Consider the following 133,538-nt stretch of genomic DNA (forward strand, 5'->3'; position numbering starts at 1 on the left):
CAGAATTACTGCAGTTGGTGTCTGCACCCACAAAATTAAAAAGCTCTTCCTCCTTGAAAGTAAAACTATGACAAATCTAGATAGCATATTAAAAAGCAGAGACATCGACTCGAGTGAGGAGGTTGTGGTGTCAGTCGGTTCTAGGCAATTTAAGCTCCAGCCAGGATGATTGAAGTCATTTGCAATGACCATCTGGGGAAGAAGGTCTGCATTACATGCAATACTGATGACACCATTGGGGACCTTAAGAAGCTGATCACAGCCCAAACTGGCACCACTGGAACAAGATTGTATTGAAAAAGTGGAACAAGATTTTTAAGGACCAGGTTTCTCTGGGGTACTATGAAATCCATGATGGATGAACCTTGGAGCTTTATTACCAGTAGAGCAGAATTCCTTCTCCCTGCCCTTCCCTCTCCTCCCACACTAATATGGATGCTTGTTTTTGGAAACTCATGTTAATAAAACCTTAGGGATTGCAAAAAAAAAAAAAAAAAGAGAGACATCTCCTTGCCAACATAGGTCCATAGAGTCAAAGATATTTTTCTAATAGTCATAGACTATTTTTCTATAGTGAAAGACTATTTTTCTAATAGTCATGTACAGCTGTGAGAGTTGTACCAGAAAGAAGGCTGAGTGCCAAAGAATTGATGCTTTCATACTGTGGTGCTGGAGAAGACTCTTGAGAGTCCCTTGGACTGTATGGAGATGAAACCAGTCAATCCTAAAGGAAATCAACCCTGAATATTCATTGAAGGGACTGATGCTGAAGGTGAAGCTTCAATACTTTGGCCACCTGATGCAAAGAGCTGACTCATTGAAAAAGCCCCTGATGCTGGGAAAGAATGAAGACAAAAGGAGAATGGGGTGGCAGAGGATGAGATGGTTTAATAACATCACTGACTCAGTGGACATGAATTTGAGCAAACTCCAGGATATAGTGGAGGACAGAGGAGCCTGGCATGCTGCAGTCCATGGGGCTGCAAAGAGCTGGACATGACTTAGCAACAGAACAGCAATACTCCCTTTCCCCATTTAAGTTTGCTTTCTATGACTCCGTTTCTGTTTTGTACATAAGTTTACTAGTATCACTTTTTTTTTTTGGATTCCACATATACATGATATCACATGATACTTGTTTTTCTCTGTCTGACTTGACTTCATTTAGTATGATAATCTCGAGGTCCATCCATGCTGTTGCAAATGGCAATATTTCATCCTTTATTATGACTGAGTAATATTCTGTTGTAATATTCCATTTATGATCGGATAAAAAAGGCATATTTTCTTTATCCATTCATCTGTTGATGGACACTTAGGTTGCTTCCATGTCTTAGCTATTGTAAATAGTGCTGCTATCAACACTGAGGTACATACATCTTTTCAATTTATAGTTTTCTTCAGAGATATGCCCAGGAGTGGGATTCCTAGATCATACGTAACTCTATATTCCTTAGTATTTAAGGAAACTTCATACTGTTTCTCATAGTGGCTGCACCAACTTACATTCCCAGCAACAGCATAGGGGGTTCCCTTTTCTCCACACCTTCTCCAGCATACATATCCCATTGTATGTATATACCACACTTTGCTTATCCATTCATTTGTTGATGGACATTTGTATTTTTTCCACCTTTTGGAATATGCTGAAGAATGCTGCTATAAACAGATGTACAAGTATCTGAGTCCCTGCTTTCAATTATTTTGAGTATATACTTAGAAGTGGAATTGTGGATCATATGATAATTCTTTATTTAGCTTTTTAGAAGAGACATCACATTGTCTTCAATAGCAGCTACACCATTTTACATTCCAGTGATCACTGCTCCATCAACAATTGTTACTTTTCATTTTTTTAGATCATAGGCTTTCTTATTGGTATGAAATGGTATCTTATTGTGGTTTTGACTTGCATTTCCCTAATGACTAGTGATGTTGTATATCTTTTTATGTGCTTATTGGCCATTTGTATATCTTGTTTGGCAAAACACCTATTGAATTCCTTTTTTAATATTTAGATTAGGTTGTTTGAGGGGTTTGTTGTTTAGTTGTAGGAGTTCTTTACATATTCTGAATATTAATACCTTATCAGGGATATGATTTTTAATATTTTATTCCATGATGTGGGTTGTCCTTTCACTCTCTAGATAACGTCCTTTGATGCATAGTTTTTAATTTTGATGAAGCCCAATTTATCTTTTTCTTTTGTTGCCTGGCTTTTGGTTTCTTATCCAAGAAATCATTACAATATCCATTGTCATGGAGATTTTTTCTAAGGGTTTTATAGTTTCACATCATACATTTATGTCTTTGATTCACTTTGAGTTAATTTTTGTATATGGTATGAGGTAAGATTTGCAGTATTTCACATGCAAATATCCAATTTTCCCAGCACTATTCATTGAAAATAAGATATAAATTTTTAAGAAAATTAAAAACTCTATTCATATATATCAATATTCCTATATTCTTAGATGCTCAGTCATGTCCAATTCTTTCCATGTAAAAATATAGTGAAAGTTTGCAAATCCATGGACTACAGCCTGCCAGCCTCCTCTGTCCATGGAATTACCCAGGCAAGAATACTGGTAGCTATTCCCTTCTCCAGGGGATTTTCCCCACCAGGGCTTGAACCCGGATCTCCTACATTGCAGGCAGATTCTTCTCCGTCTGAGCCACCAAGAAAGCCCAGAAAGGTACACACTGTACTGTTAATAATTTTTATTTTTAAGGAGGAAACCAATATTGGGGAGGAGGATAAACAACAGTTATAATTTTGCTGGCTATATTTTTATATTGCTTTGATTATTTATAAGCCTGTAGTTATACGTTACTTACATTATTTTAGAAAGACATTTTTGATGGGATTCTTTTCCTGATGGTTTTTAAGAGAAAATTGGTTGGATGTCAAAGCATGGGATGAGTAAGCCAAAAGGGTTACTATTCTGGCAGGTTAGAGGTCCAAATTAAATAAAAACTCTAAGACAAGAGAAGTGTAATGTGGGAAGAAATTATCAGATCTCAAGGGAAATACTATTTGTCTAGATGATCTTGGAGCAACGATAGCAAATAGAGACAGTTAACAAAACTTGGTTCTAATTCTTAACACTGCACTTAGTCTGCCCCCCCATTTGTTTTATTTTTAACCTTCAGCTGAATTTGAGTAACATGTATTTTGTTGATATATATAAAAGGTAACTGAACACTCAGAGGTCCCCCTGTGCTTTGTCAGGCAAAGCAGCCAAAGTTACAAGGGTGGGATGAATTTAGAGAGTAGCATGAAAACCTATAGAAGACCAGAGGATTTTAATAGCAAAGTAGTAGGGGGCCAGGAAAAAAAAGGCTTTTAATTTTACCTTAATTACTACATATTTTATTCTAGAATTCTCAGCAAAGAAAATCCTTATAGAAAGCAGGCTCACAATTATATAAAATAAATAAATAAAATGCTTGTTGAATGAATGATTGACACATGAATCTAAAGGAAAAAAATGTGAAAAACTAAATAAAAGTAGAGTAATACAGGAGTTGTCTGGTGGTCAAGTGGTTAGGATTCACTGCTTTCAGTTCCACGGCCCAGGTTCAATCCTTGCTTGGAGAACTGAGATCCCACAAGCCACATGGCATGGCATGGCATGGCATGTGTGTGCATGTGTGTGTGTGTGTGTGTGTGTGTGTAAATGTATATACACACACATATAGCTGAAACTGACAATATACCTTTCTATCACATAAAAGAATACAAGAAACTCCAGCCAATATATAGATAAAAAGGAGCACACACCCACATCCACACATACATGATGCTTAAAACAGGAATAGCCTTACCATGAATAGATTAGAGTTTGAATACAATTTGAAATATATTGGATAGGGCTACTGCCTAAAAGTACACCCAAGCCCATCACCAAGAACTGAAATTCAACATTTAATAATGCTTCCCTTTGGTTTCATTAATGCAGGTGCCACAGAGAGGATAATATAATACATTTATCAGTTATCATAAATTAAAACTTTCCTAACATATTGCCTTTTAAACTGTTGAAGTTCATGCTTATGGTAACATATCAAATAATGCAGAGGTAAGCACACACATGCACATGTGAAGAAAATTTAACAGTTTCTCCTTTCCTTCTCCAACCTCATTGCTTAAAAATGAAATGAGTGCCTATAAATAGATCAAGCAAGTTCTAGGCTATGTAGATCAAGCAATAAACAAAACAAAGTCCCTGCTATCATATCAGGTCAGTTCAGTCACTCAGTCGTGTCCAATTCTTTGCAACTCCATGGACTGCAGCACGCCAGACCTCCCTGTCCGTCACCAACTCCCGGAGTTCACTCAGACTCATGACCCTTCAGTTGGTGATGCCATCCAACCATCTCATCCTCTGTCGTCTCCTTCTCTTCCCACCTTCAATCTTTCCCGGCATCAGGGTCTTTTCAAATGAATCAGTTCTTCTCATCAAGTGACCAAAGTATTGGAGTTTCAGCTTCAGTATCAGTCCTTCCAATGAATATTCAGGACTGATTTCCTTTAGGATGGACTGGTTGGATCTCCTTGCAGTCCAAGGGACTCTCAAGAGTCTTCTCCAACACCACAGTTCAAAAGCATCAGTTCTTTGGAGCTCAGCTTTCTTTATGATCCAACTGTCACATCCATACATGACTACTGGAAAAACCAGAGCTTTGACTAGACGGACCTTTGTTGGCAAAGTAATGTCTCTGCTTTTTAAGATGCTGTCTAGGTTTCTCATAGCTTTTCTTCCAAGGAGCAAGCGTCTTTTAATTTCATGGCTGCAATCACCATCTGCAGTGATTTTGGAGCCCCAATAAAGTCTGTCACTGTTTCCATTGTTATCCCATCTATTTGCCATGAAGTGATGGGACCAGATGCCATGATCTTAGTTTTCTGAGTGTTGAGTTTTAAGCCAACTTTTAACTCTCCTCTCTTACTTTCCTCAAGAGGCTCTTTAGTTCTTCACTTTTTGCCATAAGTGTGGTGTCATCTGCATATCTGAGATTACTGATATTTCTCCCGGCTATCTTTATTCCAGCTTGTGCTTCCTCCAGCCCAATGTTTCTCATGATGTACTCTGCATATAAGTTAAATAAGCAGGTTGACAATATACAGCCTTGACGTACTCCTTTCCCGATTTGGAACCAGTCTGTTATTCCATGTCCAGTTCTAACTGTTGCTTCTTGATCTGCATACAGATTTCTCAGGAGGCAGGTCAGGTGGTCTGGTATTCCCATCTCTTGAAGAAGTTAGAGTCTAATGTGAGATACAAACAAACCGGCCGTACATGATGCCAAGGTAGCAATAACAGCCACAGAGAAATATAAAGTTAAGTAAAGGATCCAGGAAAGCCACACTTAAGAGGTAACTTGAGCAAAAACTTGAATGAAGTGGAGGTTAAGCCAAGTAAACATAAGGTGTTCCAAACTAAAGAAGCAAAACATGTAGTTCTATGGGGCAGTATGGTTGGGGTGCTGGAGGAACAGCAAAGGGGCCAAGGAGCATGAAGCTGATGATCAAGGAGTTGTTTGTTCTTTTTATCCATTTCTGGACTCTTTGTACCTACAAAGAGTAAATTGTGGTTATGCTACCAACTAGATACCTAGAATTCATCTGTTTCAATTTGTAGGAGATTTAATTTTTTTCCACTTTTTTAAATGAGTTGCATGGTTCCAAATCCAAATCCAGAAAGCAAAGTATATTCAAAGAGGGTTAGCATCTATTCCTGTTCCCTTCAATCCATTCCTTCTCATATTGGGAACCATTTTTGAAACCTCTATTTTTAAAACATAGGAAATGTATTTGTAATTCTCTCCCCTTCTTAGATGCATTCACATTCCTTCTCCACTTGTGAGGTAAATAGTTCAGTTCAGTTCAGTCATTCAGTCATGTCCAACTCTTTGCGACCCCGTGAATTGCAGCACACCAGGCCTCCCTGTCCATCACCAACTCCCAGAGTTAACTCAGACTCACGTCCATCGAGTCGGTGATGCCATCCAGCCATCTCATCCTCTGTCGTCCCCTTCTCCTCCTGCCCCCAATCCCTCCCAGCATCAGAGTCTTTTCCAATGAGTCAGCTCTTCGCATGAGGTGGCCAAAGTACTGGAGTTTCAGCTTTAGCGTCATTCCTTCCAAAGAAATCCCAGGGCTGATCTCCTTCAGAATGGACTGGTTGGATCTCCTTGCAGTCCAAGGGACTCTCAAGAGTCTTTTCCAACACCACAGTTCAAAAGCCTCAATTCTTCAGCGCTCAGCCTTCTTCACAGTCCAACTCTCACATCCATACATGACCACAGGAAAAACCATAGCCTTGACTAGATGGACCTTTGTTGGCAAAGTAATGTCTCTGCTTTTGAATACGCCATCTTAGGTTGATCATAACTTTCCTTCCAAGGAGTAAGTGTCTTTGAATTTCATGGCTACCGTCACCATCTGCAGTGATTTTGGAGCCCCCCAAAATAAAGTCTGGCACTGTTTCCACTGTTTCCCCATCTATTTGCCATGAAGTGATGGGACCAGATGCCATGATCTTCGTTTTCTGAGTGTTGAGCTTTAAGCCAACTTTTTCACTCTCCACTTTCACTTTCATCAAGAGGCTTTTGAGTTCCTCTTCACTTTCTGCCATAAGGGTGGTGTCATCTGCATATCTGAGGTTATTGATATTTCTCCCAGCAATCTTGATTCCAGCTTGTGCTTCTTCCAGCCCAGCGTTTCTCATGATGTACTCTGCATATAAGTTAAATAAGCAGGGTGACAATATACGGCCTTGACGTACTCCTTTTCCTATTTGGAACCAGTCTGTTATTCCATGTCCAGTTCTAACTGTTGCTTCCTGACCTGCATACAGATTTCTCAAGAGGCAGGTCAGGTGGTCTGGTATTTCCATCTCTTTCAGAATTTTCCACAGTTTATTGTGATCCACACAGTCAAAGGCTTTGGCATAGTCATTAAGCAGAAATAGATGTTTTTCTGGAATTCTCTTGCTTTTTCCATGATCCAGCAGATGTTGGCAATTTGATCTCTGGTTCCTCTGCCTTTTCTAAAACCAGCTTGAACATCAGGAAGTTCACGGTTCACATATTGCTGAAGCCTGGCTTGGAGAATATAGTAGCAGACTATAAAAAATAGAATACATGGTGGGTTTGCATGTCACCCTTCCACAGGTGCCATGCTAGTTTTCTCTGTATCACTATAATTTTGTATATGCACTGCTGAAGCAAGCAATAAGTTAGATTTTACATGGGTAAGAGCTCAGAAGTGGAAACTACCTGGAAGAGATAGCTTCAGTAGCTGCTGCCATGGAGAGCCTAACATAGCCACGAGACACCAAGAAAGTATAAGGTGCCAGCAGAGAGTCAGCTGCCCACTGACAGACCAGTGGCTTTGAGAAAAAAGCCAAGGACTAATCACCGACAGACCTTGCCTGCCTCACAAGCCAGCCCAGGGCCTATTCTGCTTCTGCTCATGTCCCATTTCTGCCAATGTTCTATTGTATCACGTGCGCTGTGTGTGCTCAGTCATTCATGCATGCACGTATGCGCATTCAGTCGCTTCAGTCGTGTCTTACTCTTTGCTACCCCAAGGACTGTAGCCCTCCATTCTCCTCTATCCAAGGGATTCTTCAGGAAAGCTCAGTTGTGTCCAGCTCTTTGTGACACCCTGGACTGTAGCCCACCAAGCTCCTCTGTCCATGGGATTCTCCAGGCAAGGATACTGAAACTGGTTACCATTTCCTTCTCCAGGGATCTTCCAGACCCAGGGATCGAAACTACATCTCCTGCATCTCCTGCAGTGGCAAATGGATTCTTTACTACTAAGCCACCTGGGCAGCCCCTTTGTATCACAGAACAGGTCAATAAAGGACTTTATTGTTTTGTTTTTTTAATGAATTCGTTAGGTACACAAGACTATAAATACAGAATCCTTCTTAGGTACACACACAGAATGTTTATTTGAACAAACTCATGCCACACATTAAAAAAAAGAAGAAGAAGAAGAAAATGTTCCTCGAGTTCTCTAAGTTTGAATTTTGCAATACAAGTAAGAAAAAGAAATTCTAGAGGTCATTCCAATTTGTCCCCACAGCCTAAAATTTTAGTTAGAAGAATAAGTTTTTGCAAGTTACTTCAACCATACTCAGTACCTTAGTTACTACTGAGCAAACATTTATTGAGTGACTACTATGTTTAATACTTTATGTTAGCTGCTGTGGAAGACATAAATATGAATTAGGCCTAATTCCTGCCCTTAAAAATCTTACCATCTCTCCTAGTTAGTAACTTATGACTCTCAACTAGAAATCCATGCTTCTTTGCCTTGTTTCTGTTCTACAGCTGAACCCTATAGGCATTTCCACTATGACAACTGGCAGAATGTTAGGTTTGGCCAATAGAGGGTGCTGGAAAGACACTGGGAAGCCAGAACAAGAGCAAGGACTTTCTCCTTCAGGTGGATTGGCTTGCAGCAGAGGCCTGCTTGTGTTCACCTCAGCAATCCTCGCGGTTCGCTTGTGCGGCCCCTGCCTCCAGCAAGTTTCTTCACCACAAGTGGACTGTGGACTGTAGGTTCCTGCGACAGCCATGCCCTCTCCTCCTCAGCCAAGGGTAGCAGCTATTCTTATAGTTCCTGCTTCTAGACCCCTGAGAACCTACTCTCCCATTTTTAGTAGTTAGATACCTTTTACTGGTCAACAAAGTTTATATTAAATTTTCCCTGTTCAAATTACTATTATGATTTCTGTCTTGTGGTTGGTCCCAGCAGAAATACCTAGCAGATAAGGGAAAAAAGACAGATGTAAGTTAATGTAAATTCTGTGAGAGAATAGGCCACTATAATCACAGCCCCAAATCCAAAAAAGTTTCAGGTGTAAATCTACAGAATTATGTATCAGTTTGGATTGTGTTCAACTGCACATAACAGAAACCTGACTCAGTGGCTTAACCAAATAGATTGATTTTCTCCTGTACCATGAAGTCCATAAATAGGCAGTTAAGGGCTGCTGTAGCTACTCTAAAAGAAAGTTAACTCAGACTCCTTATTTATTTTTTAATTGAAACATGGTTGATGTATAGTAAAATTCCAGGTGTACAACATAGAGATTAACAATTTTTCAGGATTATGCTCCATTTACAGTCATATAAAATATTGGCTGTATTCCCAGTGCTGTACAATATATCCTTGTAGCTTATTTATTTTGTATGTAACTGTTTGTGCTTTTTCATCCCCTACCCCTGTCTTCCCCATACTCTTTCCCCTCTCCCCAGTGGTAACCACTAGGTTGTTCTCTATATCTCTGCTGCTGCTGCTGCTAAGTCTCTTCAGTCGTGTCCGACTCTGTGTGACCCCATAGACAGCACCCCACCAGGCTCCCCCGTCCCTGGGATTCTCCAGGCAAGAACACTGGAGTGGGTTGCCATTTCCTTCTCTAATGCATGAAAGTGAAAAGTGAAAGTGAAGTCACTCAGTCATGTCCAACTTTTAGCGACCCCCTGGACTGCAGCCTACCAGGCTCCTCCGTCCATGGGATTTTCCAGGCAAGAGTACTGGAGCGGGTGCTACCTTGTTTTATTTTTATATTCCACACATAAGTGATATCATATAGTATTTGTCTTTCTCTGCCTGAGTTATTTCACTTTGTATAACGCCCTCCAAGTCCATCCATGTTGTTTCAAATGGCAAAATTTCATTCTTTTTTATGGTTGAGTGGTATCCGGCTCCTTTTCTTTCCCAGCTTCTCCATACTTAATGTGTTGTTTCTGTACTCATGGTTGCAAGATTGCTGCTTCACCTCCAGACACTGGTTCATATTCCAGGCAGGAAAAAGAAAAGGAAAGAAAAAAAAAATGAACCAGTTGCCTCTAACTTCTTTCTAAGCATTCTTAGAGGCACTGCCAAGTAACTTCAACTCACAAACCATTGATAATTCCTAACTGTAAGTGAACCTGGGAAGCTCAGTATTTTTTTAACTGGGAGCAGGATCCTGTAAGTAAGAGAGAAGGGGAGAATAAAGCTGAATAGGTAACTAGCAGCATCTGACATATTAATTGGAAAAAGAGTAAGTTACTTACTTCGAGATGGGTTAGAGTCAGCAGAGGAACATGATCTTATATTCATATACGTATTCTTTTAATGAAAATGACCTTTCTATATTAATTATCAAGCAGTTGATTAGATGAAATGAGTAGCAAAGTCACATTGCACAGGAGCATGCAGGATAGGGAAGGATTTATTTAGAAATTATCTTTCATACTTCTTTTTACTGCCCCTTTCCTTTCTTCCTCATGCCATCATCACCCAGATATTATCAGATATTACCTAATTCTAATGTCCCATAACTTAACATGACTGACTCCACAGTCTAAGGAAAAATGTAGACAGGATTAAATACTTATGACTAACTTATTATTTGTCTTTCTTTGTGTCTCTGTTTTAAACATGTGCGTGCGCGTGCACACACACACACACACACACACACACACTGTTCTCAAAGGTAGAACATCTGTTCTTTGAACACCTAAAATTCTTCATAAATATTTTAACTGTAACTGACAGAACCCACAAAGGACCTATTCTCTTCTAGGCCAACTCATCTGCTCATTGACATGCTGACACATGTCAGGCGGGAACCTGGACACAGAGGGTATCTCTCACTCCTATAGGCAGCTAACCCATATGCACCATGCAAGTGAGACTGTTAGGGGGCCTGGCTTTTCTCCTGCCTCTTCTCAACAGTTACTGCTACTGATTTATGGCTGGAGAGGAAGGGCTTTTCTCTAAGCCATTTCCATACACAAATTCATTTAGAATAATTTTTCCCTTAAGATAATCTATTACTGAAGTATAAGGCCTGTGATGATTAATTTTATGTGTCAACTTGACTGGGCACAGGAGTATGTATATTAAACTTTATTTCTAGTGTCTGTGAAGGTGTTTCTGGATGAGATTTTTTTTTTAACTGGAGGATAATTGCTTTATAGTGTTGTAGTGGTCTCTGTCATACATCAATGTGAATCAGTCAAAATTATATATATAATTTTATATATATATATCCCCTCCCTAGTGGGCCTCCCTCCCCGCCAAGATCACATTTGAATCTGTGGACTCAGTAAAGTAGATTGCCCTCCCCAATGTGGGTGGCCATCATCCAGTCCATTGAGGAATAGAACAAAAGTCAGAGAAAGGAAGAATTCACTTTTTTCCTCCCTGTCTCACTACTGAAGTGGGCCATTCCATCTTATTTTCTCAGACTGGGATTTATATCATTGGCCTCCCTGATTCTCAGGCCTTCAGATCCAGTTCAATTATACCATCAGCTTTCCTGAGTCCCCAGCTTGAAGACATCAGTTCATGGAACTTCTCAGTCTCTATAACCACATAAGTCAATTAATTCCACATGGTCATTCTGTGTGTGTGTGTGTGTGTGTGTGTGTGCGCGTGCACACAGGCACACACGCACACTAAGTCATTTTAGTTATGTCTGACTTTTTGCGATTCTATGAACTGCAGCCCTCCAGGCTCCTCTGTCCACAGGATTCTTCAGGCAAGAATACTAGAGTGAGTTGCCATGCCCTCCTGCAGGGGATCTTCCACGTCTCCTGCATTGGCAGGTGCGTTCTTTACCACTAGTGCCACCTGGGAAGCCTATATATATATGTAAACAATAATGCTTAATATAATAATGCTCTGTGTTAATCCGGGTTCTCCACAGAAACAGAACCAGTAGGATCCTGCCAAGAGAGGTCAAATTTTTCTTACAACTAGTTTTGTTTCTCTGGTGAACCCTGACTACGACAGAGCGTTATTGTTTCCTCAACTTTAGACATCAAAGGACATCTTACCATATACTTCAGGCAAGAATTGAGTGCTTCAGAAAATATACTAATAAGTTCTCCTTGAACTGCACATGTGAATTAACTCTGTTTTATGTGCTAAAGATTGGGCCTAAAATGATTAGCTCACATGTGAGTTTGAAGCATTTGCCTGTGAAGCTGGATCAGTGTCTTAATTGCCTATGAAGTAGATCAGTCTTAACTCGTTCTTCAAGTTTTAGTTCTGAGGGCTTCTCCCCAGGATTACTGCTAGATGATACTGCACCGTGGTGCCAACTAGAAAAAAAGTGATCCTCTGGGTCCATGTTGTTTCAGGGCTCTAGGCCAAGTGGGTCGGATTTCAGTCCCTAGACATCCCTAGATACTTAATCTTTCATGTTGACTTGTACCACCTCCACAGCCACTTGTTAGAACTACTAAGTCAGATTTACAGAATTCAAGACCTGACACAAGTCCACTAAGAGCCATTTTTTTCCCTAAGATATTTCTGTATTGATCTGAAGCCCAAAGTTACCCACAACAAGTGTTAAAGTTGGGTCAGTTTTGAAAATACTAGGACTTTCCTTAGTCCCTGGCCCTACACGAAAAAACATTTACAACCCTTAATTCTCCCAATCACAGGGCTGGGAGAAAAACTGACCTCCCTCTCTTTATCAAGAGGTAACTTTGTGCCCAAGTCACAAAGCTCTTCAGTTCAGTTCAGTTCAGTTCAGTCGCTCAGTCGTGGCCGACTCTTTGCAAGCCCATGGACTGCAGCAAGCCAGGCCTCCCTGTCCATCACCAACTCCTGGAGTTCACTCAAACTCATGTCCATCAAGTCCATGATGCCATCCAGCCATCTCATCCTCTGTCATCCCCTTCTCCTCCTGCCCCCCATCCCTCCCAGCATCTGAGCCTTTTCCAATGAGTTAACTCTTCGCATGAGGTGGCCAAAGTACTGGAGTTTCCGCTTTAGCATCATTCCTTCCAAAGAACACCCAGGGCCAATCTCCTTTAGAATAGACTGATTGGATCTTCTTGCAGTCCAAGGGACTCTCAAGAGTCTTCTCCAACAAAGCTCTTAGATCTATTCATTTGCTTATTCCTTTGTCCCAGTATTATTTTGGGGGGCTCCAAAATCACTGCAGCTGGTGACTGCAGCCATAAAATTAAAAGACGCTTGCTCCTTGGAAGAAAAGCTATAACAAACCTAGACAGTATATTAAAAAGCAGAGACATTACTTTGCCAACAAAGGTTCGTCTATTCAATGCTATGGTTTTTCCAGTGGTCATGTATGGATATGAGAGTTGGACTGTGAAGAAGGCTGAGTGCCAAAGAATTGATGCTTTTGAACTGTGGTGTTGGAGAAGACTCTTGAGAGTCCCTTGGGCTGCAAGGAGATCCAACCAGTCCATCCTAAAAGAAATCAGTCCTGATTATTCATTGGAAGGACTGATACTGAAGCTGAAACTCCAATACTTTGGTCACCTGATGCGAAAAACTGACTCATTTGAAAAGACCCTGATGCTGGGAAAGAGTGAAGGCGGGAGAAGAAGGGGACGACCGAGGATGAGATGGTTGGACAGCATCACCAAATCAATGAACATGAGTTTGAGTAAGCTCTGGGAGTTGGTGATGGACAGGGAGGCCTGGCATGCTGCAATCCATGGGCTCGCAAAGAGTCGGACACGACTGAGCAACTGAACTGAACTTGTCCCAGAAAGTCAGGCCCACTTTCCCCCAAAAGATTATTCCAGACTTCTGGAACTCTTTTTCAGATTCCTTTACAGAAATGTATTTTCACTTTCTGCTAAGCAGTGAATGAACCGTTTTCCCACAGAGTCCTATTTTCACAAAGAAGAATGACCAGGAAGGGATCTCTTTTACGAAAGAAACCTACCAACTGATAAAAGGCCAAATCTCATTAAGAAAGTCAACTGAAGGATTAAGTCCCACTGTCCTGCGACCAGCTTAGATCAAAGGCGAAATAATCCGTTCGGTTCCCTCTCCCTGGGCTAGTTTTCAATATCTACTTTTTGTCTCTCCTTCACCCCTCTTCTGCCCGCCACTCCATCTTGGGGCGGCTGTCTCTGTCCTTCCGGACTGGTTACCAATAAAGTTGTTACAAATGACCTTGAGCGTTTTCCGGGCTGCACCCAATTCCCCGCCTTCTCCATCCGGGTGCTGCGGTGCGGATAAGAGCGGGACTGCGCTTGCGCGCCCAGCCCCATTCCTTCGACCTCTGCCGCAGCGGCCGCCGCCACCTCCCTGGAAGGTAAGCGGAGGGCGCGGAAGCCGGGTCTGGCCGTGGTGGAGCCGCGCCCCAGAGGGACCCATTCATTCTGCAGGCGCCTCGTTTGGCGCTGGGCCCGAGCTGACCGCGTGCACGGGAACCTGAGGGACTTGGGTGGAAGTACGGGCCCTCGGAGGACACTTGACCTTAAGCCTCTTTGCCTCCGCAGAGAGGAAGCGGGAGAGGAGCCCACGTCTCCTGTCACCCAAGTCCTCCAGCTGCGCTGCCCCGAAGAGTGCAAGATGTTCACCTGCGCCAAGCTTGCCTGCACCCCAGCTCTGGTGCGTAGCCCAGACTGGGCCCAGAGCTCGAGGGCCCGACCTCTTGGCCCAGACGTCCACGTTGTTGAATGGGTCACCTCCGCGTGGAACTCACGGCCCTTTCGGGACAGTTCCCTCACGCCTCTTAACCTCTGTGTCTTTTTATCCCTTTCCTATTCCTTCCTGGGGTTTCTTACTTCGCTCCTCCCCTCCACTCTGGCTATGGAGAACCGCCGAGGCCTAGTTGTCAGGCCCAGCTCGGTGTAGGTCAAACCCTCCTTGCTCCTTGTCCTGGAACGGCCCCTCCCCCACCTCCTCCGGCACCCTGTTGGATCGGGGCACGCGAGGGTTGGGGTGCAGAGAAGGCTGGAAGGGGCCTCGAGGCCTACGTTCGCTACTGCTGCGGTCTCCATTACGATCTGTAGGTCAAACTCGATGCTGCAGAGGGAGGAACTTTGCCTCACCTTGTGTGGGCGGAGGCGGCTAGTGCAGGAGCCGAAAGTTTCTACTGCGTTTGGGGTGTTATTTCCCAAACTATTTTTGGGCACTTTGTGTGAAGATCTGCGGGGTTTATCTTAGAGAATCAGGTCTCGGTTCTGAAGGAATTTTCTGTGACCTTAGTGGACACTCAAGGGCAGGAATATGTCCTTATGGTCAGACTGTTTAAAAGATTGTTCTTCCACCAGTGTGGAATTGTTTAAACTGCTTTTTAATTTTATGATTAATGGACATATAGGAATAATCTTAGAAATAGCGCGAGCTCATTTTAACTAATGGGCTATTTAAAATGACAAGCGTGTATAGTACTTGTTGATCCACTTAACTTACCAAAGAATGTGGGGTATTTATTGCTGGTTTTCTGATCTGAATTGTGGCGCTACAATAATTGAAATTTTAAAAGCAATACTTACTCTTTCTAACTAATTGTTCTTAAAAGTTTTGTTCAGAGTATTACAAATACACTATGAATAAGTTTTAAAATTTCATTAACAGTTTTGTTAAAATTGCTTCATGCATTGAAACATGATCAAAAAGCCAGGATAAGAATCAATAGAGAGAAGTCATGATGTTTCTGACTCATTTTTGCAACTTGCCTTTTTAGAATTCATGGTGTGGGAAGGGTCCTTGAAGTCATATCTGTTGTCTTAATAACATGGAATCTTTTTCATGAACAGATCAGAGCTGGATCCAGAGTTGCATACAGACCAATTTCTGCCTCAGTGTTATCTCGACCAGAGACTAGGACTGGAGAGGTAAAATTAACTAATGCTACCAAAGAAGTCTTAGGGTCTTTATCACAGCAAAGGGGGAAAACCTCATTAATGAATGGTTTTAGGCAGTCCTTTCCACCCTTTCATCCAAAAAATTTGCAGAGGATGAGCCAATGAAAGAAACTTTATCCAAAACTTAGTCACCTGAATTTTGGCCAGGAAGTATAATTAATATATATACTTAAGTGTATAATTTTGACTTGCTGGTGTTTATGATTTTGATAACAACAGTTACTGAACAGCCTACTCTATTAAACAGTATATGCACATACACTGTTTCTTAATTTTCAAAGACCTTATCTGGTGTAGATACTGTTCTTTTTCTGCAAGACTGGAATTATTCTAAGCCCTAGAGTTTTCCATTGTGCCACACCATCTTCTATTCAAACTCAGCTACAAATATAGAGAAGTGGTTATCATTTTGACAGTACCATGATTAAAATAGCTAACTATGATTACTGATTTGACCTTTGCTTTTATTTCCTGCTCTCTAGGGCTCTACGGTATTTAATGGCACCCAGAATGGTGTGTCTCAGTTAATCCAAAGGGAGTTTCAGACCACTGCGGTCAACAGAGACATTGATACTGCAGCCAAATTTATCGGTGCGGGTGCTGCCACAGTAGGAGTGGCTGGTTCTGGTGCTGGTATTGGAACAGTCTTTGGCAGTCTCATCATTGGTTATGCCAGGTAATTTCTATTGCCAAATAAATAGTTTGAAACATGTTTGAAATAGTTGGAAACTTAGAAAACTAGTGAAATAATAATAGCTACTTTCTATTAAGTGCCTTTCTGTGTCTTGCATTTCATTTTGAGTACTTTGCATGCATTGTCACTGCTCCCAAAACCCCTTGGAGAGACTCCAGTATACCTATTAAGGACCAGAGAAACTCCTTGTCTAAAGTCAAAGCAAGAGAGCTCATGCTTTAAAAAAATACCAGTCTCCATTTTATTATTTAAGACCTTTTATTTAAACTATTAAATCTTAAAACATACTTTTTTGGGGATAAGAAGGTCAGAATAAGAAGGTAATAATGGATGAAGACTGACCATTGACATAGGGAGAATAATGCCTCCCTTTTCCCATATGATTAGGAATGAGGGGAAAGGAATGTCACAGGCAGAACCAAAAGAGATCTGGGCAGAACGGTGTGCTAGTACTTTTCAGGTTACAAAGAACCCAACACTAATAATCTGGTTCTTTAACATTTATCAACCATGCTAAAATTTGAATAATATGTGTTGTCTCTTTTAGAAACCCTTCACTGAAGCAGCAGCTGTTCTCATATGCTATCCTGGGATTTGCCTTGTCTGAAGCTATGGGTCTCTTTTGTTTGATGGTTGCTTTCTTGATTTTGTTTGCCATGTAACAAATTACTGCTTAAAATGTTGGCATTCATATTAATTACGGATATAATTCTGTGTATCTTACTGTGACTCCGAAAACTATAGTGTTGGTGTCATGGAAATGTATGTTATTTCCAAAGTCATTTCATTAAAGATGAAAACTTTAATTTTTGCTGTGGTTTGTATTTACCTGAATTTAAATTTAGATCATCACTGAGAAGACCATGTATTCAGGCAGAGGCTGTACCAGTCCCTGATGATGGAAAATATGCTAATATAATTTTTAGGGGAATTATTTTAATGTTTTGCACATTGTAAATTATAGGGCTTTAGTTTATTCAAATAAAGGGGAAATGTTTGAGTGCTTTGAGCTTCTATGAAATATGATTAAATCAGAATAGTTAATTACTTAAGATGGTTTTATGTTTTTAAGGGCTAATATGAATTACAATACTTGGAAGCAGTATTACCTTCCAAGACTAACCTGGCTGGTCTTACACACCTGGATCTAAAAATAAATCATGTCGGGTTTTTAGGAATTGAAACTTTATTAAATGGGTGTTGGGATTAGGGAGGCAATTTTTGATTGTCAGTAAGTCTCACATTAAGCAATTGTGTGTCTATAGTGAATCTTATCTGTCTTCTTAGAAGAAACTCAATATCAAAAAGCAAACTGAATTGGCTTCAATTTAAAGCCAAAAGTTGCTATAGCATTGCTTATCTTTGATACTAACAAATGCTTACAATAGGAGTCTTAGGAATGACAACTGGTTCAGTTATGGGCTTCCCGGGTGGCTCAGATGATAAAGCGTCTGCCTGCAATGCAGGAGACCCATGTTCAATCCCTGGGTCGGGAAGGTCCCCTGGAGAAGGAAATGGCAACCCACTCCAGTACTCTTGCCTAGAAAATTCCATGGATGGAGGAGACTGGTAGGCTACAGTCCATGGGGTTGAAAAGAGTTGTACACAACTGAGTGACTTCGCTTTCTTTCGCTTTCAGTAGTATTTTATTTGTAATACTATGTGTTGCTTATTGGTCAAGTTTTGCCTATTAAAATGAAGAAAGTCTTAGAAAGACTTGAGTTTTCCTCACAGCAGATATATAATTTCCTCAGCAGATATATTGTTTGTCATCACAGTTGCAGGGTTTCTATAAAAGATTAAGATAACAGTTGAGAAAGCTTCATTTTACTCCTTTAATCCCTTCTGCCTAATCTGATTTCAGTTGAGAAAAAGCCATCAGCTTCAAGGGTTTGTTAAAGTGCAGTGGAAAGACCATCTCCATCAGAATTATCTAGGATGTCTATAAAGTACAAATTCTGGGCTCCAGACCTACTGAATTAGAGTATTTGGCCTTGAGACTCAGCCATCTGCATTTTTAAAAAAGTGCCAGGTAATCTTTGCGCACACTATTTGAGAATCAGTAACTTTTCCATATCCTTCCCACTGCTGCTGCTACTGCTAAGTCACTTTAGTCATGTCCCCCAGCTTCACTCTGTGCGACCCCATAGATGGCAGCCCACCAAGGCTCCCCTGTCCCTGGGAATCTCCAGACAAGAACCCTGGAGTAGGTTGCCATTTCCTTCTCCAGTGCATGAAAGTGAAACATGAAGTTGCTCAGTCGTGTCTGACTCTTTGCTACCCCATGGACTACAGCCCACCAGGCTCCTCCATCCATGGGATTTTCCAGGCAAGAGTACTGGAGTGGGGTGCCATTGCCTTCTCCAATCCTTCCCACTACCTAGTGTCAAAAACTATAGGGCTAGAGCTACTGCCACTTTTTGGTTAATCATCTAATGTATGTTAGATAATTTCCTGGAGCCTTCACTATTTTCATAAATAGTACCACTCAGTATTTGAATTCAGCAATTTAAATGAGAAGTATTATATGTATTATATGACCCAGCAATTCCACACCTTGGTGTATAACCCAAAAAACTATAAGCATTCAAGCAAAAGCTTTATATACGGATGTTCATAGTGCACTGTTCACAGCAGCCAAGAGGTGGAAACAACCAAATTGATGTTTGGATGAACAAACGATGGTGTTTGCATAAACTGATGATAAGATGTGGTACATCCATGTAATGGAATATTCAGCCATAGAAAGGAAGGAGGTACTGATAAGTGTTACAACATGAATGAACCTTGGAAACAGACTAAGTGAAAGAAGCCAGACACAGTAAGGCTGCATATTATATGATTCTATTACATGAAATACTCAGAATAGGCAGATCCATAGAGACACAGAATTCCCTGGTGGTCCAGTAGTTAGGACTCTGGACTTTGACTGCTGAGAACCCAGCTTTGATCCCTGGTTGGAGAACTAAAACCCCGCAAGCCTTGCAGTGCATCAAAAAACAAAAGTCCACAGAGACAAAGCAGACTGGTGGTTACTAAAGGCTAGTGGGAGAAGATTGGGAAGTGCCTGCTTAATGGTTGTGAGGATTCTTTTTGGGGTAATCAGTGTTCTGTGATGGTTGTACAACACTAAATGTACCAAGTGCCACTGAATTATACGCTTTAAAATGGTTGAAAGTATGCATTTTACAACTTAAGTACTGTACAATTAAAGTCCAGATTGTAAAGTCATGCCAGTTTTGAAGCCCTAGGGAAATACTTAGATTAACCAATCCTTTGTAATAAGTTCATTTTATTTTATTAATTTTTAAAGCCATAATTAATTTAAACTATTTGGCTGTGCCAGGTCTTATATGCAGCATGCAGGATCTTTAGTTATGGTATGCGAACTGGTAGTTGAGGTATGTAGGATCTAGTCCCTGAGCAGCAATCTAACCTGGGTCCTCTGCATTGGGAGCCTGGAGTCCACCACTGGACCACCAGCAAAGTCCCCAGTTCATTTTAAATAAGATCAGCTTAAGTCAGACAAACCAAAACCTGCTCTTAGTGCTGGTTTGGTGGTTAAAGAGGCCTGAAACATTAATTATGGAACAGGTTTCTTAAAAGACATGCCCTTAGCTGAGGAAATCTCCTGAGAATGAAAAGGAAATTGTGCTATGGCTGCTTGGCTTCTAAGTTTCTGAACAAAAAAATTCTTAGAAAATAAGTATAACTTAGCAGTGTAACCACAGGCAATTTTATCATACTTATAATAACAAGTTTCCAACACTGGAATATATCTTTAACAGCAGAAATGTTTATTGTACAACATTTTTGCAGCAAGTGCTACCAGCCTTACTAGCAAATATTAATGGTGTTTGCATTTCACTAACTTCTTGGTTTCTGAACAGAGGCCAATAAAGATGTTTTCACATCAAAGACCAAATGACTTTTCCATGTTGATAAGAGTTTGGCCTGTTTAAATACTCCGAGAGACCCCACCACCCAAGAGTGGTAGAAGAATGTTGTTCCTAATGGTATTTCAGATTTCCATGTGTACCTATTTAGTGACACGTTGTTACCTTTCCTCATTGCAAAAATGGGGTATTTTTGATGCCTTTGGGATTAACCTCAAATGCAGATTTGAATATAAAGTGTAAGTAACGAGAATTTTGTCATCTAGCCACAAACACTAGACACTCAGGGAAACACCTGAAACAAGGTAGAATGGTGAGTTGCAGAAGAATGGCAGAAAGTACTTCGATGTTCAGAAGGGGTAGGAAGAATTTTCTAGTGATGGAATTACATGAAGAAGAGTTATTTTTCTACAAATTAATATAAACCTTGAACTGGTGGAATGAAGAAAGCGTAGATTAGGAGGATATCTTAGCTGGTGAATAGCATGAGGTTAAGTTCATGAGAAACAACTGCCAGGGTAGGGAAATAGTATAAGATAAGGCTACAAAAGTAAACTGAAGCCAAATTATGTAATCTGGCAGATGTAATTCATTTGACCACAGCCAGCTATTGAAGGTCTAGATCTGCTTAAAGTTTAATACAAGAACAGTGTGTAGGATGGACTGGAGCCACTTATGGTCAAGATAGAAGCATACTCTTAAAGACTTATGGGCTCGAAAAGGGGAGATGTATATGATATGGAGTGTACGTGAATAAAAGAAGTGCAGAGCAGGAGTAAGGACAGTGACCACGGACTCAAAAAGACCTGGGAATACCTTAAGGTTTACACATCAGGCTGATTGATCCTTGGCCCAAGAGCCCACAACAATCAAAAAATTAAATCTTATAGGAGGAAGATAATCTGATTTCCAGATCAGATCAGATCAGTCGCTCAGTCGTGTCCGACTCCATGCGACCCCATGAATCGCAGCACGCCAGGCCTACCTGTCCATCACCAACTCCCGGGAGTTCACTCAGACTCACGTCCATTGAGTCAGTGATGCCATCCAGCCATTTCATCCTCTGTCTCCCCTTCTCCTCTGCCCCCAATCCCTCCCAGCATCAGAGTCTTTTCCAATGAGTCAACTCTTTGCATGAGGTGGGCAAAGTACTGGAGTTTCAGCTTTAGCATCATTCCTTCCAAAGAAATCCCAGGGCTGATCTCCTTCAGAATGGACTGGTTGGATCTCCTTGCAGTCCAAGGGACTCTCAAGAGTCTTCTCCAACACCACAGTTCAAAAGCATCAATTCTTCGGCACTCAGCCTTCTTCACAGTCCAACTCTCACATCCATACATGACCACAGGAAAAACCATAGCCTTGACTAGATGGACCTTTGTTGGCAAAGTAATGTCTCTGCTTTTGAATATGCTATCTAGATTGGTCATAACCTTCCTTCCAAGGAGTAAGCATCTTTTAATTTCATGGCTGCAAGTCACCATCTGTAGTGATTTTGGAGCCCAGAAAAATAAAGTCTGACACTGTTTCCACTGTTTCCCCATCTATTTCCCATAAAGTGGTAGGACCAGGATGCCATGATCTTCCTTTTCTGAATGTTGAGCTTTAAGCCAACTTTTTCACTCTCCACTTTCACTTTCATCAAGAGGCTTTTGAGTTCCTCTTCACTTTCTGCCATAAGGGTGGTATCATCTCCATTTCTGAGGTTATTGATATTTCTCCCGGCAATCTTGATTCCAGCTTGTGTTTCTTCCAGTCCAGAGTTTCTCATGATGTACTCTGCATAGAAGTTAAATAAGCAGGGTGACAATATACAGCCTTGACAAACTCCTTTTCCTATTTGGAACCAGTCTGTTGTTCCATGTCCAGTTCTAACTGTTGCTTCCTGACCTGCATACAGATTTCTCAAGAGGCAGATCAGGTGTTCTGGTATTCCCATCTCTTTCAGAATTTTCCACAGTTTATTGTGATCCACACAGTCAAAGGCTTTGGCATAGTCAATAAAGCAGAAATAGATGTTTTTCTGGAATCTCTTGCTTTTTCCATGATCCAGTGGATGTTGGCAATTTGGTTCCTCTGCCTTTTCTAAAACCAGCTTGAACATCAGGAAGTTCACGGTTCACGTATTGCTGAAGCCTGGCCTTGGAGAATTTTGAGTATTACTTTACTAGCGTGTGAGAAGAGTGCAATTGTGCGGTAGTTTGAGCATTCTTTGGCATTGCCTTTCTTTGGGATTGGAATGAAAACTGACCTTTTCCAGTCCTGTGGCCACTGCTGAGTTTTCCAAATTTGCTGGTTTCCAGAGATTCACATTATTAAATTCAAATGTCGAGTTTTCAATCCCCCCCCCCCAAAAAAAAATCACAAAATATTTAAAGGAACAGGAAAGTATGGCTCATTCAAAGGGGAAAAAAAAGATCAACAGAATCTTCCTCATAAAGACCTGATGGCAGATCTACAAGACAAAGATGTAAACAACTATCTTAAAGATGCTTGAGGAGCTAAAGGAAAATGTGGAGAAAGTTTAAAAAAAAAAAAGATGAATTCCCTGATTTCAAAACTTTCAAAATCTACAGTAATCAAAACTATGTGATACTGGTTTAAAAGTAGATAAAATAGACCAATGTAATAGAGAGCCCAGAAATAAACCCTTGCATATATGGCCAAATAATCTTCACACTTTTTTTAAGTATAGTATAGTTGATTTATAATATAGTCTTAGTTTCAAATATATGGCAAAGTGATTCAAATATTTTTTCAGATTATATTCCATCATGGTTATCACAAGATATATAATTCCATGTGCTAACAGTAAGTCCTTGTTGCTTATCTGTTTTATGGACAGTAGTTTGTTAATTCGATACTCCTACTGATTTGTCCCTCCTCTCTCCCTTTTGGTAACCACATGTCTGTTGTCTGTGTGTCTGTTTCTGTTTTGTATGTAAATTCATTTGTACAGTTTTTGAATTCTATATATAAGTGGTTTGCGACCCCATGAATCGCAGCACGCCAGGCCTCCCTGTCCATCACCAACTCCCGGAGTTCACTCAGACTCAAGTCCATCGAGTCAGTGATGCCCTCCAGCCATCTCATCCTCTGTCGTCCCCTTTTCCTCCTGCCCCCAATCCCTCCCAGCATCAGGGTCTTTTCCAATAAGTCAACTCTTTGCATGAGGTGGCCAAAGTACTGGAGTTTCAGCTTTAGCATCATTCCTTCCAAAGAAATCCCAGGGCTGATCTCCTTCAGAATGGACTGGTTGGATCTCCTTGCAGTCCAAGGGACTCTCAAGAGTCTTCTCCAACACCACAGTTCAAAAGCATCAATTCTTCGGCACTCAGCCTTCTTCACAGTCCAACTATCACGTCCATACATGACCACAGGAAAAACCATAGCCTTGACTAGATGGACCTTTGTTGGCAAAGTAATGTCTCTGCTTTTGAATATGCTATGTAGGTTGGACATAACTTTCCTTCCAAGGAGTAAGCGTCTTTTAATTTCATGGCTGCAGTCACCATCTGCAGTGATTTTGGAGCCCAAAAAAGTAAAGTCTGACACTGTTTCCACTGTTTCCCCATCTATTTCCCATGAAGTGATGGGACTGGATGCCATGATCTTCCTTTTCTGAATGTTGAGCTTTAAGCCAACTTTTTCACTCTCCACTTTCACCTTCATCAAGAGGCTTTTGAGTTCCTCTTCACTTTCTGCCATAAGGGTGGTGTCATCTGCATATCTGAGGTTATTGATATTTCTCCAGGCAATCTTGATTCCAGCTTGTGTTTCTTCCAGTCCAGAGTTTCTCATGATGTACTCTGCATAGAAGTTAAATAAGCAGGGTGACAATATACAGCCTTGACAAACTCCTTTTCCTATTTGGAACCAGTCTGTTGTTCCATGTCCAGGTCTAACTGTTGCTTCCTTACTTGCATACAGATTTCTCAAGAGGCAGATCAGGTGGTCTGGTATTTCCATCTCTTTCAGAATTTTCGACAGTTTATTGTGATCCACACAGTCAAAGGCTTTGGCATAGTCAATAAAGCAGAAATAGATGTTTTTCTGGAATTCTCTTGCTTTTTCCATGAGCCAGCGGATGTTGGCAATTTGATCTCTGGTTCCTCTGCCTTTTCTAAAACCAGCTTCAACATCAGGAAGTTCACGGTTTATGTATTGCTGAAGCCTGGCTTGGAGAATTTTGAGCATTACTTTACTAGCGTGTGAGAAGAGTGCAATTGTGCGGTAGTTTGAGCATTCTTTGGCATTGCCTTTCTTTGGGATTGGAATGAAAACTGACCTTTTCCAGTCCTGTGGCCACTGCTGAGTTTTCCAAACTTGCTGGCATATTGAGTGCAGCACTTTCACAGCATCATCTTTCAGTACTTGAAATAGCTCAACTGGAATTCCATCACCTCCACTAGCTTTGTTCGTCGTGATGCTTTCTAAGGCCCACTTGACTTCACATTCCAGGATGTCTGGCTCTAGGTCAGTGATCACACCATCGTGATTATCTGGGTCGTGAAGATCTTTTTTGCACAGTTCTTCTGTATATTCTTGCCACCTCTTCTTAATAACTTCTGCTTCTGTTAGGTCCATACCATTTCTGTCCTTTATCAAGCCAATCTTTGCATTAAATGTTCCCTTGGTATCTCTAATTTTCTTGAAGAGATCTCTAGTCTTTCCCATTCTGTTGCTTTCCTTGAAATGCAAATAACCCACTAGAATAGTTACATCAAAAAATTACACAGTTGACATAATAGGGAGACAATGGAATCCTTATGCACAGTAAGTAGAAATGTAAAATAGTATGGCTGCTATAAAAAATAGTATGATGTTCCTCAAAAAAAAAAAAACGAGAGTAGTCAAAATCATGGAGACAAAAAGAATCATGGTTGCTAGGGGCTGAGGTGGGGGAAGTTGGTGGGGTGGCTATATGTTAATGAGTGTAGAGTTTTAATTTTACCAGATGGAAAGAGTTATGGAGATGGATGGTGGTGATGATTGTGAAACAATACTATGTATTTCATGACTGAAATGTATACTTAAAATGGTTAAGATGGTAAATTTTATGTGTATTTTATCAAAAACTTTTGAAAGGGAGGGATTAAGGGCCTAGAGATTTCAATAAGGTTGAAGATCCTTTCAATGTTTAGACAAATTCTTCAAATTTCAGTGTTCAAGATCTCAGAAGTAAGGTAGGTCCAAGGAATGATGACATTTTGTGGGTAAGTTGCTGAACAGCTAAAGTTGGGTAGAAATTAATGTTATTGAAGTTAAGCTTAAGGAAGAATTGTAGAAAAATGGGAAATAACATTTAAGAATCAAACTATCTCATGCTTCTAGTACGTTTAAAATTCTGTTTGATTATTTTAACTAATATGGTTTTGTTTGCTTGATAAGTAAAGAAAAGTTTGTTATATTGCAGTACTATCCTCTGCAAAACCTAGAGAAAGTCCCCAGGTCAGTAGGTGCCCAATATGCTACTGGAGATCAGTGGAGAAATAACTCCAGAAAGAATGAAGGGATGGAGCCAAAGCAAAAAGAATACCCAGCTGTGAATGTGACTGGGATAGAAGTAAGGTCCGATGCTGTAAAGAGCAATATTGCATAGGAACCTGGAATGTCAGGTCCATGAATCAAGGCAAATTGGAAGTGGTCAAACAGGAGATGGCAAGAGTGAATGTCAACATTCTAGGAATCAGCGAACTGAAATGGACTGGAACGGGTGACTTTAACTCAGATGACCATTATATCTACTACTGCGGGCAGGAATCCCTCAGAAGAAATGGAGTAGCCATCATGGTCAACGAAAGAGTCTGAAATGCAGTACTTGGATGCGGTCTCAAAAACGACAGAATGATCTCCGTTTCCAAGGCAAACCATTCAATATCACAGTAATCCAAGTCTATGCCCCAACCAGTAACACCGAAGAAGCTGAAGTTGAATGGTTCTATGAAGACCTACAAGACCTTTTAGAACTAATACCCAAAAAAGATGTCCTTTTCATTATAGGGGACTGGAATGCAAAAGTAGGAAGTCAAGAAACACCTGAAGTAACAGGCAAATTTGGCCTTGGAATACAGAATGAAGCAGGGCAAAGACTAATAAGAGTTCTGCCAAGAAAATACACTGGTCATAACAAACAGCCTCTTCCAACAACACAAGAGAAGACCCTATACATGGACATCACCAGATGGTCAACACCAAAATCAGATTGACTATATTCTTTGCAGCCAAAGATGGAGAAGCTCTATACAGTCAGCAAAAACAAGACCAGGAGCTGACTGTGGCTCAGACCATGAACTCCTTATTGCCAAATTCAGACTTAAATTGAAAAAAGTAGGGAAAACCACTAGACCATTCAGGTATGACCTAAATCAAATCCCTTATGATTATACAGTGGAAGTAAGAAATAGATTTAAGGGCCTAGATCTGATAGACAGAGTGCCTGATGAGCTATGGAATCAGGTTCGTGACATTGTACAGGAGACAGGGATCAAGACCATCCCCATGGAAAAGAAATGCAAAAAAGCAAAATGGCTGTCTGGGGAGACCTTACAAATAGCTGTGAAAAGAAGAGAAGCGAAAAGCAAAGGAGAAAAGGAACGATACAAACATCTGAATGCAGAGTTCCAAAGAATAGCAAGAAGAGATATGAAAGCCTTCTTCAGCGATCAATGCAAAGAAATAGAGGAAAACAACAGAATGGGAAATACTAGAGATCTCTTCAAGAAAATCAGGGATACCAAAGGAACATTTCATGCAAAGATGAGCTCAATAAAGGACAGAAATGGTATGGACCTAACAGAAGCAGAAGATATTAAGACGAGATGGCAAGAATACACAGAAGAACTGTACTAAAAAGATCTTCATGACCCAGATAATCATGATGGTGTGATCACTGACCTAGAGCCAGACATCCTGGAATGTGAAGTCAAGTGGGCCTTAGGAAGCATCACTATGAACAAAGCTAGTGGAGGTGATGGAACTCCAGTTGAGCTATTTCAAGTACTGAAAGATGATGCTGTGAAAGTGCTGCACTCAATATGCCAGCAAATATGGAAAATTCAGCAGTGGCCACAGGACTGGAAAAGGTCAGTTTTCATTCCAATCCCAAAGAAAGGCAATGCCAAAGAATGCTCAAACTACCGCACAATTGCACTCTTCTCACACGCTAGTAAAGTAATGCTCAAAATTCTCCAGGCCAGGCTTCAGCAATACGTGAACCGTGAACTTCCTGATGTTGAAGCTGGTTTTAGAAAAGGCAGAGGAACCAGAGATCAAATTGCCAACATCCGCTGGCTCATGGAAAAAGCAAGAGAGTTCCAGAAAAACATCTATTTCTGCTTTATTGACTATGCCAAAGCCTTTGACTGTGTGGATCACAATAAACTGTGGAAAATTCTGAAAAAGATGGGAATACCAGACCACCTGATCTGCCTCTTGAGAAATTTGTATGCAGGTCAGGAAGCAACAGTTAGAACTGGACATGGAACAACAGACTGGTTCCAAATAGGAAAAGGAGTTTGTCAAGGCTGTATATTGTCACCCTGCTTATTTAACTTATATGCAGAGTACATTATGAAAAATGCTGGACTGGCAGAAACACAAGCTGGAATCAAGATTGCTGGGAGAAATGTCAATAACCTCAGATATGCAGATGACACCACCCTTATGGCAGAAAGTGAAGAGGAACTAAAAAGCCTCTTGATGAAGGTGAAAGTGTAGAGTGAAAAAGTTGGCTTAAAGCTCAACATTCAGAAAAGGAAGATCACGGCATCCGGTCTCATCACTTCATGGGAAATAGATGGGGAAACAGTGTCAGACTTTATTTTTCTGGGCTCCAAAATCACTGCAGATGGTGACTGCAGCCATGAAATTAAAAGACGCTTACTCCTTGGAAGGAAAGTTATGTCCAACCTACATAGCATATTCAAAAGCAGAGACATTACTTTGCCAACAAAGGTCCATCTAGTCAAGGCTATGGTTTTTCCTGTGGTCATGTATGGATGTGAGAGTTGGACTGTGAAGAAGGCTGAGTGCCGAAGAATTGATGCTTTTGAACTGTGGTGTTGGAGAAGACTCTTGAGAGTCCCTTGGACTGCAAGGAGATCCAACCAGTCCATTCTGAAGGAGATCAGCCCTGGGATTTCTTTGGAGGGAATGATGCTGAAGCTGAAACTCCAGTACTTTGGCCACCTCATGCAAAGAGTTGACTCATTGGAAAAGACTCTGATGCTGGGAGGGATTGGGGGCAGGAGGAGAAGGGGACGACAGAGGATGAGATGGCTGGATGGCATCACTGACTCAATGGACGTGAGTCTGAGTGACCTCCGGGAGTTGGTGATGGACAGGTAGGCCTGGCGTGCTGCAATTCATGGGGTCGCAAAGAGTCGGACAGGACTGAGCGACTTATCTGATCTGATCTGACACATGAAATAATGAATGAGTTGCTGAATATCTGTACAGACTTAGAATATATAAATTTCATAATTTCATGGTATTGATAATACTATGAACTTCAGAGACAGTCTATCACTACTTGCCCAATTATTAGGGGCAAAAAAAATTTTTTTTCAGATCTTATACCATTCTCCTCTGCCTCAACAAACATAGCAATATTATGCCTTAGCTTGCTTTGATAGTTAACAAATAGTAGTGAAAATCTGTCATAGTATAGGATTTATTCATTGGAAGGACTGATGCTGAAACTGAAACTCCAATACTTTGGCCACCTGATGCGAAGAATTGACTCATTGGAAAAGACCCTGATGCTGGTAAAGATTGAAGGCGGGAGGAGAAGGGGACGACAGAGGATGAGATGGTTGGATGGCATCACCGACGTGATGGACATGAGTTTGAGGAGGCTCCAAGAGTTGGTGATGGACATGGAAGTCTGGCGTGCTGCAGTCCATAGGATCTCGGAGTCAGACGTGACTGAGCAACTGAACTGAATAGGATTTATAAGAAACAATAGCATCGTAATAGTTTTTTTTTAAGTATTTAGCATTAGTTTGTTTATACTTCTCTCTCTCCTCCACTTGTCCCTATCCTACACTTCCCTCACACACAGAAGCTCATTTGTGCATAGTCCTATAGGTTTTCTGGTAATATGTATATCATAATTTACTTGAACATTGCTACTCAAAGTGATGTCCATGGATCAGCACCATTAGTATCTGGGAGCTTGTTAGAACTATAGGTTCTGGAGCCTCACAGCACATCTTTTGAGTCAGAATCTGAATTTTAACAAGGAACCCAGATTATCTGTATATATTAATACATTAAACTCAAAGCTTACAGTGCTTCTCAAAGAAGCACTTCCGGAATACTACAATTGCCAGCATGCCATGACTCAGACTCCTTTATCTTTCAAAAAGCTGTCAACTCACTCGTTGGGAGACTTATTTTCTCCTCCGTATTGCAGTGTACCCAGAGAAGGCAATGGCACTCCACTCCAGTACTCTTGCCTGGAAAATCCCAGGGACGGAGGGCCTGGTGGGCTGTAGTCCATGGGGTCGCAAAGAGTCGGACATGGCTGAGTGACTTCACTTTCACTTTTCACTTTCGTGCATTAGAGAAGGAAATGGCAACCCACTCCAGTGTTCTTGCCTGGAGAATCCCAGGGATGGGGGAGCCTCGTGGGCTGCCGTCTATGGGGTCGCACAGAGTCGGACACAACTGAAGCGACTTAGCAGCAGCATTGCAATGTACCACTTGTGGTACTACATTATGTAGTGATACACTGCAGTGATTCTTAAAGTGTGGTCTGAGAATTCTGAGAGCCCCAAGAGCTCTTCAGGGAGTTCATGAGGTCCTCTTTTCCATATACTTCACTCCGTGAGGCTAGATTTTCATCAACTGCAAATCAAGTACAGAAGAAGATACAATAATGCAACTATCTTCTCTTAAGCATGACATAATAATTTGGGAAAATGAAAACAATTTTATTCCTTTTGTTTTGGAAAATATAATTATTTTTCCCCAAAATGTTACTTAGGTTAACATGTGGTTATGAGGTACAGGGTCCCAAAGTCAGGAAGTTGAGAACCACTGGTCTAATTTGTCAGAGAGAAAACAGGCTTCAATACACATCTCAAAAATCTATAGAAATGTCAATTTTGTAAATTGAGAGTAATCTGTCTCCCTAGGTCATATCCTTTTAGTATCAATCTCTTTATAATCTCGAAAAATTGGCATTGGTTCTTGGCAAGAATCTATACTTCTTTCTCCCAAATGATGTAAGTAATCTGTCTCTTAGATATTTTGTAATTTAGAGCTTCTTTCTCAACAATAATGAAGGGGAGAACTGACCTAAGATCAACAGGGACTTGTAAATCCAAGAGCTCCTGATTGTTCTGCCTATTAGCATTAGCTATCATCCTGCAGCAGATCTTGGTAGAGACTCCTAAAAGGACTCATGGTTGTTGTCAGTGGCTGCTTTTGAACAGAAAGCATTTAGTCAGCAATTCCCATCCATGGAAATTCCAGGATCTGCTCCTCTTATAAAAAAGTCACAGGAAAAAAAAAAAAAGTCACAGGATTTGCTTCCTCAAATAGCTGCATAGGTTGGCTGAGTCTCTCGGATGCTGGACACCTCAGTATTATTCCCTCAAGACTTGTATCTAAAGGACAGTTCAAAGCATTTATCTACTTCTCTAGAGAGGTCTAAACTATCTGTAGTTCTCAAGTCCTGTAAAGTTGTATAAAAGGAGTAAGCTTATCATACTGCATGTTATCACACTCCTGCTTTATTTTCTCCACAGCACTTACCACTGAGTTATCTTATTATTTATATATGTACTGTTTTGCCCCTCCTCCCACCATGAGGATCTGCTTAGAGGACTTTGCCTTGTTTATTGTTGTGGTCTTAGGGCCAGGAACAGTGCCTAACATTGAGAATGTTTTATGTTCCATAAATATTGACACTTGATGAAAAATAGACAAAGCATTTGGTTGACAGTTATCCTGAGAGACTGTGTCCAAGGTAAGAAGGTAACTGGAAAGAGCTAGGTATTAGCTAGGGCCCAGGAGAGTCCATATGACTAGACCTACCTTGGTTTCTGATAAATAAGGAACTCATGGTTTTGGTCTTACTTGGGCTTCAGGTTGATAAGTAGACTAGATATGGGGAGCCAGGAAGGCGAGACACAAAGGACAAATAAAAGTCTTTATTCTGGGAGTAGTTCTATCTACTTTTACTGGTAATTTAATAGTGTGTGGAAAGCAGACCATAATGATGACAAACCCTCTTTGTAGAGAGTGGGATGAGAGAGACAAGAGAAGTCATTGAGATGAAGGACGAAATGAGGCCTTAAATTCCATTCTCTCTCTTTGGGCTGGTGTCACTGAAGCTGGAATAAGCTAATTGGTGTAATTTGAAGATAAATACAGCTCCACAATGCCACACACAATGATAAATTCTTTTGAGAACCAAAGATTGGGGGCTGGGAGGTGTGTAGTGGTCTTCCTTGCACTTGAAATGTTCAGAATGGAAACTTCCACGGTGAGACCAGGTGCTCAGAGATAACTATATCATAGGACATGGCTGGCAGTGTACAAGAAAACTCTGGCAGTGTACAAGAGAGAGAATCTGCTACGAGATAGAAGCTACCCCCAAAATCAACTAAAGTGTCTTAGGCTAGGCAGTCCTCGTCTTTCAGATATCAGGTGGGTGGGTAAGTATTCTGCTTCACACGACACAGATACACATAAACACACCCTTCCTGATTCCACAGGCAAATCTAAACCACTGTACTGAGTTGCACCTTGAGGATACCTGTGAAAATGTAGACTCTTTCCCCTAGTCCAAGGCAGACATAAGGGATGCCCTGCACTATGCTATGTTTTGTTTAGTTACAAACAGAAACTACATCTTATAAATCTTTCCATTTTACTCTTTATAGATAGATATTTATCTATCTATACATAGTAGGGTTTTAGTAGCATTCTTATGAGCAATAACAGATTTTTGGATTAATAATCACATAAATACTTCTAAATAAGATGGAAACATAACATTCTGTGGCATTGGGAAAGTTTTGAGAGCATTTAGAGGCCACCATTTTTTCTTGTGTTTATTTAGTAATGGACACTTTTTTCAACAGAAAGGCGTTTTCTTCAAATAGTCTCTCCTTGTATCGAATGAATACCAGTTTTATTCAGAAGTCAGGCTAGTTTCTTAAAGGTGATTCACCAGGTCCTCACTAATTTTCCTAGGAGTAAGTTAGATAGATACATATGGGGAACAATAAGACAGGCAAAGAAGCAGTCCAGAAGTTTCCTGCCCTTGTAAAAAAAAACTTGCAAAGAACTTTAGAGCTCTCGGGGATATTGAGAAATGAGAAAGTGAGAAAAATTTTATGAGACTATTTTTGCCTGGAAAATCCCATGGATGGAGGAGCCTGGTGGGCTGCAGTCCATGGGGTCGCTAAGAGTCGGGCATGACTGAGCGACTTCACTTTCACTTTTCACTTTCATGCATTGGAGAAGGAAATGGCAACCCACTCCAGTGTTCTTGCCTGGAGAATCCCAGGGACAGGGGAGCCTGGTGGGCTGCCGTCTATGGGGTCGCACAGAGTCGGACACGACTGAAGCGACTTAGCAGCAGCAGCAGCATGCATAAATAGTGAGCTTACAAGTTCACAGGATCAGAACTGAAAATACTGACTGCATTTGTACACACCTAATGTTTTCTCCATTGCAGAAAAGCTATAGTGAAGGAACTGTTGTGGAACTAGATGTAGATAAAGTGAGCTACTTTGCTATGCTAAACTGCTACATGTATATATAACAGATTTGCATTCATTCCACCCGTTTTTCCCTCTGAACTTCATTTTTTAAAAAGTTTTTAATTTTTTGGCTGCATGGCATGTGGGATCTTAGTTCCCCAACCAGGAACTGAACCCAAATTCCCTGCATTAGAAGCATGGAGTCTTAACCACTAGACAGCCAAGGAAGTCCTCCTCTGACCTCCTTTATGTTTTTTCAGTTTTGATATATTTTCTCTTTAGAAAATTAGCAAAATGTATCCTCACAACAGATCAGGGTACCATCTGTATTACTAATGATTCTTCTCTTGTCTAAAAGGACTCCCAAAGACTTTTTTAAAAAATATGTTTTAACCCATTATTTAGATAATTATCAACTTGGCAAAGTCCTGGAGGAGGAGGGATGAAGAGGAGAAATTTAAAACCAAACCTATTGCCAACTGAAAATGAATCAAAACTAGAGAAAAGGATTTCAAATTTTTGACATAAGTGAATGGAAAATGTTTTTTAAATTCATCTAATTTGAAATACTGTAACATTTATAACTTACTTATAAATGAGTGACAAGTGACATTATACAGGATATACTGATTGACATGAGTGACATGTGACAGTATTCAGTAAACAGGGTGACAGTATACAGCCTTGTACTCCTTTACCAATTTTGAACCAGTCCATTGTTCTATGTCCGTTCTGACTGTGCCTCTTGACCTGCATACAGGTTTCTCAGGAGGCACGCAAGGTGGTCTGGTATTCTCTTTAAGAATTTTCTATAGTTTCCTGTGATCCACTCAGTCGATTTAGGATTTGAAATAGCTCAGCTGGAATTCCATCACCTCCACTAGCTTTGTTCCTAGTGATGTGTCCTAAGGCCCACTTGACTTCACACTCCAGGATGTCTGGGTCTAGGTGACTGATCAGACACACCATTGTGGTTATCCAGGTCATTAAGATCTTGTTTTAGTTCTGTGTATTCCTGACACCTCTTCCTAATATCTTCTGCTTCTGTTAGGTCCATTACTGTTTATTCCTTTATTGTGCCCATCTTTGCATGAAATGTTCCCTTGGTATTTCTGATTTTCCTGAAGAGATTTCTAGTCTTTCCCATTTTATTGTTTTCCTCTATTTCTTTGAATTGTCCACTTCAGTTCAGTTCAGTCGCTCAGTCGTGTCCGACTCTTTGCGACCCCATGAATTGCAGCACGCCAGGCCTCCCTGTCCATCACCAACTCCCGGAGTTCACTCAGACTCACGTCCATTGAGTCAGTGATGCCATCCAGCCATCTCATCCTCTGTCATCCCCTTCTCCTCCTGCCCCCAATCCCTCCCAGCATCAGAGTCTTTTCCAATAAGTCAACTCTTTGCATGAGGTGGCCAAAGTACTGGAGTTTCAGCTTTAGCATCATTCCCTCCAAAGAAATCCCAGGGCTGATCTCCTTCAGAATGGACTGGTTGGATCTCCTTGCAGTCCAAGGGACTCTCAAGAGTCTTCTCCAACACCACAGTTCAAAAGCATCAATTCTTTGGCACTCAGCCTTCTTCACAGTCCAACTCTCACATCCATACATGACCACAGGAAAAACCATAGCCTTGACTAGATGGACCTTTGTTGGCAAAGTAATGTCTCTGCTTTTGAATATGCTATGTAGGTTGGTCATAACTTTCCTTCCAAGGAGTAAGCGTCTTTTAATTTCATGGCTGCAGTCACCATCTGCAGTGATTTTGGAGCCCAGAAAAATAAAGTCTGACACTGTTTCCACTGTTTCCCCATCTATTTCCCATGAAGTGATGGGACTGGATGCCATGATCTTCCTTTTCTGAATGTTGAGCTTTAAGCCAACTTTTTCACTCTCCACTTTCACTTTCATCAAGAGGCTTTTGAGTTCCTCTTCACTTTCTGCCATAAGGGTGGTGTCATCTGCATATCTGAGGTTATTGATATTTCTCCCGGCAATCTTGATTCCAGCTTGTGTTTCTTCCAGTCCAGAGTTTCTCATGATGTACTCTGCATAGAAGTTAAATAAGCAGGGTGATAATATACAGCCCTGATGTACTCCTTTTCCTATTTGGAACCAGTCTGTTGTTCCATGTCCAGTTCTAACTGTTGCTTCCTGACCTGCATACAGATTTCTCAAGAGGCAGGTCAGGTGGTCTGGTATTCCCATCTCTTTCAGAATTTTACACAGTTTATTGTGATCCACACAGTCAAAGGCTTTGGCATAGTCAATAAAGCAGAAATAGATGCTTTTCTGGAACTCTCTTGCTTTTTCCATGATCCAGCAGATATTTGGCAATTTGATCTCTGGTTCCTCTGCCTTTTCTAAAACCAGCTGGAACATCTGGAAGTTCACGGTTCACGTATTGCTGAAGCCTGGCTTGGAGAATTTTGAGCATTACTTTACTAGCATGTGAGATGAGTGCAATTGTGCGGTAGTTTGAGCATTCTTTGGCATTGCCTTTCTTTGGGATTGGAATGAAAACTGACCTTTTCCAGTCCTGTGGCCTCACTTACGGAGGCTTTATTATCTCCCTTTGCTAATCTTTGGAACTCGGCATTCAGATGGGTATATCTTTCTTTTTTTCCTTTGCCTTTCACTTCTTTGTTTTCTCAACTATTTGCAAGGCCTCCTCAGACAACCAGTTTGCCTTTTTGCATTCTTTTTCTTGGGGATGGTTTTGATCACTGCCTCCTATACAATGTTACAAACCTCCATCCATATTTCTTCAGGTACTCTATCAGATCTGACCCCTGAGCTCCTGAGGTTTTAACGATCAATGTTACACTACACTAACAGTACTACAGTGTTACTAACATATAGGGATGGTACTTTCATTTTAACTTGAGACATAAACTGTGTCAATACTTTGGCTTCTTTCAGGTCTCTTGAGTAATGATATTAGTTTTAAAAGAGGGGTTTGTTGACTCACATACAGGCATACAGGCCGGAAACCTGCTAAATGCCAGATACCGTTACTGAACTGCAGTTCTTTAACTGTCAAATACATGCCCCACAATCTTCCAACAGTTTCTGTTTCACTTGAGTTTGGAGATGTTCGAGAGTACCATTTATGCTCATGAAAGTAAAAGTGTTGGTTGCTCAATTGTGCCTGACTCTTTGGGACCCCATGGACTAAAGCTCGCCAGGCTCCTCTGTCCATGGAATTCTCCAAGCAAGAATATTCAAGTGGGTTGCCATTCTCTTCTCCAGGGGATCTTCCCAACCCAGGGATTGAACCCATGTCTCTTATGTCTCCTGCATTAGCAGGTGAAGTTTTTATTGTTGAGCAAATATGTTTATATGTAAACTCAATTCACAATTTTGCTACAGACTAGAAATCATCACTTAATAAGCAGAAAAATAGGCACTGGAAAAAATGTGCTTTAAAAAAACTAATGCAAAAAATAAAAAACTAATGCAGATTTTTGCAGGGGTCCCTATCATACTTTTCAACGGTGCCAGTGTGTATTTATTGAACAACCAATATCCCTACAGTTAACATTTGAAACATTTAAGTTGTAAAAAGAATCACAGATTTCTAGTTTGTAGGAGTGTATTTGTGTTAACTGCGGCACAATAAATATAATCTCTTTTGTCCTTAATGTTAGTCAAATGACCCCCGCCCCTTCCACACACACACACAGTTTTTAAACAGGTACCTCCAAAGTTTGACAGATATTTTCTTGGTATTGCATCAACCTGTGAAGCAGTAGGATAGTAATGTGGAAACAGCGCTATTTCTATGCCGTATTAGTGTCCTTTGGTTTTCTCTGAAGTGTTAACACGGAGTTGTTCATGTTCTAAAGATTTGAAATTATCTCTACTAAAATTGATGTATTTTTGCCTATAACTACTTAGTAAAGGAAAATTGATAAAATAGGATACACCATAATATGGAAGGTTTTCTCATAAAAAAAGTCCCTGTTACTATTTTAAGTTAGGGAGATATAGTGTAAAGCACTGTATTTCCTTTTGGTAAGTTACTTTGAACATAATTATATGCTAACATCACGTACAGGGCGCTAAGAGCCGGAGGAATCAGTTTCAGCTACAGCTTAGTAAAATTCGAAAAAATGCCATTCATAGTAAAGGCTTTCTCGTTTATTTTCAGAACTGACATCTTTCGCATTTCAGACATGTTGGGGGCTCGAGAGTTAATTTCCAGCACACTCCGCTTCTAAACCGAAGCTCTCCGTCTCAGGGTTCAGTTGTAGCCGGAAGGTGGGTTTTGGTGAGCGCCTCCCTACGCTTTACTCTCCTTTCTACCTAGGACCGGGAAGTGACAGCAACGGAAATACCAGGTTTCCGGAGCTGGGCTCAGAGGACGCCTGCTTTCTCTCCCGCCGCTCGCAGCCTTCCCAGAGTTCACCTTTCCTTCCTGCACACCATCAACCTCACGCGACCTCAGCATCCACCTGCTCCAGCGCCCCACACTCGCGCCCGCCTCCCAGCCGTCTGCCAATCACAGTCTGCAGTTGCTCGCGGGTTACAGAGACACAGCTCTTTTGACTCTCTGGTCCCGCCTCCTCCATAACTGCTTCCCGCCCTTCGAGTTCTTTATCCAATAATCAGCGCTCGAGTATCCCTTGGTTCCCGCCTCCTTTTCCCTGCCCTCCTGAAGTCCTACCCACTTCCTTAAGCCTGAGGGAACCACCTGACCCGGAGGCGCTCCGTCTGAAGGAAGGCTAGAAGGGGAGTGTGCGTGTAGGGGAGGGGCGCGAGAAGAAAGGAGGGATGCCGGGAGTGGGGCGGAGAGAAGGGTTGTCAGTCCGATCTCGCGAGAGAGGACGGAAGCCTGTGGGAGCCCGTGGCCTTTAAAGTGCGGTTCAGCCCTTTCCTCTAGGGGTAGTTTGTAAACACCGCGGAGCTTGGGTCTTCCCAACGACCGAAAAGAGCATGAACTAGTGAGCTGGAAAGGTGAGTAGTGATGAGGAGAGGGCCGCAGGACTGGAGACTGTAGGGATACGGAGAAAGAAGGCACTAACATGGCGACGTCGCTCACCATAGTCCCCACCCCCCGCTTCCCATCACCTCGGGCTCTCCTGCCTCTGTGCCTAGCCCTCGGGGCGGCTGTGGCTGCGCTGCCGCCTCTGCGGCCCGCGCGGCGTCGGCTTCAGGAGCCGGACTGGCCAGGCCGGACCGTTAGGTAACTGGCATTTGTTGTTCCGGCCCCTCCCCGCTCGCGCGCTTTCCTAACGTGGAGGAAAAAGGAATAACGGCGTCTCTTAGACCCCTCCCCCGATGTACCTTCCCCTTCTCTGGTCTGTTCAGAGGTCCCGGGGGCACATGTCGGAGTCGCAGAGGGCGCGGGGAAACCCCCCCTCAGTTCTGGAATGGAACAGGAAGAGGGCCGGCTCTGGTCTCTGCACTCAGTGGTTGGGCACTGTATATGATGGTGGCGTGGGGAGGAACTGGAGGCGCGGTAGAAAATAGGGTCAGGGTCTCTGGCTGCGGTGGAAGCTGACGGAACAAATGGAATGGAGAACCTGGGACTTGGAAGTCTTGGCCTTATCTGTCCTTTCTGCCCCTTCACACTCCCGCCACCCCCCACTTTTTCCCGATGGGGCGGGGCTGAGGTGCGGTGCAGATTGATTCTTGTATTTTCCCCCATTTTTTTTTTTTTTTAAACCTTCCTGGGTAGACTGTAGAGAATCGTAGGGGTATAACCTTTTTTTTTTTTTTAATTGATGCCCTGGGGACCAGTACCGAGAGTGTGTGTGTATGTATGTGTGTGTGGGGGGGTTCTGTGTTCACTTGTTCAACTGACGCTAGAAGGAGGGAGAGAGCGAAAGAGATGGGGACTATTTTTGTGCCCTTATATCGTATAAAATTATCTTTGCCTTTGGTTAATGAAGAGTTTTAAAACTGGCCAGGCCAAGAGCAAAACTACTGTGAATATGATGGAGTAAAAGGGATTACTCCTGATGGACTTTAGGCTATTGACTAATACCTATTATTATGTGAAAGTAACAATTTCTAGGGAATTTTAAAATTTGGAGACAGTAACAGTAGATACACTTAATGTATAGATTTGAAATCAGAACAAAAACTGTTGCGCTGAGCACATTTTTTGTCCTATCTGAAGTAATTTATAACCACTGTCAGTCTCTCTAGGCATTATCTTAAAGCCTATATTTTTGGTGTTTTGTACCAAAACTGTGAAGGTGAGAAACTTCTTAGAAAGTCATCCCTATATGGTTAAGTGCCCTGAAAGACAAATATAATAGCAATTATATTTTGTTATTTAATTGATTACACTGACTTGAAGAATCTACTAAAAACACTCTTCTCAAAACTGCAGGAACATCGTTGTAAAGTATGTTAAAAAAAATAGAGATGTCTTTCTTCAGATCAAACAATTAAGGCCATCGATAATTGAATCCTAATCTTTGTAAAATAATCTGTAAGAATAGTCCAAATTTACAGTGCTGTGTATGCTGCTTCCCCAAGACATGTTTAATCTTACTCTGAGACGGTGCTGCCGCCATTAGGTTTTTAACTAAAATATAATATTGTAATTTAGAACATAAGTGCTTGTTTTTTAACTGTCATTAAGGACGGAGCTTTCAGGTGCTTTTGTGCTTATGTTTTTAAGGTACATGATACCTTCTGCAGATTTGATTGTATTTTCTAGAAGTTCTTTTTAAAACATATTAGAATGTTTATTTTATATTTGGGGCACTATATTATCTATTAGATAATGTAATCCAGAAATTCCTACATTTACTTTACTTGGAGTATTTGTTTTGTGTTTTAAAACTAAGATTAACAGTAAAAATGATTTTGTCAGCTCTTTCATAAATTGGAGTATTTGTATTTAGGATTTAGAAGCTATATGAATTTCGTTTTTAAAAATGATGTACTCTGCCTCAAATTTCTACTACCTATAATTAGTATTAACTTTCAATTAATCATCTACATTTTTTCTACTTAAATTTTTGTATTTTGGAAAAGTTGGGGTTTAATGACTTGTATGTTATCTGCTGGTAAATTGTTGTTAGATCATATTAGATCAAGTAAACAGTCCCACTGTACATGCTGTTTCCACTCATTTTTGTTTTCAAGCTCTTCCTTCCATTATGAAGTAAAGACTATAAGCTGGTACTTCTTTCTCTTTAATAGTCTTACTGTAATGTCCTCCAACAAGGTAAAGTAGTTGAAGTCTCCCTATTTAAAACCAGATTTCCACCAGTCTCTCATTGAAAACCCAGTGAGTAGCAATAATGTATTTTTTAAAATTAATACACAAAATGTTATTCTAGGCTCTAATTAAAATGTACTGTAAATAAAACAAATTAGCAGTTATAGTCAGAAGTTTAACTTACTATATTTCTGTTTATCTTATTCTCACACCTATTCCTTAAGACTAAGAACGTACATAAAATTCCTCATGTTCTCTTAATGGAACTTAACGAGGAGGTAGTAGTAATAGTATTCACCATTCATATCTAGGGGCCAATCCCACAAAACATCTTATTTCTGTTTCTTAAGGTTAAAAACTTAGTGTAAGGTATAGTTTCAAAGAAATTTAAGGAAGTTTGTGGATTTTTAAGGCCAACAATAATTGGAATTATTTTACATATATATTGTAATTGTAAATACAGATTATTACTTTCACTTAATTCTGTTTAACAAGCTTGAAACTGATACATCATTTACATTTTTATTTTTACTGATGCTTTTTTTCCTCTTGGCATTTTGGTAATTGTAGTAATTAAAAACATTTTTTGCAACAAGAAGGGATGTAAATAAATGCTTTGGGGGCTAGGCCTATTCACCCGTCTGCAGTCTGTCTTAACAAAGATAGTGATTCTCAGTCATTTTTTCTGTCACAATATCCAAGGAATAGAAAGCACTCCCAACAGCTGTTGTTGTTTAGTTGCTAAGTTGTGTCCAACTTTTTGCAACCCCATGGACTGCCAGGCTCCTCTGTCCTTGGGGTTTCCCAGGCAGGAATACTGGAGTGGGTTACCATTTCCTTTTCCAGGGGATCTTCCCAATACAGGGATCAAACTTGTCTCTCCTGCTTGGCAGGCTGATTCTGTACCACTGAGCCACCTGAGAAGCCTAGTCCCAACAGTAATAGTAGCTTATTATTGGAGAGATTCTCAAGATTAGTAGAGAAAGACAAGGAAAAGGCAATGGCACCCCACTCCAGTACTCTTACCTGGAAAATCCCATGGACAGAGGAGCCTGGTAGGCTGCAGTCCATGGGGTCACTATGAGTCGGACACGACTGAGCGACTTCACTTTCACTTTTCACTTTCCTGCATTGGAGAAGGAAATGGCAACCCACTCCAGCGTTCTTGGCTGGAGAATCCCAGGGACGGAGGAGCCTAGTGGGCTGCAGTCTATGGGGTCTCCCAGAGTCAGACACGACTGAAGCGACTTAGCCCCAGCAGCAGCAGCAGAGAAAGACAGGTGGGAATGATTGTAATTGGCAAAAGCCAGTTGGTAAATCACCAGGTGTATTTTGGTATTACATGGCTACCTTAATAATGACCTTAAGTTTATAAATATGTTCCCTAAACATTCTTTAGTTTGCCTCATGGAACCTGAATCTTTGACATTCCAGTTTTATAACTTAGTTTTTTTCTAATTCTATTGTTTGGGTTAGTGAGTTTCCTTTTATTTATTGGATACTTCCTAGGATAGTGTTACCAGAAATGACTGAACTGATAAAATTGTAATACTGTGATTTCTGTGCAATCCAGTTATCATTTTCTTCTACTTCACCAATCCCACTATAAACATTTCAGTGAGACCTTTCATTTCTTCCTGATGATTCAATTTAAAGACCATACTTCTGATATTTGTGCTTTTGATTTCTTTACTAATTATTTACTATAAGTACAACATCATTTCTCAATCACAGTGTTGAGAGTCACTGGTATCTTTTATCTTTCGTAAGATAGATTTTAATGATTGTGAAATATGGATGTTGGAATGAGGGTTACTTCTGAGGTAGTATCTCTTTAATTTACTTTAATTTTGACATACTTTGTATGGTGTCGGAGGATATAAGCTTACTAGTGTTGTTATGGGAATTGTACATAATCTATATCTTATTTATGCCCTCTTCATAATGAAAAATTATTATTGATATACTCCTGAGGGGTGATTATGAATTATTTTAATTCTTGCTGAGCTGTGAATTTCTATTTAATCTTTTTATTCTTTCAGAGATAAGTTTTTAGTGAGGAAAAGCAGTGATCAAGAAGCGTATTTTGCTCATCTGCCTTGAGCAGAAACAATGCTGGAGATGTTATTTCACATAACTCATATGATTACCAAGTCTAAAATAATGTTATTGGTAAAAACTTGGATTAGCACTGTTCACATTCATAACCATTAATCTGTAAGTTCTTTGTGTTTATATATTTCTAATCTTGTTCTATTGTAATTTTAAAATTTAAAGTAAGAACTTGCTTACCTTATATCACCTAGGAAGTAGAGGTCTGGGAATAATCAAGACTCACTTGAGAAATGAAGTTCGACTTAAAAATTGGACTACCGTTATTTTTATTAAAGAATATTTTGAGACATTGGGCTAATTTCACTATTCACGTACAGCTATCCCTCAATATCTGTGGAAGTTTGGTTCCAGGATCCCCTGTGGATACCAAAATTTATTGATACTCAAGTCCCATGTATAAAATGGCATTGTATTTGCATATAACCTAAGTTCATCCTCCCATGTTCTTTAAATCATCCTACATGACTTATGATACCTAATACAGTGTAAATGCTGTGTACATGGTTGCCAGCAGGAGACAAACACAAGATTTGCTTTTTAGAACTTTCTGAAATTTCTTCCCCCGAATTTTTTTTTTTTTTTTTGCCACACTGCTTGGGATATTGGAACTTCCCTGACCAGAGATTGAACCTGTGCCCCCTGCATTGGAAGTACAGAGCCTTAACCATTGGACCACCAAAGAAGTCCTGTTCCCCCAAATATTTTTGATTCAAGGTTGTTTGAATCCATAGGGCCATCTGCACTCATAATGTACTTTCATGAATACAGTATTGAGAAAAGTCTATGATGCTCTTCATGTATCTCATCAACTTTGAGGAATTTCATCAAAACTTGGGTATACTCTTGGGAGTGGTGATATGTATGAAGAACATCTGTCATGTGTACTGTGTGTACGTATGTGGAATTTTCCAGGCAAGAATACTGGAGTGGGTTGCCATTTCCTACTCCAAGGAATCTTTCTGACTCAGGAATCGAACCTGTGTCTATTGCATCTCCTGCTTTGGCAGACAGATTCTTTACCACTTTGGCAGGCACAGATTCTGTGCCACCTGGCAAGTCCCATGTCTGCTGGTAGTGGGCAACAATTAAAAACTACTGCTTTCATCCTTAAAGCTGAGTTTATATTTTTCTCACTTCCTTACACTGATGAACTAAACATGTACCAGATAACTTGAGGGGATACCATCAAATTCATGGGTTAAAGATTAATTAAAAAAAACTTCTGTCTAAAAATTTAACTAGTTCTCACCTTCAGACTTTAAAAAAAAGGAGGTAGTAAGATTAGGATTATTAGGACAATGTACATTTAAAGTCAAAATAAAACAGTAAAATTTATAATAAACTGAATAGATACTGTATGAGTGCTGTGCACTGTACTTAATGTATTTTACATATACAGTAATTTCACTTTTTTTGGACAATCCTGAAGCTAGTATATTTTTCTTACTGGAGAGGATAGTAGTGAAATCATACCATTTAAATTTTTCCTAGCTTAGAAATTCAAAGAATCTTAAACCTTGAAAGGAGAATGAAGTCCTTCTAGCTTACACCTTCAGGTTTTCAGCTTCTTAGGTTTATTATGACTATACTGCTGTTCCCAGTGTGAGTTCTAGGATCATTTCTTGGCTTTTTTTTTTTTTTTTTTTTTGGTGCTTACCAAGATATGAGAAGGAAATTAGATCACAGAGAAAACTCTAATAAATCTTTGCAGCTCCTTGGTCTGCAAGCCTGTCCTCCCGAGTCCTACATTTTTTGCTTTATTAATTTTCTATTCCTCATCAAAGATAACCACATACTTTGCATTATAGAACAATTGAAATTTATCTCACAACTTTTGTCAGAAGTCCAGCTGGGCCCTCTTTTTAGGACCTTACAAAGTCTAAATCAGTATGCTCACAGAGCTACATTTTTGGGGAAGTGGGGAGTCTCTGAGGAAGAATCCACTTTCCAGTTTGTTTGGATTGTTGACTGCATACAGTTACAGGACTGCCGTTCCTCTTGCCTCGTTGACTGTCAGTTGGAGCTGGTCTTCACTTGTAGAAGCTAAAATGCTTTCAGTATTGCTGCCTCAAGTAATGGCAAGTAAAGTCTATCTCTTGCTTATCTCTGACTTCTGCTACTGTCAGAATCTGACAGAGAAAGTTCTCTGCTCTCACTGGGTCATATGATCAGATTGGCCCATTTGGATAACCCAGGATGACCTTCCTGTTTCAGAATCTGTGACCATTTTTATATCTGCAAAGTCCATTTTGCTCTGTAACATAACCTATTCATAGATTCCAGGGGGATCGGGGTGCGGACATCTTTGGGCAACCATTCTGTCTAGTATACTCATACTCCTGAAAATAATTTGATGAACTGTGTACTCTTGCACATTTCTAAGTTGATTCTTAAAATTTTTCTTTGTAAGTTTAGTTTTAGTTGGCTTAAAACTCATCATTCAGAAAATGAAGATCTTGGCATCCAGTCCCATCACTTCATGGCAAATAGATGGGGAAAAAGTGGAAATGGTGTCAGATTTCATTTAATTGGGCTCCAAAATCACTGTGGACAGTGACTGCGGCCATGAAATTGAAAGATGCTTGCTCCTTGGAAGAAAAGTTTTAAAGCAGAGACATCACTTTGCTGACAAAGGTCTGTATAGTCAAAGCTATGGTTTTTCCAGTAGTCGTGTGTGAATGTGAGAGTTGGACCATAAAGAAGGCTGAGCGCCAAAGAATTTATACTTTCAAACTGTGGTGTTGGAGAAGACTCTTGAGAGTCCCTTGGACAGTAAGGAGATCAAACCAGTCAATCTTAAAGGAAATCAACCCTGGATATTCTTTGGAAGGACTGATGATGAAGCTTCAGTACTTTGGCCACCTAATGTGAAGAGACAGCCCATTGGAAAAGACCCTGATGCTGGAAATGATTGAGGGCGAGAGGAGAAGCGGGCAAGAGAGGATGAGATGTTTGGATGGCATCACTGACTCAATGGACATGAGTTTGAGCAAACTCCAGGAGATAGTGAAGGACAGGGAAGCCTGGCATGCTGCAGTCTATGGGGTTACAAAGAGTCAGACACAGCGAGCTGAAAAAAAAATGATTTCTGACTTTTCAAGATATTGACACCATTCTAAGTACAGTTGATTTTTGATGAACACAGGTTTGAACTGCATGGGTTGACTTACGTGAATTTTTTTCAGTAGTATATACAATATTACTGCGTCACCTGCCAGTAGTTCAACCTGTGGGAGCAGAACTGCGAAAGTGGAGGATCCACATATACAGAAGACATCTCTTCAGTTACAGTCAGGTTTTGGACTGTATGGAAGATTGGTGCCCTGAGTTGTTCGAGCGTCAACTGTGATCCTTAGTGATTCAATCTGTCATTGGTTTAAAAAAACAAACGACTTAATTCACCTTTAACAATTGAGCATTTTTATTGTTCCTTTTTCTTACTGAACTTATAATTAAGAATAATTTTATTTGAATCCAGGGTATTTTAATGCTTTAAACTATTTTGATCACATCACCTTATCCTACTTCTTTGCAACAAATATAAATTGAACTTTACAGAGTTTCCTATTGATTTCCTCTTTGCTTTGTTCTCATGAAGCTCACTCTCAGGACAATGCATTTTTCCACAGTATTTTGAGAATAGAAGAGGCAATCATTAAATGAAAGGGTTTTTGTTCCTGTCATCACATTGTTCAGTATCTGAATTCAAAACATGCCTCAACACAAGGCACGACACCATTCTTAAAAAGCCATGCTTTGCTTTAACAGCACTATTTGAAGGGTGCCTTGATTAATGGAGGCTTTAAGACACTCTTATTTTAAATCATCCCCTTGTTTTGTTCCATGGAGATTTTTACAATCCAGGGCAATGCATTGTAATAATATTTGATATGGCTAAGAGGTATGGGTTTCTTTTCAAGTATGGAATTATGAGCACTTAGGGAAAGCAGGCAGATTATTATTAGGAAAGCAAACATAGGGAAGTTGAAGATACAAGAATTGATGTTCTTAAAACATGTCTTATGAGTCCCTTGAAAAGTCTTAGTGTATCTGCAGTAATACAAACACCTGTCTGAATGTTGCTGCCTTGAAAGTCTATTCCCCCACCCACCTAGCTCTTCTGCTCCCACAAGGCCAGAAGCTAGCTTCTCTCCCAGAATCACCCTTAAGTAGAATTAATTCCTTTCTCACACTGATGTCTACCTTTTTGGGCCCTGTTCCTTGCCCCAATTTCTCTTTCCTGAATACTTGTCATTAGTAGTGTTTGTCCCCTTTAGCAGACAGATCCTACCTCTTACCTACAAGTCGATTTTATCCAAGTATAAGACACACATACACAGTAGCTGGGGTAGGGTAGTAGTAGTAAAGGAGAGAGTCCTTACATTTGTGCCCTTCAAGTTACAAACAAATAAACCTTTATTTTTAATGTTTTTCAAAGTCTAGATAATTAGCTTAACCTTGCATGCATTAAACATGAGCTCTGTTTGGCAGATTCAGCTGGCTGGCTTAATGTTCTTGCTTTTGCTTGAAGTAAAGATCATAAGGCTATCTTGCTGCTTTCTAGATATAAGTTCCTGGTCTTTTGTAAGCAGCTGCTGAACTAAATGCAAATATTCAATAGGAAAATCTGAAGCCATACTTAAGCATTTCCATGAAAGATAATTTGCAGAAATTTATCTCTCTCTGGAAGATGTGAAACTTTGAGCTATCCCACAGAGCCATTTGTCCTTTGAATTGCTGCTCCTTTCATAGTCCCCATTTTACATTTGTCTAGCAGAATACCCTCTTCTGGTCCCTTTTCCTTTAAGGAATAGTCTGTATATAAAACAGAATTTTGTTGCCAGCTTTGAAATAAAGAGTCATTATCGCTTTTGGTATTTGCATCAGAAGTTTTAAACATATTAAGGCCTTTTCAGCCAACCTTATTCAAGGTAAAGTACAAGTTCTCTTTTCAACAGTTTGTGCAATAAGGAAAAGGAGCTTCAAATTCACACTTGGCTCTCACGTAAGGGAGCTCAGCACTCAAATGTAGAGAAAAGTTGATTTTCCCTTTAACTTTGTTCAGGAACAAAGTTCCTGCCTTTTCCTAATGCAGTTAACTGAGCTTTCTAGCAGGTTCTTACCCAATTTCATCTTAGGCACTCCATTACTTACCTAACGGTCCCGTGTAATCATTTTTATGGAAAGTTTATGGAAAACCTAGTGAGATTATCCTTCCAAACCTTAGCTATTTACGTTGTTTCTTTACTCTGGTCTTCAGATACAGATTGGTCTTGCATATTTAGAGAAGTCCTTATTAACATTGGTCTTGCTCCTTGGCTGCTAGCAGAACTATCTACTTTTGAAAGCTCCCATCAGTGGACTGATAAGGCATCTCTACAAGGGATCCAACCATCTTCCATTTTAGAACGACCAGAGTATGATGATAGAAAAAACTATCCACCAATATTCATTCTCGTCTTTTATCCTTATTGTAGATGCTCCATTTCCCCCCACCCCCACCTTGAGCATATGATGAAATAAAGAATGTATTTCCCGGCTTCCCTGCTAGCTCTAGCCATGTGACTTAAGTTCTGACCAGAATAGAGGTTTCCTGTAAAATTTCTGAAAAGTGTCCTTGAAAGGAGGCTATCACTCATCTCCCCATTTTCCTTCTTGTCATCTGATGTGATGGTTAGACCTTGAGCAGTTATTTTAAGCCATGATGGAGATGGCACATGTTGAAGATGGCAAAACTGCAAAATAGAAGGAACCTGGGTTCCTAATGGTCATGGTTCTGACTGCCTGTTTTCATGTGAGAAATAAACTTTTGACTCACTTAAGCCATGGTTATTTTGAGTTTTCTCACTCACCGCTAAACCTAATCCTAGCTGATACAGGTGTAAAAAAGTCAAGTTGTTTTCAAATAAGAACCACATAAACTGTTGTGTAGAGCACACAGATACAGGAGGAACTATTAATATGTTCACTCTAAGAATTTTGCTGCTCAGATTCAGCACTGCCATTTTACAGATCAGCTATGACTACCTCTCCCTTCTGTTGCATTAAAAAGTTTTATTTTTCTCTTTTCACCAAGACTCCATTACCATGCTTCCATCCTTGAAACTATTACACCTCTAATAGGTGGCAGTGTGCCAGGAGTTGTGGGAGGCCACAGGATAAGTATCTTCCTGGAAGATTTTTGAGGGAACCTTAATTTTTATATTAAATAATGGAATGGAAGGCAAAATTCACATGCACTTTAAAATGTAAAATAGCCATTTATAAATTTTTGTAGTGAAGTTATTTAGCTCTTGCAGAGTAATGAGTTTTCTCTTTTCTGTCTCTCCTTTGCCCTAAGGATATTTAGATGGAAGCTTGAGAAGCACTGCTTACTTGATAAGAGCTGACAGATACCTGGCAGCAGAGTAGATAAAGCTCATGGCCTACCAGCTAGAAAGGTAAGAGATTTTAAGTTTTTACTGCAAAAGTGGCCTTTTATTTTGTGATTGTCTCTCAAATATTATTAAAGAGGTATTTCCAGACAGCAATCCTCAGAATGTTAGTGTCCTACCATATTGACTATTGTTTAATAAAAAAAAAAATTCTGAGGTTTGGCAGATTTGGAGATGTCCTTTTGGAGCTACAATGCATATCAGCATATAAAAGCACACCAAAGACTTTACATAAAAGTACATAATTTTAATTCAAAGGGTCCTAACTTGTCTGACTAGGGAGTCCTTTATAGCAAAGGGTCCCAGTATGAAAGTCGCAGCTCTTGTAGGACTTCATAAGGATAGTAACAGGAGTTAATCCTTGAGATATTTTCTATATTTTAAAAACAATTTGGACAGAAAGTCCTACTCTCTTGGATGTGCTCAATAACTGGATTACTAAAAGAGACATTTGAAATTACAGGGTATGGGGAAAGTGGAGGGAGGAAGATCAGTGGTGAGTGGCATTAACTAAGAAACAGATGAATGGGAAGTAAAAGCACTCTAGGATGAGAGAGTGAGCTGATTAAAGTTTGCATTACTACAGCCAGAAAATCAAGGTATCATAAGAATGCGGTGGGTGTCAGAGGCCAGTCCATGCAAGGGTATCCAGACACTGTTAAGGATTAGAGACCTAATCATAAGAGCATAACTTCTCCTTTCCTCTCATTTTGACTGGCATTGTTTGAGTATAAATCATCATTCTCTTTCCTGAATCTAGATGTTTGTAACTGATTTTCTTATGCATGGTGTTACTCTCACTAATCATCCTCCACACTTCTATTAGTGATGTTGCCAAAATGCCCCTTTGATGATCTAAATCACCTATTTAAAATCTTTACATTTTTTATTATTTAATTCTTTAAATTTTTTAAATTTATTTTTTAATTGCTTTACAGAATTTTGTTATTTTCTGTCAAACCTCAACATGAATCTTCCCATTTTTAATAGCAAGATTAAGCAAACTTCTTTGACGAGCCAAATAGTAAGATTTTAGTCTTTATGGGGGTCACATATAGTCTCTATTGCTTCTTTCTCTCCTCCGCCCCTCCCACCCCACACACACCCCTCAACTATTTAGAAAGTTGAAAAACTTTAACATTTTGGCACAGGGCCATAGTTTATAACCTCAGGGTAGGGGTCAGATAAGGGAATAAGGTTGGACTCCAGACTCCTTGCTCGGGCACTAAAGGCCCTTTGAAATTTGCTTCCTGCTGTGGCCCCAGCTGTCTTCTTCTTCAATCACATAGCCCATAGTTTAGCCATTAGAGGTTCTTGGAGATCCATCCTTCTGTGTATTCTGCTATTTCCTCTGCCCAAAACATCATCTCTTTTTTCTTTGAGAAGACTTAAGTCCAGGCATTACTTCCTTTAGTACCCTTCGCAGATCCTTTGTCTCTCCAGGGTTGGTTAGGTACTTGTCTTAATGACGGGGTAGAAGATCAGATAAATTTAACTTTAGAGAAAAGAAGAGCTCATACTCAGTATAGAAAAGATTCTCACTTGACCCAGTCACAGAAAGCATCAGGCTTCCTTTCACTCATCTTGGCTACATGGTTTTTTGTCCCTGTTTTCTGTGCCTGCTCCATTCTGGCTTTCATTAATTTCTTATCAGTATGAACATGATAGAAGGTGTCTGTGAATCCTGAGTATGATTTTAAATGTCTAATGTATAGCTCTGGTTGACTTTTTTTTTTTTTTTAACACATTTCTTGAAGAGGTAATCTGATTGGCTTAACTTATTCAGATGTCTTTCCTGGTTTACCTGAATGAAACAGGTATGTCGGGTAATGGAAATATAGGATTGCCCTTTGCTGGCCATCTGGCTCTAAGAGGGGATTACGGGTGGGGAAGAAAGGTAACCAGCTCTAGTATACTCCCTGTTCCCTGTGTTCCCATAGCACCTGTGTATATCTTTATTATTGTATGTATATCACTAAATTAGTATTACTATTTTCACTTGTTTGTCTTCCTTACTAAACTAATTTTGAGGTCAGGAAACATACCTTATTCTTAATGCAGTATCAGGTACAAATAGTCAAATATCTTCAAATAAATTTCATAAAATATATTTGTATTAGAAATGTTTGGGAATTCTGCACATCATAGGTCACATTAAATATTATCTGTATTTCAGAAATCTGCTTTGAAACTTGAGTACATGTTTTAAATGTAGAGGTTACAACATTTGTAGTTCTATAACTAGAAGATGAGTAAAATTCATATTTTAGAATGTAGTGATTTCTGAAATTAACCACCAGAAACGGATTCATTTCCCCCACTTCTGTTTTCAAAGATTCATTTGCTCATACTAGTTTCTATGAAGTGATTTCCTTTTTACTTGTTTTTGATAGGAGATCTAAGAAAAGCAGATATTTTTATCAGTTGTATCATTTGAATAATATAATTAAAAATGGCATGGGAATATTGATATTACAGGGTAAAGGATTGTCTATCTTAATATGTTTAATATTGTCTATCTTAAAATGTTTAACCCACATTTCATGTTTTAAACAAGGGAGTTGCCTATAGGACAGCTAATTGTCTAAATTTTAGTCACCTCTCAAGTCTTTATTCAGATATAGAAATTATTATTCTGTTTGCTCTTAACTTTCAATACAGAACATAGTTTTTCTGTTCTTTGACACAATATGAAAGTTATAATCCAGAAACAATCAGAGAATTGTTAAGAGAATTTGTATATTTTAGTATATTCTCTTAACTATTGCTAAGTTACATGATGCTAATTATATAATGGTTATATGTGAATTATGATAGTGCATGTTATTTCTATACACTTTAAGCTCCTCCTGTAAGTTTTTCCGTTTTTATTTTTAGTTTTTTTTAGTTCAGAACCTTTTAAGATAAGTTGCTAGCATGATGTCCCATTCCTGCAAATACTTTATTTTCTACAATAAGACATTCTCCTCTTAAATCATAATACAACCATGAAAATCAAGAAGTTAATTTTAAAATATTGCTATCATCTAATCTGTACATTATATTTAAGTATTGCCAGTTATTCCAATAATGTCTGTCCTTTATAGCAAACAGATTCAGTCTAGAATCTCATGTTGCAGTTAGTTGTCATGACTCATTGGTCTTTTTCGATCTGAAACAGTTCCTTGATCTTTCCTTGACTTGGCACTTTGAAAATTATGGGCCAGTTGTTTTGAGGGGATTTACCTCAATTTGGGGTTGTGTAGTATTTCTTCATGATTAGATTCAGATTATGTGTCTTTGGCATGACTATCATGAAAGTGATGCTGTGACCTCCTCATTGCAACCCTTTGGTTGCAATGATATGGATACTGATTTTTCTTATTTTTAGTATTGTTAACTTGTATCACTTGAGTAAAGTGATGTTTGCCAGGCATTTGTACTGTATATTACTCTTTTGTCTTTAGTAATTAAAATGTATTTTATGGGGAGATAGTTTGAGAGGATGTAAGTATCCTGTCTAATCAAACTTTCAGTTTATTCTTCTATATTGGTATATATCTTTTATATCAGATTAATGAAATCCTATTTTATTTATAATATCTATTACTGTCATTTATTTTGATTCTGAAATTGTCTGAGATCTAGCCACTTTCTGACTAAATCCATAGTATTCCTTCTTTCTTGCACAAGGTACTTAAGGCCCATCATGTATTTTTCCTGCTTCAGCCCTGGAATCAACCAATTCTTCAAGGATCCCAGGTTCCTTTTGGTTGAAAATGGCATTTTGACATCAAGGTCTGGGTGCTAAGTGGGCTTCTTGCTTATGTGTTATCAGTGTTCCTAGGCCCTCTCAGTGACACAGCTAGGGAAGTATGTGAATATATGTGCATATTTATACACATATCATCTGTGTTTCTGTATGTTTACATTGAAAATCATGAGTTTATACCAATATCTCTAAATCCCATCATCAGGATTTATTCTGTGTAATTATTTCCATCCTCTGTATAGTGTTGCCTATTTTCATCCACTGTATCCTTGAGAAATTCACTTATTCATTCATTACCTGCGTTACATGTAATGAATTGCCTGTTGCCACCAGGCCTTTTCCTCTCAGCAGGTAGGTATCCTCTTGCTCGGTCCTGATATCCTGTCTTGGGCTGATGCCATCCCTGTTCTTTACCTCACGTGGATGCCTCCTCACCCTTCTGGGGCACCGACATCCCACATCAGACTGCTTCCCCCTGCCTGCATAGACAGATCTTTCCTCACCTAACTCAGTCTCGTGTCCAGCCCAACCTCTTCCCCCCATGAGCACCTTTCTCTTCTTGTCCAGGTTCCCACACTCTGTACTTAGACAGGCTGCTCCCTCAATGGCCTGACTAATCTGTCTCCTGTGAAGATACCCTTATTTATGTTTTTCCTTGGAAGGTTGTCTTTTTATTCATTTTAAGTTACAAGAAATGGTTTGCTGGTTAATTTCAACCATTTCCTTCCTTTCATCTTTCCTTAAAGTGTTCTTCATTAGGATTTTTTAATTGGCGTCTTATATTATGTGTGGTTTTATTTGATAATGGGTCTATTGAGTAACTCTACAAGTTCCCAGAGAGTCTTTCTGTACTATTTTTTTAAAGTGGTTTACATAAAATTGCTGTATAGCTGGTAAGCAAAGAATTGCAACGCAAGACAGTTCATATGCACAGTATAGCAAAGCTTGCCAGCTGGCAGGCATAGTATAGCAGGAGAAATTTCTCATACCATTTTTTACCTTGAGTAAGTCATTTCACTGTTTAGGGCATCATTTGTAGTTTGCATAGTTAGGACTAGATCAGGAATACAATGAGGTAAATAATCAGAAATCCATGTTATAAGAAAGAGCCTCTGACCTGTATTCAAGAGAGAATTTTGGACTAACATTTTATTTTTTTGAATGGGCAAAAGGCATAGATAAAGTTGATGTTTAAGGATACAGATTTGAAAGGAGTAAGCTAGGATGATCTAATGTACAGTATAATGGATATAGACAACAATATTGTACTATAATTAGGTAATGTAAAATAAATATACAATGTCAGTTGTACTACAACATACAAATGTATCAAGGTAGCGTATTTTACACCTTGAATTTACACAATGTTGTATGTCAGATATCTTCCATTTTTTAAAAAAGATTGGGCAAAGGAAGCAGTTTAGAGATTACAAAGAGCCAATATATATATGAAAAGGTTCAATCTCATTTGTGTGTCAGGATATGCAACTTAAAAATTTTTTTCGCACTAATTTAACAAAAATGTTAAATATTCACTGTTGGTGTGAGCGTTGAGAAATTAGGTCTTTCTGTACACTTACAGGTAAAGTAGAAGTCAGTGTTATGTGTCTGAAGAGTTTAGCAATATAAATTAAGTCTTAAAAATGTGCCTTCACTTTGATATAGTAGTTTCAGTTCTAGAAATTCATCTAATGGAAATAATTACAGATATTACACAAAGATTTGTCCTCAAAAATAGTAACTGATGATGAAAATCAGTAAGAGAATAGTTGTAATAGAGCTCAGACAGTGAAGAATTCACCTGCACTGCAGGAGACCTACTTTCAATCCCTGGGTCAGGAATATCCCCCAGAGAAGGGAATGGCATACCTTTCCCTTCTGGTATGGTGCTTCCCAGGCAAGCACCCATACCAGTATGTGCTTGCCTGGAGAAACCCACAGACAGAGGAGCCTGATGGGTGACAGTCCATAGGGTCACAGAGTCAACACGACTGAGCCACTAACACACACACATAACGGAGTAATAGAGAATTAGTTATAAATATGTTGTATCTGTATGACACTGTAGATCTATATGGAATACTATATAGCCATTAAAATGACATTTAAAATTTAATGATTTTTATCAGGAGTCCCTAACCCCCCAACTGCAGACCAGTACCTGTTCTCAGCCTGTTAAGAACTGGACCGCACAGTGGGAGATGAGCATCAGGGAAAGTGAGTGAAGCTTTGTGCCATGCACCAATCCCCATCACTCTCCTCATGGGTTCAGATTACCACCTGAACCATCCACCCCCACCCCAATCCTCCACCTCCATCTGTGGAACAATTGTATTCCACAAAACTGGTCCCTGGTGCCAATAAAGGTTGGGGACTCCTGATACTATTTAATAATGTGGCAGAATTTCAGTTCAGTTCAGTTGCTCAGTTTTGTCTGACTCTTTGTAACCCCATGAACTGCAGCACACCAGGATTCCCTGTCCATCACCAGCTCGCTGCGCTTGCTCAAACTCATGTCCATCGAGTTGGTGATGCCATCCAGCCAACTCATCCTCTGTCGTCCCCTTCTCCTCCTGCCTTCAGTCTTTCCAGCATCAGGGTCTTTTCCAATGAGTTAGTTCTTTGCATCAGGTGGGCAAATTATTGGAGCTTCAGCATCAGTCCTTCTGATGAATATTCAGGACTGATTTCCTTTAGGATTGAAAGTTTGATCTCCTTGCAGTTCAAGGAACTCTCAGGAGTCTTCTCCAACACCACAGTTCAAAGCATCAATTCTTTGCATTCAGCTTTATTTATAGTCCATCCATATCTGACATCCATCTATACGATTACTAGAAAAATCATAGCTGTGACTAGACAGACCTTTGTTGGCAAAGTAATGTCTCTACTTTTTAACATGCTGTCTAGGTTTGTCATAGCTTTTCTTTCAAGGAGCAAACATATTTTAATTTCATGGCTGCAGTCACCATCTGCAGTGATTTGGAAGCCCAAGAAAACAAAGTGTCACTGTTTCCATTGTTTCCCCATCTATTTACCATAAAGTGATGGGACTGGATGCCATGATCTTAGATTTTTGAATATTGAGTTTTAAGCTAGCTTTTTCACTGCAGATGGTGACTGCAGCCATGAAATTAAAAGACGCTTGCTCATTGGAAGAAAAGCTGTGACAAACCTAGACAGCTCAGCATTTCACATGATGTACTCTCCATATAAATTAAATAAGCGGGGTGACAATATAAAGCCTTGACATACTCCTTTCCACTTTGGAACCAGTCCATTGTTCCATGTCCCATTCTAACTGTTGCTGCTTGACCTGCATACAGATTTCTCAGGAGGTAGGTAAGGTGATCTGGTATTCCCATCTCTTTAAGAATTTTCCACAGTTTGTTGTCATCCACATAGTCAAAGGCTTTAGTGTATACAATGAAGTGGAAATAGATGTTTTTTTGCAATTCTCTTGCTTTTTCTATGATCCAGTGGATGTTGGCAATTTGATCTCTGGTTCCTCTACCTTTTCTAAATCCACCTTAAACATCTGGAAGTTCTCAGTTCACACACTGTTGAAGCCTAGTTGGAGAATTTTGAGCATTATTCTGCTAGTGTGTGAGATGAGTGCAATTGTGCTATAGTTTGAGTATTCTTTGGCATTGCCTTTCTTTGGGTTTGGAATGAAAACTGACCTTTTCCAGCCCTGTGGCCACTGCTGAGTTTTCCAAATTTGCTGACATATTGCTGACATTTTAACAGCACCATCTCTCAGGATTTGAAATAGCTCAGCTGGAATTCCATCACCTCCACTAGCTTTGTTCGTAGTAATGCTTCCTAAGGCCCACTTGACTTCGCATTCCAGGATGTCTGGCACTAGGTGAGTGATCACAGCATCATGGTTATCTGGGTCATTAAGATCTTTTTTGTATAGTTCTTCTGTGTATTCTTGCCACTTCTTCTTAATATCTTCTGTTTCTGTTAGGTCCTGTATTAGGTACAATTATTTAAATAATTGTATTTTAAAGGAAATTGTAATATTCTTTTTTTTTTTAATTAAAAAATATTTGTGTATTTTTATACATTATTCTTTCTTTTTCTGTATTTTTCTGAGAGCAAATTTAAAGTTCTTTACAAAGTCTTAATTCAGCAAGTGTAATTTAGTTCATAATATCGAAAAATAGCAATGACCTCTTTGTGAACCCCAAATAAACCTTAAGCTTTAAAGATTTTTTTTTAGAATTATATTATGTAAGATTGATCATTTATGTGGTATACTTAGTAGTGGATACTGCTATGACTCTGTTATAACAAACAAAATTTAAACTATACCTTCAACCATGTTTGGAGTTCTAAAATAAAATGCCTTATAGCAATGAAATAGAAAAAATATGAAGAACATACACATGTTTATATGTGGAATTGTCCTAGAAACTGGAAAGAGAAGTCTGAGCTGGATATTTGATTAGCTAGTATAAACTCCGTCACTATTCTGGAAGTCTTGATAGCAAATAGTCTTGAGAGTATCTTAGTTCACTACTACATCCCTAGCACATAGCATAGAGTGAAGCACAAATTAGACCCTCAGATATTTGTTGAAAGGTGGAAAGTAGAAACCTTGGCAGTAAATCACAAGGAGAGGGAAGATGAAGAATATTAGAAGAGTTAAAAGAGAGATTAGAGAAACTAAAGAAACTGACTTCTTAAATCTTGTGTAGAACCCTCTGTGTACTCTTCATGCCAGTGATTTTCCTACCAGTATAGGTTGTAGAGTCTTCTCCTGTGTTCTTGGAAGAGGGTGTTTGCTATGACCACTGTGTTCTCTTGGCAAAACTCTATTAGCCTTTGCTCTGCTTCATTCTGTACTCCAAGGCCAAATTTGCCTGTTACTCCAGGTGTTTCTTGACTTCCTACTTTTGCATTCCAGGCCCCTATAATGAAAAGGACATCTTTTTGGGGAGTTAGTTCTAGAAGGTCTTATAGGTCTTCATAGAAATGTTCAACTTCAGCTTCTTCAGCATTACTGGTCGGGGCATAGACTTGGATTACCATGATATTCAATGGTTTGCCTTGGAAACGAACAGAGATCATTCTGTTGCTTTTGAGATTGCATCCAAGTACTGCATTTTGGACTCTTTTGTTGACTTTGATGGGTACTCCATTTCTACTAAGGGATTCTTGTCCACAGTAGTAGATATAATGGTCATCTGAGTTAAATTCACCCATTCTAGTCCATTTTAGTTTGCTAAAATGTTGATGTTCACTCTTGCCATCTCCTGTTTTAACACTTCCAATTTGCCTTGATTCATAGACCTAACATTCCAGGTTCCTATGCAGTAGTGCTCTTTACAGAATTAGACCTTGCTTCAATCACCAGTCACATCCACAGCTGGGTGTTGTTTTTGCTTTGGCTCTGTCCCTTCATTTTCTGGAGTTATTTCTCCACTGATCTCCAGTAGCATATTGGGCACCTACCGACCTGGGGAGTTCATCTGTCAGTGTCCTATCTTTTTGCCTTTTCATACTGTTCATGGGGTTCTCAAGGCAAGACTACTGAAGTGGTTTGCCATTCCCTTCTCCAGTGGACCACATTTTTTCAGAAGACTCAATATATGGACATCACCAGATGGTCAACAGTGAAATCAGATTGATTATATTCTTTGCAGCCAAAGATGGAGAAGCTCTATACAGTCAACAAAAACAAGACCGGGAGCTGACTGTGGCTCAGATCATGAACTCCTAATTGCCAGATTCAGAGTTAAATTGAAGAAAGTAGGGAAAACCATTAGACCATTCAGGTATGACCTAAATCAAATCCCTTTTGACTATACAGTGGAAGTGAGAAATAGATTTAAGGCACTAGATCTGATAGAGTGCCTGATGAACTGTGGATGGAGGTTCATGACATTGTACAGGAGACAGGGAGCAAGGCCATTCCCAAGAAAAAGAAATGCAAAACAGCAAAATGGTTGTCTGAGGAGGCCTTACAAATAGCTGTGAAGAGAAGAGAAGCAAAAAGAGAAAAGGAGATACACCCATTTGAATGCAGAGTTCCAAAGAATAGCAAGGAGAGATGAGAAAGCCTTCCTCAGTGATCAATGCAAAGAAAGAGAGGAAAACAATAGAGTGGGCAAGACTAGAGATCTCTTCAAGAAAATTAGAGTTATGAAGGGAACATTTCATGCAAAGATGGGCTCAATAAAGGACATAAATGGTATAGACCTAACAGAAGCAGAAGATACTAAGAAGAGGTGGCAAGAATACACAGAAAAACTATACAAAAAAGAGCTTCACGACCCAGATAATCGATATGGTGTGATCACCCACCTAGAGCAAGACATCCTGGAATGTGAAGTCAAGTGGGCCTTAGGAAGCATCACTACAAACAAAGCTAGTGGAGGTGATAGAATTCCAGGTGAGCTATTCAAATACTAAAAGATGATGCTGTGAAAGTGCTGCACTCAATATGCCAGCAAATTTGGAAAACTTAGCAGTGGCCACAGGACTGGAAAAGATCAGTTTTCATTCCAATCCCAAAGAAAGGCAATGCCAAAGAATGCTCAAACTACCTCACAGTTGCACTCATCTCACATGCTAGTAAAGTAATGCTCAAAATTCTCCAAACCAGGCTTCAACAGTACGTGAACCGTGAACTTCCAGATGTTCAAGCTGGTTTTAGAAAACGTAGAGGAACCAGAGATCAAATTGCCAACATCTGCTGGATCGTTGAAAAAGCAAGAGAGTTCCAGAAAAGCATCTATTTCTGCTTTATTGACTATGTCAAAGCCTTTGACTGTGTGGATCACAATAAACTGTGGAAAGTTCTGAAGGAGATGGGCATACCAGACCACCTGACCTGCCTCTTGAGAAACCTGTATGTAGGTCAGGAAGCAACAGTTAGAACTGGACTTGGAACAACAGACTGGTTCCAAAAGGAAAAGGAGTACGTCAAGGCTGTATATTGTCACCCTGCTTATTTAACTTATATGCAGAGTACATCATGAGAAACATTGGGCTGGATAAAGCACAAGCTGGAATCAAGATAGCTGGGAGAAATATCATTAACCTCAGATATGCAGATGGCACGACCCTTATGGCAGAAAATGAAAAAGAACTAAAGGGCGTCTTGATGAAAGTGAAAGAGGAGAGTGAAAAGGTTGGCTTAAAACTCAGCATTCAGAAAACAAAGATCATGGCATCCCATCCCATCATTTCATAGCAATTAGATGGGGAAACAGTGGCTGACTTTATTTTTCTGGGCTCCCAAATCACTGCAGATGGTGACTGCAGTCATGAAATTAAAAGACGCTTTCTCCTTGGAGAAAAGCTATGACCAACCTAGACAGCATATTAAAAAGCAGAGACATGATTTTGCCAACAAAGGTCCATCAAGTCAAAGCTATGGTTTTTCCAGTAGTCAAGTATGGATGTGAGAGTTGGACTATAAAAAAAGCTGAGCACTGAAGAATTGTTGCTTTTGAACTGTGGTGTTGGAGAAGACTCCTGAGAGTCCATTGGACTGCAAGGAGATCAAACCAGTCCATCCTAAAGGAGATCAGTCATGAATATTCATTGGAAAGACGGAGGATTTGAAGCTGAAGCTCCAATACTTTGGCCACCTGATGGGAAGAGCTGACTCATTTGAAAAGACCCTGATGCTGGGAAAGATTGAGGGCAGGAGGAGAAGGGGACAACAGAGGATGAGATGGTTGGATGGCATCACCGACTCACTGGAGATGAGTTTGAGTAAACTCCAGCAGTTGGTGATGGACAGGGATGCCTGGCGTTCATCAGCCCATGGGGTCGCTAAGGGTCAGACACGACTGAGGGACTGAACTGAACTGATGGGTTTGTAGAAGCTTGCCCGAGAGCGGTGTGCTGTAGTAACAGTTCTCTATCTGCAGTCGTTGTCTTCTCTGACAGTTTAGAGTTGAACAAAGCCTCCTTCCCATGCTTTCCTAGGAGCATATTTTCACCCTTGATGTGAAAGGGAGATAAACCTGGATTTAGAGGTTTGAGATTAGCATTTAAGCCTGCTGGAGAAGGTGCTTCGACTGTTGTCTTTACAGCTACCTCAGCTAGATATTAGGAAATAGTATAAGGAATGGGAATTGTTATTGGTTGGCTAGAAAATAATCTGCTGTGTATATAAGGAACTTCTTTTGTAGAATGGGACAGTAGTAGTCATGGGGGTAGAAAAGAATACCAAGGGTTAATTCCTTCAGAAAGCTTTTCTATAAGTATTGTATTGGTTCCCTGAACTACTTCTATATTTTTAATATTTTAACTCTTATTCTTAACCAGATTGTAGTGAATTTCTGTTTTCTTTCTTCTGCTTGACTAAAAGTTTCTCAGAGTGGAGGGTCTGTTTGTTTTTTTCACCTTTGTGTCTTTGTGTGTGATGTTTAAATGTTTCCTGAACTCAACTGAGTTTAAATATTGCTTTGATTTTTCAAAGTAATATGAACTGCATCTTCTTACTGGTTTTAGGAGTTTATTGAGATAGGTAACATAATCTAAACTTATCTGGTTCATATCATATAGCAGTTTATTCATTCCTTAGTATTTAATGGGGGCTTCCCAGGTGGCACTAGTGGTTAAAGAATCTACCTGCCAGTGCAGGGGACACAAGAGGCACAGGTTCAGTCCCTGGTTGGGGAAGATTCCCTGGAGTAGGAAGTGGCAACCCACTCTAGTATTCTTCCCTGGAGAATCCCAGAGACAGAGAAGCCTGGCAGGCAATAGTCCATGGGGCTGTAAGGAGTCAAGATGACTGAGGAACTAAAACGTTCTCTCTCTTTCAGGAGAACTTTCTTCTTCCTATCTCTTATATCATCTTTGATTCCGGGACTCAGAACTGTAGCTATTTGCACATTTCTCCACAGGAATTACCCAATTCTGTTGAGCAGGACATTCTTCACCACATTTATAAGCAATATTATGTAAAAATAATTTTTCTCTTATGTACCGTTGGCTTTTATGGATAAGCATATAGTTAACTCTGTTCGCCACTAGATGGGGTTTCAGTGAATGTAATGGAGTATTAGCTGGGTTTAAAAATGAGACACTTAGGGGAGGGAGGTGGGAGGGGAGTTCAGGATGGGGAACACGTGTACACCCATGGCGAATTCATGTTGATGTATGGCAAAACCAGTACAATATTGTAAAGTAATTAGCCTCCAATTAAAATAAGTAAATTTATATTTTTTTTTAAAAATGAGACACTCACCTAAGTAGTTTAAGTGTTGTACTCATCCTTAAGCTAATATCAGATAAGTAAGCTATGAAATTAGGGAAGAGGGAGCTCCTTCAACTACATTGTGGCAAATAGACTTTGATGAATTAGGCTGAGAACCAGACCACGCTGACTGCATTTGAAAAAATTTAAAGCTTTCTGAATAGGTATTTTGAAATACGAGGTCTCGTCTTTTTGCCAGACTTCAAAAGTCAGGATTTTCACTCTTAATTATTGCCCTTCAACCACAACCTTAAAGGCTAAGCTAAATGTTTCTCTTTTACCTTATGGTAGAGTTGGATATATTTTGCATTTATATGGGTGTTTTGTTTTAGGAGCAGAGCTCTATTATAAAGATTCTTAATAGTGAGTGGGTTTTTGGATGACAGTAGTTACAGAGAGTGTAATTATCTGAGTTTTTTTATAAGTGTTTCAAAACTAAATACTTAATAGTGTGAAACCACTTTGTTTTTCAGTATCCTTGCCATGAAAAAGAGGACGTGATAAGTTGTTCAGCTTATGAAATTCAAGTTACATGTAAATTCTGCCAGGTGTGTATGCAATAATTTGGTATTTTGGGCTATTCAAATTTTATTTTTCATATTGTAGATTATAAGTATTTTCATAGGTTATTTCTAGATCATGTTTTTTTAATATATAAATAAGGAATACTTATTTATATAGTATGTAGTTTAGCTGATACTCCTATTGTATTTTTAAATTATTAAATAGAGCATCAAAGTACACTCAACTATGACAAAGATAAATATATATATTTGATTTCTCCTTAAATGAGTTCCAAATAATACTAGTCCCATGAGGTGAAAAAGGGTTCAGATAGAAAATGGATGTGGCAGATATGCTGCATTCTAGGTGCTCTTCTGGTCATTTCCCTTGAATATACTGTCTTTGAAAAGTCCTGCCTCCCAAAAGAAATAGTCTAGCACTTCCCAAATCTGACTATAATAGCTATTGTCATCTCTGTTTGTGAAGGGGTTTTTCTGAAAGGTTTTTGAAGGTTACATATTTCTGAAAGGCTAACAAACTAGTGTTGAAAAAGGAATAATTTTACAGAATTGTTAGTTCATTCAAATATAATTGTTACATGTAATTTGTAGGAAGAAAGCAAAAACAAAAACCTGCAAGTTAATGGAAGGACTAATTGGGAACTTTCAAGTCTAAATCAAAAAGTAGGAAAATAATATTGACTTGAAGATGTCTTTTTTTGTAGTTTTTGGTTTAAATCAGGATCCAGGAAAGTCCCCATATTGTATTCTGTTTAATATGGTTTATTCAACCTCTTTTAACCTAAAGCAATTCCCCTCTACTTTCTCTTTTCTTTTATTCCCCATGACATTTATTTTTGAGGAGACCAGGTCTTTCGTGCTGTAGAATTTCGCTAATTGTATCTTAGCAGTGGAGTTTGACCTTTTTGTCTATCTCCTTTATTTCCTGTAGTAGAATCTAGAAAAGCTTGATTCGATTTCAGGTTTGGATACAGCCGCACCCTCCGCCCCCCACCACGAATACTTAATGTGCTTTCTATTGTCTCATCAGGGGACTCAAAATATTTGTCCCACTTTTGGTGACGTTAACTTAACACTGACCCATGAGTTCAGATGCTGTCAGCCTGACGCAGCCATTATGAAGCTCCCATCACCTTTGCTCCTGATGGTTTTATCAGACATTGATGAGAGTTGCCTATCCATTATTTCATTGGTATTTAAAGTAGTGATCTTCTAATTATTTCATTCTTTCCACACTTATGCTACTGAACAGGAAAGGTTTAACCTAATAGATCAGAGTTCTTAACAATTTTTTCTATAATGTAAAATCTGCATGTTGCATGTCTTTATTCATAGTAAGAAAATGGAAGGTGGGGTTAAGATGTCGGTAAAACTGTTTTATTTCACATTCAGATAGAAAAGGTAAAAAACTTAATGAAAATCAAGTAATACTACATTTTAAGTTCTTTATTTAAAAATCTGTACTGTAAAATGTTTAACTATCTCTGAATGTTTTATTATAGGCAATACAAGGACCTGTGGAATATGAGTGATGACAAACCGTTTCTATGTACTGCCCCTGGATGTGGCCAGGTAATACATAAAGTATTTGGTATGTTCACATTTATTAAACACTTATGACAGTGAATGTTGTCATTAAGGGGATTCCTTTACGATATTTTGTACAATTTTGGAGTTAGAATGAAAATAACCCAGAAAAATTTGGAGAAAAAAATTCATTTTCCTCAGCAGCATATCTGAATTTTAAAGAAGACAATCTAATATGGAAAAAAAAAGTTAAGTCTTGTAAGGGAAAGATGGAAAACCTGGAAAAAACACAAGGTTTAAAAGTATTTTCATTTGACCATTATTGGTTAAAAATCATTGTAAACTGCCCAGTTGGAAATCAGATACATTATCTTATATGAAAATTGTTTTATTTGCTGAACTCTTGTGAAATTAACTAATTTTTACCTCTGAGTGAATCACTAATGTACAGCATATCACTAATATACTAGTGTTATTAAGTCTAAAATCTTTAGGCTTGTGTGGAAACATTTTCAGAAAATAATATTTTAGTGTTTCAGAAGATATTTCTGTGGTTTTCAATAGGCCATTAAATAATCTAATATTGTTATAATAATCTTAAAATAACTATAGACACTGAGGAATGAAAAAATAAATTTAATGTGTAGTAAAATTGTAGAGTACTTAAATATATAAACTGTAAATCATAAATATTAAAATGTTTCTCTGGTTCTCATTGTTTTCTTTAGTTGATACTTTAAGTTGAGATATAATTTATATACAGTAAACTGCATATTACTTCTAAGTGTACAGTTTGATACATTTTAACATATGTATGTACCCATAAAACCATCACAATTCAGATAGTGAACGTATTCGTCATCTCCCAAAGTTTCCTGTGCTTGTATTGCCTCCCTCTCACCCCTCCCAATCCTGTCAGCGTCTGTTCTGCCTTCTGTCGCTATAGGTTAGTTTTTATTTTCTAGAATTTTATGTAAGTGAAATCATACAGTATGTACTTTTGACTGGATTCTTTCATTCCACATAATTTGCAGTTTCTCCCTTTGTGATCCATAGTTAATTCCTTTTCATTGAGGAATAATATTTCCGTAATTCACAAGCAGTTACTTATTCACTTGTTTATGGACTTTTGGCTTATTTCCAATTTTTAGTTGTTAGAAATAAAGCTATTGTGAATGTTTAAGTACCAGCCTTTGTGTGAACACATTCTTTCTTTTCTCTTGGGTGACTACCTAGAAGGGTAGTGGTGGGATCATATGTTACATATAATAGGAAACTGTCAACCTGCTTCTAAAAGGCAGGAACCACTCACTATTTCCACTAGCAGTCTGTGAGCAGTCCTGTTGTATAATACCCTTGCCAATATTTGGTGTGGTTCTTTTAATTTTAGTCATTTTCATTGGGTGTATACTGATGTATTGTGTGTTAATTTGCATTTCATTGATGAAAAGATGAGCACTTTTTCATTTGCGTATTGGCCATTTTTATACCTTATTTTTTGTGAAATATTTTCAAATCTGCTTGTTTTTTAAAATTGGGTTGTCTTTTAATTATTGAGTTGTATGAGTTCTTTAAATATTCTGGATACCAGTCCATCTTCAATTCTTTCTTTATGTCTCTGGTTTCCAACTTGATTTTCATAATATGAAAATAATCTGTCCATCAAAAGATGGACAGATGTTTCTAATTTTAATGAAGTCTGATGTGTTAATTTTTTCTCTTTGGTGGTTGCTTTCTGTGACTTATCTAAGAAACTGTTGCTGACCTTTAAGGCACAAAAATACTCTCCTTCATGTTCCTCTGAAAGTTTGGCTTTTCATTTAGGTCTCTTGCCTTTTGAATTAATATTTGTGCATAAGTATGAGGTAGGAGTTGAAGCTCACCTTTTTTTTCCCTTATGGCTTTTCAGAGATTCTAGTGTCACTTGTTGAAAGATTTTTTTTTCTTTCTCCATTAAATTGCTTCATCCCTTTTCTTGAAAACCAAATGATTTGTAAAGCATGGATCTGTTTCTGAGCTTCTATTCTGTTTTTTCATCAATCTGTCAAGTTTTATGCCAGTACCATATGTCTTGATTACTCTAGCTACATAGTGAGCCTTCCAGTCACTTAGGGTAAGTTCTCCGATTTAGTTCTCCTTTTTCAGGATTGTTTCAGATGGTCTTTTAATTGTAGTCCTTCTGGTGAGGGTGTAGTGGTATCTAAAGATTTTAGTTTACATGATGTCCAGTGATGTTGAGCAGGATAAAAGTGGGGCTTCCCTAGTGGCTCAGACAGTAAAGAATTCGCCTGCAATGCAGAAGACCCAGGTTCAATCCCTGGGTTAGGAAGATCCCCTGAAGAAGGAAATAGCTACCCTCTCCAGTATTCTTGCCTGGAGAACTCTATGGACAGAGGAGCCTGGTCTTGGGGTCACAAAGAATCAGACACAACTGAGCGACTAACGCTTTCACTTTAACAGGATAAAGGTAGAAGTTACCAGAGTTGGTGATATTTTAAATGGGTTGGTCAGTGAATGCCTCTGTAATAAGGTGACACTTGAATAAAGATGTGGAAGCAAACCCTACACATACCTTGGGGAAGAATTTTTCAGAGTGAAAGAACAACAAGTTTAAGGCCACGAGGGAAGAAATGGATTTGGTGTGTTTAAGAGCAGAAAGATGACTGCTGTAACTGGAACATATAGTGATTAACTAGGATAAGGGTAGGAGATGAGGTCAGAAAGGTAGGGGAATAAAAAGAGCCCATAACCTGTAGAGCTTTTTTGTTGACTGTGGTCTAAGGTGTTTGGGTTTTATTCACAGAGGAATGAAAAGCCATTGCTGAGCTAATAGTAGAAGCTGGGAAAGTAGACTGGCAGCAGTCAGCTGAGAGATAATGGTGGTTTGACTAGGTGTTAGTAATGTACATATAGAGAAATAGAGTGATTTGACATATATTTAGGAGATAAATTTTGTATACATTTTTCTATATATTCAGGAAAGCAATTTCCAAAATCCTTTTCCACTAAAATTTTGGATATGATTTACTTATAATGGTAAATTACATTTACTCCTTGGATTTGGGACTAAGTTAAATAGAAAGGTGGACTTAGAGAGTCCACCACTTAAAAAGTCCACCACTCTTTTTTTTAATGGACTTAAAAAAAAGTCCATTTTGCTGAAATGGACTGTACAAAGAGAGCGTAATTCTGTAACCCCTGGATTATAGCTAATACAGTATATTTCTCAAGCCAGCCTTTGGACCATGACCAATTTTGCTGTGTTGTTCTAGGAATCATTCTTGAAAAATCAGTCTCAGATAAGTCCCTGATTCTTTGTCTTATTCTTTTCTGCTTAAAATAGTTGGAATTATCATCTTGTGATTGACTCTTTAGTAATATATATGCCACTTTTAATAAAAAGCATTGTATTTAAATTTACTTAAGAAATAAGGTTAAATGAAGCTTAGCTCTCATCTGGCATTTAACCAAATGAAGATTAAATGCCAACAAAAGATCAGAGAGGATGAGAACCCAAGATCGAATTAATAACATCTAACTTTCCCAGTTTTTGGTACCTCAACCCCAAAACTGGGAGATAGAACCAGTGAGAGAATGAATTCAATAAAATTAGGGGAATTAAGGTAAATGAAAATGAGATAGTTTTCAGGTAGAGAAAATATTTTAAAATTGCTGAGGAAAAGTACACAATCTGTTCAAGCACACCCATACTGTTTATAGACACTATTAATGCTTCCTTAGCTGATGAGATGAGGCAAATGGAACATTACACAACACATCCCAGGGGTAAAGCCAGAGCTTATTCACCTCAATACCAGATCCAGGAAGTCTGGGAACTTTTTGATACTCATTATTTGAGTTCTCATAGCAGACTGCCTTGTACATGCCCAATCCGTGGCACAAATAGTCAAGAGACTGAGAGGTAGACTACCCCTCAGGCCACGAAGAATAGGAAGGAGAGCCTTTGTAGAGTCTTCGGCAGATAGCAAGGGTGTTCCAGTGCTTTATCAGGCCTGAAAATCACCCAACTGTTCTTCCTCAGTATATATATATCAGCAGCATTTCCATCTAATGATGCTGTCTATAAATCAATCTATTATTATTTTGACATTTTCTACCATCAGAATGTTTATATTTTTGGCAAAGCAGCAGCCATTTTACTTCAGTCATATTAAAAATACTCCTTCTGCACTCTCCTTCATTGTGGATAAAAGTGCAAGATGGCAAATGCATTTACGGTTTGACCCAGCAATCCCACTTCTGGGATTCTGTCCCACAAATGTTATGTCAAAACTATGAAAGGACATATGCCAAGGTTATTAAATATATGTTCAATATATTTTGTTACCTGGGAATCGTTGGACAGCAGTTTTCCATGGGAATAGAAGCTGAAAACTACAAAGCTCCTTGAAGCTTTAGTTTGGAAGTGACAGGGCATCAGTCCTGTAGCATTCTGTTGATCATGCAAGTCACCAGACCAGCTCAGACTCAAGGGGTGGAGAAATAGGTACCATCCTCTGGATGGGAGAACCAACGTTAACCACATGGCAAAGGGAGGAGGGTATATATCATACCAAAAGGAATTTGTGGCCATGTTTTACAATGTGCCACAGATGAATACTGCAATATTTCTAGGTAAAGTAATTCTTGGGATTGGTCTCAAAAAAAGAAATGCTTTGGGTGAATTGTGAGTAGCGATGAAATGAGATGGATCATAGGTTGATAACTGCTAAAGCTGAGTGAAGTGTACCAAGGGTGTTTATTACACTATTTTTTTTTAATTTACTTAAATTCAACAGAAGAAAAAGCAACCTATGGCTGAATATAAGAACATGTGTGTATCAGAGATTGCTTAAAATACTTAATTTTTTTAGAAAATATGAAAAAATATTGTTAGAATAGTTTTTTAGACTCCCTTTTATGAAAGGAGATAACACTCATTTTTCTTCTTCTCCTTTCCTCCTCCCTTGATGTCTGATAATAATTATTTTTCCATTGGTAGAGTTAGAAATACATTTTGATAATCCATACTCCCCATATTTCTTCAGTTTTACTTCTGTATTTAAGTAGTATAGAGAGGAAGGATGAGAACTAAGCTTTAAGGCACTCCAGTGTTTAGCAGTCAGAAAGAGGGGAAGGACACAGAGGAGGCAGAGAAGCAGCAGACAATGAAGAAAACTGTTCTAGAAGTCAAGTAGAAAAAGTTTCAAAATGTGGAGAAACAGTATAGTCATATAGTTGATAGGATAATTCAGTATTTACTATTGAATTTAGGAATATGGGGACTGTTAAGACACCCTGGTAAGAGTAGTTTCAGTGAAAGAGCAGTGACGACAATGAGATTGGAGTCAGCCTGAAGAGTAAATGTGGAGAATCAGAAGTGGAGACTTTATAAGATACCTTTTGTAATAGCTTAAAGGGAACAGTGAAATACTGCTGGAGGAGGATTAAAGATGGAGCTTTTTTGTTTTGAATTTTAAGTTGCGACTATCACAGCATACTTTACACTGTAGAGAGAGGAATTGTTGCAAAAATAGGGTCCTTAAGAGAGGATGGGATTCAGTGTTCAAGTGGAAGGACTGGCCTTACGTAGGACCATGGACAATTTATCCATAGTACCTGAGAATGAAAAGTCAGGAAGAGGTGTAGAAGGTTTGAATAGAGAAAAGGAACCATATCAAAACTTAGACATACAAACATGTTTCTTCGATATGGTCACCATCACATCAGATCAGATCAGTCGCTCAGTTGTGTCCAACTCTTTGCGACCCCATGAATCACAGCACGCCAGGCCTCCCTGTCCATCACCAACTCCCGGAGTTCACTGAGACTCACGTCCATTGAGTCAGTGATGCCATCCAGCCATCTCATCCTCTGTCGTCCCCTTCTCCTCTTGCCCCCAATCCCTCCCAGCATCAGAGTCTTTTCCAATGAGTCAACTCTTCACATGAGGTGGCCAAAGTACTGGAGTTTCAGCTTTAACATCATTCCTTCCAAAGAAATCCCAGGGCTGATCTCCTTCAGAATGGACTACATTTCTGTATATTCCATTGCACAAAAGAAATTATCTTTAGAGGCTATGGCATATTGTTATTAAGAGATGCAGGCTGAGACAAAGAATCAACCTTAACAACAGACTGATCGGCTTGTTTTTTAATATAATAACCAGGAAGTAGGAGTCCCAGGTTGGCTGATTATGTAATCCTCATCATGCTGCTTCCATTTTTAGGTCCAAAATGGCTTTTCAGCTCCTGACATGAAGTCCACATTCCAGCAGTAAGGGAGGGAGAAGGGGAAGCAGAGAAGAGCATGTATACACGCATCATTTTAGGAGCATTAACTGGAAATAATGCAAACAGTTTTCACTCATTCTTTTGATCCCAAAAGAATATGGCCACCTAACTGCAGAGAAAGCTAGAAAATGTGGTCTTTGTTCTGGGCAGCCAAGTGCTCACCTAAAATTTAGAAATTCTTAATTTGAAGGAAAAAGAGTAGTAGATATTAAGGGACAGCTGGCAGTCCTTGACATAATTTTCAGAGATGATTTTGAATTTGGGAACATAACAAAAAGTCATTTGGAGCCAGAGTCTGGTTAAGCTGGGCAATACTAAAGCTACCAGTTGTGAGTTTAGTTAATAGTAATATATTAGTGTTGGTTTCTTAGTTTTGATAAATGTGCCACAATAATATGAGAACACTAGGGGAAACAAACTGAGTAAGGAGTGTACAGGAACTCTGTGTACAATTTTTGCAACTTTTCTGTAAATTTAAAAGTTTTCCAAAATAAAAAGTGTATTCAAAACAGTAATGAAAAAGGTCTACCTGAGAAACTCAAAAGTTGCTTGTGAACCATAGAATAGAGCTTTCAAATATTTATCAAGTGTGTAGCATACCATGTCTAAATTTGTGCTCCAACTTGTTTCAAAAAAGATTGGAGGAATTAAAAGTTCCATATAATCGTTGTTGTAGTAACAAAAGCAATTACAATGATACTAACATTTTTCAACTTAGTCACTGTGCTACTAAGCTTATGTGGGTTATGTTATTTAATCCTGCACCAGCCCTATGAAGTTGGTGCTACTGGCCTCATTTTACACATGTACAATCAAATATACATTATTGAATGCCTCTCAGTCACAGAACCTGTGAACACTGGAGATAAGTGTGAACCCAAGCCTACTTTTGTGTTATGTTTATAGCAAAATATCGCAAAGCCTTCGAGGTATATTTCAATAGGGGTCTTTGAATATGTATCTTTTTCAGTGAACATTAAAAGTTTTTCTTTTTTCTTAATTACAAAAGTATCACTGAGAATGCTGACAAAGTAAAATCTAGAGAGGATGTCTGTCAACATTTTGTGCATTTCCTAAGTCCTTCCCCCCTTTTATTTTTCAAACAAAATTGGGATCATACCGCATGTATTAATTTGTATTCTATTTGTATGCAGATGACATTATATAGTATTATCCTATACATTATACAGTATAGCACTGTACTATATTACATAGTATATTATACATTATATAGTATGATATATTGTGTGTTAATTGAAAACATGAGTTTGAGTTCCTATATAGTGTTCTGTTGTCAGAATATGTCCCAAAATCTATTTACCTATTCCTCTTTTATGGCCTAAAAATTAATTATTATGGCCTAAAAAAATCACAACATTGTGATGAATATTCTCTATAACCCCTTATGTACATCTCCCTAATTCCTCAAAATACATTTTTAGAAACCAAATTATCAGATCAAAATGTATACACATTTTTAAGGCTCCTCATACATTTTTTCATATTGTTTTTAAAAGCGAAAACAACTTTTTAGTTTCACTAATAACTTTAAGTATTGTTGTCATCATGAACACTTCATTCCTAGGTATTAATAACTTTTTGGCATATATTTGTTCTCTGAGATACTTAAAATAGTCTAATCTATATTATAGTAATACTTTATAAGTGTTACTGGCCAAATGATAACTGGGCCAAGGTCAGCATCATCCATTTGTTAAATCTTGCTTGGACTAGGAATAGTTATGGTCTCTCTCTAGATTCAAATAGTAATTTCCTAGGAAATCAAAAATTCTATTAAGCATTGATTTTAGAAGCACCAATCTGATGGTGGTAGTACAAATTATTTTTTGTCACTAGTTAACAACATTCTTCCAAATTTGAGTTTTAGCTTTAAAACACTTAATGAACTTAAATTTTCAAATAGATTTAAAAAATTTTAAGTATATTTTGTTGATAATGTTATTTCAGAGAGACCTATAGAAATCAGTGCAAAAGTTTTAACTGTTGGCTCTTTCTAGTAAATTTTTTTATGTCCCAGTCACTGTTAGGTATTTCATAGATAGACTTTTGATAATTTCATTTATTTTAACATGATGTTCCATTGAATTTGGTAAAAGAGACAAAGTTGAGATAATTTAGTGAAAGAGTCTTTTTAACATTGAAATTTTTACATTTTATTGATAATAGCTTTGCTTTTGGTGATGCTCTCATTGAAAATTTTTTCTTTGGTGAAATGTTAATACATTATAACTTTTTTTAAAGGAGATAAAGATTTCATTTTATTTAATCTGAAGTTTCAATGAAAGTATGGGAGAGTGTGTGTATCTGTGTGTATTTGATCAGTAACTCCCTGGTGTTAAATTAGAGTACTTAAATTCGTGAAAGAAGTAGTAAAATTGGCTATTGGCCTAATGACCTTATAATTTAATACCTATTTAATGTTTTATATTAGGAATAATCATCTATGTCATGGATATAAATGCATGTATTAAATGCAGAATGACTCATTTCTTAAGTTAATTCTGATAAGAGTGTTCACACTTTGGAAACACAAATTTCTCCAACACCTGAGCTTAAATTAATTTTTTATGGAAGCAACTATTTCACCGCTTCCTATATTTGTCAGGTTACCCTTAGTTTTTAACCCTGTAAGAGACATTGTTGGCCTATTCTAACTTTCTTGACTGCCTTTCCCATTGTTTATTCAGCTGCATGTTCAAAGTCTTTCTTATTTGACAAAACACTGCACATGTATAACATTTTCATTGGAGTAGTGCTCTCAATTGCCTGGAAGAAAGAAATTGTATGAATGCAATATATTATTACTAGCAGTCCCACTCCAGTGTTCTTGCCTGGAGAATCCCAGGGACGGGGGAGCCTGGTGGGCTGCCGTCTATGGAGTCGCACAGAGTCGAACACGACTGAAGTGACTTAGCAGCAGCAGCAATATCATTATTTTTCTACAAAACTTATTTTTAGAATAAACCTTTTAATTTGTCTGGAAAAGCAGTTCAAATAGATTCTTGCAAAACTATTTTAGCTTGTAGTAGCTGTTTTGTATTTGTTGAAAAAATAATGCATTTTACATATATATATATCTTTTCCTGGTGACTGCCTTTTGACACTGTTTTAAGTTTCTCGTTATAGGTAAATAAGTCTTCTCAGATGGTAGGCAACGTTATAGATATAGATAATATCTATATCATGATAAAGATCCATGATACTTGATACAGGAGTGTCAATGTATCAACTTGATACTAACTTGTATCAAGTATCAATTTCAATGTATTTTACCCATGTATAAAAATATTATATGATTAACAGTTCCTTTATAAATAGCATTTAGATAAACTTGATCTGTGTTCTCTTTGAAACTTTGTGAATTCATATTCCTGGCATTTCTCCTTTTACTATTCATATGATCTTAAATGTATTTTATGGTCCTTTTACCTGCTACTTTTCACTTAGAATCAATCTTGTTGGTATTTTCACATATTTTGTACAAAACATAATGTTATTTATTGTATATGTAGTTGCTGTTTGATTTGAATATTTGTGTTCAAACCAGTAACTAAGCAGAGGATACCGTTGGGATAAAATTCCTAGGAGATAACTTTGTAAGCTTGTCTGTTAATTATGCTGACTTTGCTGTTTTAAAATCTAAGACCTCTACTAAAATGCATTTATTTGCAAATGTTTAATGATTACCTTCAGTGGAGAAGCCACATTGTTAGGTTCTTTGGAACATAAAGTGAATCTTGCTTTAAGATACTTGTAAGACATTCAAAACTGTAATGCAAAGTAAAAAGCAATGAAGTAGTGCTGGTAAATCCTATCGCTATGTTCATTCTCCAAAAGCTTCGTTATTGGAAACTCTACGAAAGGATGACTATTTCTTATTTTTCCAAATTTGGAAAGGATTCTTATACATAATGACAAAGCAGTAGGAAAATAGCACTTGCATAGGGCAGAGCTAGATTATGATTGCTCAATGATTGTTTCAGTTGTAAATGAGTAAGTCAAGGGATAGAGTTACTCTTTGTATATGTATACTCATCTTCAATGGGAATACAAACAGGTTCCAAAGAGGGGACATATTAATAATTTTCCACTGGTGTACAGTAACTTAAAGACTTAGTAGAAAGCATACTTACATGAGAAAACAATATAACCAAATTAAATTAACGCTTAATTCACCTTTAGGAACAGTCTGTGGTTTGGTGGTTTTTGTTTCTTTTAGATTGGGCTTGAAGATTCAGTTCTTTACTTGTAAGGAGTTCATTCTTTTAGTTAGCATTTATTGACTATTTACTATATGTTACATTTAGGGAAACTGAAATAGTAGGAGCTCAGTCTACTTGAAAGGAAATATGAAAACATCAATATAATAAAGGCAATGGCACCCACTCCAGTACTCGTGCCTGGAAAATCCCATGGGCAGAGGAACCTGGTAGGCTGCAGTCCATGGGGTCATGAAGAGTTGGACACAAGTGAGCAACTTCACTTTCACTTTTCACTTTCATGCACTGAAGAAGGAAATGGCAACCCACTCTAGTGTTCTTGCCTGGAGAATCCCAGGGACGGGGGAGCCTGGTGAGCTGCCGTCTATGGGGTCGCACAGAGTCAGACATGACTGAAGCGACTTAGTAGTAGTAGTAGTAGTAGGTGCTATAAACATGTACCGTGCAGAGCAAAATCAGATATAAATGACAGGGATTAACTTTTTACAGTGGGCTTGTGGGCTGGGCCAAGGATGATACAGGTCATACTTCTAATATTTAGAAAAGAAAGCGTAATAGATAGAAATATTTCTTTCTTTTACATTGTTTTAAGGTTAACCCTAAAGCTGCTATCACTAGTTGCATGAAAGGAAGTATGTATTGAGTTGAATAGGGAATGGTAAGACCACAGGGTAAGGAATCCATTTCTGGTAGTTCTGAGAAACCATGTTCATTATTTTAACATCCCACTTTTAAGGATATAGCCTAGAGAGTGAGTATAGATCTCTTAATTTAACATCTTATAATTATTTCTTTGAAATTAAAAAGTGCTCTATATTCAGTTGTAAATGTTGCTAAAGATAAGGAGCATCTTCATAAAGATTGATATCCAGACACAGGAGATATTTAAACAATGTATTTATTATATTGTAATCATAAATGTCACCTTTAGCATGTAGGACCTATCAAAGTTAAGTGTAGCTTTAGAAATAATTTTGCTTCATTTTTTTATGTAAGAGTATGATAAAAAATGTAAAACCACTTTATTCTAAGTTAAAATTTTTATTTTGAAATGAATTGCTTTATTGTATTGACTGCTGTTTCTTTGCTGGATTATAATCAAGGCATTCTTTTTTTATGTGGTAACATAAAGCACCTGATTTACTTCTTAATTTGTCCAGGAATAATATTTTTATAAGAAAGTTCTCATTTTAAAAGTGGTAAGTAACCTGAAATCTAAGTAAAATAACAGTACTTTGTTCAAAAGTCATTATACCGTGGAGTATATATTTCTACTATGATATGGCAAAAATTAAGTCGTCTATTTTTAGTGTCCAGATGAAATTTATGTAAAGTTTCTTTGCCTCAGGTTTTGTTTTTAAATGCTCTCAAATGAGTTAAGTGACCTAGTATTATCATTATTGCTCATTCTTGGGTAATGAGTTTCTCTGTGATTGAGACCTAGTATGTTTATCTATACTAACAGTAGATTCTTTATAGTTAACAAACTGCTATGTCTTTGTTAATGGTGGTTTTACATGTTGTTGTGGAAATGAAAATTTCCTTATCATTTAACTTATTTGATCAAATTGAAAATCTTAACTATATTTTAAAACTTTTTGCCACAGCGTTTTACCAACGAGGATCATTTGGCTGTCCATAAACATAAACATGAGATGACACTGAAATTTGGTCCAGCACGTAATGACAGTGTCATTGTGGCTGGTTAGTATATGCTTTTATTAATAGTTTATATACATATTTCACCTGGAATGTGCACAATTTTTGTGTATTCTCTGTAAATAATATAGTCTGGTGATATTCCAATGACTTCATTTACAATAAATGTTGGCAACATGTATTTTACCCATTACATTTTCATGTTTCCTTCTGACCATTCATTTCACATTTTTGTATAGTTTTCAAATGTAGACTTCAATATCATTTTTTGTGGAAGTTAATTAGGATCTGGGAGCATTCATACCATTTCCAGAACTTACATTTAACTGATAATTCAATTAATGTGATGTTTAGTCATTGTTTCTTTTAGCTGTTTACATCTGCTTTACAGTGCTATGTGAAGCTAGAAAATGATCAGGCTCCTCCTGTTGGAGAAAGCAGTTAGCAGACTTGTTCATTAGGATTTTGTTTATGTTTCTGTTTGGACTAAACATCTGTGTTAGTAAAATACTCTCAATAAATGGGGCTTAAATTCAATAAATGATTTTTATTTTCCTATGTTGCTCCTGTGAACATACTGTATCACCTAAATGGATGATTATCTTTCAGTATGTGAAAAGAGAAGCCCAGTATATGCATTGGTTTATTGTCCTTCCATGCTGTGTCAGCTACTTCTTTTTTGGGTATTTATAGATACATACATCTCTGTATATGTATACACACAGAAGTATTGTGATAAAATAATTTTATATAAAATTTGATATATAAATTTCAGTCCTTTTGTCATAACCACAGTCATGTAGTCCAAATATTCAAATTAATGTTTTAATTTTTTTCTCTTGTAAAGCTTAGGTTATATATTTGTAAGTCTAGAATTATATCTAAATACTGAATATTATTAATACTTTTAAGTTATTACCCAGCTTGAAATCAAATTATCTTTCATAAGCATTGCATATGATAATGAAGAAAAAAGATAATTCTTGTCATTCAGTATCAAGATTTTTGTCTTGAAAAAACTGGAGGTAAAACAGATAATTCACCAAAAAACAATTTGTTTAGGAAAAATGTAGGGAAACATTCAGCATATCTTTATTTCTATAAGTAAAAGGAAGCAGGTAAGAGTGTGGTGTGCATTTCTTTAAAATCCCATGTATCAGATATTGAGAGAGAAAACCAAAAATGCCAACAAAATAACTACAGCCTGGAAGTTTCACTCCCCTGAGCATGAAGGTCTTTCCTTCTCTGGAACTTCTTGCTTTAGAGCCATATCTCTCTCTGTAACATTTAACTCAAAAATATTTTGAGATTGGTTTCTAGAACTTACTTTCTGATCTGTTTACATTTAATGCGCTAGAAAAGTAGAACACATTTAAACATAGCACTTGACTTTTTTTCTTTAAATACATTTGAGATCAGTAGTATAGCGTAACTGTGTAAATATAGTGCATGATGCGTGTGATATATATTTGATGATCAATAGCCAAAAACCACATATGCATGTTTAAACAATTGTGCCTGTGTTGACTTTTTTCTTTCCAAGCCTGATCATTATAGTAATTGCTGATAAAAAATGATTTTTGCATATGTATTTTAAAGACTCCTCTCCCTTTAATACAAAATAGGAGCCCTCTCTTAGGCATAGATAAATCCTTTGGGCATGAACAGAAGAGTCAAATTTAGGTTCAGTTTACTATTGCAGTCATGATGGATGGACCTAGGTTGATACAAGAATGCTGGGCCCTTATTACCATTTTGTATGTCTTTGGGGGAGTACAGGTTATGTACATTGCAGACTGTTAGGTAAAATGATGACAAAAAGTCCTTCAGTAATTTTGATAATACTACTACTGTCTGAGGTAGGCCTATATTATATCTAATGTGTATGACAAATAGATCATTTTAGTGTAAAATATTTATATGTAGTAATACTCTGTGTGTACGTTGGGTTGAGGGTGATGATAAAACAGTAAGTAATGCCCACTCTAGGAACCCAGTAGTTAACAAATATATATTTTAATTTCACAGAAGGTTTTATGAGTATTATATCTTAAGCCAGGAGTCATCCTTATACTTTTATTTAGTTTAGGCTAGATCCTTGATGTAACTTATGAAGTTGATGCCCTAAAGTATATAAAATGTGAATAGAATTGAATGTGCTATTAATCCTAATCAATGTGAGCAAATAGCCTTGAAAATAATAAAACAGGCAAAATTCATAACTTGGCTGTTTTTCATTCAGTGTAGACCTTAACTAGCTATTGTTTTGTAATTAATATGTGCTCACATGTACACCCAGTTTGTGTTTTAGTGCAGCATTGTTTCATCTTAAGCTTGCTTTCATAATAGATTATGAATACTAGTGGAAGGGCCAAGTTCAAGCAAATATACATGTTCTGGTCCTAGTTTTCCCCAAATTGCATGTATTTTAAGCATTAGTAAGTTTTAATACTATAAATTTTTTTTAATTTGTGTTAGATAATGATAATAGTTTATCTCTGAATAGAGGATGCTTATGTCACTCTACTCAGAACCTGTGGAATAAGGAACAAGAAGAAATTCTTTTCATACTTTTATTGTTCATAAAGTTGGAGGAACTACCTTAAACTGCAACAAGAACTTAACCAAATTTTGTTTGCTTTAAAGGAAGAGGTCTTTCCAAAGAGAATTAACAGCTGACTGAACCAGTCTTGCTAATTCATTAATTTACTAGCTAAAATACTTTAGAGTCCTGTATGATACTTAAAGCTGTGTAATTGCTTATTGACATTTATTTCAGATCAGACCCCAACACCAACAAGATTCTTGAAAAACTGTGAAGAAGTGGGTTTGTTTAATGAGTTGGCAAGTCCATTTGAGAATGAGTTCAAGAAAGCCTCAGAAGATGACATTAAAAAAGTATGTTATTAACCATGAAATTAAAAGAGTGCTTCTGACAGAACAGTTTTCACTTGTTGCTTTCTTATTTTAGATAAACTGATTGGCTGTTTTTAAACTCCTAACACTTTCTCTAATTTGCATTTTAGATGCCTCTAGATTTATCTCCTCTTGCAACACCCATCATAAGAAGCAAAATTGAGGAGCCTTCTGTTGTAGAAACAACTCACCAGGATAGTCCTTTACCTCACCCAGAGTCTACTACCAGTGATGAGAAGGTTAGAAGTTTGTATTTACAGAAGAAACTCAAACTAAGTGGAAAAAAAAATCAGCATTTTCAGTAAAGTCTAATATTTGGTCTACATAAAATTTTAATGTAATATGCCTTAATCAGCATCAGGTTGTACTTGTCTTATATGTGAAAGCCTGTGAATACTCAGATATTTTAGGGAAAGAAGATAATTTGTTTATAGATAATTTTTATGACAAATTATTGGAGAGACTCATAGTCATTTAAGATAAACCTGTTATTTTTTTAGAGGATACATACATTTATAAATTTAATTTCTCTGGGTTTTGCTATTTTTTTTTGCTACTTTTATACAGTGATAGCTTAATTAAGAATCTTTGCAACTAAAAATTGTTTGAATAAAGGTTATTTAGACTTTTAAAGGGTTAAAGGAATAGCTACTTACTTCAGCAGTGATGTTTGGTAATACCAACTAATATGATGACGATGACACTGTCTTACTTGGTATAGTCTTTTTGTAGTAATTTAGTGCCTCATTCCTAGATCTGAATACTTTGGTACCTGGGGCCAACTGGGGTATATTATGTGCTGAGTTAACCATTATTACAGATATTTCTCAATTAATGTTCATTCATTAGCACATCTACTAAACACATTAATTTGGAGGCATGGGGCACAGTGAAAGGCAATGACAGTGTTCTTTTGTAGGTTATGTTACTCTAAAATCATAGCCTAACGGACTTTTGCCATGACAGAGGAGCTAGAAGTAAGGCAGAAAAGGTAACTATTTATTGATACCTAGGAATAAATGCTTTGACCATTAGGTGTTTTGTATTTTTTTATTTACTTATAATAAAAGTGCATTCTCATTATTAAAAAACTTTAAGAATCCAGAAAAATATAAGAAAGAAAAAAACACCTTCTACCCCATAACTGAGCAATAAGAATTACTAATATTTTGAAACATTTTTCCTAGATACATGTATACCTTTATACATAAAAATATACATATATGTATTAGGCTTCTGTAGTGGCTCAGACAGTAAAGAATCTGCCTGCAGTGCAGGAAACCCGAATTCAGTCCCTGGGTTGGGAAGATCACCTGGAGAAAGGAATGACTACCCACTCCAGGATTCTTGCCTGAAGAATTCCATGGACAGAGAGGAGCCTGGCAGGCTACAGTCCATGAGGTTGCAAAGAGCTGCCTAACACTTTCACACATATACAAGTGAATAGTTACATAGAAGTATAAAGGGATAAAAAGATAAATACCAAGAAGAATCATAGTTTACTTTTTTATATCATGTTTTAGACATTCAGCATTAATCAAGATTTTCCCATGCCATTAGAAAATTTTCCAAAGTCATATTTTTAATGTTTGCACTTTATTTTATCATTATCATAATGTATTTACTGATCTTGAATGTAAATATTGTTTCCACATTATCGCAGTTATAAGAAATGCTGTTACATCTTTGATATAAATACCTTTTACCTAGAGAATATTCCAGTCCCTTCACACTCAACAGTTTTTTCCTGCTGGTTGCTGCTTTATCCCTCTTAGGGGTATTTCTTTTTCCTGCATTCTTCAGTCATTAGCTCACACTGGGCAGGGCATAGTTATTCCAAGTTGTAAGAAGTAAATTCTGAGCCCCCTTCTCTTTCTCAGTTTTTTCCTTCTTAAATGCTCTCATCCAGACATGTAACTTTAAAAACGATCAACCTGGTTTTCAGATTTATATCAATCAACCCAGATATTTCCCGGATTTCCATATTCATATGCAGCTCTGTCTTGACATTTCCTTTTATGTGTCATCTTAAACGTAGTACGTCTGAATTAGAGCCCCGCCCCCCAGTCTTCTCTGTCTCAGTAAATTTTCTCCCATCCATTCTCTAGTTGGCTCTGGCCAAAAATAAAGAATACTTAATTCCCTCTTTTCCTTCTCAGTGAAACCAGTAGCATATCTTACCAAACCTACTTCCTGAATATATCCTTAATTTATCTGTTTTATCTTCACTGTCACAACTGTAGTCCAAATCATCTTTTACTTGAATAATTAACAGTTACCTTCTAATAACTGTTAATAATTATTTGTTAATATATTGTTCAGTTAATATAACTTTTAACAATTACCAGGACTTTCTACTTCCATCTCCAACCTATTTTCCATTGGCTGTATATTTTTCTTAATTGGTGGCTTTGTTTTTCTTTTTAATTGAAATGTAACAAATATGCAGAAAGTATCCAAACACAAGCATATACAGAATACATGTACATGTACATGTATATCTGAATATATATGTATGTGAGTGAAAGTCACTCACCAGAATACTGGAGTGGGTAGCTGTTCCCCTCTCTAGGGGACCTTCCCAACCCGGGGATCGAACCCAGGTCTCCTGCATTGCGGGTGGATTCTTTACCAGCTGAGCCACCAGGGAAGCTAGGATGTATATTTTTTAATATATTATGTCACTTCTCTGCTTAAAATCCTTCAGTGGTTTGCCTTTGCATTTAAGGTAACTCACACTTCTTCCATAAGCCATCATTGATTTAGACTTGTGTTCTTATCCAGCCTCACCTCATGCCTTTTCTGTGATAGTGTCCATCAGATATTCTAAGCTTTTTCCTCCCTCAAAGACATTGCTCTTGGTATTGCTTCCTTCTCCCTAGAATGCACTCCTCATCTTTTCAGTACCAGTTCAAATGCCATTTTTCAAAGAAGCTCACTTTACCTCACTATACTATCTAAAGTAGCCAACTCCAACTTTCCCTCAGTTAATCTCTCATGATTTATTGATATTATATTTATACTGTTAGCCTATAACACATTATTGTCCAAAATTTTCTTGTTTGTTTTACTTGTGTACTGTCTCTTTTCCTACTAGTCCTTCAGGGCATGTTGTAATTTCTCAAATTTGTCAAGTAAACAAAGTTCCAGTAGTACTAGTTTTATCTTTCTTCCTATGTAGCTTAATAAAATTCTGAGAATAAATGGCAGTATAAAGGCAAATTCAAAGAACATGGTGGACCAATTTTTATTCTAGTTATGGAGTTCTGGATAACCTGTTTTCTAATCTGTAAACTGGGGAAAAGACCCATCTATAAGGTTCCGTGTTTTTCTTTACTTTGGAAAGATCTTACTCCAGTAGTTTAGTTTTACATTCAAGGTATTAATATTACTTCACCTTTTGATATTGAGAAATTATTGGTAATGTAGAGATAGTTACCTGAAATTAGCAAACATTTGTATTACTTAAAAAAAAATTTTAACATTTCTATTATTGAATTTATATCAACTATAAAAGAGTCTCCTGGACCTATTTCTTCTTTATACAATATAATGATGGAGTAGGACAAGGAAGTCCCATCTGGATTTTAAGTTCTGTACTTCCATGAGCATGGAATTGTAGTTTTATTTTTTATTAGAATTCTCATGGAGTTATATAGCCAAGTTGCCCAGCCTAAGTTATTTCTAGATTGATGGTAAAACAAGTTGTACTGAAAAAACCACTCAGATGTTTTTTAAATTAAAATATTAACATTGCATTTGAAACAACTACTTCTACAATTTTCTCTTTAGTTCAGTTCAGTTCAGTTGCTCAGTCGTGTCCGACTCTTTGCGACCCCATGAATTGCAGCACGCCAGGCCTCCCTGTCCATCACCAACTCCCGGAGTTCACTCAAAGTCACATCCATCGAGTCGGTGATGCCATCCAACCATCTCATCCTCTGTCGTCCCCTTCTCCTCCTGCCCCCAATCCCTCCGAGCATCAGAGCCTTTTCCAATGAGTCAGCTCTTCGGATGTGGTGGCCAAAGTACTGGAGTTACAGCTTCAGCATCAGTCCTTCCAATGAACACCCAGGACTGATCTCGTTTAGGATGGACTAGCTGGGTCTCCTTGCAGTCCTGCCCCCAATCCCTCCCAGCATCAGAGCCTTTTCCAATGAGTCAACTCTTCACATGAAGTGGCCAAAGTACTGTATTTTCTCTTAATTAACTTTAAATAAATATTAATATATTTTGGGGTGATACTAAGTACTAAGTTTGTGGGGCTTTTTTAAGAGATGTGTTATATTCCTTTCATAAAGGTACATGAATTGACTTGGATTTTTAAATTTCATTGTTTCTCCATCTCATTACTAAATAGGAAGTACCATTGGCACAAACTGCACAGCCCACATCAGCTATTGTTCGTCCAGCATCTTTACAAGTTCCCAATGTGCTGCTTACAAGTTCTGACTCAAGTGTCATTATTCAGCAGGCAGTACCTTCACCAACCTCAAGTACTGTAATCACCCAGGCACCGTCCTCCAACAGGCCAATTGTGTAAGTGATTTGGGCCAGTCATTGAATTTTATGAATTGTTAAGTTTTTCTTGTCATGATTTTCCTAAGACATTTAATTATTCTAATTGTGGCCTTAGTTTTGTGTGTGTGTTAATCATTTTTGCATGCTTTTATTTTTGGAAAAAATACTCGGGTAATTTTTTTTTTTAATATAAATGTTTTCTAACACATTAGAAAACATATACAGTGCCCAATTTTAAAGACAAACTAAACAGATTGTGATTTTAAGATGATCTCTTATTTTCATGCTATTTTACACAAAACACATAAGATTATCTTTATCACTAGATAACATTTCTTTCAGGGCTTCCCTGGTGGCTCAGACGGTAAAGAATCTGCCTGCAATGCAGGAGACCCGGCTTTGATCCTTGGGTCAGGAAGATCCGCTGGAGAAGGGAATGGCTACCCACTCCAGTATTCTTGCCTGGAGGAATCCCATGGACAGTGGAGCCTGGCAGGCTATTGTCCATGGTGTTGCAAAGAGTAAGACACAACTAAGCGACTAACACAAAACATTTCTTTCAGTTTTTACAGGGAGTTCTCAAGAGTTTTCTGACAAGAATTTTTCTCAGTTAATATATTGCAGATTGTTCTCTAAGTAAATTCGTAGCTTTTCCCATTTTTTTCTTTTTTTCTACACTGCTTACATACATTGTACATTTAAGATGCAATTAAAACTAATTAAATTTTACAGTGTGCTTTGCAGTGGTTCAGAAATTTTTGTTTAATTACTTGAGCAGTGTATATATACCATGTATGATTTTTTGTGGGTATTTTGTTCATTTTATGAGAAATGGTATCAAGTTTGCATCTGTCACATGGGCATTTTCCTTGGGCTGACCTCTTGTTCGTTTTTTTTCTTCTAGTTTTATTGAGATGTACAGTGAACGCTTAGGGCTTCCCAAGTGGCGCTAGTGGTAGAGAACCCACCTGCCAGTGCAGGAGACATAAGAGATGCTGGTTCAATCCTTGGGCCAGGAAGATCCTCTGGAGAAGGAAATGGCAACCCACTCCAGGATTCTTGTCTGGAAAATTCCATGGACAGAGGAGCCTGGCAAGCAGCTATAGTCCATGGGGTTGCAAAGAATCAGACATGACTGAGCACACCACATTACATCCCTAGTACTTATATATCTTCTAACTATAAGTTTGTATCTTCTGACCACCTTTGTTACCATACAGAGATGATATTACATTATTAATGATTATATTCCTCACACTGTGAATTTCATTCCTGTGACTCATTTATTTTGCAACTGGAAGTTTGTACCTCTTAATGTCTCTCATCCCTCCATTCCCTTCCCTCTGGCAACCACCTGTCTGTTCTCTGTTTCTCTTCTGTTATGTTTATTAATTTTTTAGATGTCTCTGGAAAATTTATTTTTAAATTATAATAGTAAAAATACTTTTATATTTTTTAGACATCATTGATATGGATTTCTTTTTTCTAATTGCCCTTCTTTTGTTTTCCTTAGTCCTGTACCAGGCCCATTTCCTCTTCTGTTACATCTTCCTAATGGACAAACCATGCCTGTTGCTATTCCTGCATCAATCACAAGTTCTAATGTGCATGTTCCAGCTGCAGTTCCAGTAAGTTTTTAGACTATTTAATATTTTCTTTATAGAAAACTGATCTTTATAATCAGAAAATACACTTGGGGCTGCTTGATTGGTTTGTGAAACTAAGTTCAACAAAATACTTAATGTTGAGTAATATTTACTCATTGATATTTACTGTGATCGCGTAAATCTTTCAAGGCAAACATAACTGGATAAGTAACATTTTTCAATCCTCGAAATCTTAATTGTTTTCCTTTTATTTTTAGTATTAAGAACTAATAATTTAGTAATTAAGAACTAATTCCTAAGGTTCAAAAGGGAGGGGACATATGTATACCTATGACTGATTTATGTTGCTGTTTGGCAGAAACCAGCAAAATTCTGTAAAGCAATTATCCTTCAATTACAAAATAAATTTAAAAAATAAACTTAAGGTTGAAACTAAAAAAAAAAACTAATTCCTTCTTCAACCCATTTCAATTTGCTAGATTTGTAGAATTCAAATATTAACATAGATTTCTGTTCTATAAGAAGAAATTTATACTGGAACATTTATCAGGTAACTTCATGTTATTTTGATTATTAGAGAAATCATTTATAAAAGCATTCTGAACTTTTATGATCATGTTGGGTTTATGGAATTCCTTTGCTTTCCCAAGCATGTGAAAATCTAAATGGTCTACTAGAATGGACAATAGATAGTTTCCACTTTTCCTAATGAGAAGATCAAAAAGAAGTTTTTTGAAGGGCATGTTAATTATATAAATGTTGAAAGACATAGTAGTTAAATATCTACTTATACTATTCAGTAACTTAGTGAGTATTTAAAGGCACATTCTTCTGAATAATATGTTACAAATAATGCTTTTTTTTCTATTCTCACATTTCATAAAATAACAGAATCTTCAAGTGTGTCTTCAATATTCAAGTTTTTGTCATTAGAACCACTTTTTAAGGAGCCTCACAAAGTTTTCCGAAACACATTATTTTCATCCTCATCTAAATAATTTCAGTGTAACACTTTTTGAATCTACTATTATAATCCTGGAAATCTTACATCAAGTCCTGATACTCAAAAATACAGTCTCTTTTTATCACCTTGTAGATAGATATTTCTGGTCAGTACAATATAATCATTTATTGTATAGTTCTTAAAAATTATTTTTAAAATGCTCTTTACACTTTTGGTGAGATTATATCCTCATGAATATTAACTAAAATTACTATTAAATATTTATTTTATTAACTAAAGTGACCTTTCTAAGTATCCAAAATTAGCATTGATTGTAATATTTCAGATATTTCCACAAAATCAAGGTAATGTGTTGTCTTCAAATGGAACTTTGTAGTTCAAAATGCATTATTTGAGAGTTTTATAAGGACTCAAATATAAGGTGACTACTCTCTCTTTTCTCCGGATATTTTTGATGGGAAAGGATTCTTGTATCTGGGTTTATATGGTATCCTGTTAAATGTAACTGCAGTGAGAGAAACTGAAATGAAAAAGAGATATACTTTAGTATACAATAACTAATCATTCACTGTTGATATTATGTTTTTTTTAAAGGCAAAAGACGATGGAAAATCTGTTAAGTAGTAGTATTAGTGAAATTACTAGAGGTAATCAGGTTCTCCTTTGTCATTATGCTGTATTTAATGTATTAAAGAACTTTCATGTATATATTTTATAAATTTTATATGTATATATTTTAGAAAAGCAAAGTTCATTGTTGAAATTACTTTTTATGCCTAGTTATACAAGTTTTAACATTCTTTCTCATTCAAAACGGAGGTGTGACAGATCTATGAGAAATTTTGCATCACTGTGAATATTATTAGTTTCTGTAAGAAGGAATTATTAAAAATAAATTATGAGAATTGGAGATTAAAAATGAATGTCTCAGAAAAATTGACAAGTTTTGAAGGATAAGTCAGGATTAAGATCATTAAGGGTTCAGATACAGTTTTCTGAAGTTTTCTGATTCTGCAGTCTCAAATAATTTTATCAATTATTATATTTATATTACAATATAAATATTAATATATTGGGTTGGCCAAAAAGTTCATTCAGTCCCTCCCCATGAGATGGCTCTAGTAGCACTCAGTTGTCTTTAACTTCATTTGAAACAATTTTGTTAGATTGTATTGTGACAGCTGTCGTATTAGTGTACATTTTTTAAAAAAAAATTGAAATCGGTGAATTATTTATAGCCATTTTAATATTGAGGATGAAAGAAAACATTTTCAACACATTTATGCTTTATTATTTCAAGAAAAGTAAAAACACAATTGAAATGCAAAAAATAAAAAAGATTTGTGTAGTAAATGAAGAAGGTGCTGTGTCTGATAGAACGTGTCAAAAGTGGTTTGTGAAGTTTGTGCTGGAGATTTGCTGGATGATGCCCCATGGTTGGGTAGTCCTGTTGAAGTTGATAGTGATCAAATCGAGGCATTAATTAAGAACACTCAATCTTATGAGTTTGATAGCTGACATACTCAAAATATCCAAATCAAGCACTGAAAATCATTTGTACCAGCTTGATTAATCATCACTTTGATATTTGTGTTCCATGTAAGTGAAGTGAAGAAAACCTTCTTGACTGTCATTTCTACATGTGATTAGAAAGATAATGAAAACATTGCATTTTTAAAACAAATTATGACAGGAACCTAGAACACTTCTTTGCTCAAAAAGATAAAAGGTTTTGGGAAGACAGAATCATTAACTTGCCTGAAAAATGGCAGAAGGCAGTGGAACAAAACAGTGAATATGTTGTTCAATACAGTTCTTGATGAAAATGAAAGATGTGTCTTATTTTTACTTTAAAAACAGAAGGAACTTTTTTGCCAACACAATATATACTTTCTGTTAATGTGTAATATATTGTCATATACATATTAATATATACTTATTATGTAAATTATTATAGCAGCCATTTTGCAAATAAAGTACAAATCTCATTTTGAATATATTTTCTAGTAATTATTTTTCAATATCTTCTGATAGCTTGTTCGACCAGTCACCATGGTGCCTAGCGTTCCAGGAATTCCAGGTCCTTCCTCTCCTCAACCAGTGCAGTCAGAAGCAAAAATGGTAAGCAAGATTTTATTTGTTCTGTACATATCTTGACTCTGTTTTGAATTAGCTTTTTCAATTAAAGCCCACTTCAGATGCACAATTTAGATCAAATTTTATAAATTTGTGGGCCTGTACTACATTATAGGGGAACCAGAAAGTTTGGAAAAGGAAAGTTTTAATTAGCATAGTGACAGGGTACTGGTACTTGAAAGCAATTGAATCGATTGGAAGTAAAGTTCTAGTTTTTATCATTGGTTTGTCTGATGTTTGATGTGGCTTTTTAGGCAAACTCCTCCTGCTGGAGGCTAGGGATATTGCAGCTGAAACTAGAAGTAATCATCTGAAGGCAGCACTGGCATTATGAATGATTTTAAACAGTCATTCAAATGAGTAGAACAGTATTAAGAAAAAATTCTGAAATAGTATACAGGTTAGTAAACATTATATATAAAGGAAAACCATATTTTTGACTTGTGTTTCAAGCACTAAGAAATCGATGTTAAGGGGTGAACTATAGAGTAGGAATCAGAAGACATTTTCATTTTACTCATAATTCTTCTGTTCACTACCCCCAAACAAGCCACTTTAATTTTTCTGAGACTCATTTTCCTCATCTGTAAAATAAAGGGATTAAACTTTGATTTCTGGGGTCTTTCTTAGCCTCAAATCTTTCTTACTTGCTAACTTCTTAGTAGATGACCTGAAGCTGCTGCTAAGGGGTGGGAGGATCAGTGGGGTAATTTTCTTTTAAATCAAAATAATTCTCCCTTCTACAATTTAACACACTTTAGAGCTAATTTTTAACTAAAATCAATCGATAGTTGTTAGACACCTATTATTTGTTTCAGTTATATGCTAGGCACTACACTGACATTATAAATTTGTACACATAAAAACCATTATGTATTATTGCAAGGCTTTAAATTTTTTACTGCTATTCTCCATTAATGCAAATAATCATTCTGAATTTGGCATGTGATAACTTTTTTTTTTTTAACAGTAAAACTTATATACTGTCTGAATAAATAATAGTTGGTTGAAGAGTATTAAAATTAGCTGGTTATTGATGATAGTGAAAGAACTTGAAAATCCAAGAGGACAATTTTTCATGTAACACCATGTTTAGGTCAAAGCCATGGAACTAAGATGAATCTTTTTCATTTGTTAGCAGAAGACCTTCACTAGGAATGTGTTTTACACTTCCTACTTAACGTAACTAGTATAATGAAAAAATGAATTAGTGAGAACTATGTAGAATAGAATAGAAGTTAAAGAGATCCTGTTGTTGTTCTCTGCATCTCAGAATACTTTTACATATTCAGTGGACTTTTCCCTCCACAGTTTGTAAAGAACAGATCAGATTTAAAGAAATACTTTTGGCTATAAGATAGAAACTAGTAAGCTTCCCTGAATAACTGAATAAATTTGAGAAATTTAATTAGTAAGAATAAAAATACTTTGTATGCTTGTACACTGAAAAATACCAAAGCTGTATTTCACATATTTATGTATGAAACACAGTTATAGGTTGAAGGCCCCCCAAATTGCATGGGGAGTCACAAATTGCCTCACTTAAATTTAACAGTCCAATTAAATTTCTTAGTAAAATATTGCTAACATATAAAATAGCCACATTTAGGTGATTACCTATTTTAATTGGGATAGTAAATAAGATTGTCCTATTTTTTAACTAAATAAAAAGATTCAGAAATTAGCCTCCCCCCTCCTTTTTTTTAAGCTTTTTGTTATGGAAGATTTCAAGTATTATATACAAAGTAAATAAGATTCTGTAATGAATCCCCATGTGCTCATCACCCAGCTTCAGTTATTAGCAATGTAACTGTTGTTCTTCCTCAGACCACTCCTTACCGTCACTGAATTATTTTTTAATAAGTCTTTCTTAAATGCAAAATTTACATAGATTGAAATGGACCAATTTAAACTGTACAATTTAAGTGCATTCATGTAACTCACCTCTATTATGGTATAGAACATTAACATCTACCCATGTTTCTTTATGTTCCTTCCCTCAGTCCATCTCCCCCAGCTGTTAATATTTATCACCAGCAATGTAAATAAAATCAATATATACTCTTGCATTCAGTTAAGTATATGTCTGTGAAACTTATCCATGTTGTTGCATGTTCTGTAGTTTCTTTTTATTGCTGCGTATTTTGCTGTGAGTATACCACAATTTCTTTATCCATTCTCCTGTTGCTAGAACTTTGAATGGTTTGGTTTGATTGTTTCTAAACTTGAATTAAAATGTCAGTGTCATTGATCTTCTTAATTTATTAAGCATCAGGGGGCTAAAAAGATTTACTAAATAAATAATTGTATAATTCTAATGGGAGAAAGTTGAGACTAGATTCATATCCTAGTGCACAGAGGTTTTTTAATGATCAGATAAATGATCATAGGATTGGATTCTTTTCTCTGTCAGTGATAGAACTCTTAATTCCATTCTCTCCAAATGAATGGTCCCCAGCTCACATCCCCTAGATTCATGTTACATGTTAAATAATTTTTCTGACTTTTTACCAGTCTGAAGCCCCCCAGCAAACATTATAATTTCTTCTTTAACTGCTTCAATTGGATTTTGCTTTGTTGTTTTCAACTCTTTGAAAATATTTAAACATCCTCCCTGTTTGATTCTGCATCTCTGCTAAGGATTTATTTGACCTTTGTGGTCACAGTCTGTTAATGTTAAATAGTACAGCAATAGTAACTCTGCTAAAATGTGGTTAAAAAAAAATGTTTGAGAAATGGCAACATTGGAACACAGAACAATAAGTAGTACACTATAGCTGAAGAGAAACTTACTTGTATCCTAAGATAGCCAAGGATGCTTTTGCGGTGGCCTGGTTTTCATGTGCCCAGTGCTTACTGGAAGATTTATATGCATTGTGTTTGTTACAAATATTTTAAAAAGATCTTTCTTTTTTTTTTATGAAGAAATTCTTTCAGGACAAGTTGTGCTTGTTTTGTTTTTTAAGAACTTTGAGTTTTTGGAAAAGTAAAAACTTAGTTTAAGTAAAAATGTATGGGGGGGGTCCACAAATAAAAGATTACCCAGTATTTTTTAATACTCTAGGAAAATTCCTGGGATCTACTGTTTTCTACAAAATTGCACTGGCTCTCACCAAATGTACATATAGTTTAGGGGTTTTGTTTGTCTTTAAGCACATTAAACCATAGATATTTGCTACCTGTGTTACTCTTCTAAAAAAACAAATTTCCTATGTAATATTTATAATCAAAAAGTAACTCATCTGAATAAGAAAATGTTAACCATCCAGGAGTTTCATTTAAGAAGATTTAGTTAAGTATTTAAGATGTATTCCCCAGAATCATTTCTTTAAGACTTGTGTGACAAACTGAGAGAGATCTTTGCACACAGTGGGTAGCTGGTAGGTTTTCTGCAGGGGGTTTCTACTGAGAGCTGACAGAGGGCATCTTGGCAAATGTTCAGAAACCTACATTAACTTAGTTGGGCCCTGCATGGAGCCTCATGTTCAGCAGAATTCTTCTGACCTCCCTCTGCATGCCAAGCTAATGAGCAAACACCAAATGAGCCCACTCCAACGAAACAGACTCTTTCCCACCCTACTTCATTTTCATATGTTCTCTGGGGGTGGGGAGCAAGATTTCACAAGGACTGATGATGCTGCAAAGACCACAATAATGATAATTAACTTGCTGAATTTAGAAGATTATGCTGTTAATTAGTTGCAAAATAAAGATAAGTAATAGAGCAGCAGATGGTAGGATAACACCCAGGAGAAGGAGGGTTATTACTCTGATGAGCTTTTGTGGTGCTTATGAAATATGGATCTGACTTTTTCATAAATTGTTTCTAGAGAACATTGTGTTTTTTCTTTGAACTATGATCGAGTAGTTTATTCCTACCAGGTACTGACAGATGTGATAAAAATTTGCTTTCATGGGTACAACATATAACATAGAATTTGAATAACATTATTTTTAGCAGATTACCTCTTAAGATGGATATCAGATTGGTCAGCACAAGACTATATTCACTTTTTTTTCCCCTACATTCACTCTAATTGACATAGTCTTTAAGACAAAAAGTTTTCAACATAGTAGCTGAATTTTACAACACTAAAATGTAACTCTACCATTAAATTACTAGTCTGCTTAGAAACATAGTAATAAAGATTTTCGTTTTCTTTCCTTTAGTTTAAAATTAAAATTATGCCTAGCTTTTATTGTACATTTTACAGAATATAGACTTGTTAAATCTTATATAATTTCTCTGAGTACTTAATCTTCATTTACTTACATTAGATTTCTCTATTGATAGAATTTTGATCCAGTAATGGACAGACCAGTGTTTGATACTCTTAATGGTTACTAAACTATACTTAGAATACTTAATGTTAGGACTTCCCTGGTGGTCCAGTGGCAAAGACTCTGTGCCCCCAAGGCAGAGGGCTGGGGTTGGATCCCTGGTCAGGGAACTAGATTCCACATGCTGCAGCTAAAACCCAGCACAGCTAAATAAATAAATACTAAAAAAAAAAAAAAAAAGAATACTTAATGTGAGACAAAAGCTCTAGTTTTTTCAAACCTTTTCAACCTTTTGTTTAAAATATGTTTGTTCAGTGAACCAGGAGTCAACAGACAGAATTTCTGGTCCTAGATCTGCTTCTAACTTGCTCTGTGATCCTGGGAAGTAACTTCACTCTTGGGGCCTTAATTTCTTTACCTGTAAGATGGTAATTGGACTAATTGAGTAGCTCCAAAATTCTGTTGTAAGATAAATATCTATCATATTTATAGATGTTTTCATTAATTTGGGGGGACCAAATTACCCTTCTTTAAAATGTCTCAACATATATGTGGGTGGATTATAGATATCCTTACATTAGTTGTAAAATGTATATGAATCACCGTTTAGACAACTTTCTTCTAACCCACTGTAATTTTTTTAGCATACATTTGTTTTTAAACATGTTTGTTTAAAAAAAATTTATAGTTTAAAAAAAAATCTGTAGTTGAAAGCAGTGTTAATTAACCCTTGAAAATCTTTTTCTTGCATTTTGTATCCAGTGGCACACTTCCAAGATAGACCCATTGTAATCAATGTAACAGCATGGAGCAAACATTAGCGCTTCCTCACTAGATGAGTACTGTATACCCTAGGGCAGTCAAGAGAGGATAATGAATGAATACTGATGCTGCTTTTAAGTGCTCTATAAGGTAGTAACTTGCCCTACTAAAGATTATTCAAGAGAGTGATGTTTATGTACTTCAGACTCCCCTATGTGCAGTTACTATATTTCATTAATTCTAAGAGCTAAGCTCTTTACTATAAAACTTTAAATGCTCTTCAATTCTGTTTTCTACCTAAGGACTTAAAAATGTTTTACCAACACATAATTTACCAAGGTTCACATCTCAACCAGTACTTATATTTTTATACATTTTATATCCAGAAATGAAAGCCCTAACCTAACGCTATTATAGATTGGCTTATAAAAGATGTAATTATGCACACTGACCACCTTCCCAGATCTTCCTCCTTCTGTTTATATGACCCACACTTTCAAATTCCTCTCTTTTTGCTTTCACTTCTTTGACCATTTAGTTTAAGTATTCCTTCCTAACTACAGCCAAGTACTACTTTGGTCACCTACCTAATTAGTTTTAATCCATCCACTTCCACATTATCCCATCAGTTATGAGTGTCCCAATTTCCTGAATCTTAGCTGCTAATGTGGTTATTTCTGCTTGTTTATAAGAGAAGGCAGAGAAGGCAATGGCACCCCACTCCAGTACTCTTGCCTGGAAAATCCCATGGACGGAGGAGCCTGGTAGGCTACAGTCCTTGGGGTCGCTAAGAGTCGGACACAACTGAGCGACTTCACTTTCTCTTTTCACTCGCATGCATTGGAGAAGTGAGCAACCCACTCCAGTGTTCTTGCCTGGAGAAGCGCAGGGACAGGGAAGCCTGGTGGGCTGCCATCTATGGGGTCACACAGAGTCGGACACGACTGAAGTGACTTAGCATAGCATAAGAGAAGGAAGAAAAAATGGAACTGGGAATCTTAATCTGGATTCTGAAAGATGCAGTGTACCATGTGGTCTTGAGAATATATTTTCCAAAATAAAATACATCTGGAGTTCACGATGGTCCAGTAGCTAAGACTCTGCGCTCCCGATGCAGGGGACCCAAGTTTGATCCCTGGTCAGATCCCACATGCCACAACTAAGAGTTTGCATGCTGCAACTAAGAGCTGGCACAGTCAAATAAATAAATTATATATTTTTTAATTTAATATATTAAATATTAAAATTTTAATTTAAAATTTTAAATATTTAGCTCCAGACTGAGCTAAACCTGTCCTTAAGATGATCCCTGAGTACTTTTTTTCCTAAGTATATTTTGAAAATACAAAAGTAAAGGAACTCTTGTGATTCTTTGGTGTCCGTACCCTAACACCTGAACTATGAAAATAGAGGGCTCAATAGATATTTTTGAAAAAGGTAAGGAAGCTGATAAAAAATTAAGAAATCCTTATATGACTCAGGTAAGTTTACTAGGTTGGTCATAACTTTCCTTCCAAGGAGTGAGCGTCTTTTAATTTCATGGCTGCAGTCACCATCTGCAGTGATTTTGGAGCCCCCAAAAATAAAGTCTGCCACTGTTTCCCCATCTGTTTGCCATTAAGTGATGGGACCAGATGCCATGATCTCAGTTTTCTGAATGTTTAGCTTTAAGCCAACTTTTTCACTCTCCTTTTTCACTTTCATCAAGAGGCTTTTTAGTTCCTCTTCACTTTCTGCCATAAGGGTGGTGTCATCTGCATATCAGCATATTCAAAAGCAGAGACATTACTTTGCCAACAAAGGTCCATCTAGTCAAGGCTATGGTTTTTCCAGTCGTCATGTATGGATGTGCGAGTTGGACTGTGAAGAAAGCTGAGCACAGAAGAATTGATGCTTTTGAACTGTGGTGTTGGAGAAGACTCTTGAGAGTCCCTTGGATTGCAAGGACATCCAACCAGTCCATTCTAAAGGAGATCAGTCCTGGGTGTTCTTTTAGAAGGAATGATGCTAAAGCTGAACCTCCAGTACTTTGCTCACCTCATGTGAAGAGTTGACTCATTGGAAAAGACTCTGATGCTGGGAGGGATTGGGGGCAGGAAGAGAAGGGGACGACAGAGGATGAGATGGCTGGACGGCATCACCGACTGAATGGACGTGAGTTTGAATGAACTCCGGGAGTTGGTAATGGACAGGGAGGCCTGGCGTGCTGCGAATCATGGGGTCACAGAGTCGGACACGACTGAGCGACTGAACTGAACTGAAGTTTTACATATTTAATCTTTACCTCAGCCCTACAAGGAAGTTGTCATTGTTCCCAGTTTTACAGATAGTTTGTTCAGATAGTTTGAGACAGAGTTAATTTCTAAACAGTAAAGTATCTTCTCAGCTGTACACATTTTGTATGCTAATATATATACACAGTATATCTTATGTATGCTAACCAGTGAAGAAACTAGGACTTTTATGAACTGCTATTTGCAGTTCATAAGGAAGTACTTAGTCAGAAAAGATGGGGAAAATATACCTAATCTGGGGTGATATGGCTTTAGAGGTTACAGTATCAGACTTGGCATTCCGAATCCTTTGTGGTTGTCTTTCACACCACTTGGCTTGCTGGATCTTAGGTCCCTGACAAGGGATTGAACTTGGGCCTATGACAGGGACAGAGCGAAGTCCTAACCACTGGACCACCAGGGGATTCCCTTGTAGTTGTCTTTTGAATCATCAAGCCACCCAGTCTTAGATTATCTTCCTTGATTTTTGCATTTTCTTTTTTTTCCCTTCTTTTTTTGGTGGGGGGAGATAGGATAATATACATAACATGATGCCATGGAAAAACTGCACTTTGAAAAGAAGGAGATCCAGATTTAAATCTAGGATCTTAACTAGCTTAATGGCTCTGTGACCTTGGGCAAATGATCTCTAGTGTCCTAATGTGCCATATTCAGACTGAAATTGAAGAAAGTAGAGAAAACCACTAGACCATTCAGGTATGACCTAAATCAAATCCCTTATGACTATACAGTAGAAATGAGAAATAGATTTAAGAGACTAGATCTGCTAGAGAGGGTGCCTGATGAACTATGGATGGAGGTTCATGACATTGTACAGGAGGCAGGAATTAGGACCATCCCCAAGAAAAAGAAATGCTAAAAAGCAAAATGGCTGTCTGAGGAGGCCTTACAAATAGCTGTGAAAAGAGAAGCAAAAGAGAAAAGGAGATACACACATTTGAATGCAGAGTTCCAAAGAATAGCAAGGAAACATAAGAAAGCCTTCCTCAGCGATCAATGCGAAGAAATAGAGGGAAACAATAGAATGGGAAAGACTAGAGATCTCTTCAAGAAAATTAGAGATACCAAGGGAACATTTCATGCAAAGATGGGCTCAATGAAGGACATAAATGGTATAGACTTAACAGAAGCAGAAGATATTAAGAAGAGGTGGCAAGAATACACAGAAGAACTGTACTAAAAAGATCTTCATGACCCAGATAATCACGATGGTGTGATCACTTACCTAGAACCAGACATCGTGGAATGTGAAGTCAAGTGGGCCTTAGGAAGCATCACTACGAACAAAGCTAGTGGAGGTGATGGAATTCCAGTTGAGCTATTTCAAGTCCTAAAAGATGATGCTGTGAAAGTGCTGCACTCAATATGCCAGCAAATATGGAAAATTCAGCAGTGGCCACAGGACTGGAAAAGGTCAGTTTTCATTCCAATCCCAAAGAAAGGCAATGCCAAAGAATGCTCAAACTACCTCACAATTGCACTCATCTCACACAGTAGTAAAGTAATGCTTAAAATTCTCCAAGCCAGGCTCAGCAATAAGTGAACCGTGAACTTCCAGATGTTCAAGCTGGTTTTGGAAAAGGCAGAGGAACCAGAGATCAAATTGCCAACATCTGCTGGATCATGGAAAAAGCAAGAGAGTTCCAGAAAAACATCTATTTCTGCTTTATTGACTATGCCAAAGCCTCTGTGTGGTTCACAATAAACTGGAAAATTCTACAAGAGATGGACATACCAGACCACCTGACCTGCCTCTTGAGAAACCTGTATGCAGGTCAGGAAGCAACAGTTAGAACTGGACATGGAACAACAAACTGGTTCCAAATAGGAAAAGGAGTACGTCAAGGCTGTATATTGTCATCCTGCTTATTTAACTTCTATGCAGAGTACATCGTGAGAAACGCTGGGCTGGAAGAAACACAAGCTGGAATCAAGATTGCCGGGAGAAATATCAATAACCTCAGATATGCAGATGACACCACCCTTATGGCAGAAAGTGAAGAGGAACTAAAAAGCCTCATGATGAAAGTGAAAGAGGATAGTAGAAAAAGTTGGCTTAAAGCTCAACATTCAGAAAACTAAGATCATGGCATCTGGTCCCATCACTTCTTGGCAAATAGATGGGGAAACAGTGGTTGACTTAATTTTTCTGGGCTCCAAAATCACTGCAGATGGTGATTGCAGCCATGAAATTAAAAGACACTTATGCCTTGGAAGGAAAGTTATGACCAACCTAGATGGCGTATTAAAAAGCAGAGACATTATTTTGCCAACATAGGTCCATCTAGTCAAGGCTATGGGTTTTTCCAGTGGTCATGTATGGATGTGAGAGTTGGACTATAAAGAAAGCTGAGCGCAGAAGAATTGATGCTTTTGAACTGTAGTGTTGGAGAAAACTCTTGAGAGTCCCTTGGACTGCAAGGACAGCCATCCAGTCCATTCTAAAGGATATCAATCCTGGGTGTTCATTGGAAGGACTGATGCTAAAGCTGAAACTCCAATACTTTGGCCACCTCATGCAAAGAGTTGACTTATTGGAAAAGACCCTGATGCTGGGAAAGATTGAGGGCAGGAGGAGAAGGGGACAACAGAGGATGAGATGGTTGGATGGCATCACCGCCTCGATGGACATGGGTTTGGGTGGAATCTGGGAGTTGGTGATGGACAGGGAGGCCTGGTGTGCTGTGGTTCATGGTGTCGCAAAGAGTTGGACACGACTGAGCGACTGAACTGAGCTGTACTGAATCTGTAAAATCAGCATACTGTTTATTAGAAACTGATTTAAAAACTACTGATAACACAGCAGCAGGGATGGATCTCAGGTGCATTATGCTAAAGGAAATAATCCAGATTCAAAAGGCTTATTATATATACTGTATGATTCCATTTATATGATATTTGGAAAAGCAAAACTTTGAAAATCAGAAAACAGACTTGGGGTTTTCAGGGACTGTGGTGGGAGGTAGTCATATGTGGATGTGAGAGTTGGACCATAAACAAAGCTGAGCGCCGAAGAATGATGCTTTTGAGCTGTGGTGTTGGAGAAGACCCTTGAGAGTCCCTTGGACTGCAGGGAGATCAAACCAGTCAATCCTAAAGGAAATCAGTCCTGAATATTCATTGGAAGGACTGATGCTGAAGCTCTAATACTTCGGCCACCTGATGCGAAGAACTGACTCACTGGAAAAGATCCTGATACTGGGAAAGATTCAAGGTAGGAGAAAGGGGATGACAGAGGACAAGATGGTTGGATGGCATCACCAACTCATTGGACATGAGTTTGAACAAGCTCTGGGAATTGCTGATGGACAGGGAAGCTTGGGGTGCTATAGTCCATGGGATCTTAAAGAGTTGGACATGACTGAGTGACTCAACTGTGGTGGGAGGAGAGTGTGACAAGAAGCATGAGGAAGTTTTGGTGGGTGATAGGACTGTTCTGTATCCTCATTGTAGGAGGTGGTGCACAACTGTATGTGCTTGTTAAAATTCATAGAAATATTTGCTGAAAAGACTTCATTTTACTGTACGTAACTTATACCTCAACAAAACATTTTTTACACTACTGACCTTGTTTTTAAAATCATACCCAGAATCTACAATGATTAGCAGTAGAAAATGTCTACTAACACTTGCTTAAGCAGAAATATTGGTGGTCTTTTAATATATACCTCATTTCTAAGGTATCTGAATCAGTTATAGATATTAAGATATGCACAGATGAAAATAAATTACAGATTTTCCAGATTATTCTTAGTTGAAGTAAATGAAAACAATTGTATTAGAATCATGTAGGGGATTTTGTCTAAAGCTCTTCTCTAGTATCTACCCCTTTATGCTATTTCCAAAGAAAGAAGAGAGGAAAAGTTGCCAAGAAAGACTCAGGAAAGCTTCCCAAAGGTCCTTTTATCTGTCTTACTGATATTTAGGAATGCAGTGGAATATAATAAATCAAAACTAAGCTTAAAGCCTATGTATTCATTAACAAATGTCTCATTTGGTTAACTAAAAGTGTGTTGGGAGTTAGATTTGGGTAGAAAGCAGGGAGCATTTTTATTTTAATTGGTATTTGCATTTCAGAGATTAAAAGCTGCTTTGACCCAGCAACATCCTCCAGTTACCAACGGCGATACTGTCAAAGGTCACAGTAGTGGTTTGGTTAGGACTCAATCAGAGGAATCTCGACCACAGTCATTACAACAGCCAGCCACATCCACCACAGAAACACCGGTATGTGTGTTGTTTTTATCATTCATCTCTCAGTTTTCCTTTAAAAAAAAAAACACCACACAGTGTGACTTCAATGACTATATACTTTGAAAAGATTTTCTCGTCAAATTTTTATTTCAAAAGTGTATTTAAAAAGCCTTAAGAAAAGGTAACTCAACATAAAAGTTGAACATATAAAAAATAAATAAGCAGTTGTTACTGCTGAGGGCACTCTGTAAATGTTTCTCAGAGTATCTGTATGTTGGTTTAAAATGGCATAGTATCCATCAATAGTATTTAAAGAAAATTTTACTATTGGTTGTATTCAACAAGTAATTTATATATGAACCATATTACTGATATAAGACAGTTCTTGAATTTAACACTTGTGAAATGTCACCAAAGTCGCAGATAGGTTTAATGGCAGCTGTTTATACTAGAGGCCCATTTCACTCTAATTTGTGTCTGGCCATTAGATGATTGCTATTTCTATATGTCTGCAGTAAAGCATTACTGTATTTCTGTTAAATGTTTCAGAGCTCTATTTAGACCTTTTTCTTCTCTACTTAAAGAATATTAGCATTTAAAAGTAAAACTTTCCAATTAAAGAAACACAGCTGAACAACAAGTTTAATACTACCTCCTAAGCATAGGGGTTTAGATAACAGTATTTTTACCTTTGTGAAACTTAAGATAAAGTGAAATAGTTGTGGTTGTCATCCACCAAGAACTTTACCTAGGAGCCAAAAGAGAGGAAAAGTGAATGTGTTCTTATGTCTTAATTCAGGGTTAGCCAACTGGCTCATGAGCCTAATGCAGCTCATGGCTGTTTATCTATGGCTGGCAAGTTCAGTATGGCTTTTACATACTTAAAAGTTTATTTAAAAGAAAGTAAATGAATGTAATTTACTTTCTTGTACTAACTATAGTTTACCTGGATCTCATTTTTATTTATATTTTTATACTTTATTGTATTGGTATGAAGCTCCAGGACAGCAGGACTTTTATCTGGTCTATCACTGCTATATCACTAAAATAGTTCCTGCATATTTTTCAGTGAAGTAGAATGAATGAATCAATAGAAAAAGGGAGAGAAGGAAGAATATATGCTTCTAAGTAGTCTCAAATCCTTGTTAGAGGTAGAGATATATATAATTCAGGTTAATTACCTGCAGAACGTAAAGATTTCTGCCTATGGTATAGATGAAGAGAATGTAGAAATCTTTGTTTACATCATTAAAGTAGAGGCAAGAGATTTGTTTTCAGGCTGCTACTTTGGATCATGTGTCTACGGCCACAAAGTGCTTTCTTTTGCACTGTTTCCAAGGGTTTATATCGTATCTCCTGTATTCAGGTGTTTTGTGGCACTATTTGGGGATTTGTGAGAGACATGAAGATATCCTATAATCCTAAACACTGGACAATATCACTAATGACTGAAGATTTCTGTCTGGCTGATATTGCTGGGCAGGCGGACCAATTAAAATGAAAATCTAGACTCTGGGATTCTACCTACCGGAAAATGAGCGTTAATAATTATATAAACCTGACCCTTAGAAAAAGACTGACCCCAAATTTCAGAAACTGAAGAAAAGCTGAATACACTAAAATGTGTATGTACTTTCAACTCCTTAATTTTAGACAAACCAATTTTTAAAAAACATTTACAGTTTAATGCTATTTTTATTGTAAAAATAGCATAGAAACCATGGTTTCCCATAGTGAATTTAAATAAAAAGTTATTTTTTATTAGTACCTTAATAATTATCAAAGCACTGAATAATAACATAATGTTTGCTTAAAAGTGCACTTGGAAAAATAAAAGATCTGTACATCATCGTTTGTATTACATTTTTCAATTTCTTTGTATTCTGTCTATAAACATGAAAATATTATTTATACAAACGTTAAAGAATAGAATACAATCCTAAAGGAAATCAACTCTGAATATTCATTGTATGAATATTGATGCTGTAGCTCCAACACTTTGGCCACCTGATGCAAATAGCCGAGTCATTGGAAAAGACCTTGATATTGGGAAAAATTGAAGGCAGGAGGAGAAGGGGGTGATAGAAGATGAGATGGTTGGATGTCATCACCGCCTCAATGCACATGAGTTTGAGCAAACTCCAGGAGATAGTGAAAGACAGAGAGGCCTGGCGTGTTGCAGTCCATGGGGTCGCAAAGAGTCAGACACAACTTAGCGACTGAACAACAACAAAGAATACATTCACTGTGATAGTGAGAATCTCGGTTTAGCAATGCTTATTTATTTCAAGGAATTTGTTAAACAACAGGGTGATTTGCACATTGCTTCAGAATATTGATGTATACAATGAGAGAAAATAAAATTAGTACCTGTCACCTTTGCAAGGGGCTTCCCCGATAGTTCGGTTGATAAAGAATCCAGCTGCAATGCAGGAGAGCCCAGTTCGACTGCTCGGTCGGGAAGATCCACTGGATAAGGGAAAGGCTACCCATTCCAGTATTTTGGCCTGGAGAATTCCATGGAATGTATAGTTCACGGGGTCACAAAGAGTTGGCACAACTGAGTGACTTTCACTTTCACCTTTGCAGTCCTTTACTGCCTATTATATTAATTTTAATCACTAGGTACAAATATAAAAAACTTTCATTTGTGTCTATTATAGGCTTCTCCAGCTCACACAACTCCACAGACCCAAAATACAACTGGTCGTCGAAGAAGAGCAGCTAATGAAGATCCCGATGAAAAAAGGAGGAAGTTTCTGGAAAGAAATAGAGCAGCAGCTTCAAGATGCCGACAAAAGAGAAAAGTCTGGGTTCAGTCTTTAGAGAAGAAAGCAGAAGACTTGAGTTCATTAAATGGTCAACTGCAGGTATGGTGCATATATGTAAATTGTTTTATTTATTTTTAATAATTATGAACACACATTTTCCTTATTTTTTCCTAGTTAGCTATTCAGACATTTTAGGACATAATATTGGGTGTGTATGGAATCTGTAGTAAAGTGTAGTTTAATAAACTAAATACCAAGATGAAGTAATATAATTTTCAATACTGATACAGTGAAGAAATTTTTAAATTTAAGTGTTTACTTGCATAGTACAAAAGTACCTAAACTATCTGGTTTAAACTTTATAAAGTTATGATATAGAGTTCAACAGAATCTTAAACTGTAAAATATTACTGGTACTTCACTTTTCTTATTTTTTGGTTCATGTCACAACTGTAGAGTTGGTTCAGTTTACAGTTTTTGTTTTTAAGTTCTTTTGTTCTTTGAATTATAAATTTTGTTTTGTTTTGTTTGTTTTATTTAAAGTGAATATAGTGCTCGTGAAAGGTGCCAGATTGACAGCTTTGGAACTGAAGGACTAATTACCCACAGAACAGGTACAATATGGCCAGTGGCAGTAGAAAGCATTTCATACTGCCCTGCCAGTGTGCCTCAGATTTATTTCTTAGGAACCCTATGTGGTATAAAGGTTTTAAGGCTCCTTCCTATTCAGTCTTTGGTAAGATTTTCAGTGATGGTATTTGGCAGCACTAAGTCTATTTCCTTCCTTCTGTTTTTTCTTCCTTTTTTGTTGTTTTTAATGTTGTGAATATTCTCAAGTAAAATCTTCTAAACTATCAATTGATAAGCATCAATGAGAAAAATCGATGAATTGATGAATTAAATTGATGAATTTAAATTCATTATGAATTTAATGAATTAATTGTAGTTGTTATTATTGGTCAATCCTCTGAGCTGTCCATTCCTGCTTAAAAATTAATCATGACCGATGATGAGACTTGCTCTCATCTTACATCTTTAAAGATGTCACCAGTATCAGTGTCTTGTTTAAATGCTTAGGAAAAAGCTTTCTAGCTTTTTAGCTCCAGGCATAGCATTTCACCTAATGTAAATTTTAATAACTTAACACTTTTTCATATGTGAGACAGATATCTTTTAAAACTCTGTGTTGGGCTTTGAATATTGACATGTTAGCTTTAGAACAAATAAATTATCTTGCAAAACTTACTTTTAACCATTTAAAATTAAATATGATTTTAATTTTACCGTATCACAGAGACTTCAATATGTACTTATATACTGCTGCTGCTGCTGTTGCTAAGTCGCTTCAGTTGTATCCGACTCTGTGCGACCCCATAGATGGCAGCCCATCAGGCTCCCCCATCCTGGGGATTCTCCAGGCAAGAACACTGGAGTGGGTTGCCATTTCCTTCTCCAATGCGTGAAAGTGAAAAGTGAAAGTGAATTTGCTCAGTCGTGTCCGACTCTTAGCGACCCCATGAACTGTAGACCACCAGGCTCCTCCATCCATGGGGTTTGCCAGGCAAGAGTACTGGAGTGGGGTACCATTGCCTTCTCCGACTTATATACTAGGATATGTTAAATAATATATTACCTGATAAATAAATTCTTCTTCAGGAACTATTTTCATATTATAATTTTTCAAAACAAACTTCTGAATTTTTTTCTTTAAAGTGAAACATTATAGATACAAGTTTATTTATGTACTGTAAAAATGGTTATTTATCAGATTTCTGAATATTAACTATCATTTAAATGTTTGAGTATTCATACTAATACATTAACAAAGTGATTTAGGTGGATCTATTAAACTAACAAAATCATTCTTCTGAATGACTTGGCTTCTTAACAGTTACATGGTATTAAAAATAACATTCTTCGTCAGCCTTAGTTATCTTACCCGTGGAATAGAGATAATAATACTTGTTGGTCCTCCTGCTCTGGATTGTTATTTACATCAAATTAGAATTTTTGCAGGCATTTTAAAATATATTAATTTTAATAGGATAAATTTATCAATATTTTCTTTTGTAATTTGGCTAATTATGCCTTTTTTTGAAGTGAAAATGTTTCAAAACTGTAAAGTGGTATATAAATATATGGTTATATTCTCAAGGTACTGGTCTTCAGGTTGGGCCAGTTTTCTGTTCTGACCCAAGTTATAACAATATTAACAACTTTTAATGAGATTGTTGTTCAGTGGCTAAGTCATGTCCAACTGTTTGTGACCCTATGGACTGCAGCATGCCAGGCTTCCCTGTCCTTCACTATCTCCCAGAGTTTGCTCAAACTCATCAGAAAACTTTGGAGAATTCAGTATTCACAATAAATGTAATATTTACTTCATTAATTTCATGTTATTTCCACCATCCAAACTATATAAAATACCATTATTGTCAAATGTATTCATTTTTACGTTTCCTAATTTGAGTAGAAATTTCTTGATTGGAGGAATAAAGGCAAGATTTATCACCTAGGTAAAAGTTAGCTAACACCTCAGTTTTGAAGCAGGCATGAAACTTTTAAATAGAAGTCACAATCAAGAAATCACGAAGTTAAACTATAGTTGAACATAACTACTTAATATCTCAAATTAAAACAGAACCAGTTTTTTTTTAAATTGAGGTATAGTTGATATATAGTATATAATTACATGTTGCCATGTACATGTCATGATTCACAATTGTTGAAGGTTATACTCCATTTACAACTTACTTTATTCCTTCTGCTGTACAACGTGTCCTGGCAGCTTGTTTATTTTATACATAGCAGGTTTTTTAAATGTTTGTTTATATATTTGTCTGTGCTGGATCTTAGATGTGGCATGTGAACTCATAGTTGAAGCATGTGGGATTTAGTTCTCTGACCAGGAATCAAACCCTGGGTGCTCTACATTGAGAGTGCAGAGACACAGCCACAGGACCACCAGGGAAGTCCCTACATATAGCAATTTTTAATATCTTAATCCCCTATCTCTCTGTCTTGCCCACTGGTAAGCACAGTTTTTTCTCAGTATCTGTTTTGTTTTTGGTTATTCACTATATTCACTAGTTTTATGTTTCAGAACCAAGATACAGGTGATATCATACAGTATTTGTCTTTCTCTGATTTATTTCACTAAGCATAAAAATCAGTATTTTTAATAATTGAGGGATGGATAGCATCATGGTTAGAAAGAAAGTGTTCTTAGTTTTAAAGATGTATACCAAAACATGAAGCTAGGTGAGACGATGTGTTATCGGGTTTTTAAAAAAAAAACTTTTGCAAAAAAGAAAGAGGATAAGGTCCTTCTGAATATATTAACCTGGAAAATGTCTTTAATATTATGGGCAAAAAGTAAGTTGCTTGGAAACAGCCCAGATGTCCATCAGTAGATAAATTGTGGCATATACATCCAATAAAATATTTTTCAGCCACAAAAAGGAGTGAAATTACATGCTACAATGTGAATAAATCGCAAAACATTATGCTTAAGTGAAAGAAGCCACAAAGTCATAAACTATGTGACTCCATTTATATGAAATATATAGAACAAATTAATCCATAGAGACAAAATGCAAATGGGTAGTTTCCAGAGACTGGGGGGAGGAAGAGGAAAATAGGAAGAAACTGGTTAACGGACAAGAGGTTTTACTCTTGAATGGTCAGATAGAGGGTGCGCGTAGCACAACATTGCAGATGTGTACTAATGCTACTGAATTTTTCAGTTTAAAATGGTTAATTCTATATTATGGAAATTGCACCTCAACAAATTACTCAAAAGTCACATACTAAAAATGTATAGCATAATTCTTTTTCATTAATGAAAGCTTTATAGTTAAAATGTGTAAATGTGTAGGTATGGAAATCAGTATAGAAATGAATCTTTAAACAGGTAAAATTTTAAGAATGACATGTATTAGTTTGTAACAACAGTGATAAAGGGGGTTTGAGAAGAAAGGGTACTTTCAACTATGACTTTCTCTATTGTTTCAAGTGGATATATGATTTTTTGTTGTTTTTTTACTTACATGTCATGTAAAATAAGTTTTAAAAAAGTAAGTGACACATTCTAGTTTTCAGAATATGAAGAGTTAATATGCTTATAATAGATTCTGGAGAAAAAATTTCATTCAGTCTGCCAACAGCAAAACTGTTAACTATGAAGAACAGAATGACTTGTAAAGAAAACTGAATGTCAAAGAAATAATTAAACTCTGCTTTATGGGAAAACATTCATCAGTTCTACATTTCCTTAATGATTCTTCACGTGACATTCAGGTTTAGCTGATCAGTGTAATGGGCAGTAATGACCCATGGTTACTTATATATAATAAAAGGTTTAATGAGTGTTGAGGTATGACTGTTCATATTTTTACCAAATATATATTAGGTTTTAAGAAAATACTAATTATTCAACTTTACTGCCCCATTCACTGAATTTAATTATATTTTAGCTTTCTAGAATCATTACTTGAAAAACAATTTCATCAAATTGTATTAGAGACATTTATGGTACTCTAGACCAAGAATTGGATGCTGTTGGTTATAAATTATTATATTTTCAAAGGTAATATATGATTTTGTCTTTTACTTGAAATGGTATTAACGCCATTATGTCTTTGTCTTTCTTTCTTTTTTTTTTTTTTTGATTTATTTTTGTTGTTGTTGTTCCTAATTTTATTTTATTTTTAAACTTTACATAATTGTATTAGTTTTGCCAAATATCAAAATGAATCCGCCACAGGTATACATGTGTTCCCCATCCTGAACCCTCCTCCCTCCTCCCTCCCCATGTCTTTGTCTTTCATATACTCATCTTGTGGGTTAGTTTTCAGTTTAGAATTGAGCATTTCCTTTATGACAAAAGGCAGACTCATAGGAGCTCTGAACAATCTGTGATAAAACCTGTAGAATTTGTTGTGGATTTTGCTTTTAAAACTTAAGCACTGCAAATGTGTGTGGACTGGAAGCTTGGTAAATTAATAGAAGCATTCTTTGATAACAAGATATGTGAGGAGTTTTCACTAATAAGTTAATGATACAGAAAAGGTATTGTTTACTGGTCCATTGACTTAGGGGGAATGGGATCAATTTTTTAAATCCTGGTACCTAAACAGTATTTTAGTATTTATCACTTGAAATAGAAAGGAATGGCAACAATTGGGAGATGGTATCCAATACCTGAAAATTAAAAAATGTTAATTCCTGAAAAACTCTAGAACTCCACTCCCAGACTGAGTTTTTCACTATAATCTAGAGGGGAAAAGGGTAATAGTGATGCCACTTCTATCTCCTGTATTCTATTCTGAGTACTTCTTTTTACTGTTGTTGCTCAATCGCTAGGTTGTGTCCGACTTTGCGACTCCATGAACTGCAGCACGCCTGGCTTCCCTGTCCTTCACTATCTCCCAGAGTTTGCTCAGACTCATGTCCATTGAGTCAGTGATGCCATCCAATCATCTCCTCCTTTGTTGCTCCCTTCTTCTCTTGACCTCAATCTTTCCCAGTATCTGGGTCTTTGCCAATGAGTCAGCTCTTTGCATCAGATGGCCAAAGTATTGGAGCTTCAGCATCAGTCCTTCCAATGAATATTCAGGACTGATTTCCTTTAGCATTGACTAGTTTGATCTCCTTGGCAGTCCAAGGGACTCTCAAGAGTCTTCTCCAGCACCACAGTTTGAAAGCATTGATTCTTCAGTGCTCAGCCTTCTTTATAGTCCAGCTCTCACATCCATACATGACTATTGGCAAAACCATAGCTTTGACTATATGGACCTTGCAAAGCAAGGTGATGTCTCTGCTTTTTAATATGCTGTCTAGGTTTGTCATAGCTATTCTTCCAAGGAGCAAGCGTCTTTTAATTTCATGGCTGCAGTTTTTACTAGTCTTTACTAAAATCTTCCCAAGCCTTTACCTCCTCATCTGTCAAACTCATAGAATAAGTACTATTTTAAAGACCAAATAAGAGAGGTAATAGAGAAGTTAAGATACTTAAGCTACTCTTCACAAAAATCAATGATAATAGCAATGAGAAACTCCCCAAAGAAGAAACTATCCAATATTATTTCTTTAATTTGGGGGATAGTAGCTGAACTAGAAGTCAAAGATCATGAATTTATGGAACCTGATCATCAATCTGTGGCCAAATATCAATGAAATGTTTTGATTGGTTAATCAGTTAGCTATCCTGTCATTATTTCATCAGTCTGATCTGCTTCAGACAAACTGTAAATATATATATATATATATAAAATTTGTTCATCAGTATGTAATTAACTTTTGAGTAGATACAGATAGATTAGAGCAATGGTATAGACAATGCCAAATAATTACATTTTCTCTTAGACCATAATTAGCATCTGCTTTATCTTACCAAATACATTTTACTTTGACCCCCCCACAAAAAAAAATCAGTAATTGGTCACATTTGAATGGGACTTTAATGTTTTCAAAATGTTTTCATGTCTCATATTTCATTTAATCTTCAGAATGACCCAGAAAGACAATTAATATATTCTGCAAATAAACTAATAACAGACTAACCAGAAAGGTTTTGGAGGCTGAATCCAATTATAATCACTCTAAAATAATCCACAGATACAGAGGTATAAATATTTCTTTTCTCATTTAATATTAAATCTGTTTATCAGTTCAGTTGCTCAGTCATGTCCGACTCTCTGCGACCCCATGAATTGCAGCACGCCAGGCCTCCCTGTCCATCACCAACTTCCGGAGTTCATTCAGACTCACGTCCATTGAGTCAGTGATGCCATCCAGCCATCTCATCCTCTGTCGTCCCCTTCTCCTCCTGCCCCCAATCCCTCCCAGCATCAGAGTCTTTTCCAATGAGTCAACTCTTCCCATGAGGTGGCCTAAGTACTGGAGTTTCAGCTTCAGCATCATTCCCTCCAAAGAAATCCCAGGGCTGATCTCCTTCAGAATGGCCTGGTTGGATCTCCTTGCAGTCCAAGGGACGCTCAAGAGTCTTCAACACCACAGTTCAAAAGCATCAATTCTTCTGTGCTCAGCTTTCTCTACAGTCCAACTCTCACATCCATACATGACCGCTGGAAAAACCATAGCCTTGACTAGACAGACCTTTGTTGACAAAGTAATGTCTCTGCTTTTGAATATGCTGTCTAGGTTGGTCATAACTTTCCTTCCAAGGAGTAAGCGTCTTTTAATTTCATGGCTGCAGTCACCATCTGCAGTGATTTTGGAGCCCAAAAAAATAAAGTTTGACACTGTTTCCACTGTTTCCCCATCTATTTGCCATGAAGTGATGGGACCAGATGCCACTTAGTTTTCTGAATGTTGAGCTTTAAGCCAACTTTTTCACTTTCCACTTTCACTTTCATCAAGAGGCTTTTTAGTTCCTCTTCATTTTCTGCCATAAGGGTGGTGTCACCTGCATATCTGAGGTCATTGATATTTCTCCCGGCAATCTTGATTCCAGCTTGTGTTTCTTCCAGCTCAGCGTTTTCTCATGAGGTACTCTGCGTTTAAGTTAAATAAGCAGGGTGACAGTATACAGCCTTGACGTACTCCTTTTCCTACCAGTCTGTTGTTCCATGTCCAGTTCTAACTGTTGCTTCCTGACCTGCATATAGGTTTCTCAAGAGGCAGGTCAGGTGGTCTGGTATTCCCATCTCTTTCAGAATTTTCCACAGTTTCTTGTGATCCACACAGTCAAAGGCTTTGGCATAGTCAATAAAGCAGAAATAGATGTTTTTCTGGAACTCTCTTGCTTTTTCCATGATCCAGCAGATGTTGGCAATTTGGTCTCTGGTTCCTCTGCCTTCTCTAAAACCAGCTTGAACATCTGGAAGTTCACGGTTCACGTATTGCTGAAGCCTGGCTTGGAGAATTTTGAGCATTACTTTACTAGTGTGTGAGATGAGTGCAATTGTGCGGTAGTTTGAGCGTTCTTTGGCATTGCCTTTCCTTGGGATTGGAATGAAAACTGACCTTTTCCAGTCCTGTGGCCACTGCTGAGTTTTCCAAATTACATGTATTTCTTTCAGATTCACTATGGCTTAAGCAAACTGGTTCTGTTATGGCTTTAAGTCATGGTTTATGGAACTGCCTTGTCTAAATACTGTCTTTTTAAGTTCTTTCCTTTATACATATAATTATGTGACTATAATTCTTGAATGTTTTGTTTAATTTGTTGAATTTTCTGCATTTGTCATAAATGATTTTAAAAATCCTGGCCAGGCTTTGGCAAACTCTTCTAATTTTGCCTAATGTAAAGGTTATATACCAGGATAAGCCTCCTTTTATCAACTCCTACCTGGGACCTGATGTAGACCGTAAGCATATGCTTATACTTAGGGCTCTCCAGCTCAACTAAATCCATTTCTTTAAGGTTTGGCCTCTTTTATCCAATTGTGTTTGCTTTGCAGTATTTCTTAGAGTCCAATTCTTTGCTAGCAACCATGTCCCATTTGCTGCTTTCAGTCTAGTGCTGATAACCAGTTTTTAAAGAAATTGAGTATTAGGATACAATAAAATACAAACTATTGATTTAATTTAACCTTTTGATCAAAAATCACTTGAGCTTCAGGATTACCATTAGTAAAATCTCATCATTATAAAATATTTTAGATGAGGATGATGTAAAAGATTGGACTAAATTTGTATTGAGCACACCTTGAGTTTATTGTGTTTTTTTTCCTTAAATTTCTGTCATTTAAAGGTATAGGGGGAAAATTACATTATTTGCATTTTGGATAAAGAACAGCATACTTGTGTACTGTATCACTTCAGTTCAGTTGCTCAGTCGCATCTGACTCTCTGCGACCCCATGAATCGCAGCACTCCAGGTCTCCCTGTCCATCACCGACTCCCAGAGTTTACCCAAACTCATGTCCATCAAGTCAGTCGTGCTATCCAGCCATCTCATCCTCTGTTGCCCCCTTCTCCTGCCCCCAGTCCCTCCCAGCATCAGGGTCTTTTCCAGTGAGTCAACTTTTCGCATGAGGTGGCCAAAGTATTGGAGTTTCAGCTTCAGCATCAGTCCTTCCAGTGGACACCCAGGACTGATCTCCTTTTTAATATATGCAAATTATAATATTTAATCATTTTTAAATTTCCTCCTCTCTTCCAGTTTTTGCCCCTGATTCAAATTAAAGTCAGTTAACATAAATATAAGTTGTGAAAGTGTTAATCGCTCAGTCATGTCCAACTCTTCGCCACCCCAGGGACTATATAGACCACCAGGCTCCTCTGTCCATGGAATTCTCCAGGCAAGAATACTGGAGTGGGTAGTCATTCTCTTCTCTAGGGCATCTTCCCAACCCAGGTCTTCTACATTGCAGGCGGATTCTTTAGCATCTGAGCTCCCAGGGAAGCCCTTATAACAGGAATCAAATACCTTCTCTCTAAAGTCTGTAATGTTCATTACCCATTTTTAGCTAGGGGCATCTTTACATTTGTTGACTTGTTCGTGGACCAGGTAGTCTGATTAGGTGAACGACCTAATACCACCAACTGTTAGATGGTTGATACAGTTTCTGTATTCAGACTTTCCAGTTTCAAACCTGTCATTTAAAGAGAGATTTTTGAGTATATTTATTTTTGAGTGCATAGGAATATTGTTTTAATGGTTAACACCCAGAATTTTATTTCAACTATTTTGTATCAGATTATCAACTTGTGACTGCTCAGGAATTTTATCTAATACATCATTTCCTTTCATAATATGGTTTATGATGAATGTCCATATGGAGTATTTAGTTGAGAAGGCATTTGTGATTTTTAAAATTCTGTAATTGAGATGATGCTATTAAGTATGTCAATCCTCCTTTTCTAAGAAAATGAACAGTGTGACTATGTGGTGAGGTTGTTGACAAGAATAATGAAATTAGAACCATTGACCAGTTTTATATTATTTAAGCTATTTCATTTCACCCTCTTTGGTGGTGGTTTTTTTTTTTACCCACTGGAAATAGATTTTAGAGAAGACCATGGTAATTCAGCGTACTCAGTTTATGCTAGGCCATGGGCTGTGATCTAGGGATATAGAAAGCAAGGTGATCCCTGCTCTTGAGAAACCCCAATCTAACAGAGGTGGCAAATAAGTAAACCAAAAACAATCCAGTGTGGTAAGTGCTATCACACTATCAAACACACATACGTACATATATGTAAATATGGCTGTGGAAGCACAGAAATGAACACCATGTGTATTTATATTGTACTGAGTTGACTTTTAAAGATAGTGAAATAATTAACAAGGCAAAAAGGAAAGGTTTTCTAGATGGAAATAACAGTATATATTTAGTTAGGCATACAAAATTTCTATTTATAGGTCAAAATGATTAAATATTGATTAATAGGTTCAAACTAATGAGAAGGGTGATCACAGGTACTCGATTGTAAAAGATTGTGTATTCTTGACTAAAAATACATATCCCGCCCTATTTCATATTAGAGAAATTAATGAGAGAAACTTGTAAATGGGAGTCTCAAAATCAAGCTGACAGCAGAAAGAGTGAGAAACATTTTGGATTATATATGTTGGATTATTCATAATATGGTTTCTCATAAGTACTGTCATTAATAGAGATAATTAGCAGTATTGACACTAATGACTTCAGTATTCCATAGAAATTAATTTTCTAAGTAACAGCTGGTTTTTTAAAGCAAAACTTTAAACCTTTTTCATTTGTACTGTAATCACTATACACCCATTCTTGTCTCAAATACAATGTTTTAAACATAATTTAACCTTTTTTTTTTAATGGTTCAAAGTTCTTGTAAAGCATCAGTTTTTGTTTTGTGCTTTAACACAGCATTTACAGTTCGTTGGTATTGGGGTATGAGGAACTGTTTGACTCGACAAACTTGCCTTTGGATTACTGAACTTTTATTCTTTTGATCTTGTATGTTCCTACCATCAGTCACTTAAGGAGACCTAATGAGTCTAATCTACTAAATTATTTTACATTCAGCTTTCTGGGTAAGAGATTTAGGGATGGAAAAAGAAGTGCTTGACCTTTTATGTATACCTTTTTGCTGTATTTCTTCATTTAATTTTGGGTTCATGGATGAAATGTGAATAGTTAATATAAGTCCAAATAAGTAGAGGTATTTGTAAGTTAAGATTTTTTAATGTTATTAATCTATTACACTCATATTATTTGTAACTCTTGAGTATTGGTAATTATCACTAATTTATGTGTTAAGGTTTGGGGGTGATCCAAAGGAATTAATTGGGCTTTCTCAACTTGGAACTTCAACATAGAATCTACCAGATTAATGCATCCAAAACAAAGACTGAACTGCTTATTCTGTAAGAAGGACAAATCATCACTGACTTATCAGATTTAAATTTAGATGTGTACAAATGGCCTAGGTCAAAGGCAGCTAAGCCGTTTAGACATCAGGTCTACTTTCATTGGTTCCGTGTCCAAAAACACAGTGCCTTGTGATGCACTTTAGATAGCTGTGATTCTCCAGTTATTGTGCTTTCCCCTATGGAGATTTTCCTAGTTTCTAGAAAGCTGTTTAATTAGTTTCCAGGATAAATTTTTTTTATTTCCAAGTGAATAGAATCAGTGAAATTTTATCCTGACTCCCTTGATACTTCTAATTGTTCATATAATCAAAAGAGCATGTAACATATGTAAAATAAAAATACCTTTGATAGGTAACCTGTGTAATATATAAGCAGTTCCAAGGCAAATGATAATGTAAAAAACTTTGAAATACGCTATCCACTTGTGATTTAAATTTTTATGTAAGTTGCAGGTTTTATGTAAATATTAAAATATAAAAGCTAATGTGTAATGATTAAATAAATTTAAGCAGCATATTTTTGTTTATTTCTTGGTATTTTAAAGATATCTGATTTTCATATCTTAATCTTCACTTGTTTTAAACAGTGAAAATTGTTTAGTCTGATGCTGGTAAGGTACATAAGTTGTTTCCCCTCCAGAGTGAAGTCACCCTGCTGAGAAATGAAGTGGCACAGCTGAAACAGCTTCTTCTGGCTCATAAAGATTGCCCTGTAACCGCCATGCAGAAGAAATCTGGCTATCATAGTGAGTAATGTTCCATTACCTATAGCCTTAGGCTATATCAGTGAAATACTGCCAGAGTGAACCAAGCTACCATTAAAAAAATGGAGATTGCAGTTCTAATATTTAATATTAAATATCAGAAGTTCTGCAGAGTTATTATGGAATGGAGGATATACTTCTCATAATCTAGAGTTTTTTAATTTTCCTATATCTAGCTTTTCCCTAGAGATTACTATAGATCAGCAAAATCAGTTGGTTAATAATTTAAAATATAGTGAAAGTACTTATGATATTTTGTTTATATTCTCAGAGTAATAGTTTTCTTGGACTGACAGACTGAACACTTCTTTTCCAGCCTCCATTTAGTAATTTTTTTAAAATTAACTATCTTAACAGTCAGTAACAGATCCTATTGTTACAGTAGCAGATCCTAGTGTTCTTCCTTAGATAATCAGCATTGTGCAGTTTCATTGTTCTGAATGTTTATATTGAGCCTTCTAGTTACAAAAATACTAAACTAGAACAGTATTGAAATTATCTGCTTGTAAGTTTCCTCTTAAATATTTCCCTTTAAAATGAGGTGGGTTTTTTTTTCTGTTTTCAGCATTTTAGAGGTTAATTGTGCTTTTCTTCTTGTAATGTCCTATTTTGATAAGATGCACAATGTTGGAACCAGCTGGTAGTCTTGAATAAATGGCCAATTTTGTCCATCGTACACAAATCTGTAACAAATAACATAGCTGGGAATGCATTAGGAACATTCATAATATATAACCCATAGCTTTCATTTTTATGATTTAGTGATATTTCAGGATATTTGTAAATCTGAAGATTGTTTCAACCATCTGTATCCACTTCATTTTAATTTGCCAGTGTCAGTAATTCAAAGCAAAGAAACATTTTGTATTGGATGCAAACAGTTCCTCAGGTGTTCACGATAAAACTTAATGGCCACCATCTTTACTTGTAGTCATTGTAAGCAGTTTCATCAGAATGGGCAATATTTTTTAATTTAAAAGATTCAGTAGATTTAGCAACTCTCTATGCCATGTATATTTAGAACATTGATTTTTGCCAGTTTTGAGCAAATAAATCTCAGGCCTTTGACGTCTTGTCATTTTGACAGGATTGTGAAACACATTGTAGAGTAAATTGGAACCATATAGAATTATGTTTGGGGCTGTACTAACAACGCCTGCTGCGGGGATGAGGCCGTTATGGCTCCCGTGTGACTTCACAACATCATTTCCTTTAGAAGCTACTGAGTCCAGCATTATGCATACATGATTTTCTTAACAAGAGAGCTCTCCTGAATTTTGATATTCAAAAAGAAATATACAAATAATTCTGTAAAAGTAGAAGGAAAATTAACTCTTAAGTTGCATTCAATTTATAATTATCTTCAATTTTTTAATCTAAATTTATTGGATAACCCCAACAGTTCGCTGTTATCCAGGCAGTATATACTCAGCAAATGCAAACCAGTTCTTTATTTGAAGCCATAAAGATTTTTTTAACTGTACAGATGTATAGGTTTGCATGCTGTATCCTCAGACTGACTTGGAAATCTAGATTAATAAGTTTTTAGTGAAGATACACAAGGTTGTGGAAAATGTAAAAAAAAATAAGACATTTTGAAGTTTTGGAACAGTTCCCATCTTTTTTCCTGTCTAGTTATCTGTATGTCAAACTGATTGACGTCAGTATAGTTCTTGCATAAAATTAGTTCTCTTCAGCTCTACAAATTGGATTTTGTAGAAATTTCAAAATTTTTATTTTCAAATTTGAAGTCTGGAAAAAAATGTGACTTCTCTGTTTGGTAGTCAAAGTAAAGATTGTTTAAGTTAATGTTTACATCTCAGAAAAAAATGTGGAGAAATTTACAAATACATAACTGTTCATCAAATTATAACACACAGCAATTGCTAATGATAATGAGCTGTAATACTAGTTAGCTCTTTCAAAACGATGTGACAGAAAACTAAGGTTTAGAAGAAATTAAGTAATATCACAAAAGTGACACAAAAGTGTCACAGGTAAAAGTGACAATATAAAGTCACACAGTCACAGGGTCTCTTTTTTAAAAACAGAAAGTCCCATATCCTAGGAAACCTTTCAGTCATGAGAAAACCACGACATTGATTTTAAGGGTCAAAACAAGAGTGGAAATATGAAAACATTTTTAATGTTTGGATTCCATGAAGAATAAAACATAAGAGTAATCTTGCTGCCATTAATTCATCTTCTGTAAACCTCTGGACATAATTAACATAACATATAGTTGTTTCTGTAACCATAAGTGGGAAGTAAAGTTTATTAGACCCTAAATGTGAGTTTATATTTTCATTAATGAAAATATGTATAAACATTAGTGGAACTTTAGAGAGTGAATTGTCAAATAACTGGTTTCTTTTGGTTTAAGTAGTGCTAAAAACGGCTCTTAGAGTGTAATAAGATCTCTTGTATCTTTCTGTTGTTTGTGATTTACACTAGTAATTCTTCTCCCCTTACCATCTCGAACTGGACATAGGTACAGCTGTATGACATTACAAAGGTATTTTATACATAATTTATAAGTGAGTACCTGATTCTTTGTACAGCCTAGAGATTTGTTTTACCTAATTCTGAAAGCTTGGAGAAAGATACACCTGTCCCTTATCACTTTCATTTTGACTCCATCTCCCCCATTGTGTATTTATATTTCCTCATACCACTTGTCACAGCTCGCTCTATTTCTGAAAGCTGTTATATCCCGAGAACTTACATTGAGAGGAAGGTCATTTTGTTATCGTGTTGAATAGTGGTGAAATAAAGGGCTTTTTACTGTTCTCTCCAGTTAAACTGTTATTTGCCAGTGTTTTCTTTGAATGCATTATTATTGTATTGGCTATTTAACTGAATTGTAAATATTTTATAACATTCATTGTTGCTTAATCAGAAAAGTACCTTTATGCTTTACATAATTTTAAAAAGGATTACTGATAGTGGGTTTTTTTTTTTTTTTTTTTTTTAAACTATATCTTGACATCAAACTTTTATCCAGTGGTGCAGTTTTGTATTTAAAGCAGATTTATAGAGAGGTGAGATTCTTTCAAAAATGCATGGATTTGAGGCAAATGTATCACAATACTGTAAGGGTTACTATATTTCAGAAAACCCTCAAAAGGAAGAATTATATTTGAACTAAAGTTGTGCTTGCCAGATTCCTCCCCCTCTATCTTCTACATTACAAATCACTGGGTAAGTCCTGCTTCATGGGGTCCACAATCTTAATAATTGACTTTCAGAATGAGCACCTGGCCATCAGTAAGCAGGCCAGTATGTACTCTCAGATTTCATAGAAAGCCAGCTAATTGTTATTTCTGAGCACTAAATAAAAATTATTTTAATACCAAATGCAAAGTGCAAAAGAACACATCCTGTATAACACTGTTTTTAAAGTGTTCACAAATAAAGCTGAACGATACTGTTTAGAGATTTATATTTATCTGGTAAAACTTCAAAGAAAAAACAAAGGAATTACAAAAGGAATACATACAGAATGGTGATTACCTTTGGTGAAGAGAGGACCCTCCAGGAAGCACAAGTGTTAATTGCAGTTTTTAAGTTGGGAAGCTGAGTTCACAGGTGTTGATAGGATCAGTTGTCTCATAACTTGCATACACTGTAACAATTTGTGGGTGTTATACAAATGGAATTATTGGTTTCTCTTCTGTTAAAATAAGAAAGATGTAGATTTGTTCAAGCCAAAAAATTGGTAATCTATTTTCATAAATATTTAGAATGCCCTGTCTCCAGTTTTATATGGATTTTTATTTGAATCTCAATGCATGCAACTATAACAGGTGGTGGCATTTAGATTCTAAATATTGCTTATTCTCATGTGTATAGATCATTAGAATCAGGTATTATAATCATCCTTTGCTGCAGCAGATTGAAAGTCAGTCAGAATAAATATAGTTCTGCAGAGGGAATTATTTGAAGACATAATTTGTATGTTAGAATTCATTTTGATTATATTTTCTAACCTTTTAATAACAAAACCAGTCTATTGGCCTACATGTCAAATGTGTTGCTGGGTGTTTCATCTATAAGAGACTTACCTCTCAAATTCCTACTTCATTTTCTTTCTTAACACTATTTAACAAATAATTCTTCAGCTCTGCTTTACTGGACTTGAGGGGTTTCCATGTGCATGCCTGTGCCTTCATTTGGCTTGTTGCAGCAAAATTGCCTACTTCATGACTTATAGCCACCTTTCAGTTACTCAGTTACTGTGATACCAACTTCTCTAAACTGATGTAAAATGTCATCTAACCTTTTATTCTGTACATTGACTCAGCCTGATAAATTTTTACAACTATTCTAAGAAACTGAGTAGTTCTCTTTTTTCCACTCAGCTGCTGATAAAGACGATAGTTCAGAAGATTTGTCAGTGCCGAGTAGTCCACATACCGAAGCTATACAACATAGTTCTGTCAGCACATCCAATGGAGTCAGTTCAACTTCCAAGGCAGAAGCTGTAGCCACTTCAGTCCTCACCCAGATGGCGGACCAGAGTACAGAGCCTGTGCTTTCGCAGATTGTCATGGCTCCTTCCTCCCAGTCACAGCCCTCAGGAAGTTGATTAAAAACCTGCAGTGCGGCAGCTTTAGATACTCATTAGTGACTTCAAAGGGAAATCAAGGAAAGACCAGTTTCCATTTATGCGAAATCTGTGGTTGTAAATTTTTTTTTTTTTACTTGAAATTAAATTTGACTCTAAAGTTGGTGTAGCAGCAGTTGATGATCAGACTGAACAAGTTTTTAGTCTCTGGAAAAAGACTGATTTTGCTTTTTTTATAAATATTGTTAGATTTATTAATTTTTCTGTGCTCAATGTGTAAATTGTATTATAATTCATTGTGGTTTATTTCACTTTTAATTTGGGGGTGTTTTAATAAATGGGGGTGTTACTGAATCTTTCTTCCTACTTCCACTTCTTTTGACCACCTCTTAACCCTCAACTATGATGGTAGTTTTGTTAAATCATTTATACCAAAGTTCTGCATAGTCCCTATTGACTTTGTAATGTTAACAAGGTCATAAAGCACTAGCAAGTGAAAGAAATTTGCTTTTAATCTTTTTGCCTTTTATTTTGCACATTATGCAAAAGGAAGAACATTAGCGAACACTTTTTAAGTGAGTGAAATGTGGTAAAAGACATACAGTGCTTTTAGGCACACTCTTAATGAAGGTCAGTAATAGTGCATTTTCTTTAAGATTTTAAGTAAGCATGAATATTGGAATCCTTTATCATTTCAATGACGACTGTTTTTCAAGTCTTAAATTCAGTATTTTAAATCCTATGTTTTGAGGCTAACAATATGAAATTATATAAAGTACAATACAGGGTTATCGGATACCTAATAATTTTTTGATATTAGATTTTTGGTTTTGTTTATTTTTTACAGATTTCAGGTTTTAAACTGAGAAGTTTATGCATAATCAAGTAAGGTATGGTTGCCAGAAAAGCCTAAAAATTACTACTTAGAAAATTTAAGACTGTTTACCCCCATTGTCTTGTACTTGCAAGCTAACTTGTACTTATTCTTGTGGAAGCACTGTCATCTTTTAGTAGCCAATTTTGATAACGTTTCTCGTGGGAAAAAATCAGTATCTATCTTTAGAACAATGTAACTATAATGTGGGACACAAGAGTGAGTGAGAGAGAGTGAGTATGTGTGTATGTGTGTGTCTTTCAATAGTTTATGCCAGCAATCTTTGCTTGAATGTTTAACGATGCCTTCAGTGTGATGCTGGCCAATAGATGATTGCAATTTAAGATGTCATTACTGTGCAGGCTTGGATAACTAACATTCCATGATGTAGTTTGTTTCTGATGAGATGATTGTAGGTACACTTTTCTCATTATCCAATCATCTGTGGGATACTGAGTTTTCTAATGTGCCATTATCTATTTTTATTCTGCAGTTATGTTCAAAATACAGTACAATATTTTAAAATAGACAAAATTGTTAAAAATAAAGTAGTAGATGTGTGTAAAAAAACTTTGTAAAATAGTTATGAGTCCTCCCCAGTAGCGACTTCTGGCATTCAAGCAGGATTCCATTATGTAAATATCTGTAACACATTTATAATAAGTTGTGTGGTTTGTTCTGCATCCATACTACACTATTTGCTAAAGTCTCAGTGCCATCTCCTAATGAGACTGACATTTTAAAAACCTGTATGGAATATCCTTGGCAATTCAAGAAAATACCCCACCTTGCCTAAGTTCCGAACTGGGAAACATTCAGATTGTACAAATGACATTTCAGGACTTTCAAGTATGAAGATAATAGGAATTTTATTGTTTGGCTTATAAAAAATGAGAGCATTTTTGGTTGATAGTTGTACTTCTAAAGTTTTTTTTTTTTAACTGATTTTATAATTTTCAGGTACTCAATTTCTAATCATGACTTTGCCGTAGTTATGCTAAGGAGTTGATCTCAAAGGCACAAAATATGAATTCTGCAAGAAGGCTGTTTTTTATTGTAGTTTGGATGGGTTAGGAAAAGCCTCCGTTTTTCATTCTCCTAGGTCAGTCAGTGCATTTTTCTTAAATTTTATTATTTATGCAAGTTAAAGTTCTTTGGTAACAGGAATTCTTGCAACTGTAAAATAAAACTACATAGATGTAAGAAGTCATGTAAACGGTTAATGAGCTTATTACCAAGGTTAGCAAAACTCATTGTAAATCAGTCTGTACTCAGCAAATAAAAATCATTATTAGTTGTATAAACACAAATTCCATTTTGACTTTCAGGATGTCACACTACTTCTGTACCTAGCATTTTGAGTCCTTATATTTGCAATGTTACACAAACTGTACTATTTTCTTTTATGTGCAGTTTGCATGAGTAAACCATCAAAGAATAAATTCTATCTTTAAATTATGTTCATAATTTGCTTGTTCTTATCTGTCTTTCCTAAAATAAGATTACTTGATCATGATGTTTTTCTCCTTCAGAATGTTTATTACCTGAGAAGAGCCTAATATTCTGTTTCCTGTGATAAAATTAATTTCTTCTCAAAGACCTTTCAGCTGCAAGGTCACTCAGGCCTCTTTCTTCTTCTCTGCATTCACTTTAATTTATGTCTCCAGCCCAGAATATTCCCTTACCCACACACACAACTACTACACACAGATGCACCAGCCTTTGGTTTATCTTGGTAACTGCCTGCCAAAACAACTCTTATCTTTCACTCTGAACTGTATAATCTTCCCTTACCCTGCCTTCAAACACACTGCTCCCATAATGTTTCATAAAGCAATTGATTACCACACCATCCTTCCAGTTGCCGAGGTCAGAACAACCTTGTTCTCATCGTTGATTCCTCACTTCTCACATCCAACACATCAAGAAATGCTGTTACTTTACCTTCAGAATAATACAGAATTCAGCCACTCATCATTTCCAGTGCTATCACCCTGATCTGTGCCCTCGTTGTTCCTCACCCAGAGTACTGAATACCTTACACCCACCTCCTTTCTTTCACCCTGCCTGCTACAGCCCATCCTCAATACAGAAGCCCCACTGAAGCTTTCCAAACATGCAACGGGTTAGGGCACTCCTCTGCTCGAGTTCTAGAGCGGCTCCTCATTACATTCAGAGCTGGAGCCAGCCCTTACAGGGGCCTACAAGGCCTGTTCCCCCAACTGCATCCCATTAGATCTCTGACCTCATCTCCTACCACACTGTGAGCACTGCTGGGTGTCCGTTTTTCTTCTAGGCACTGGGTATACACTAACAGCCAAAACACAAAAACTCCTGCTTTGGGGAAGCTTACATTCTAAGTGGGGAGAGAGGTTTTAGGGAAACACAACACAGTATCAGTACATCATCTTACTGTGTTATAATAGAAACCATCAGTGCTAAGTGAAGAAAGACATCCCAGTTGTGCTGGAGAGCACTGGAGTGATGTTTCAGTCTTCTCTCTCAGAGCCAATCTGAAAAGATACAAAGAAACACGTGGTTATTTACTTTTAAGGTGTACATTTCATAAATGTGCTTAATCTGAATTACATGGTATCAAAGACTTGATAAAGACAAACTGATGTGTTTCTGTAACAAAGTTTGACTAATACACTGAGAAACTCCACATTTGCTTTATTTCAGAGGATAGGAAAGATAAGTAAATTCCACAGACTAGAGTTTAAGTGTAGTTCTGCTCATTATCCATCTCTGAAACTATAGTTTGATGTTTGACAATAATAATTTATTTCTGAGAATGTAATTATGAGAGAATCCATTTACTGCTGGGACTTCATCTTATAAAAATATATACATGTACACACACAGACTTGTATACACTAAATACCTAAAGAACAGTTATAAAACCAAGTAGAAGAAAATTTTAATCTGATGTTTCTAGATTACCTTGACCACAAGATAATACTTAACTTCTGAAGCAATTAAAATTATACCATTTTATGTCTGATATGAAAAACCACCTCTTTAAACTTTGAATAAATACAAATACATTTTTTCTGTGATTCTCATACATTTTTAAGTGAAGATCTTTCTAGCCATCTAAAATTAGACTAACAGTTGGGTTTTCACCAAAGCAAAGTATTAAGATCCTTTCTGTGTGGGAGAAAAAAACTCACAAAAAGTAGAATAAGGATTTTTCTGGAGAAATAAATAGTTTTACCATTTAAGTAAATGGTGAGTTGCCAATTACACATTGCCATAGAAGTAAAATTAATGGAAATGTTTCCAGAACTAAACATTCATTAGTTCTGAAATAACCAAGGCCATGTGACATTGGAACCTACAATAAAAGAAAATATGAATAGTTTTATTCTGTTGTAGCAGTCCAATGCACCAAATATTGTAAAATTTTCAAAAATGTCATAGCACTCAGACTAGAAGAGTTCTGATATTCAACAATGGGCCAGTAAATTGTACCTTTTTTCCTCAAATGGACATCCAAATTTTTCCAATGACTATGAGAAGAGGATGGCATTAGCACACCATTGTCATGGTCATGGTGCTTCCCTTGCTTTATTTTGCATTAGATTTTACGTTTAAGAAACAATTCATTGAGCTAGAACCATGGTTTTATCATGCATTACCTCAATTATTTGGGAAAGTATTTACGATTATGAATTTCATTTTTAACTATCAAGTCAAATAAAGGTAGTTTTACTTTATTCACTTAATTTTACAGTAGGTTTTGCTTTCTATGAAAGTAGACAAAAGAGACTGTTCCCTCAAAAGAGCTCTTTTTAAAATTATTTTTGCTTTAATGATTTTTTAAAAGCATGTAAATTAAGAAATGCTGTTTTCCATAACCTGACACAAAAAGTATTTAAATGAAGTTTACTTAACAGAATTTAAGATGATAGAGTTGTCTGAGTTTCTCATAACTGGAAGGAAAGAAATGCATTATGTGATGCTTGAGAAAATGCAAAAATATGTCACTACCATTATCCTCAAAAAGAAACCCTTTTGCACAGTTCAGTATTAATTGATAATTTTATTTTTTTCTCACCAATACTTTTTTTAAATCTCCCATGTAATTAAACAGTAGCTAAATTTCTCTATTTTTAGGAGATGTGCTTGTTAAAATTCTGTTCATAGGGTCTAATACTATCATTGAAAATAAAATGAGTTAGGTAATATAGCTATCAGCATAATTAATTTGAGCATCTAAAACTTATTCAACAGATAATTAATGACTTTCCCCAGTTGCTAAATTTTTAGCATTACATCTTAATCTGTTCAGCTTAGCTAATGGATTCTGAGGTATCTTCCAACATTGAGGTAATCTGCTAAATTATCAAGGAGAAGGCAATGGCAACCCACTCCAGTACTCCTGCCTGGAAAATCCCATGGATGGAGGAGCTGGTAGGCTGCAGTCCATGGGGTCCGGAAGAGTCGGACATGACTGAGCGACTTCACTTTCACTTTTCACTTTCATGCATTGGAGAAGGAAATGGCAAGCCACTCCAGTGTTCTTGCCTGGAGAATCCCAGGGACAGCAGAGCCTGGTGGGCTGCCGTCTATGGGGTCGCACAGAGTCCGACACGACTAAAGTGACTTAGCAGTAGCAGCAGCTAAATTATCAACAATCATATCAATAGTCTAAATTAACATATTGCAAACAAAGATCTTCAGATATTTTTTGTGACTGAAGATCAAAACTGGAAATTCATTGTTCGTTCCTGGGTTTCGGCACCAAAAAAAAAAAAACAAAAAAAAACTGGAAATTCTTTTTTATGGACTAGAGATTATTTATGACAAGGTAATATTAGACGACAATTTTGAAAATATCTACTTCTATTGTCATTTTAATTGTGTTCTACTTATCTGTAGAAGTTACGTAAGTGGCTCAAAAGTAGTAGGCGCTTGAACATATTAATGATCTATAAGAACTTGCATAAAATATTTGTATGTTTGCTATAACTAATAGTGCATGCTGCTGCTGCTGCTAAGTTGCTTCAGTCGTGTCCGACTCTGTGCGACCCCATAGACGGCAGCCTACAAGGCTCCCCCGTCCCTGGGATTCTCCAGGCAAGAACACTGGAGTGGGTTGCCATTTCCTTCTCCAATGCATGAAAGTGAAAAGTGAAAGTGAAGTCGCTCAGTCATGTCCGACTCTTAGCGAGCCCATGGACTGCAGCCTACCAGGCTCCTCCATCCATGGGATTTTCCAGGCAAGAGTACTGGAGTGGGTTGCCATTGCCTTCTCCGAATAGTGCATAGGTATGTATAATTTTAAATTATCATTTAACAATGCTTTAATCTCTTGCTTAAAGTTTTCCCCCAATTTTTTCTGAATTTCTAACAAAAATATTAATTTAGGTGTCTCATTTCTCTTGGTGAAAACACGAATATTGGCTCACTAAACGAAGTACCTAATAAGCACAGACTTTGCACCGAGTTGTTGGACTGTAGGGACCACAGTAATAATAAAGACCAGGATCTTACCGTCAAGGAGAATCCATTTGGAAAGACAAAATATTTGTTACATCTATGACAGGAAATAATCAAAATCTACAACTTCTGAAACAATTTATAAGTTCACAAAAGGAGGCAAACCATACTATATTTGAACTTCATTTAAATTATGAATGAGATGGGTAGAAAGGAAACAAAAGTAACAACAAAAGACCACATAAATGAGTTATGTTTATAGGACAATGGAAAGATAGGAAGAAGAGGGTTAGCAATGAGCAAAACTGCATAGCTGGAATAGGGCTAGTTTATAGAGGGTCCTAAAGTATGTAGGTCAGGAAGCAACAGTTAGAACTGGACATGGAACAACAGACTGGTTCCAAATAGGAAAAGGAGTACATCAAGGCTGTATATTGTCACCGTGCTTATTTAACTTATATGCAGAGTACATCATGAGAAATGCTGGGCTGGAAGAAGTACAAGCTGGAATCAAGATTTCTGGGAGAAATATCAATAACCTCAGATATGCAGATGACACCACCCTTATGGAAGAAAGTGAAGAGGAACTAAAAAGCCTCTTGATGAAAGTGAAAGAGGAGAGTGAAAAAGTTGGCTTTAAGCTCAACATTCAGAGAACTAAGATCTTGGCATCTGGTCCCATCACTTTATGGCAAATAGATGGGGAAACAGTGGAAACAGTGTCAGACTTTTATTTTGGGGGGCTCCAAAATCACTGCAGATGGTGACTGCAGCCATGTTAAAAGACGCTTACTCCTTGGAAGGAAAGTTATGACCAACTTAGATAGCACATTCAAAAGCAGAGACATTACTTTGCCAACAAAGGTCCATCTAGTTAAGGCTGTGATTTTTCCAGTGGTCACGTATAGATGTGAAAGTTGGACTCTGAAGAAGCCTGAGCACCGAAGAATTGATGCTTTTGAACTGTGGTGTTGGAGAAGACTCTTGGGAGTCCCTTGGACTGCAAGGAGATCCAACCAGTCCATCGTAAAGGAGATCAGTCCTGGGTGTTCATTGGAAGGACTGATGCTAAAGCTGAAACTCCAATACTTTGGCCACATGATGTGAAGAACTGACTCATTGGGAAAGACCCTGATGCTGGGAGGGATTGGGGGCAGGAGGAGAAGGGGACGACAGAGGATGAGATGGATGGATGGCATCACCGACTCGATGGACATGAGTTTGAGTAAACTCCGGGAGTGGTGATGGACAGGGAGGCCTGGCATGCTGCGATTCATGGGGTTGCAAAGAGTCGGACACGACTGAGCAACTGAACTGAACTGAAGGGATTTAGACTAGAAAACAGGCAACTATTGACTTAGCTTAAAAAATGCACAATAGAAAGGGTGCCCCTTGTGGCAGTCAGCCTACAAATTGCACTAATCCAAGTTGTAACCAGCACTAAGGGAAGAAGAGCCAATTCAGAGCAAAAGCAATGGGAATATCACTCAGCCATTAAAAAGAATGCCTGCAATGCAGGAGATCTGGATTCAATCCCTGGGTCAGGAAGATCCCCTGGAGAAGAGAATGGCAACCCACTCCAATATTCTTGCCTGCAGAATTCCATGGACAGATGAGCCTGGTGGGCTACATATACATAGTCCGTAGTCGCAAAGAGTTGGACACGACTGAATGACTAACACTTTAATTTTCTAATGCCATTTGCAGCAACATGGATAGACGTAGAGATTATCACACTAAATGAAGCAAGACGGATGTGAAACACTGTGTGATAGCCCTTATACACAGAATCTAAAAAGAAATTATACAGATGAATTTATTTACAGACAGACTTACTGACTTAGAGAACTTACAAACTTAGGGTTACCAGGGGGAAAGGGTTGGGATGGGAATAGTTAGGGAGTTTGGGATGGACATGTACACACTGCTATATTTTAAACGGATAACCAACAAGGACCTATTGATAAGCACAGGAAACTACACAATGTTATGTGGCAGACTGGATGGGAGGGGAGTTTGGGACAGAATGGACACATGTATATGTATGACTAAGTCCCTCTGCTCTGCATCTGAAACTATCACATTATTAATCAGCTATACTACAATATGGGCTTCCCCAGTGGCTCAGCAGTAAAGAATCCGACTGCAATGCAGGAGACAGAGGTTCAGTCCCTGGGTCGAAAAGGTCCTTGGAGGAGGGCGTGGCAGCCCACTCCAGTATTCTTGCCTGGAGAATATCATGGACAAAGGAGCCTAGTGGGCTACAGTCCATAGCGTCACTGACTGAGCGACTGAGCACACACGCATGCACACATACTCCAATATACAATAAAATAGTTGTTTTCTTAAAAGACATATACTAATCAGACAAAAATTAAATACAGAGGAAAAAATGTAAAAGCAACAACATACAAGGAAATTCCCATAGGATTATCAGCTGATTTTTCAGCAGAAACTCTGCAGGCAAGAAGAGAGTGGCATGATAGCTTTAGAGTGATGAAAGGGGAAACCTACAACCAAGAATACTACCTCGGTAGGCTCGCATTCTGGAGAAGGCAATGGCACCCCACTCCAATACTCTTGCCTGGAAAGTCCCATGGACAGAGGAGCCTGGTAGTCTGCAGTCCAGGGGGTCACTGAGGGTCGGACAACTGAGCGACTTCACTTTCACTTTTCACTTTCATGCATTGGAGAAGGAAATGGCAACCCACTCCAGTATTCTTGCCTGGAGAATCCCAGGGACGGGGGAGCCTGGTGGGCTGCCGTCTATGGGGTCGCACAGAGTTGGACATGACTGAAGTGACTCAGCAGCAGCAGCAGGCTCTCATTCAGATTCAACAGAGAAATCAAGAGCTAAGAGAATTCAGCACTACCAAACCAGCTTCACAACAAACTCAAGGAATTTCTCTAGGAGAGTGGGAGGGAGGGAAGGCCACAACTAGAAATAAAATTACAAGTGGGAAGATCATCAGTAAAGAAAAACATACAGTAATATAGGAAATTATCCATACACAAAAATGATAAAACCAAAGACTAGGAGAAGAGAGTACAAACACCAGAAATGGGAATTGCATTTTAAATTAAGAGACCAGCAACTTAACCTTCAGGCAGACTGAATATCAAATAGCTCATGCAATTCAATATTTTAAATAAGAGTCAAAAAATGGGTGGAAGACCTAAATGACATTTCTCCAAAGAAGACATATAGATAGCCAAGAGACACATGAAAAGATGCTTAACATCACTAATTATTAGAGAAATGCATATCAAAGCAAAATGAGGTATCACTTCATACTGGTCATAATGGCCATCAAAAAATCTACAAACAATAAATGCTGGAGAGGATGTGGAAAAAAGAGAACCCTCTTGCACTGTTCCTGGGAATGTAAATTGATACAGCTACTATGGAGAACACTGGTGATTCCTTAAAAAAGTGACTAAAAATAGAACTACCATATCACCCAGCAATCCCCCTACTGGGCATATACCCTGAAAAAAAACCATCCTCTGAAAAGACACATGCCACCCTAGTGTTCACTGCAGCACTATTACAAGAGCTAGAACATGGAAGCCACCTAAATGTCCATCAGCAGGTGAATGGATAAAGAAGTTGTGGTACATATATATAATGGAGTATTATTCATATAAAAGAACAAAATTGGGTCATTTGTAGAGACATGAATGCACCTAGAGCCTGTCATACAAAGTAAGTCAGAAAGAGAAAAATAAATATCCTATATTAACACATATATGTGGAATCTAGTAAAATGGTAGAGATGCAGGCATAGAAACAGATGGGTGGACGTGGTGGGGCAGGGGCAGGCTGGAAGGGTGGGATGAATTGGGAGATTGGGGTCAGCATGTGTACACTGTATGTAAAATAGATGGCTAGTAGGAACCTGCTGTGTAGTTCAGGGGGTGCAGCTTGATGCTCTGTGGTGACCTAGATGGGTGGGATGACGTGGGCTGGGAGGGAGGTCCAAGAGGGAGGGGATGTACGTATACATACAGTCGATTCACTGTGTTGGACAGCAGAAACCAACACAACTACATCACATTAAAAAAAAAAACCTTATGGGAACTGCGAACCAAAAAACTACATTAGATAACACACAAAAAAAGTAAAAACAACCTAAACACAACACTAAAAGAGAGTCATCAAATCACAAAAGAACGAAAGAGGGGAGGGAGAAAAAAACACCTGCAAAAAACAAATCCAAAACAAAATGGTAATAGGAACAAAAACCGCTATAAGAGACAAGGAAGGGCACTATAGAATGAACAAGGGATCAGTACCAGAAGACGATGTAACAATTTTAAATACACATGCACTTAACACAGGAGCACCTTAATACATAAGGCAAACACTAACAGCCATAAAAGGAGAAATCGAAAGTAACACAGTAATAGTGGGGACTTCAACACCTCACTTACACCAATGGACAGGTTACTGTATGGTCTTGGCACAAAACAGAGATCAATAGAACAGGAAAGTCCAGAGATAAAACCATGCACCTATGGTCAACTAATCTATGTCAAAGGAGGCAAGACTATACAACAGAAAAGATAGTCTCTTCAGTAAGTGGTGCTGGGAAAACTGGACAGCTACATGTAAAAGAATGAAATTAGAACTCTTAACACCATGCACAAGTGACTGTGTCAAAATGGATTAAAGACCTAAATATAAGGCTGGATAATATAAAACTCCTAGAGGAAAATATGGACAGCCCACTCTGACATTTATTCTAGCAATATCTTTTTTAATCCACCTCCTAAAGGAATTAAAAAGAAACAATTGGGACCTAATTAAATGTAAAAGCTTTTGCACAGCCAAGGAAACCATAAACAAAATGAAAAGACAACCTACAGAATGGGAGAAAATATTTGCAAAGTGACCGAAAAGAGGTTAACCTCCAAAATATACAAACAGCTCATGCAGCTCAATAACAACAACAAAAAGGGCAAAAGACCTAAATAGACATTTCTCCAAAAAAGACAGACAGACGGCCAACAGGCACATTTACGATGCTCAGGATCACCAATACAATAAGGTATCACCTCACACGGTCAGAATGTGTGCATGCTAAGTCACTTCAGTCATGTCTGACTCTGCGACCCTATGGACTGTAGCCTGTGAGGTTCCTCTGTCCATGGGATTCTCCAGGCAAGAATACTGGAGTGAGTTGCCATTTCCTCCTCCAGGGATCTTCCTGACCCAGCGATTGAACCCGCGTCTCTTACATTTCCTGCATTGGCAGGCAAGTTCTTCACCACTAGGGCCACCAGAATGGCCACCATCAAAAACTCTACAAACAATAAATGATGAAGAGGATGTGCAGAAAGGGGAACCCTCCTACACTGTTGGTGGGAATGTAAATTGGTACAACCATTATGGAGAACAATAATGGACAGTCTTCCTTAAAAAAATAAATATGATCTAGCAATCCTACTCCTGTGCATATGGAGAAAACCTTAACTCAAAAAGATACACACACCCCAATATTTATTGCAACACTTTACAATAGCGAAGACATGGATGAAATCTAAATGTCCATCAACAGAGAAACAGATAAAGAAGATGTGATACATATACACAATGGATTTTAGCCATAAAAAAGAATGAAATAATGCCATTTACAGCAACATGGATGGACCTAGAGGTTATCATACTAAGTGAAGTAAGTCAGACAGAGGAAATCAAACATCACATGGTATTGCTTGTATATATATGGAATCTTAAAAATGGTACAAATGAGCTGATTTACAAAACAGAAATAGAGTCACAGATGCAAAAAACAAACGTGGTTACCAGAGGGGAAAGGGCGGAGGGGGCTATATTAGGAGATCAGGACTGAAAAATACACACTGCTATATACAAAATAGATAACTAATGAGGACTATTGTATAGCACAGGAAACTACTCAATATTCTGTAATAACCTATATGGGAAAAGAATCTAAAAAGAATGGCTATATGCATATGCATAACTGATTCACTTGGCTGTACACCTGAAACTAACACAGCACTGTAAATCAACCATACACCAATAATTTTTTTTTTTAAAAAAAGAACATAAAATGGAGAAAGAACAATCTCTTCAATAAACAGTGTTGACAAACTGGACAGCCATATGCAAAAGAATGAAGCTGGACCACCATCTTCTACCATACACAGAGACTAACTCAAAGTTGATTCAAGACTTGAACATAAGCCCTGAAACCATAAAACTCGAAAACAGGAGGTAAACACCATGAAGTTGGTATTGGAAACAATTTTTTGGATTTGATACCAAAAGGCAACAAAAGCAAAGATAAATAAGTAGGACTACATCAGACGAAAAAGGTTCTCCACAGCAAAAGAAATCAACAAAATGAAAAGGAAATGTACCAAATGGGGGGAAATGTTTGAAAGTCATATATCTGATATGGGATTAATATCCATACTATACAAAGAACGCACGCAACTCAACAGAAAAAATAAATAATAAAGCCTATCAATTGAAAAATTACATACAGAAGAAAATGGTAAGTTTCACCACAGATTTCTTATCCAAATAAGCAAGTCTCCTTTGTGTCTCCTTCAAATGGCTGGAGAAGACTGATGAATCTAGATTTCTATATTCAGTGAAAATACTTTTCAAAGATGAAAGACAAATAAGGATTTGTTAGACAAGCAAATACTGAAAGAATTTATTATCTTCAGAATTGAACGGCAAGAAATGTCAAAAGTCAAGCAGTGTTAACAGACAGAAACTTAGATTGACAAAAAGGAAATTTTCTTGAAATGGCTAAAATGGAAGTAAATACAAAAGAGTTTTTATGTCTAATCACATTTTTTCTAATGTCTAATCAGATTTACAATGTTGTATTAGTTCCAGGTATATGGCAAAGTGAATCATTAACTGTCTAAAGCAAAAATAATAGCAATGTATTGTTATAGCATATGCAAAAGTTATATATATCTCCACAGTAGCATAAAACGTGGAAGGAGAGATTGAAATAATACTGTTGTAAGATTCTTATACTGTATGTGAAGTATATGATACCATTTAAAGATACAGTATGATTAAGATAAATGTTGTAAATCCTAGGTCTACTACTAAGAAAAATGTATAAATAATATCCTCTTTGAATTATATAAACCACAAATTAATATGAAAAAACAATGATACAAAAATTTCTCATCAGATTAGAAAAATAAATCAGATGTGACCAGGTATTGGGGGAGCATGTGAGAACATTAGACCAAGGTAGAAGCATATATTGGTACCATGATTTCAAAGAGCAACTTGATAACACTTTATAAAGCTGATGACAGTTTCTCTTCTCTTGTCTAATTTTCTATAAATGTTTCATAATTAAAATTTAAAAATAAAATATTACATTAAACAAATAATTTTACTAAAATTACACTAAGTTTTTCAGAGTAGCACATTGCCAGTTTTTCATGCATAACATCATGCATCCATGTGTGTTTAGTCGCATCCAGCCCTTTGGGACCCCACGGACTGCAGCCTGCCAGGCTCCTCTGTTCATGGAATTTTTCAGGCAAGAATACTGCAGTTAGTTGCCATTTCCTTCTCCAGAGGATCCTCCTGACCCAGGGATTGAACCTGCATCTCCTACACTGGCAGGCAGACTCTTTACCAGTGAGCCACTTCAGAGGTTAAGTTCAGTTTCTCAGTTGTGTCCAACTCTTTGTGACCCCATGGACTGCAGCACCCCAGGCCTCCCTGTCCATCACCAACTCCCGGAACTTACTCAAGCTCATGTCCATCGAGTCGGTGATGCCATCGAACCATCTCATTCTCTGTCGTCCCCTTCTCTTCCCACCTTCAATCTTTCCCAGCATCAGGGTCTTTTCCAATAAGTCAGTTCTTCACATCAGGTGGCCAAAGTATTGGAGTTTCAGCTTCAGCATTAGTCCTTTCAATGAATATTCAGGACTGATTTCCTTTAGGATTGACTGGTTTTATCTCCTTGCAGTCCAAGGGACTCTCAAGAGTCTTCTCCAACACCACAGTTCAAAAGCATCAGTTCTTTGGCGCTCAGCTTTCTTTATGGTCCAGCTCTCACAACTGCACATGACTACTGGAAAAACCATAACTTTGACTAAATGGACATTTGTTGGCAAAGTAATGTCTCTGCTTTTTAATATGCTGTCTAGGTTGGTCATAACTTTTCTTCCAAGGAGCAAGCGTCTTTT

The 133,538-nt window shown here is 37.4% G+C and overlaps 2 protein-coding genes, 1 non-coding gene and 1 pseudogene across 8 annotated transcripts; 3 read left to right on the forward strand and 1 right to left on the reverse strand.

Annotated features, from left to right (window-relative positions):
- The first annotated feature begins 165 nt into the window (after window positions 1-165).
- On the forward strand, window positions 166-386 carry LOC113881405 (annotated as a pseudogene).
- A 6,748-nt stretch (window positions 387-7,134) lies between these two features.
- On the reverse strand, window positions 7,135-7,238 carry LOC113881557. Its single transcript, XR_003508063.1, has one exon. It is a non-coding gene; the product is annotated as a U6 spliceosomal RNA (small nuclear RNA).
- Window positions 7,239-13,989: 6,751 nt separating this feature from the next.
- Window positions 13,990-17,160, forward strand: ATP5MC3 (ATP synthase membrane subunit c locus 3). Its single transcript, XM_027557102.1, has 5 exons — window positions 13,990-14,099; window positions 14,287-14,398; window positions 15,553-15,630; window positions 16,143-16,336; window positions 16,902-17,160. Exons 2-5 carry the CDS (start codon window positions 14,360-14,362, stop codon window positions 17,014-17,016), a joined length of 426 nt encoding a protein of 141 aa, XP_027412903.1. The 5' UTR covers window positions 13,990-14,099; window positions 14,287-14,359; the 3' UTR covers window positions 17,017-17,160.
- A 20,569-nt stretch (window positions 17,161-37,729) lies between these two features.
- ATF2 (activating transcription factor 2) lies at window positions 37,730-121,355 on the forward strand. 6 transcript variants are annotated; one of them, XR_003513695.1, is made up of 15 exons: window positions 37,750-37,924; window positions 48,604-48,703; window positions 62,145-62,219; window positions 63,698-63,767; window positions 75,864-75,960; window positions 78,695-78,813; window positions 78,942-79,070; window positions 83,192-83,370; window positions 84,866-84,980; window positions 87,958-88,044; window positions 99,474-99,623; window positions 102,254-102,460; window positions 102,905-102,975; window positions 114,324-114,429; window positions 118,809-121,355. XR_003513695.1 is itself a non-coding variant. In XM_027557120.1 (15 exons), exons 4-15 carry the CDS (start codon window positions 62,188-62,190, stop codon window positions 119,033-119,035), a joined length of 1,518 nt encoding a protein of 505 aa, XP_027412921.1. In that variant the 5' UTR covers window positions 37,751-37,924; window positions 48,604-48,703; window positions 56,196-56,313; window positions 62,145-62,187; the 3' UTR covers window positions 119,036-121,355. The 6 variants fall into 6 exon arrangements, 5 of the variants coding, with proteins under 5 accessions (XP_027412911.1, XP_027412921.1, XP_027412930.1 ...); XM_027557120.1 differs by lacking the exon at window positions 102,905-102,975 and adding an exon at window positions 56,196-56,313 and having other exon boundaries at window positions 37,751-37,924; XM_027557129.1 differs by lacking the exon at window positions 102,905-102,975 and adding an exon at window positions 56,196-56,313 and having other exon boundaries at window positions 37,751-37,924; window positions 48,613-48,703.
- The last annotated feature ends 12,183 nt before the right edge of the window (window positions 121,356-133,538 follow it).

Source organism: Bos indicus x Bos taurus, chromosome 2 (assembly GCF_003369695.1).
Source record: "Bos indicus x Bos taurus breed Angus x Brahman F1 hybrid chromosome 2, Bos_hybrid_MaternalHap_v2.0, whole genome shotgun sequence".
NCBI lineage: Eukaryota > Metazoa > Chordata > Mammalia > Artiodactyla > Bovidae > Bos > Bos indicus x Bos taurus.

What these genes read in the sequence shown, in the direction of transcription:
- ATP5MC3 (XM_027557102.1), top strand. Translation starts at nt 14,360, where the DNA reads ATGTTCACCTGCGCCAAGCTTGCCTGCACCCCAGCTCTG. An exon ending in TTGCCTGCACCCCAGCTCTG is followed by an intron (nt 14,399 to 15,552) that starts GTGCGTAGCCCA and finishes TTTCATGAACAG; the next exon opens with ATCAGAGCTGGATCCAGAGT. An exon ending in CTCATCATTGGTTATGCCAG is followed by an intron (nt 16,337 to 16,901) that starts GTAATTTCTATT and finishes TGTCTCTTTTAG; the next exon opens with AAACCCTTCACTGAAGCAGC.
- ATF2 (XM_027557110.1), top strand. Translation starts at nt 62,188, where the DNA reads ATGAAATTCAAGTTACATGTAAATTCTGCCAG. An exon ending in CTACTACCAGTGATGAGAAG is followed by an intron (nt 79,071 to 83,191) that starts GTTAGAAGTTTG and finishes ATTACTAAATAG; the next exon opens with GAAGTACCATTGGCACAAAC. An exon ending in TCCTCCAACAGGCCAATTGT is followed by an intron (nt 83,371 to 84,865) that starts GTAAGTGATTTG and finishes TGTTTTCCTTAG; the next exon opens with TCCTGTACCAGGCCCATTTC.